This window comes from Chanodichthys erythropterus, chromosome 13 (assembly GCF_024489055.1).
Source record: "Chanodichthys erythropterus isolate Z2021 chromosome 13, ASM2448905v1, whole genome shotgun sequence".
In the NCBI taxonomy this organism is placed as follows: Eukaryota; Metazoa; Chordata; class Actinopteri; order Cypriniformes; family Xenocyprididae; genus Chanodichthys; species Chanodichthys erythropterus.
Window position 1 is genome coordinate 17,597,519 of NC_090233.1, and position 143,419 is coordinate 17,740,937.

The 143,419-nt window shown below is 36.2% G+C and overlaps 12 protein-coding genes across 15 annotated transcripts; 5 read left to right on the top strand and 7 right to left on the bottom strand.

Moving 5' to 3' along the window:
• Window positions 1-1,295: 1,295 nt before the first annotated feature.
• On the bottom strand, window positions 1,296-18,797 carry lix1 (limb and CNS expressed 1). The gene is made up of 6 exons (XM_067408022.1): window positions 18,662-18,797; window positions 12,094-12,257; window positions 8,473-8,613; window positions 7,736-7,831; window positions 4,603-4,680; window positions 1,296-1,679 (listed from the first exon to the last, which is right to left on the bottom strand). Exons 1-6 carry the CDS (start codon window positions 18,702-18,704, stop codon window positions 1,296-1,298), a joined length of 906 nt encoding a protein of 301 aa, XP_067264123.1. The 5' UTR covers window positions 18,705-18,797.
• A 4,218-nt stretch (window positions 18,798-23,015) lies between these two features.
• Window positions 23,016-33,024, top strand: lrrc8ab (leucine rich repeat containing 8 VRAC subunit Ab). The gene is made up of 4 exons (XM_067406965.1): window positions 23,016-23,214; window positions 23,793-24,078; window positions 24,235-26,356; window positions 30,100-33,024. Exons 3-4 carry the CDS (start codon window positions 24,242-24,244, stop codon window positions 30,373-30,375), a joined length of 2,391 nt encoding a protein of 796 aa, XP_067263066.1. The 5' UTR covers window positions 23,016-23,214; window positions 23,793-24,078; window positions 24,235-24,241; the 3' UTR covers window positions 30,376-33,024.
• Window positions 33,025-33,140: 116 nt separating this feature from the next.
• On the top strand, window positions 33,141-36,183 carry ppil3 (peptidylprolyl isomerase (cyclophilin)-like 3). Its single transcript, XM_067406967.1, has 6 exons — window positions 33,141-33,239; window positions 33,557-33,631; window positions 33,713-33,806; window positions 33,963-34,030; window positions 35,637-35,755; window positions 35,851-36,183. The coding sequence occupies exons 1-6, from the start codon at window positions 33,237-33,239 to the stop codon at window positions 35,975-35,977; spliced, it is 486 nt and encodes a 161-aa protein (XP_067263068.1). The 5' UTR covers window positions 33,141-33,236; the 3' UTR covers window positions 35,978-36,183.
• Window positions 36,184-36,335: 152 nt separating this feature from the next.
• On the top strand, window positions 36,336-41,740 carry zgc:101858 (uncharacterized protein LOC449555 homolog). Its single transcript, XM_067407381.1, has 8 exons — window positions 36,336-36,662; window positions 36,776-36,946; window positions 37,067-37,245; window positions 39,574-39,667; window positions 39,802-39,871; window positions 41,152-41,188; window positions 41,291-41,354; window positions 41,449-41,740. Exons 1-8 carry the CDS (start codon window positions 36,639-36,641, stop codon window positions 41,605-41,607), a joined length of 798 nt encoding a protein of 265 aa, XP_067263482.1. The 5' UTR covers window positions 36,336-36,638; the 3' UTR covers window positions 41,608-41,740.
• A 1,640-nt stretch (window positions 41,741-43,380) lies between these two features.
• On the bottom strand, window positions 43,381-45,133 carry zbtb26 (zinc finger and BTB domain containing 26). The gene is made up of 2 exons (XM_067407380.1): window positions 45,048-45,133; window positions 43,381-44,625 (listed from the first exon to the last, which is right to left on the bottom strand). The coding sequence occupies exon 2, from the start codon at window positions 44,617-44,619 to the stop codon at window positions 43,381-43,383; it is 1,239 nt and encodes a 412-aa protein (XP_067263481.1). The 5' UTR covers window positions 44,620-44,625; window positions 45,048-45,133.
• Window positions 45,134-48,255: 3,122 nt separating this feature from the next.
• On the bottom strand, window positions 48,256-57,695 carry krt1-c5 (keratin, type 1, gene c5). Its single transcript, XM_067407379.1, has 10 exons — window positions 57,658-57,695; window positions 56,906-57,344; window positions 56,714-56,796; window positions 56,458-56,614; window positions 54,343-54,507; window positions 54,068-54,193; window positions 50,396-50,613; window positions 50,225-50,250; window positions 49,311-49,422; window positions 48,256-48,978 (listed from the first exon to the last, which is right to left on the bottom strand). The coding sequence occupies exons 2-10, from the start codon at window positions 57,299-57,301 to the stop codon at window positions 48,936-48,938; spliced, it is 1,326 nt and encodes a 441-aa protein (XP_067263480.1). The 5' UTR covers window positions 57,302-57,344; window positions 57,658-57,695; the 3' UTR covers window positions 48,256-48,935.
• Window positions 57,696-63,450: 5,755 nt separating this feature from the next.
• lhx6b (LIM homeobox 6b) lies at window positions 63,451-68,139 on the bottom strand. Its single transcript, XM_067408187.1, has 7 exons — window positions 67,978-68,139; window positions 67,736-67,861; window positions 67,437-67,558; window positions 65,946-66,166; window positions 65,102-65,190; window positions 64,920-65,015; window positions 63,451-63,552 (listed from the first exon to the last, which is right to left on the bottom strand). Exons 1-7 carry the CDS (start codon window positions 68,137-68,139, stop codon window positions 63,451-63,453), a joined length of 918 nt encoding a protein of 305 aa, XP_067264288.1.
• Window positions 68,140-89,688: 21,549 nt separating this feature from the next.
• Window positions 89,689-103,730, top strand: LOC137034529 (flavin reductase (NADPH)-like). Of its 4 annotated transcripts, none has more exons than XM_067407534.1 (5): window positions 89,689-89,802; window positions 90,285-90,449; window positions 91,202-91,403; window positions 91,525-91,689; window positions 101,979-103,730. In XM_067407534.1, exons 2-5 carry the CDS (start codon window positions 90,315-90,317, stop codon window positions 102,134-102,136), a joined length of 660 nt encoding a protein of 219 aa, XP_067263635.1. In that variant the 5' UTR covers window positions 89,689-89,802; window positions 90,285-90,314; the 3' UTR covers window positions 102,137-103,730. The 4 variants fall into 4 exon arrangements, with proteins under 4 accessions (XP_067263635.1, XP_067263636.1, XP_067263637.1 ...); XM_067407535.1 differs by having other exon boundaries at window positions 89,710-89,802; window positions 90,288-90,449; XM_067407536.1 differs by lacking the exon at window positions 89,689-89,802 and adding an exon at window positions 90,027-90,147 and having other exon boundaries at window positions 90,288-90,449.
• A 4,583-nt stretch (window positions 103,731-108,313) lies between these two features.
• On the bottom strand, window positions 108,314-122,661 carry LOC137034555 (long-chain-fatty-acid--CoA ligase ACSBG2-like). Its single transcript, XM_067407587.1, has 14 exons — window positions 122,427-122,661; window positions 122,191-122,285; window positions 121,048-121,325; window positions 120,560-120,648; window positions 120,292-120,412; window positions 116,780-116,860; window positions 116,449-116,598; window positions 116,130-116,297; window positions 115,791-115,972; window positions 115,476-115,709; window positions 112,376-112,593; window positions 111,708-111,847; window positions 111,320-111,563; window positions 108,314-110,996 (listed from the first exon to the last, which is right to left on the bottom strand). The coding sequence occupies exons 1-14, from the start codon at window positions 122,486-122,488 to the stop codon at window positions 110,920-110,922; spliced, it is 2,139 nt and encodes a 712-aa protein (XP_067263688.1). The 5' UTR covers window positions 122,489-122,661; the 3' UTR covers window positions 108,314-110,919.
• Window positions 122,662-128,204: 5,543 nt separating this feature from the next.
• On the bottom strand, window positions 128,205-129,764 carry hint2 (histidine triad nucleotide binding protein 2). Its single transcript, XM_067407583.1, has 5 exons — window positions 129,607-129,764; window positions 129,306-129,443; window positions 129,012-129,116; window positions 128,850-128,922; window positions 128,205-128,483 (listed from the first exon to the last, which is right to left on the bottom strand). The coding sequence occupies exons 1-5, from the start codon at window positions 129,682-129,684 to the stop codon at window positions 128,392-128,394; spliced, it is 486 nt and encodes a 161-aa protein (XP_067263684.1). The 5' UTR covers window positions 129,685-129,764; the 3' UTR covers window positions 128,205-128,391.
• Window positions 129,765-130,346: 582 nt separating this feature from the next.
• Window positions 130,347-136,909, top strand: mrps30 (mitochondrial ribosomal protein S30). Its single transcript, XM_067407277.1, has 5 exons — window positions 130,347-130,964; window positions 132,671-132,816; window positions 132,981-133,086; window positions 135,430-135,606; window positions 136,605-136,909. Exons 1-5 carry the CDS (start codon window positions 130,400-130,402, stop codon window positions 136,865-136,867), a joined length of 1,257 nt encoding a protein of 418 aa, XP_067263378.1. The 5' UTR covers window positions 130,347-130,399; the 3' UTR covers window positions 136,868-136,909.
• Window positions 136,910-138,381: 1,472 nt separating this feature from the next.
• On the bottom strand, window positions 138,382-142,702 carry emb (embigin). Its single transcript, XM_067407545.1, has 8 exons — window positions 142,544-142,702; window positions 142,173-142,232; window positions 141,778-141,967; window positions 141,556-141,638; window positions 141,314-141,441; window positions 139,845-140,130; window positions 139,703-139,736; window positions 138,382-139,579 (listed from the first exon to the last, which is right to left on the bottom strand). The coding sequence occupies exons 1-8, from the start codon at window positions 142,644-142,646 to the stop codon at window positions 139,516-139,518; spliced, it is 948 nt and encodes a 315-aa protein (XP_067263646.1). The 5' UTR covers window positions 142,647-142,702; the 3' UTR covers window positions 138,382-139,515.
• Window positions 142,703-143,419: the final 717 nt, after the last annotated feature.

A 143,419-nucleotide genomic window follows, 5' to 3' on the forward strand; every position in this document is an offset into this window, starting at 1 on the left:
TCTTTGTCACTATGGGATCTTATTGCTTGTTAAGCCGCAAAGGAGAGAAAATAACAAACTTAAAGCCCAGTTCAAGTAGAAGAAAATTAGAAAGGGGCAAATTAGCATCTTATATAACATTATCAATTCCCACCAAGAGCACATTAAGAGGACACATACCCATCATCGCTGTAGCTCAAGATTTTTTGGTTTAGGTTCAATAGTCTCCTAGCAACCACTGTGATGTTAAAAAAAAATACTGGTAATAAAGTTGAGCAAAACAAGAAGTATTATGGCCTAGTTTTTGTGCACATCTTTGTATCCATTCAACTAAATTTGTCACAGTCATTTCTGTCATTCTTACTTGATTTAAACTATTTTTCAGTCATTAAATTTAAAGTAGTCAAAACCAAATTGTAATGAACTAATAACTACATGTTGCAACTTTCAATTTTTATGTAAAATTTAGTGTACCAGTTTTTTTAGTGTACATTATCTCAAGCAAATATGGTGGATTTTTTTTTACTACAATGATCCTTGTTAAGATTAGTGTCCGTTGCTCCCATTAGTGATGTTTTCCCCTGTCCATGTGTTGTTTATATTATATTATAGGCCTGTAATATGATCAAAACCATGTAAAAATCACCATCAAAAGCTGCACAAGAAACTGACAATAATGTTATGCATTGTAGTCTTCACAGGAAGCCATTTTATGGACATTAGTCCAGATTCCATGTACCAGTTTACTCAAAACATTGCAAATAGATCTGTTCAAACATTTATTCACAATTGCTTCTACAAATGACTAATTTTAATTAACAAATGTTCAATAGAAGCTGATTAGGTGTGTGTATTTGTTTGGAACAAAAAATGAGCTAATCACAGTTCCAGTCAAGGGCGGGTAATGAATAATGACAGTGCTGTTAGCGCTTTGTCCTGTTCAATTAAGGAACATGACACTTCTTTACAAAAGTACAGAAACAGCGTCCTCTACTGGCAGACTAGCAGAATAATAAAATAACGACAATGCAAATGTCCTCGTGCTACATTACCTTTGATAGCAGATAGTTTTAGTCTCTATACATCTGTAAAACTAACACCAGCATGTTTGTTATTTTATTACATGTACAGAACATCTTTAATACTGGCCTTTTTGTGTAAAAATATAATGGAAATAAAGAATATGGACTAAAACATCTTATGTTAATGAAGAAGCGTAAAAGAAATTATATTGATATCACATGAAGCACTTGCTATTTTTAAAAAATTGTAAAAAAGTAGAAAATGTACAGTATATACATTTCATCTCTCACAGCTCACTCCACTGATTCTCCATCACTCCCCTGAGAATGAAACTGACCGTGCTCTGAAGGGTCAGTCATACTCTCCTCCAGACAGAGTCCCTCTTGAGCATAGTACTCAAATTCAGTTTCTTCTCTCCAGGACATCTCCTCACTGTGGTAACTCTCCAGATCCTCAGCATTAGCGTGACTGAGAGCTAAGCTCAGGATTTCTTTTTTCTCCTTGTAGAAGCGGAGTTCCCTGCCGGTTCTCCGGGCCTCCCCCAGCTCCTTCACGGCCAGCTGCAGCTCTTGAGAGAGCAGGCCGGGGGATTGCTGCTCCTTCTGTAACCAGTCCAGCGCCATGTGGCTGCGTGTACGCTCGTCCAGATGCTGCTGTGAGTAGTAGTGGATAACGTCCTGTAAAAGACAATTAAACAAGAATGAGAAGGTTTGGTGTACAATTGACAGCATTGGATCTATTGACAGTAGAGACTTGGGAACAGGCTTTTTACTGGGGTCAAAAGGCAAAACTCAGAACACCTTAGCAACCTCCTCCTAGCAACACACTAAAACACTTGGCAGAACACCTTAGTAACTTAATGGAAACGCCCTGGCAACCACCTACCCCAGATAGCATGGTGTAAATGATACAATGTTGAGTTTTAATCCAAACCATCATTTTAGTTGAGTTTGAAATTTCAGTGTTGAAAGTGTGTTGGAAAACTTTTGATGAAAGTCAACAGCACACATGGGTGGAGACAGTGAACTTGAACTAACAGTGATTTGTAGTTGATGACCACAACATCATGCAGGTATGTATCTCTGCCGAACACTAATGGGTGTTTCCCAATCAGTGGGGAGTGTCAGTTCATGACGGGCTTTTTCAACTGCTTTACCCGATATGCTTTAATCCACTGGGGGCTTGGTTTAGGAGTGGGCCTTTATGATTTTAGCAAGTCTATTGAAAAATGGTTGAAAAACATCTATTGTTACTGATTGTAATTAGATATATGAAAAAGTTACTAAAGTGCTTGAATAAAGTACCCATTTTTCCACATTCTTAAAAATGCATCTTGCTTTAGTAATGTTTATTAGGAATTTTTTGAATTCCTAACATCATCTAACAGATTTCTTGAAGTGAAAGAGACACGAATGTGCAAAAATGTCACACTTCACACATAGCCCATGCCTTGCTGGATGCAGTGCTTGCAGAGCATATTGCTCCTTTAGTAGGAGTGAAGGCAGATGACAATTTAAAAAAATAAGAAGTAATGTCCTCCTGATAAGTCAAGTCAAGTTAAGTCACCTTTATTTATAAAGCACTTTTTACAATGCAGATTGTGTCAAAGCAGCTTTACATTGATAACTTGTCATTATGATAATGTTGACATTGAGTTGTTGTCGACAGCATAATCACCTGACCTGGGACCTGATGCTAGCCTGTGCTTTAACTCCTTCTCCATGATTAGGCTACTGCTTAATCAGGTAATCATTCATATTCCTGAATCGCTATTAAATTTGAATAATGTAACTGATTTCCATTCAGTTTCTGCTGAAACACAATCACAAAAAACACCCTGTGTTTACTGAGAAAGTGACATGGCTATTTTGTGATATTTAAAGGGATTATTTTAATATCAAAAGAATATATTTTAAAGAATGTTGGTATCCAGACAGTTGACGGTAGCCATTGACTTTCATGGTATTTTTTCCTATGGAAATCAATGGCTACCGTCAACTGTCTGGATACCAACATGACAGAATTTTCATTCAGGGTGAATTATCCCTTTAAAGAAATTTCTATTGAGAAAAACAAAGCTGTTTTATTCTTCAAGATAAACTTGTTACTTTATGGTATGTAGTTTTATGGAAAATGAACTGAGATGTATAGTTTATAGCAGTGGTGTCCAAACTCGGTCCTTGAGGACCAATGTCCTGCAAAGTTTAGCTCCAACTTGCCTCAACACACCTGACTGGAAGTTTCTAGTAGGCCAAGTAGATCTTGATTAGCGGGTTCATCTGTGTTTAATAATTGGGGTTGTTGCTGAACTCTGCAGGATGGTGACTCCAGGAGCAGGATTGGACACCCCTGGTTTATAGTAATGGCCATAGCTCAGAGGTGTTTATACATGTTTAGTTCCTACACCTTCCTGGAAGTTTTCATTGATCATAATGACCTTGATTAGCTGTTTCAGATGTGCTTACCATAGTGCTTTCTTTTGATACTGAAGCATTAATAGATTTTTTTAATTTTATTTTTTATTTAATGATTCTATAATCATAATTAGAATATTTTGTGTTGATCAATTTTTTTTAAGTGAATCATATTGTGTTTAGTATATTAACATTCTTATGCCAACTGAATTGACTTGTTCTTAAGTAACATCATGCTTTCTTTTGCAGATTTTTAAAACCTGAACCGTTGGGCCACCTGTAGTTACAGTAAAATTACATCAGACTTCTGAAGCTAATTTCATTTTTAAAGGTTGTAATGCTTTTGTCCTATTTCTCCCCCCTTTTTTAAAGAATGATCTTCTACACATTTTTGTCAATGTGTTAGACTGTTAAAATAAATGGACTCAACTGCTTGGAAAGGTTTCATTTAAATTTTAAAAACTTTCAAATGGAATTGTTGAGGCGCCATATAAGTGTAGTTGAAATATTAATGTTGTTTCAACATTACAGTAACTTGGTAAATCAGATGGCAACACTGTTTTATGCTGTCATTACATTTCAGTTGTATTTTCAACATTTCAACAAAAGTGATTTAGAATCAACATCACATTGTAATATTGATCAAACAATATTACCGAAGATTATTTTTTGTTAATTTGTGTTGATTCAATAGCAGTAAATGTAGAATCAACATCAAGGTGTAACGTTGATTCAGCAACTTTACCATTGATTATTTTTTGTAAATTTCAATATTGCTTCAACATCAGTGATGTAGAATCAATCATAGTGTAATGTTGATTACCATTACCATTGATTTTTTGTTCACCATTGTTTTTATTCACCATTGTTTATTTTTTTTGTTGAAATCAGTAACTGAGGGAGCAAAAGTGATGTTGAAAAAATATCACATTGTAATGTTGAATCGATAATATTACCATTGATTTGTTGTTGAAATCTCAACATTGCTTCAACATTAACTGAGGGAGCAAGAGTGATACTGAAGCAACATCACTTTATAACAATAAATTCAATACAATTAAAGTTGATGCATCAACACTGACTCAACATTTTTTCAATGATTATATCTAGCATCATGGTGGTGAACTATGCATAGCATTACTCACATTTACTTTAGAAAGGATTTCAAAAAGCTATTTATTCTTACCTGACGGCTACATCTCATCTCCCGAAAGGCCTTCAGAGTGCCATTCCAGTGCAATAGTTGAAAAACAGTCATTATTTCCTACAAAAATACATAAATAAATAAATAAAATACAAACAAAATAGTTCATAATACAACTAATTCTATAACTAAAATGCCTACAGTTTGTGTTGATATAGACAAAGATACTTTGCAGGAAGCCAGTGATTATAGTTTATAAAGTTTTAAATATAGATATTTTTCTTACAAAAACCTATCGCTTCGCTTCAAAAGGCATTTATTACCCCACTGGAGTCATATGGATTACTTTTATGATCGATGAATGTGCTTTTTGGAATTTCAAAAACTCTTTAATGCCATTACAAAGCTGGGAAGAGCCAGGATATCTTTTAATATAGCTCTGATTGTGTTCGGCTGAAAGAAGAAAGTCATATAAACCTAGGATGGCTTGAGGGTGATTAAGGATAATTTCATTTTTGGGTGAATTATTCCTTTAACCTCTCAAAGATATTTGAGGCAAAATGTCAAAGCACTGGGACAAAGCATTAAGGTATGTTCACCAGAACAAAGAGGCCTAGTTTGTGTTGATGTAATAATCAAATTCATCGAGACATCATCACATGATGTTTATTTTTGAAGCGTGTTGATCACATTTAACACATTACAGTGCAGATGCGTATTTCTTTAGCATTTTTTTTCTTCACTGATGTCATACTGAGGATTAGTGTAGACGGTGTGTTAAACAGAGCCCCATTGTGCGCACAGTGTGAAAATTATCTGTTTGGGTTTTTTTTCTTTTCTTTTTTCAACACACATGAACTTGTGCTCATCTGGTAAGCATCCAAAAGTAGATTTTGCTCAGCGAATGTAAGAAAAAATCTTTCATGAAATGAAGAAAGCTGCTATTTGTCCGGTTTTACACGTTTGACAGATGAGCAGCATGAGTAATGTTTTGACAGCATAAACATTATTTATAGCATTTACCTGCAGCTATGAAATATTTGTATGTGAAACATCAGCCTAAATATGGAGTTAAGTAGCTGAAGCTTTTAAGCTTCAAAGAGGACACAACAGCATCATTAAATTTATCATTAAAGTAGTTCATATGACTTGTGCACTGTATTCCAATTCTATATTCTGAAGTTATATAATAGTTTTGTGTGAGATTTGGACTGAAATTTAAGTCATTTTTCACAGATTACCTTCCCTTCCTGTGAACTGTTATATATATATGCTGATTTGGTGCTCAAGAAGCATTTCTTATTATTAACCATGTTGTGCTGCTTAATATTTTTGTGGAAACTGACACATTTTTGTCAGGATACTTTGATGAATTTGTAATAGAAATATTTTGAAACATATTCAGTTGTTCCAGTCTTTTGAATTCAATTGAATGTATTCTTGTACAATAAAATTATTTATTTATTAATTCCCCAAACTTTTAAATGGTAGTGAATATTGATTTATTCAAAGGATCTGATTCAAAATAATGATGTAGAGCAGGGCTGATATTAAGACTATATCTGAATAATTATACATGTTCCTCACAGAAAGCTATCATATAACTTCTGAAAACTTGGAATATAGCAGTGATGTAAAGTATTTGAGTAAACATAATTAGTTACTGTAGCCTGTAGTATCTTTTTGGCTATTTGTAGTTTGACTGAGTATCAAAGATATTAGCAAATTTGACTCTCTACATGACTACATTTTTGAAAAATTAAATGTACTTTTTACTCCAATACATTTGTGATGAGTAATGCATTTTGCATTTATAAAACATAACATTTTGCATGGCACCTAACTTTTCTGCAGCAGTTGTTTCTGCAAAAAAAGAAGCGATATTGCCATCTAAGGTCATTGGAGGTACTATATCTATTTGATTTTACTTAACATTATTGATGAGACCTTTTGGAAGGAAATTTATTTAATTTATTTTTTTGTGCACTTGAGTTTAACTGAGACTTGAGAGTTTGTAGACGTTTAAGAAGCTGTTGTGTCGACCTTGATTTATTGCAATTTTGAGGTGTTCAGTTTTATTTTGATTTTAGAAAATAAACATGATTTCTCATCTTACAAATCAACTGTTTCTTATTTTCACTGGCATGTCTCTTAAGTGTTGAGGACTGCATCTCTGAACCTACATTCAGTATGAGTAAAATACTTAAGTACTGTTAAAATCAGATACTCTAAGACTTTTACTCAAGTCATAACTTGTAACTTGTAATGGAGTCATTTTTGCTGCAAGGTATTAATCAAGTATGGTTTTCAGGTACTCTTGACACCTCTGGAATATACACTCTAAAAAATGCTGGGTTAAAACAACCCAAGTTGGGTTAAAAATGGACAAACCCAGCGATTGGGTTGTTTTGACCCAGCTGTTGGGTTGAATCTTTAACCCAACCTGCTGGGTAGTTTTATTTAACTCAACTGATGTTTAAAAAATACTTTATTGATCACTTAAAATGAACCCAAAATAGGTTGGAAATTATTAATATGTTTAATTAATAATAATTAAATAATAAACATTAAATGTTAAATTGCTTATTAATAAATGTTCATCTTTTGATTATTATTGTTGCCTCTAGTAATTATGTGTCTGATTTTTAATTTCCAACCTATTTTGGGCTCATTTTAAGCCAGACATATAATCATTTTTTAAGCAATAGTTGAATTAAATAAAACTACCCAGCATGTTTACCATGTTTGTCCATATTTAACCCAACTTGGGTTGTTTTTAACCCAGAATTTTTTAGAGTGTAGTCACAGTAGTAATATGGACTTCTCTTATGGTGCTTTTATGGTGCATTTGCATCCTATTTGAACCTTAAAAGCTCCAGTCCCTATTTGTCATTGCATGGAAAACCGCATCTGGAACATCATTCAAAATACATTCTTTTGTGTTCCACAGAAAATAGAACCTGACAGAAAGTCATACAGATTTAAAACGACATGAAGGAAAGTATATGATAAGAGATTTTTGGACAAACAAATACTATCTAAACCAGCAGATTTTATTTATCAACCAGCTTCGCTAAAAGTACCAGTTAGATCAGTAGCACTTAACCAGCATGAACGAGTCTGGACCAGCTGGTCTTTTCAGAAGGGTTATATAAAGGCTGTTTTTTTTTCTAACCTGAAATTCCAGCATGGTTCTCCCAGTGTTCAGCTCCAGCATTAGGCAGTATGCTCCTATACTGGTACCGGGGTCAGACGCATCTGAAATGTTACCCTGTGAACAGTGGGACACAATGACTTACAGACGTGTCATCACTCAGCCTGAGCAGACACAAATACAGAAGGAGGTCTGGGTTTCATTAGACACCCCTTTGCTTTGTAATTCAGTCGGAGCAACTTGTCTTTATTGTTGGAGGAGAAAAGGCCAAGACTGTAGAGGATAAATGACATGAGAGTGAAGGAAGACCACACATGCACACCCCCACACACACATACCCCACAGAATGTGAAAATCTTGGCAGCTACATACAGGTTTGGGGTGAGGGAGGGTGGGAGGGTGGCATAACTTTTCTTTGTAGAATTTTTTTTTTTTTTGGTAAAAAGCCAATTTATCATTGGAATTGCTTCTTAGCTCTTCATTATGAGGAATAGCGCCAGTGTAAGGACATGGATCTATAGCTACAGTGGGTGGCCTTCCATACTTCCAAACTATACAGTTTCTATAGACTGGAAAGCTTTAGAGCTGTATGTATACACAAAGAGTAATCTACAACTAAGAAGAATGTGGAAATGAAATTTGTTGCTACTGCTAATAATGTATTCACTTGACAAAAAGTCCTGAACATCTTGTAAATCTCAACAGTGTGACGGCAAACTCGATGATTTGTTGATAAGCAGCTTAGTAGTGAGACTCACGCTGGTGGTGCTGACGGCCTCTTTCACGCTGTGTGATATGAACTCAGGAGTGATGCGGCGACAAGGCAACTCGTTAAATGTGGAGTTCATCAGAGCGATACGAGCTGCATCACGTCTGGCCTCTGCTTTACTGTAGCAGTACTGTCAGTGAGAGAGAGGCTTTCAATTTATCATCATCATCATCATCATCATCATCATGAAATGCTGAAATATGATCATTTGCACTGATTGGGCATTCTTTGGGATTTATTTTATTCTTGATAACATAAACACTCTAATTGGACTTCAAAGGAATAGTACACCCCAAAAAGTGATATGGTCACAATGATGAACTGGAGAAGGGGAAGGTTATCAGTGAATAATGGCATACATTTCTGTCTATTTCTCACCAAATACTACTGTATGTCTTTATAATATGTGAATTGAATTCATAGGACTTAAAATACAAAAAAAGTTGTGTGGGACACTTTTATGATACTTGCTTTTGTGTCATTTTTAGTGTGAAATCTGCTTGGTGACATGAAAGGTCAGCTACATCTTTGTGTCTGTGACCAGTGTTTACTAAGCTTGAAGAATGATGATCCAAAAATAGTTCACAAATAAAATATATATTTTAAATGATTACTGCCTATAGTTATTATTTTGGAATAAATTTGAAATTTTACACTAAATTTATATTTGCTTTTAATAAATAGTACATTAACAATGTTATTAATGCAAAAATACAAAATAGAATTGTATTGGTTTCTTTTCTTATTTTTTGTATAATATAATGTTTGTTTAAAGGTGCAGTATGTAGGATTTCTGTCCGCTAGAGGTCGCTAGAGGCCTATACAAAACAAAGGCGTAGCTTGATGACGCCAAGTTTGAGCGTGGAATCTTGGAACATGTCTTTACCTCAACGGACGGTGCAAAAGAATAGGGATAGGACTCGGGAAGAAATCATGTTCATGGATGCGATTATTAACATTATTGTAATATGAAGCAGAGCAGGACCGAGTGTTGCGGGAGCTGAACGAGGCAGCTGGAGCGATTACACAACACACGCCTCATGAGCAGCGGAACCGATTCCACTTTTCCGGTCATGAGTATGAGGTAGCGCAGCTCTGTTTATCATATTAGATACATTTAAGTGTGTTGAAAATTATGTAAGCGTTACTCTGTGCGTTCACTCGGCGGCTGCTGTGAGACACTGTTGCACACTGCAGTAAAATAGATCGATTTTAGAATATATTAAATGCTGGATGGCTTGTGTTGATAAATGGCATGCAATTAATTTTTAAAACATTGTATGATGGAGAAAATTCTGTATTACTGTTACTAAAAATAAAGTTGCATCTGATATGCTATATTAGCTACTTGACAAAATAGTGTTTTTCTCTGAGGCATTTAGCATGGTACTCACAAAAAATCAAGAAAATTAGATTTAAACAATAAGACTAAACGTGTTGAGCTATATAACAATAATTAGTTTTCTATAATATAATATATCAAAACAGTTGTTCCCTTGTCTATTAAAACGTGTAATATATCAAAGCATCTTTGGCATTTCCATGGTTTCTACAAAATAATACTTAGTGGTTTTTGGATATTTTACTAAAAAAAAAATATTACATATTGCATCTTTAACAAGGAAAATGTGACAACATTAAAGTGATAGTTCACCGAAAATGAAAATTCTGTCATCATTTACTCACCCTCAGGTTGTTCCAAACTTGTATGAGTTTCTTTCTTCTGCTTAACACAAAAAAAAAAAAAAAAAAAAATTATATATATATATATATATATATATATATATATATATATATATATATATATATATATATATATATTATATATATATATTATATCTGTAACCAAACAATTATGGGGCCCCATTGACTTCCATAGTAGGAAAAGTCAATGGTGCCTCACAACTGTTTAGTTATTCTTCAAAATATCTTCCTTTGTGTTCAGCAGAACAAAGAAATTCATACAGGTTTGGATTTGGAACAACTTGAGGTGAGTAGCCTAAATAATGACAGATTTTTCATTTTGGGGTGAACTAACCTTTTTAATTGTAACTGGAACATGAATTTACATTTTTATAAATCATAAAACATAAAAAATAAATAAAAAAAAACCTCAGTTGTCTCAGTTTAGTTTTGTCGGTTCTCGTTAAAGGTAATGTTTGGTTAATGTTTTCTCTTATGTATTCCTGTGTTCTAATCATTTTTGGAAGACTGTTCGAGTGAATCTCCTTCGTCATGCTAGCTGACCAGCAATGTGTGACAATATTCTTTTAAAGTATTTAATTCTGTATTTATTTACTTAATAAGTATTCTTTTTAAAGGTAAGCTAAAGTGTAGTTCTTATTCATAAGGGCAGTCACATTCATTATCACTGCATGAAAAAGAGCAGCCAGCACGGCCTTCAGAATATCTCCATGCAAGTAAGAAAGTCATACAAGGCTAGACCATGAGAATGAGTAAATGACAGAATTTTCATTTTAGGATGAACTAATACTTTACGTTAAATTATCATCCTCAAAAGCATGTCTTAAACACAGAGCCGCAGAATGCCACATCACAAGATTATTTTAGACGATGTCTGTGAACCACAAACACGATTAGAGACAGATTTTATGCTAGCAGTGCTGAGATTAGTTTCTGGATTTGTAATATTGCTGAAAACCTTTACTGTGCAAAGTAATAATCAGGCTATTACATTTACAAGCAGTGCTGGAATGAAGAAGAATATATGTTAGGAGTTCTGAGAATAAAAGAGAAAGAGAGAGCAGAAATAGATGAGAGTAGTGTTTTGAGGATATAAGAGAAAGAAAGTTCTGGGTTATTGCCCAAAAGCATTGTAAGAGATTGTAGAAACCCTTGGAACCAATGATCTCTGTGATCTACTTAGGCTTACAATGCTTTTTGGGAAATGCAACCCAGGGCTTTGATCTAAAAGAAATCTTCTGCTGGAACTGAGCTACTTTGTGAATTAAATAATCAGTAGCCCATAAGTTGTGAGAGTATTTCCCATGTGCTCAATCCCTGATCAATGATGGTCATTTAGACAGAAGTATCACTGAAGTAGTCATTCCCTGGTGCACTTTAGTCTCTCCAAAGGGCAGCAGCTAGTCCTGAACTTTCCACAAATAACAGTCATTTCAAATAGAAACCATGGTAACAACACCAGAGGGTTAGATCCTTTTAAATGGTCATGTCATGCGCTTCACAATGTCAAATGAACAAATAAACTCATTTATTTTCAAGATTAATTTCATAGAACATTCCATTTGAGCTTAAGTAAAATGCCACATACTGATTTGCTGCTGGCAGGAGTAATTTAGCAAATAAGAACCACCTGTTGGCCCTCCTCATTTTCACACAAAAGCCTCTTCTTTTATGGCTGGACTGAATAGTACTGATGACACGCTGTTCAGAAAGACTCTAGACCTGATTTAGTTATGGAATAAAGCTTGAATTGTACCAAAATGAAGGGATTAAAGTTAATTTTAAACAAATCTTGTGCTCAATCATTTTTAAAAATCACATAAGAGTGCCTGTATTAATTTCTCCTTTACAGAACATGCCATATAAAAATGTAATGGACCTTCAAAATGGAATTTAGTTCACTAACCTTAAAATTTCCGAAGCAGCTGCCACCTGGTAAGGTGACGTAGCATATGTAGGGAGGGCTGGGTGAGGGAATGGACTCATAGACTACCAGATTCTCTGTCTCCATCATCACACCTTTCACTTGTTTCTGCTCCCAAAACTTGTGAAGCATTCCCACAACATTCACTAAAAAGGAAAAGAAGGAGAATCTTTAGAAATGTTATCACATTAAATGCATTTTGATGTGCTCAGTTTGCACCACTAGTAAGGAAGTATCATTTCTCTTACATAAATATTTCCCAAGTTACCTATTGTTTTTATTGGGTTAGTTCATACACAGGGTTAGGGTTAGTTCATACACACACACACGTTCGTTTTCGTGAATTGTGGGGACATTCCATAGGCGTAATGGTTCCCTTTCATGGGAACTATCAACGCTACGTCAATGACATGATGGGTTCCCATCACGTCATTGATGTAGCGTCTCGTTCCCTTACTCAGGGAACAGGGGTTACACTCGTAAACCGAGACGATTTTATACTGTACAAACCATATTTTCTATCCTCCTACACTACCCCTACCCCTAAAACTAACCATCACAGGAAACTGTGCACACTTTTACTTTCTCACAAAAACTCATTCTGTATGATTTATAAGCCTTTTGAAAAGTGGGGACATGGGGTAATGTCCTCATAACTCACCTCTTTTTGTAATACCTAAGTCATACCCATGTCACACATTTGTTTCCTGATATGTCACAAAAACGCGCGCACACACACACACACACACACACACACACACACACACACACTGGGTTTCTGTTATATAGGGAATTTAATGATTTTTACCATACAAACTGTATATTCTATCCCATAACCCTATGAAAACTTTCTGCATTTTTACATCATTTTGTATGATTTATAAGCCGTTTTCCTCATGGGGACCAAAAAAATGTAATGGTAATATTTATACTTATAGGAAAATATTTTATCCTTATAATGTAGGGAATATCAGGCACACACACGTTGGATTTTATTGTTTTATGGAGACTTTCCAAAGACATAATGATTTTTATACTGTACAAATATATTCTATCCCCTAACCCTCCCCCTAAACACAACCCTCACAGAAAACTTTATGCATTTTTTACATTTTCAAAAAATAAAAAATAAAAACATAATTTAGTATGGTTTTCCTCATGGGGACCAAAAATTTCCCCACAAGGTCAAAGATTTCAAAGATTTGTTCTTTACTAACTTTATATTCTATCCCCTAACCATAAGAAAACTTCATTTGTACACCATTTTATATGATTTTTAAGCTGTTTTCCTCATAGGGTCCAAAAAAATGTCCCCACAAGGTGAAAAATTACTGGTATTTTTATATTTAGGGGGATATTTGGTCCTCATAATGTAGTCTCACACACATGTTGGGTTTTTGTGCTTTATGGGGGCTTTCCAAAGACAGAATTATTTTTATACTGTACAAAAATATATATTCTATCCCCTACCCCTAAAAACAACCTTCACAGAAAATTTTCTGCATTTTTTACACTTTAATAATAATAATATTAATTTAGTATGATTTATTTATGACCAACAAATGTCCTCACAAGATCAAAGATTTCTGGTATTACCATCCTTGTTGGAGACACACACACAAACACATAAAACTGTCATTATTTAATCACCTTCATGTCATTCCAAACTTGAATTATTTTCTTTCTTCTGCAGAACACAAAGGAAAATAATGAAAAATGTCGTGTTTTTTCTTCCTTCTTATCTTTTCTTTTCTGCAGAAGAAAGAAGCTCATATAGGTTTGGAACGATATGAGGGAGAGTAAATAATACATATTCATTTTTGAGTGAACAATTCCTTTAAGATGATTTGTGATGAATTCAGTATATTATGTATTTCATTAAAATCTTTTCTGTTAGTACTCAATCGTTTACATCACAGATCACTGATAATTTGCAGAGGCTCAGTTGTTTACATGTCTAAGAGTCTAAGTGGTTACATAAGAGGTTTTTGACTGCTGTGTTTATTGAAATTGTGCCTGTTAATCAAACAAACCCAGTTCAGACAGTGTCTCTGCCAAACTTTTGAGATGAAAGTTACAATTTTATACTGATCTATGGCTCTGATACACAGATCTAAGTCACCCGGCACATTAGTTGTATAATCATTGCAACAGGCAAATGAAACTGGTGTTAAAGTGCATGATTCAACATTTACACTGAAATAAATGACTTTTCTCTTTAAATATACTGTATGCTCAAAAATAGATTCGGCCCTTTTGGCTTGTCAGAGTGAAATTCAAACATTAGGTTAAATTCTGCAGCATTTAAAGGGATAGTTCAATCAAAAATGAAAATTCCAGTCACCATTTAATCAGCCACGTGTCGGTTTAAACCTGTATGATATTTTAAAAGATATTTTGAAGAATGTTTTTAACTCCATACTGGGGTCCAAAACAACATCACGCAGATTTTTTTTGATAGACAAAAATACACAGACATTCTGTTCCACAAAGGAAAGAAAGTCATACAGGTTTGAAACGACATGAGGATGAATAAATGACAGAATTTTCATTTTGAGGTGAACTAGTGAGAAGCAACACTATGTATTTCCCAACATAATATATACATTTAAGCATTTGGCAGACACTTTTATCCAAAGCAACCCACATTGCGTTCAAGGTATTTCATCAGTTAATGCAATCGAACCCCTTAGAAATCAAACTCACAGCCTTGGCACTGCTAGCGACATGCTCTTCAACAATGTTTCCCTATAAAATTTGATTATTAGGTTACAAATCACAACTTTGCAGAACGTTTTTAAATCACTTTTATGCTGTACAATCATAGAGCAGTGGAAGAAACCAAAGATAAATATTATTAATCATTTTATGTTAGTTCATCGTAATTTTACTTACTTAGTCATTCCAGTACCTATTATGCTCAATTTTAACACATCGCTATTAAAACACAATTATTTACCTCCATGTCTATCTTTCCATTCATACCAACACCCACTGTAACATCAGACGGCTATCCAGCATCAGCACATGGAATCATTTTCCTAGCAAAACAAACAGGTGCCCATGGACTCTGTGAGGTGGACAAGCGTCACACATCAGGGAGTTGTGCTGTGATTTCATTGTTTTACACCCACAGTAAGTGCAATGTTTGTTCAGTCTTGCTTTAATCAGCTCAAGCCTGGCATATAAAACACACCCCCTCTAAAAGGGTCAGCAATAATATTGAGAAGGGGAACCAAAGGTATATTTTTGTAAAAAGACCATGTATGTGGGAACACAGACTTGTTTTTACAGCATGACATTTTCCAGCTTTTTGTTTGTTTGAAAGAGTCAGCTGCTTTGAGCACCGCCCAGTCTATGTTTGTAATGGTTCAACACACGTGAGTGTTTTATTCCAGTCTCTTGGTATATGAACTGCCTTCAGATGAAGTGGAACAGAAACAAAAGCTGTGTCTGTGAATGAGCTTTGGTTTAATAAAATGATAGATGTTAGTGTATTTCATCAAAGACCCTTAAAATCTGAATTTATTACACTGTGTCCTCACCCGACTAGTTGCTAAGCAATGTTTAGCAGAGATTAAAAAACAATGGACTTGTGACAAAGCTCCTGAAATAACCAGGCCGTCATTTTAAACTTTCATTGAGTTATTTTTTTTTTTTTTTTTTTTTTTGCTATACAAAGAGCAGGAGAAGTGTCTGAGAGCTAGCAAAAGCTATGAAAAGAGTGAGAGTAAGATGCAGTCTGCAGTAGTGACATGCATGGTTGTTGTGGAACGACCTATAGCCAAAGCACAATAAAGTCAGTTAGCTATTTCCAAAGCCCATATTTACAAACTTTTGGGAATATATACTCTGGTGTCATGAGACCAAGTCAATTTTTTTGAATCTAACAGCATCCAAAATGTTATGGTGTTGCTAGAGGAGGAGTACAGTGAGAAGTGCCTGGTTCCCACTCTGGTTCAGTGGTAGTAAACCTCTTATTTAGGGATGTATGAGTTCTGGAGGTGTGAGGGAGTTGTGCTTTATCAATGCTGTCATGAATTCACACACTACTTCAAAAACCTGAAACAGAAGATCCTCCTCATTCCCTCCATTATTGGGCATTTTTTCAACATGACAATGATGCATTCTGCTAAGGTGAAAAACATTCTGTGGACATTTCATCCAATCTTAATGCTCTTGAGCAGCTGTGGGGGATTCTGTAGAGATGAGAGCAACACTCCCCATTAAAGATCAGGGGCCGTATTCACAAAACATCTTAAGGCTAAAGTAGCTCCCTACTTGCCGATTTAGAAGAACCTCTTAAAAATAATGGGCATGTCAGTCCTAATTTTAAGACTCCTAAATTTTTGCTCTAAGAGTATTTCACAAAGCATTTTAGCGCCAAAACTAGCTCTTAAATCTGTGAAACATTAGGAGTAGCCAAGAGGACTCCTACTGTAAGTCAATAAGACCAAATCACAAACAATCCAAATGGCTGTTGCTGCCAATCCGCCTCAGCAATCCACCCAAAGACAATGAACGTCATTGAGGCAATAGCAACAGAGCCTTGGGTGCTGAACCATTTCTTTATAAACTCAATACACATTTTGATTTATAGATTTGAATCTATGATAAAACACCAAAAAAAATCATTAATAAATAAATATTTAATGTCCGATTACCTGTGGCAGTTGTTTTCACAAGTTCACAAGTTGGTGTGCTGTCTAATTGGATCGAGGGCTCCGAGCTTGAAATTTAGCCCAAACCCAGAGTTCTCCCTCTTATCCCCAGCTGAGAGTGAGGAACGGGGTGGCGGAGGGATGCAGAAAACTGCTGAGGTAACTAGGTGAGTCGGCTCTCGTCTGTGTATATATGTATATACCTCTTCTCGAACTGATTAGATAGACAGTTTGAACATGCTCCTCCCAAACTTTGTTTATAAAACATCATTTGTAGCTTGAATTCTGCATTCTCTTGAGACACAGACATGTTAGAGGCTGACAGCTGAACATATACTAATTTAATTAGTGACACTTAGCCTACAATTTAAAACCTTTATTTGAATATGGCAACATTTTTATTTTAAAACCTTTATTTGAATATGGAAACACGATACCTCATTCTACAAAATTTCTATGATTAAATCCTTGACAGAGACTCCTCCCATCAGCCAATCACTGTGTGCATAGTTAGTAAGCATGTTGACATCATCCATAGCAACAAGGTCATCCCCACCCATACACTTAGCTTAAGACTTCTCTTTATTCCTTAGTAAAAGTTTGTCTCAGCAGCTTTGTGAATTGGTTTAAAGAGAAAACTCTTAACTAAGAACTTTTACTGCTATTTAGGAGAACACTTAGTGGTAAGATAAAATGTTTTGTGAATACGGCACCAGGGCATTTAAGGAGGTTATCATCCAAGAGTTATGCAGCCTTCACATGCTATTGGAAATTTGATAATTCCCACTTCTGAATATGTGATTATGAGCTCATCGCATTCAAGTTTTGAAGTGGGAGGGCGTTCATGTGCAATTTTTACCTAGGAAACTAGTATTTACGATAAAGGCAGCATTAAACAGGACAGATGTGACAATTTGTCATGAACTTGTACACTCTGTGCCAAGAAGGTTCAGAGCAGTACTTAAAATTATGGAGGACATACTAAGTAGTAGAAAATTATACATTTGTTGAATTAAATCTAGGGTATACTCATTTTTTGCAATCCTTCATTTAAAAAAATTGGCTAATTTATAACTTATTTTACAAATATTAATGACATAACTTCTCAGTTTTTATTAAGTATATGTTTAATACATTTCAATTTTGCCATATTTCCATGAATTGTATTAGTGATCATTATAAAAATACATCTTTTGTATTTGTTCAGAGGGGGTGCACTTATTCATGCTGTGCACTGTTTATCATTATACATACCTAGCATTCAAACAGGCATTTATTTGACCAAAACACACTAAAAATTTTATATTAAAAAACATTACAGTTGTTTTCTATTTTAATATGTTTGAAATTGTAAAATAAAACTTATTCCTATGATGGCAGAGCTGAATTTTCAGCATCATTACTCCAGTCTTCAGTGTCCTTCAAAAATCATGCTGATTTTTTGCTCAAGAAACATTTCTTATTAATATCAGGGTTAAATAAATTTTTGACATAATTGTCATACATTTTTTCCAGGATTGTTTGATGAATAGAAAGTTTAAAAGAACAGCATTTATTTAAAATACAAATGTTATTACTGGCATTTTTGATCAATTTAACGCATCCATGTTGAATAAAAGTATTATTTTCTTCCAAAAAAAAAAAAACTTACTGGCCTCAAACTTTTCAATGGTATATCTGTCTAAATATATATCTACTGACAATCAGAGCAAGACTCAAACCCACAACAAGAAATACTACATTTCTGACCCAACAGGACAAGTTCCCCTTACACAGTTCTCATCTATGGGATGCTGCATTGCTTCTTCATGACAGTGAAGAACATAAAGCACAAGGTGAAAGATCAGAACATTCACACTTTATTAATATTTCTGCTAGGTCTTACTTACAGTCTTTGAAGGTTCTGTCATCATCAGAATCTGGTCCAGACATGATTTCCAACTACTAGTCCTACACGTCCTACAGCAATCCTCCTTCTCCGTCTCCAGCTCTCACATGCTCTGGAGAAGTTAAAAACATCAGTTAAGCTCCAGAAAGGGTGAACATGAGGAGGTCCCCTATTAGCCTTCTCCTCTCTAGTCTCCAGAGCAGTCTGTGGAGCCCTATTACGCCAGCCCCCAGGAGTTCTCTTCAGTGGCTGGCCCACCTTTTGTCAAGGGTTGAACTAATTAGCTGTGAGGTTGGTTGTTGCTCTGCACTCCCTTATATTCACACACACTCTCACCACATACACACTCTCACAGCCTGTTGCGCACTCCCACTCGACTGAGTCGACTAAGCCCTGGCCCAGGAATGCAGCCCCCTTTCTCCATTCATTCACAGCATGCCTCTGCCTTCCTTCACAACACGCTTTACATATGCAGTGCCCAACTCACTGAAGAAACATCCAAGATGGACAGCAGACAACTTCTGACTGTTTTATTGACCACTTAAATAGCTATTTAACTGAACAGGATCCTGAAATTGGTGGGGGTGGGGGGACATTAAAAATGTAATTATAAATCAAAGCATTCATTTGCAAAGAGACTCTCAACCCTCCCTTGTAATATACAGTAAACCCAAAATGTACAGACACTTAAAGGGATAGTTCACCTAATAATGAAAATGCTGTCATCATTTACTCACCATCATGATGTTCTAAACCTGCATGAAGTTATTTCTTCTGTTGAACATAAAGGAAGATATTTAATGGAGGTTGGTAAACAAACAGTTGCTGCATGGCCTCCATTGACTTCCATAGTATAAAAAATATATATATTATGGAAGTAAATGGGGACCAAAAACTGTTTGGTTACACACATTCTTCAAAGTATCTTTTTGTGTTCAGCACAAGAAATAAATAAATACAGGTTTAAAACATCTTGAGTGTGAGTAAATGATGACAAAATATCCATTTTTGGGTGAACATTTAAGCCCACCTAAAAATGTTGTTACATCGGAAAACATTTTAAATATAAAATTATTAAAAAGTGACATTTATTTTAAAACGCAAGCACGCTTTTTAAGAAAAACATTCATAAAACATGAACTACACCAGGTTACAGGACACCTGTGTGAACGTGAGGAGAAGTGACTTCATAAATCCACTAAAAACCACCTTGAAACTAATTAAAATTAATTTCAAAAATGGCTCAGAAAATTGAATTTAGCTCTGAGAACAGCTCTAGCATCATTTTGTATCTAATGCAATATTCAGACATTTTTAGATGTGACTTGTCCAAGTATTTTTGAGGACACTGTGTGTGAAAAAAGCATATATCATTAATAAAATTTACCCAAACCTTTGTTAGTTTGTGTGTATTCATTGTCAAACCCAGTGCAAAGTTTGTTTGGGGTTTTTTTAGACTGTGATATAGTCTAAGAATTGATCTGCTCAGACAGCACTGTGTAGTCATACTCTATGAGAAAACATTTCAATTTAGCAGCTCTGAATGCTTGAATGGCTATTGTTCTGTGAACAAATCCAAGTGGCGGACAGCATTCCTCTGAATGGTTCACTCAGTCTAGTGAACTAAAAGCACACTTTATTCCCTCTTCTCCACTTAGCATCCATGAGCCTACTTCCTCGATGTTTGAAGCTCAATTCACTTTACATCATTGCCTAAAGCACATTTTTCACGAGTCCGATGCCCTTTTTTTTAACTTTCTTGTGTCTTTCGTTCTTGGGAATAAGGGCACCATTCAGAGTTGAGCTCTATTATGAGGCTGCCTTGGGAAGAGAGAGAGAGGTGTTTAGCATAAATGACAATCACAGTATCACAGAAAGGGGGCTTCAGCACTGAGAGAAACACAGCTTGGCAGCTGAAATGACAAAAGGGACAGGAGGAGAAATATCTTTTTGCAAGAATTCAGAGAATGGTTTAATTGGCTGGATGTTGTTTTGTGATAAACCCAACTATATTAAACTGTTTTTAACTATTCTCTCTCATCTTTGATGATAAATAGCTGTGTGGAATTCACTGGAATGAAAAGACCACCTGGTGAGGGGAACACTGAGGTCACTGAAAGTTTCAAGCCTGCAGCTGTCAGATCAAAACCAACCGGGAACTTGAATGTCAATCAAAAAAAAAAAAAAAAACTTGGGCAGTTGTCAGGGTTGAGTGGCTCTTAAAAAGTGTGTGTTTTTTCTTTTACTTATCTGACTGCTTTCCTTCATCTTGGAAGGCCATGCTCAGTCTGTAGAGGAAATAAAGGGGCGTTCACACTACACTTTCATTCCATTCATACACATGCTGGAGACAAAGAAATTTTGGAATTTGCAGCATTCCAAAGTTTGGTGAACTCTGACCTGCAATATTTGTATCAAGTAAAGACGTGTGACTCTTAGCTGATTTAAAAGAACATAAACTTTAAAGCTGCAGGTTTGCAAAAATACTGGTATTGTGTATTTTTACATTTTGGATTGATTATTACTTGTTATATGTCGAATTTATGTATTTAAAAAGTCGTGGTATGATATCATGACCGTTGCACTGTGTGCTCAAAGTGTGACCACCACTTAACAGCATCTACAATGTAAATACAAAGGTGTGTTATAGACTGGCCTGTTATTGATTCAAAAATCTCATTTCACATTTCAAACAGAGTTTCTATGTAGTATTTCCTCACTATAAAGATTTAATTCTATTAATTCTATCTGTTATGTCATCATTTACTCACCCTATGTTGTTCTGAACCTGTATGACTTTCTTTCAGAATTTATGACCTGCTCTCATCCACTGAAAGCAAATAATGACCAAAGGCTGTCAGGTTCCAAAAAAAAAATGATAATAATGATAATTAGCCATAAGCCATATGATAACTTTATATGAGGAATGGACTCAAATTTAAGCTGTTATTCACTGAAAATCTTGCTTAACAGCTCTGCCTTAAATTACTATTCCTAAGCCACCAGATAAATGAAAAACAACAAATACATACCTTTGAGGCTTTTGTAGGTCTTTATATGCTATTTAGCTCTTACATTAAGTAATAAGAATGTTTACATTTGCAAATACAATCGAGCAATTTCCAAGCATACTTAACACGCTCCAATCAAATATTTTCACTGCTGTCTTTCAGAGCATGCGCAAAACGCAGAAGCCAGTTGTGAATAACATGTTGTACGAACTACAATAGCATTCTCTATAGGTTTGGTTTAACTACGCTAAAGTCGGACTGATGCGATTTCAGTCAACCTAAAGCGTTTACATATCAACAAGGAAAAAATGAAGGGCGCGACTTTTTGTCCATAGGGATTTGATTGGATTGTTGCAATCTCATGTGAGTGACAGGTTGCCCCGCCCTCACACCAATAAACATGTCATCAGAGAAGAAAAGAGATGTTGTTGCAAGAGGTAGGGGAAGTTTTTTTTACTAAATATTATATTGATGATGTGCACAAATAAATAATTTACTACAAATACTGAAATATTCCATTAAAAAATAAGAATTGTAGATTTTATGGTGACATGTAAGTGCACTAGCAGCCCATTCAACAGATGAGTCGAGCAGAGTTTGGAGCTTTGTTGACATAACCTGCAGCCTTTCTGGATGAAGTGGTCTTTGTTTAAGCCTCCTGCTGTGGGAAATGTAAACGGTGACACAGAATTCTGCCTTTGCCTTTCACTTATTTTGATGAAGGTTTTGGTTAGTGCTTACTGCTGATCTGAGAGCAGATTTTAGTTGTGATGTACTGACTTGAGGTCTGGAAATTCTGGTCCTGGATCAGTCCCAACTTTTTAGAGTGTGTTGCAGCCATCAAAATCAAAATTTTTTTATATTTTCAAAATACAATTTTGTTGGTCAGTGAAAACACTTAAAATCTCTTCTTTGTACTTTTGTCAGTTGAATAAAGGTTAAACAGAATTAACAAATCACAGATTCTTGATTTTATTGCATTTTACAAAATATTATAAATAAATAAATAAATTATATATATATATATATATATATATATATATATATATATATATATATATATATATATATATACATATATTATTATTGTAATGAAAAAAAATATAACTGTATAGCAAATAAGTTGATGTTTCATCCACGTTTAGCCAAAAAAAACGATAGTCATAGGAGCTACACACAATACAATAATAATGCATTGCAAATGATAAAAGTATTAAAAATATATAAAAGATTTGACAATAAAATGTTATGAAGGAGGTAGCAAGAATGGTTAGATACAATTTTAACATTACGTGTTGTGATTCCAGCTCCAATCCAGTGAGTGGCGATAACGAGACGTAAAGTGAAGCTAAAGACAAAATCCAAAACTCAGAACGCACTGCCCTCTAGTGTAATGAACTGATTATGAAAAATACATTTGATCCCTACAGCTGAGATTGCAATTTGCGCTGTTTGTCTTGGTTCAGCCACTTTCCTTTTTGGCTTTCTGAGCTCATCAGTCCGACAACAAGCACATGGAGCAGAGGTGGCAGCACACAGCTGGGTGAGTAAAGTTACACGATCTTGTCAAATACCGATCATTTTCCCTCGACGAGTAAAACAAAGACACTCTGCCCTTTAATACAAAGACAAGCAGCAAACTAATATTACGACATGCAGTCATTCATGTGCTGAGCGGCGACTCTCATCATAATCACACATAACGGTACACGGGCCTGTTTATTATTGTTTTGAGTGCATAAACAATATTTTGACGGTAACCTGTGGGAGACTCGCCATATCTAGCTGAGAGGATTCAGAAATGAACTGGTTTAATCCAGTTGTCTATTCCCTTATTTGTCGAGCAACATCTATATTATGTCATGCTTTTCTTTCAGTTAATATCTATCCTAATGTTTCCGTTTTTAGGATGTCTCAGCTACCCTTTTAATTTGTGACTTATATAATCTCTAGTCAGTTTTGCCATTTAAAACAAATGCTTCAAATAAATGGAGAGGAAATAAGTTTTCAACATATTTTTTCCCTCAGGGAAAAACTAAGATTAAAACTGCTTTGAAATGTCTCAGAAAATGCATAGTGGTCATATTGGTCATTGTATTGTATGCTGTTTTATCACGACAGGATCTGTGTCCCATCCTGACATAAAGGACTGTGATGAGTGCCAGTTCCTGACTGGACATGTGGAGTATTAGGTGAGATCCAACTGAGGAGACACTGCTTCAGACACTGCCCTGCCTTAGACAAACAGGATTTGAACCCTGGGGTCACGGACTCTCAAAGCCAGAGGAGACAATTCTTCTGTGTTATTATCGGAAATGGCTAATAATAGATGACAAGAAAGCCAGAGCATTCTTTTGGCGGAGTCTCCTTGTGTAACAGCCGGAGAAGACAGCCGTCCTCGACTTTGGTAAAATATGTTTCAGATGTTTATGTTGGGAGATGATATAGAGTTAGTTTGTAATAATGGGGCAGTTTTAAATATCTGCTTGTGCATAGCATTGACAATAAAGGCATAATTTGTAAGTGTAGATGTTGCATGACCATGCCAACATTTTTATTTCAGGTAAACGATGATCCCCATAACTGAGCTGCGCTACTTTGTGGACACGCAACCTACGTATCGCATCCTAAAGCCATGGTGGGACGTGTTCACAGACTATTTATCGGTCGTAATGCTGATGATTGCAGTATTTGGGGGCACGCTTCAGGTCACACAGGACAAGATGATCTGCCTGCCCTGCAAATGGGTAGTTAACAAGACATGTAGGAAGTATTTCAATTCAACGTTTTCTGTGCCCTTGACCCTTGAACCTCAAGGAATCCAGTATGACCTTGATCGGCACCAATACAACTATGTCGACGCTGTGTGCTATGAAAACAAGCTGCACTGGTTTGCTAAGTATTTCCCATATTTGGTGCTGCTGCATACACTCATCTTTCTGGCTTGCAGCAACTTCTGGTTCAAGTTCCCTTGGACAAGCTCTAAACTGGAACATTTTGTGTCTATCCTCCTGAAATGTTTTGACTCGCCATGGACCACACGAGCTCTGTCTGAAACTGTCGTGGAGGAAAGCGACCCCAAAGCTCTGGTGAAAATGAATGGCTCCTTCGATAAGAAGGCTTCGTACGTTAGCGAAGACGTTGAAGCGAGTGTCCCCATGCTGTCCACAACCAGATCTCGTATTGAACATGGAATCGTGGACCACTCTGATACTGGTGTGCTGGATAAAAAGGAGGGTGAACAAGCTAAGGCATTGTTTGAGAAGGTGAAGAAGTTTCGAATTCATGTTGAAGAAGGCGATATAGTCTACCGACTCTACATCCGACAGACTATCATCAAAGTAGTTAAGTTTATCCTTATTATTTGCTATACTGGCTACTATGTACACAATATTCAGTTCAGCGTCGACTGCAATGTGGACATCGAGAGTCTCACTGGTTATCGCATGTACAACTGTGCCCATCCCTTGGCCACTCTCTTCAAGATTTTAGCCTGCTTCTACATTAGTCTAGTTATTGTGTATGGCATGATCTGCGTGTACACCCTCAGCTGGATGCTTCGACGTTCCCTCAAAAAGTACTCGTTTGAGTCTATCCGAGAGGAGAGCAGCTACAGCGATATTCCAGACGTGAAAAACGACTTCGCCTTCATGCTGCATATGATTGACCAGTACGACCCCCTCTATTCCAAGCGATTTGCGGTGTTCCTCTCAGAGGTCAGCGAGAACAAACTTCGCCAGCTGAACCTTAACAACGAATGGACTTTGGAAAAGCTTCGGCAGAGGATCACCAAAAACTCCCAAGAGAAGTTGGAGCTCCACCTGTTCATGCTTAGTGGGATTCCAGATACAGTCTTTGACTTGGTGGAGTTGGAGGTTCTGAAGCTTGAGCTCATTCCTGATGTCACCATCCCACCAATCATCGCCCAGCTTACTAACCTCAGAGAGATGTGGTTGTACCACACGCCAGCCAAAATAGAGGCTCCAGCACTTGCATTTCTGAGAGAGAACCTGAAATCTTTGCACATCAAGTTCACTGACATAAAGGAGATTCCGCTGTGGATCTACAGCTTGAAGAACTTAAGCGAGTTGCATCTTACTGGGAACCTTAGTGCTGATAACAATCGCTACATTGTCATCGACGGTTTACGAGAGTTGAAGCGACTAAAGGTTTTGAGACTGAAAAGTAACTTAACAAAGCTGCCTCAGGTGGTCACGGATGTTGGAATGCACCTCCAGAAGCTGTCCATCAACAATGAAGGTACCAAGTTGATGGTGCTCAACAGCTTAAAGAAGATGGTGAACCTGTCAGAGCTGGAGCTTGTCCGCTGCGATCTGGAGCGCATTCCACATTCCATCTTCAGCCTGCACAATTTACAGGAGATTGATTTAAAGGACAATAACCTGAAAACCATTGAAGAGATCATTAGTTTTCAGCATCTTCATCGACTTGTTTGTCTAAAGTTGTGGTATAATCAGATTGCGTACATACCTATCCAGATAGGTACTTTGATCAACCTGGAGCGCCTGTATTTGAACCGCAACAAGATCGAGAAAATGCCACATCAGCTCTTCTTCTGCCGGAAGCTGAGGTTTCTTGATCTGAGCCATAACAATCTCACTGATATCCCATCAGAAATAGGAACTCTGCAGAACCTTCAGTACCTTGCTGTAACTGCCAATAGGGTAAGTCAAGTTCATGACTATTGTAGTTTTGAGTTTTTTTGAGTCTGTTATTAGTAATTTTAAATTCTGAAAAGAAATAATCTTAGATTTTTTAGTATTCTAGGGCTTTATATAGTTTTACAAAATACTATGTATCAAAAACTAAAATGATCATTAATTTGTGACCATTTTTATTTTATTTTGGGTAGTTTTGGAATCATGAAAATGTATTTTAGTTTATTTTATTTCATTTAAGTTGACAAAAATATTTTGTTGTAGCTTTTAATTTAATTTTTATTATGATAATACCACTTCATAGTTTGTGTAATTGCCACTGATGCAGATGTTGTGTTGTTTTATTTTTATTTTTATTAAAAGCAGGCATATGCAATAAAAGAATAATTACCCAATAACAATAGATAGAACCCCAGAAAGTTGAGACATTTTGTAAAATGCAATAAAACCAAGAAGAATCTGTGATTTTTGTTAATTCTCTTGAACCTCTATTTAACTGGAAAAAGTACAAAGAAAAGATTTCACTGACAAACAAAATTGTATTTTGTAAATATAAACAAATTTTCATTTTGATGGCAGCAACACACTCCAAAAAAGTTGGAATAGAGGCATGTTTACCATTGTGTCATATCACCTTTCCCTTTTAATTACACTTTTTAATCATTTGGGAATTGATTAAAAAAACTGCCATCATTCATGTCTGTCGTATTTATCAGTTAACTGATGTTGCCATCAGCCTCAGCTAACCTCGCATGCATAAAGCGCCATCTACAGGTAAATGTATTATACAGCCTGTTTGGTTTTAAACTAAACCACGTCAGATTTTCCACCGCGGGATGAGAGCTTATTAATTACGAAAACGAATACTTATTTTTGATAATTATTATTTTATTTAAGTTGCTAGTTTAGTTTTAGTTTTTCATTTATTATGAATTTTACATTTCGTGAAAGTTGAGACATTTTGTAAAATGCAATAAAACCAAGAAGAATCTGTGATTTTTGTTAATTCTCTTGAACCTCTATTTAACTGGAAAAAGTACAAAGAAAAGATTTCACTGACAAACAAAATTGTATTTTGTAAATATAAACAAATTTTCATTTTGATGGCAGCAACACACTCCAAAAAAGTTGGAATAGAGGCATGTTTACCATTGTGTCATATCACCTTTCCCTTTTAATTACACTTTTTAATCATTTGGGAATTGAGGATACTTACAGTTCTGGAAGTGGAATGTTTGCCCAATCTCCCCTGATACAAGACAACTGCTCATTAGTCCGTTGACTTCATAGTCTGAGTCTCCTTTTCATGATGGGCCATACATTGTCAATAGGAGACAGATCTGGACTGCAGGCAGGTCAGTCATGCATATTCTCTCTGTGGTGTCTCAGAAACCACTCTGATGTAGCACACGCAGAATGAGGCCTGGCATTGTCTTGATTACCAGATGCCATTTTGATGGCAGTATATGTCTTTGTACGGTCCCCAAAATACTCCTCCACCTCAGTGGTACCTTCACACATATGCGTCTCCCATACCATTTGCACTGATGCACCTCCATACCATGACAGATGTTTGCTTTTGCACCTGTCGCTTAGGAAAGTCTGGATGGTCCCTTTCGTCTTAGAAACTGAGTACTCGATGTTTGTTTTTCCCAAAAACAAGCTGACTCATTTGACCACAGCACACATTTCCACTGTGTTTTTTTGGATGATTTGAGATGAGCTCAGGCCCAAAGAACTCAGCAGCATCTTTGCATTGTTAGATGTATAGCTTTCTCCTTGCATAACAGAGATTCAGGTTGCACTTCTTGATGCAGTGGCAGACTGTTGAGTGAAAGCGGTTTTACAAAGTACTCCCGAGCCCATGTGGCTATATTTAACACCGTAGCATGATGGTTCCTCATGCAATGCTATCTGAGGGCTCGAAGGTCACCAGCATTCAACAGAGGTTTCCTGCCTTGCTCTACACGGACTGAGATTTCTCAAGATCCTCTGAATCTTATTATATATGGTGGGTGGTGAAAGGCCTAAATTCTTTGCAATCTTGCATTAAGAAATGTGATTTTTGAAGTGTTAGACAATTCTCATGAAATTTGGCACAAAGTGGTGAGCCATGACCCATCTTTGCTTGCAAAGACAGAGGCTTTGGTGGATCTTCCGTTTATACCTAATCACGATACCTTCTCTTATTATTAATTCACCTGTTAATTGTGGACTTTTTTAAAACTATTCTATAATCTTTTAATTTTTATTTAACCTCTGTCCCAACTTTTTTGGAGTGTTGCAGCCATCAAAAATCAAAATTTGTGGTCAGTGAAAATATTGGAAATCTTTTATTTGTATTTTTGTCAATTAAATAAAGGTTTAAGAGAATTAACAAATCACAGATTCTTGTTTTTAATGTATTTTACAAAATGTCCCAACTTTTCTGGAAATGGGGTTGTGATAACCTTGCTTCACCCTAAAACCAGTTATGTTATTATAGTTTTGCTTTTTTAAATTAGTTTTTATTTTAATATTGTTTTCAATTTTGCTTTAAATTTAAGTTTAATTTTAGTTAGTTTCATTAATGGTTTTGTTACTTTTAGTTTTTTATTTTGCAAGCAAACACATTTCTATTTAGTTTTTATTTTATTTAGTTTCAGTTATAGTTTTAGTAATTATAGTTTAGCAGCTAACAGAACACTTCCAGTGTCGACCAAAGAAAGCAAAGCAAGACATTTATTCAGCAAAATGTAATGTTTGCACAGTTTACAGTTAACTCCTGATAAAAAGATTTGAGATGCAAAAAAAGAACCAAACAAATGCACCTTAAATTTACATAATACATGATGAACATGCATATGAACAAACATACATATTAAAGATTAAATCTTTTTGAGTTTGTGTGTATGTGTTGAATATTAATTTAGCAAAAACAGACTAATACAATCTTAAAGGTTTCAAATGTGCATGAGAACTATTAGCACCCTCGTTGACTTTATCATTACCGATGGTAGTCTTCCTTTCCGAATCTTTCTCCATGAAGGATTTGTATTCTTCACGATGGTTGGTTTGCAAATGTACTTTAAGGTTTGTGGGATTTTTTTCCCCTTAATTTCAACACCACAAAGTGTATTATTCAACGTGACAATGCTTTTGCTTTTTCCTGTTTCGGAATTAAATTCGAAATAGTCCCAAACAGGGCTCTGTCGTTTCCTACCCCCTGCCATCATTCATGTCTGTCGTATTTATCAGTTAACTGATGTTGCCATCAGCCTCAGCTAACCTCGCATGCATAAAGCGCCATCTACAGGTAAATGTATTATACAGCCTGTTTGGTTTTAAACTAAACCACGTCAGATTTTCCGCCGCGGGATGAGAGCTTATTAATTACGAAAAAGAATACTTATTTTTGATAATTATTATTTTATTTAAGTTGCTAGTTTAGTTTTAGTTTTTCATTTATTATGAATTTTACATTTTATTTCAGTTAACGAAAATGTTTTTTAACTGATTAGTTTTAGTCTTAGTTTCAGTTTTCGTTTATGAAAATAACCTTGGGATGAAGCAAAAGTGCTACTGATTTTATGCTGAATTCAGGGTGATTGGGACACTTTTTGCCATTGAGATGACTTGGAAAAAGTGTTCCAATCAACCTGAATTCACCCTACGTTCCTGTAAATTACACTGAGTGTGATGTGATTGTACTTTCAGTCAACTTTGTTTTCTGATCTCTGTCCTCTTTTATGCTTTCATTTTCCCCATAGATTGAAGCACTCCCCCCTGAGTTGTTTCAGTGTAAGAAACTGCGAACACTGAACCTCGGAAACAACTGCCTGCAGTCTCTACCCTCTCGGTTTGGGGAGCTCACCAGTCTGACGCAGCTGGAGCTGAGGGGCAACAGGCTCGAGTGCCTTCCTGTTGAACTTGGGGAGTGCAGATTGCTGAAGAGGAGTGGTCTAATTGTGGAGGACAATATTTTCAACACTTTACCTTCCGAGGTCAAAGAGCAGCTGTGGAGAACTGACAAAGAGGCTTCTTGAAGCAGATGCATAAACCTGGGAGCGCTTGCCTGTGTGAAGATAGTGTGAGGAGAGGAATTCAAATCAAGCAATAGAAAATTAAATTATACATGTTTGTCACATTTTTCAGGGTTCATCAGAATGTTCCTGAAAAACAAAGGGAAAAAGGTCAGTATTTCACAATAAGGCATGTCGTGTTTAATTGTAACATAAACAGCAGTGGCATTTCTGCTCCTTGACACTGAGGAGTGAGCAGACCAAATATTACATCAGGATTAGGGTGCTGTTCATTTTCGCCTTAATATACACAAACACTATTCACTTTTAGTATTTTATTATAAACATTTCTACTGTGTTTTATACCAGTGTTACTGTGTAAGTGTTACTGTCTGTGAAATCACTCTAATTTTACCTATTCTAAAATCCATGTGTACTGTTGAAGACTCCCAATTCAACCCGATTAGGGTTTACTGCTGTGATTTATTTTGTTTACTTGAAAATCATTAATACGTGAATAACTGGTTAATATATTCTAGACACATAAAGGACACAAATTAACTTTTTTGTTTTTTTGTTTATACATGCCCTTTACATTACCATGAACATTAATATGCTGTACAGTCTTTTGTACATACTGATGTCATCTGTTACATAAGAAACATAATAATCCTTACATTTATATAGCGCTTTTCTGGGCACTCAAAGCGCTTTACATATTGAAGGGGGAATCTCCTCAACCATCACCAATGTTAAGAATCCACCTGGATGATGTGACGGCAGCCATATTGTGCCAGTACGCCCACCACACACCAGCTTATTGGTAGAACATGCATGATTCGATATTCATTACCTCTTTCACCCCAAAAACATAGCAAGTTAATATTGTCTACAGTATTCTTAAAATCATTGTCTTTATTGGAAGTTTAATGTGTTAACTAAGCAAATGATTTTTGATGTTTGCAGTATTTAGTAACTGAAGCACAAATGAAAGCTAAGAACTTTTATAAAATGTACACTAAGAGATTGTGTTAAAGGATTAGTTCACTTTCAAATACATTTTTCCTGATAATTTTTTTCACCTCCATGTCATCCAAGATGTCCATGTCCTTCTTTCTTCAGTCGAAAAGATATTAAGGTTTTTGATGAAAACATTTCAGGATTATTCTCCTTATAGTGGACTTCAATGGTCTCCAAACGGTTGAAGGTCAAAATTGCAGTTTCAGTGCAGCTTCAAAGGGCTTTAAACGATACCAGACGAGGAATAAGGGTCTTATCTAGCGAAACGATTGGTCATTTTCGAAAAAAAATTTAAATGTATATGCTTTATATAAACAAATGATTGCCTTCTAAGTGGTTCTGCCAAAACTGCACTTTCTTATTCTTTAAAAAGCTTACGCTGTATGTCCTACGCCTTCCCTGTTCTACTTACGGAACAAACGCAGTGCCAGTTCCATTTTTTTCCGTAAGTAGAATAGAGAAGGCGTAGGACATACAGCGTAAGCTTTTTGAAGAATACGTTTCTATATACTATAATACTATAAGGAGAATAATCCTGGAATGTTTTCATCAAAAACCTTAATTTCTTTTCGACTGAAGTAAGAAGGACATGGACATCTTGGATGACGTGGGGGTGAATAAATTATCAGGAAAAGTTTTATTTGAAAGTAAACTAATCCTTTAATGTCTGTATCACTATCCATGTATTTCCTTTGTATTAAGCATATGCATGTTAGTATTACTTTTTTCTAAAAAGTTACTGTAGATAAAGCTTTGACTACATTATACCTTACAAATACAGCACCTTATTTTCACTGGTCTGCTCACTTTGAAACACTTTGAGAATTATTAATTAATCATTTCTAATGAGCAGTTTGCCCTTTGTAAAGGTGGTTTATCCATTGTAATCATTTGACAGACATGTAAACATTCACATTGAAATAGATTAGTACCCTCAACTTTGCACTAACTGTTCTCTCCTGTTCTATGTGTACTCATAACATGTTATTGTGACATCACACCGTTAAGAAGACAATCAGAAGTATTTAGTGAAATTTTGTGTATGTGTGCAATGCAGTTTTAGTATGAGACATTGAATTATAACTTTGAGTGTGTGATGCAGGTTAATATTTCATGTCACTTATTTGCTTCTAGTATGATTAACTTAGCTGATTTGTCTTGTTATTGTGATGGCCATATTCAGTTTGTTGATATGTTAACAAAATTGTTACTGTTGATAGGTTATTGAACATAGCTTGTTGCATGTTTTCTCATATTACCTCAAGAATGAAACATTGTAGAATTTGTTTTTCCTCCATAAATACACATTGGATACTAAGCTAATAGAATTTCAGAACTTGTTACTCAGGTAAGTGCTGTTCAACTTTGTACATTTGAAGATCAACACTTTTTTAATGTCTATTATTTGAGGATGTCTATTATTTTTTGCTGTTTCTAGTGTTAACATGTTTGTAACCATTTGATATATTTATGGTTGATGATTTGATTAATTTGTGTATTCTATAAAACCCACTATGATGTAAAATATATGTAAATGCCACAAAATGTATCAAGCCATACAGAGTGAATAAACACTCAGTTTTCTTAGTGTGTCAATAAAAAATAACTAAAAGCATTTTAGTATTTGTCCTGACTAATTTATAATGAATAAATGGGTTTTGTTTTTCAGCTGTATCTGCTGTTGTATTTTTTTTATTATTATTATTATTGTGCGTGTGCGCGCGATATTGGACCAGAGTGATAAAGGGGAACCAATGTTTTCAGCGTCATTTAGTTCCATCGGATGTTTAACAGTGAAACACCGAGAAGGCGGTTTGCTCGTAGTGTCCATATGAACCAATAAACTTTACCTTGTGCTTTAGAAGATGGTAAGTTTGCTATTTACATCTCTGTGAATGCTGAAAATTACGAGGAAAAAGTATATTCCTTTATATTTTAGTTTATATATTATATAGAATATATTCATTTAATGCTTTACCTGCTTTATTTTAGCATTGTGGTAGAATACTGTGGCCAAATTACAGTTTAGTTATTGAAACATTTGATGATCTGTGGTAAGCTTACCTTCACGCAACATGCAATAATTATTTATATCCTCTTCTGAATTCGTTATGATTAACTAAATTATTCTAATATTATCTAACTCTACTATATTAATAAGCTGAACTCTTTCATCATCTCTTAGGCTGTCACGCTGCATACAGACCTTGGTGATATCAAAATAGAGTTGTTCTGTGAGAAGTGCCCGAAAAGCTGTGAAGTAAGACACTATTCTTTTTTGTTTCTTGAATAAGCGATGACCCTTTGTTCATGCGTTAATTCTCATTTAATTTTCCTCCAGAATTTTATTGCACTGTGCGCTGGTGGGTTTTACAGTGGATGCATTTTTCACCGAAACATAAAGGGTTTTATGGTCCAGACTGGAGACCCAACAGGTAAATTATCCTAGATTTATCTTCTCCTTTAACCCAAGTCACACCGCTTTGGTTTTTAGCTTATACGGGTGTGAAATGCCTGGTTAATGTTTATTTTTAATTTTTTTTATAAAAGTCTAGTATTGTTGATTTTTATAAAAATTGCTTTTCCTGCAGGCACAGGCAAAGGAGGGACCAGTATTTGGGGAAGAAAGTTTGAAGATGAATTCAGTGAACATCTGAAAGTATGTATTGCTGTGTGTTATTATACTTTTATTTATATATAAAATACTAAAAGGGGACCTATTGTGCCTTTTTCAAAGTCTTGGTTTTGTTTTTGTGGTCTACTAGAATTGGTTTTCATATTTTACATTCAGCACCTCTCTTCCCAGTCTGTCAGTAAAGCTCTAGTTTCCAGTCTCTGATGTCCCTCCTTCCGAAAAACGTAATGTGCTCTAATTGTTTGGTTGTACCAGTGTGTTGTGATTGTTCAATCACTTTGAGACTGTTTCGGAAATGTCACACCACTATTGATGCAACTCAACTAGGCTATTTTTGCATATTCCTTGGGCAAGAATTATATAAATGAGGAATATTGAGGTGTGTACATTGCCTGGAGAAAACTTGAGACTACAATCGAGGTGTTTCAGAAACAGTGCTTACTGATATAGAGAATAATTCCGTTTGGAGTGGATTTTGTGCTTTGTAACTTTTTCATACTCAAAAAGCAACATTACACACTAAAGAAAAAAGAAAAAAAAATAGGACACCTTTAAAGGTGCAGTAAGAGATTTCTGAAAAACACCATTGAAAGTGGCTCAGACTGAGGCCTAGTCTACACATACATGGTTATTTTTATAGACAGTTTTTCCTCTGTTTAAAAAAAAAATTGTGTTCACATAAGCATGCGTTTTATTACTATTAATATTAATATTATTATTATTATTTATTCCATAAACAAGAACAATACAATGAGACATTCATTCAAAGTTCATTAAAAAAATGTCATAAGCAGTGACCTGCGTAGTCTTGCATTCTGATGCCTCTGTTCCACAATACAAGAGAACTGTGCATGTATCTGTGTACATGTTATAAGCCCTGTTAGCACAGTTATTAGCAGCAATATTTTGTTTATGTCCTTCATTGCACAGACTTGCCTCACGTAAACAAAAGAGATAACGGCACACACTCTGATATCACTGGCTAAAATCTCCAGTTTCACCGTCTACACGACAACGATGTAACCAGAGTTTTTAAAAATCTTCACCCTGGCAGGAGTTTTCAAAAAAAGTGAACGAACGGCCAAACCACATAAGAAAATACGTGTGTTTGTGTGGACGGGGCCTGAGTGCCACAACACACTTGTGGCCAATCAGCAGTAGGGGGCGTGTCCACTGATGATGGGGGAGGAGCGTGAGTGAGCAAGAGGGAGATTTGTAGAAAGAGAGATGCCTGAGAGACATTACAATAGAAAAAAAGGTCAGCGGAATATCACTGGAAAAGAAGGGTTATGATCAGGCAAGAGCTTTTTTTATTAGAAAAGCATTTTGGGATGGAGCAATGAAGGGAGGGGTGTGTATGTTTGGGCTGAACATTCAACAATGTTCAACAATGATTCTAAAAAATTGCTTACTGCACCTGTGATCACTGCAGCTCAAACCATGCATTACATCAGTCTGTTAAATACCTTTTTAATTAATCATCTAGTCTGTGCAAAAAGCATTAGTAATATATCCCCAGTATCCAGCAAGCAAGTTTATAATGCCTGCACCAGATTGACTTAAACACCAATTTAGACATCTGTCCAGTCTTATCAAACTTAATCCTCCTTTTAATGTTTGTCTTCTTTAGCACAATGTCCGGGGTGTGGTGGCCATGGCAAATAACGGACCAAACACAAATGCATCACAGTTCTACTTCACATATGCAAAACAGCCTCACCTGGACATGAAGTACACTGTTTTTGGAAAGTATGTTTGTTTGTTTTTGTTTTTTGATGATGACCTCTCCATATGTATTGTTTTAATGGTAATGAATTGTAACACAAACTCATCCCTTGTTACAGAATTATAGATGGACTGGAAACTCTGGATGAACTAGAGAAACTCCCTGTGAATGAAAAGACTTTTCGTCCTCTCAATGATGTCCGTATTAAGGATGTTACTATCCATGCCAACCCGTTTGCTGGTTGATTTCATTGCAAATCATTCATAATGCTTAATGCCTTGTATTGTAAATATAAATATTTTGCGCATTTTTTTTTCCATGCTGTTTCATAAATATGTACACACTGACTCACTTCTGTATCGCCCATAAACTTTTACATTGTGTTTTAAATGTAGCTGTTTTAATGGTGAGGAATTATAAGAAAAACAATATTCAGATGAGCAATCGTATTTTGACAAATAAAATTTTTCACTAAATTGTTAGAATTTCTTCTTGTTTTTGCATTTATTCTACAGTTTGTGACTTTGTGTGAATTAACTACAATTTTGAAAGGCAAAAAAAGGACTTCAATTTTGAAATCAGAATGACGCTAGTGACCCGGAAATATAGGTAAACACACTACTATTATCCAATAAACTAAGTTAATTCCGCATCAGTCAGACTGATATTAAAATTACTGTCACAATAAAACTAAAAAAAAAGAGTCTTTGACTTCATTGGAAAATAAAGTAATGGACTGAACCCTTAAAATGCTCCTCTTGTACATGCGCAGTGACGTGACTAACTCGTTCACTAGATTAGAGCAGCAGAGCCGTTAAATAACTTTGGACTAGAGCACGTGAGCGAGAGGGAAAAAAAACAAGTTGATCCACTCAGAGACGAGCTGTGAAAATCATCCGAATCATAATGGCAACTCCAGGTGCATTTAAAGTAGGTTGAGTATAGTTTACAATCACTCAGAATTTCAAAATGACTCCCATCTAACGTTAGTTGCTTCTGAATTGTACTACACACTAAACGGTAAACTTGATTGGGCGTTTTAGGTTGGCTCTTTAAATGACAAAGTCACGCTGATAACCGGCGCAAGTTCAGGAATAGGAGCTGGCACAGCCCTACTGTTTGCCAAACTGGGCGCCCGGCTGGCGCTGAATGGACGCGATGTGGAGAATCTCACTAAAGTTGCACAAGAGTGCGAAGCGTTTGGAGCAGTCAAAGTAAATCACATTGAAAGACGTGAAGAATGTCAAATACAATCGCAATCATTTTAATATGCTTTTATTATTTACAAATACATACTCCTCTATGTCCCTTTGGCTCCTGTCCAATGTCTTTAGCCCTTATTAGTGCCAGGAGACTTGACAGATGAGGATACTGTGAAGAGGACAGTTGAAGAGGTCATTGCTCACTTTGGGAAGCTGGATGTCCTCATCAACAGTGCAGGAATCCTCGCCTTAGGCAGCATAGAGACAACAGATATGGCCCAGTATGACAAGGTCATGTCTGTTAATGTCAGGTAAGAATGCCATCAGTGCGAGTTACAGGACGTGCACAGGATTTTGTAGATCTGGGGGTTTTCAATCATTAAATGCCACAGACCCTAAGATATGACCATTCTCACATGAGGGACCACCATCCTAAAATATAAATGGCATCTACAGGTGCTGGTCATATAATTAGAATATCATCAAAAAGTTTTCACTAATTCCATTCAAAAAGTGAAACTTGTATATTATATTCATTCATTACACACAGACTGATATATTTCAAATGTTTATTTCTTTAAATTTTGATGATTATAACTGACAACTAAGGAAAATCACAAATTCAGTATCTCAGAAAATTAGAATATTACTTAAGACCAGTACAAAGAAAGGATTTTTAGAAATCTTGGCCAACGGAAAAGTATGTAAAAGTATGAGCATGTACAGCACTCAATACTTAGTTGGGGCTCCTTTTGCCTGAATTACTGCAGCAATGCAGCGTGGCATGGAGTCGATCGGTCTGTGGCACTGCTCAGGTGTTATGAGAGCCCAGGCTGCTCTGATAGTGGCGTTCAGCTCTTCTGCATTGTTGGGTCTGGCATATCGCATCTTCCTCTTCACAATACCCCATAGATTTTCTATGGGGTTAAGGTCAGGCGAGTTTGCTGGCCAATTAAGAACAGGGATACCATGGTCCTTAAACCAGGTACTGGAAGCTTTGGCACTGTGTGCAGGTGCCAAGTCCTGTTAGAAAATGAAATCTGCATCTCTATAAAGTTGGTTAGCAGCAGGAAGCATGAAGTGCTCAGTAGCTCAGCAGCAGTCAAGTCCTTTTTGTCTTTAGCCCAGGCGAGACACTTCTGATGTGGTCTGTTGTTCAAGAGTGGCTTGACACAAGGAACGCGACAGCTGAAACCCATGTCTTGCATACGTCTGTGCGTAGTGGTTCTTGAATCACTGACTCCAGCTGCAGTCCACTCTTTGTGAATCTCCCCCACATTTTTGAATGGGTTTTGTTTCACAATCCTCTCCAGGGTGCGGTTATCCCTATTGCTTGTACACTTTTTTCTACCACATCTTTTCCTTCCCTTCGCCTCTCTATTAATGTGCTTGGACACAGAGCTCTGTGAACAGCCAGCCTTTTGCAATGACCTTTTGTGTCTAGCCCTTCTTGTGCAAGGTGTCAATGGTCGTCTTTTGGACAACTGTCAAGTCAGCAGTCTTCCCCATGATTGTGTAGCCTACAGAACTAGACTGATAGACCATTTAAAGGCCTTTGCAGGTCTTTTGAGTTAATTAGCTGATTAGAGTGTGGCACCAGGTGTCTTCAATATTGAACCTTTTCACAATATTCTAATTTTCTGAGATACTTAATTTGGGATTTTCCTTAGTTGTCAGTTATAATCATCAAAATTAAAATAAATAAACATTTGTAATATATCAGTCTGTGTGTAGTGAATGAATACAATATACAAGTTTCCCTTTTTGAATGGAATTAGTGAAATAAATCAACTTTTTGATGATATTCTAATTATATGACCAGCACCTGTATATAATTTACTGTATAAAGACCCATTTTATATAGTGAAATATTATAAGTATGTTTATATCCAAAATATGTTTATATTTTAAAATATGCTTTAATATTTTAAAATATGTATAAAATATTATTTGGAGAATATTTAGTTTCTATTAAAGGGATAGTTTGCCCAAAAATGAAAATTCTGTCCTAATTTACTCACCCTCATGTTGTTCCAAACCTGTATGAGTTTCCTTCTTCTGTTGGACATAAAGGAAGATATTTTGAAGAATGTCAGTAACGAAACATTTTCTGTTCCATTGATGTCCTTAGTAGCGTTTTTTTTTTTTTTTTTTTTTGTAATACTATGGAAGTCAGTGGGGTTCATCAGCTGTTTGGTTACCCACATTTTTCAAAATATCATCTTTTGTGTTCAACAGAAGAAAGATTCATACAGGTTTAGAACAACTTGAGGGTGAGTAAATGATGACAGAATTTTTATTTTTGGGTGAACTATCCCTTAAAGTTACAGTATGACTTTTTTTACTTATAGTATTGTACCGTTAGATATTTACTATTTATTTTATAATTTTTATTTTTTACATTTTTATTTGTTAATGTTATTATTTTAATATTTTTATTTTATATTTTACTCATTTATTTTAATCTTTTATTATTATTATTTGTTTTATCTAGATTTTTCCACAGACCCCCAGCCCCTGCAATGGATTTATTTAAAGATTTATAGATTTATTTAACTCCAGCAATAAAATAATTTAAGAATGTGGATCTTTGAATTTATAAGGACATTTTCAAAATCAAACATTTTCCTTTCTTTCAGATCAGTATATCATCTCACTCATCTCTGCGTGCCACATCTTATCAAAACTAAAGGCTCAATTGTGAATGTGTCCAGTGTGAATGGGCAGCGATCAGTGAGTTTGATGAATTTATGCATCAGTACCAAATGAGCAATGAACCATATAAATACAAAATAATTGCTCATTGTTTTATTCGTGTAGGCTCTGGTTAATTGATGATGATGCTTACACATTTTTCTGTCCGTTAGTTTCCTGGTGTACTTGCCTACTGTATGTCCAAATCAGCCATCGACCAGTTCACGCGCTGTGTTGCTCTTGGTGAGGTGAAATTTCAAAAATCATTATTTGTCATAATGGGAAGTTGTCACTTAGGTCAATTTCTCAGTAACTGTACAGTTTTGAGTCTGTTCCACAAGTTTTCCTTTTTCCTTAAATAAATTGCAGGTTCTATATATTATACATATATTATTTACAATATTTGTTGACCAAAACGAATTTTGTTGCATGTTACCTTTTACATTTTTGCTATTTGTTTTGAATTGCTTGGTTTCATTATTGTTTTAGTGTTTTAATTTAGCTGAAAAAACTATAATAGGATGTTTAATAGCACATTACATTGTGACAACATGCCTTGTTAATAGAGAATTAAAGGTATAGTTCACCAAAAAATGAAAATTCTGTCATCATTTACTCACCCTCATGTTGTTCCAAACCTGTAAGACTTTAGTTTATCTTTGAAACACAAATGAAGATATTTTAAATGAAATCTGAGAGCTTTCTGTCCCTCCATTGATAGCTCCGCAACTAACACTTTGTCGCTTCAAAAAGTTCATATAGAGATTGTAAAACTAATCCATTATAATTGAGCAGTTTAGTCGAAATACGATCGCTTTTGAATTTAGATTGAATTTAGGCTTTTATTCACATTTATACATTCATCAATTAACACATCAGTTGTGGTAAACGGAACTTCAAGCATATTTGCTTGATGTATGCGAGAACCAATGAAGTTCATGTAGCACATTTGAGCTTCTGCAAGAGGTTTGTTCTCGTGTGTCAAGCAGGTTCGATTGAGATTCTGTTTATGTTCACTGATCAATTATTATTTGTGAATAAAAGCCTAAATTCAGTCTGTTCATCATATAACGTGACAAATCTCTTCAGAAAATTTGGACTAAACCACTCAATTCAAATTAGTTTTATGATCTCTTTATGAACTTTATGAAGAGACGAAGTGGTAGTTGTGTAGCTGTCAGTGGAGATACAGAACTTATCATTTAAAATATCTTAAAATATTTGTGTCTTGAAGATGAACGGATGTCTTGGAACAACATGAGGGTGAGTAAATTACCATTTTTTCATTTTTGCAGGAACTAACCCTTTAATGATAGAAATGATAAATATATTTTTGTAGCCAATATTATGTGCGTTCACAGAAATTGATTTAAAATATAAACCTGCTCTGAGAAATATACTGGAGTAAACAGTGTGACAACTAGTCCTGGTCTCCCTTACTTCTAGTTTGTAATTGTAAATGCAAAGGGCTTGGGTATTACTACTGTACAAATGAGTGTTTTCTCACCTTATGTTAATTGTAGAGTTGGCATCAAAGCAAGTACGAGTCAACTCAGTATGGTAAGTTTCTTTCTGCTGTTATTTTTTGTGCGCCATAATTTTGTTACACTTGAAGGTTACACATTTCAATACAAAATGACTTGAAATGCTTTGTCTTCACAGCCCAGGAGTAATTCTAACAGAAGTTCACAAGCGTGCAGGACTGGATGAGTACCAGTATGCTCAGGTCGAATACTTTATCTAATGGAAGAGACTGTTTATTTAACTTTAATATATGTTTCTGATTAATCACACGTCATGTGTTTTCTGCTTTTTTCCAGTTCCTTGAGAAAAGCAAGGAGACCCATGCTCTCGGCAGACCAGGTGAAGTAGAGGAAGTAGCTCATGCTATCGCCTTCTTGGCATCTGATGCAGCAACATTTATAACAGGAGTCAATCTTCCAGTGGACGGAGGTCGACATGCAATGTGTCCACGGTAACACTCTGCCAACATGATTGTGCTGCCATAAAGTAAAGAAATAAACGCAGTTGGACCCAATCTGAATGTTGTATTCCTTAATGTAATATACATACTGACTTGATGTCCACATTTATTTTTATATATAGATCATATAACGAACATTAACAGAAGCAAGTTCACATTTCATGCAGTATCTGCGATTATTTATTAATGAGTCACAGCAATTCTCTCCAAATTGTTACACAGATGGAAGTATGGAAACATTCATTATAGACCAAGAGTTGCACATAGTGTTGAAATACAGCTGTCTGCAAATGAGGAAGTCATACATTAGCATTAAAAACGGAAATGGTCTGATCAGATATAATGTAACAATAGATTTTAATCTTTACAAAAGATAATATACACAGTCAAATGATGCCACAGCAACATTCAAAATCAGTTCAATACGTTTAATCTTCCTTGACCTGCAATATGCAAAAAAAAAGACATTAAACCTGACTTTGACTGTACATGCATCTACCAATCAGCAGACAAGTAATTTTGTTCTTGTAATTTAGTGTACTTTTAATGACAAAGTAGTGGTTCTCAACTTTTTTGACTCCCTCCTTTGTCCAAGACCAGGGGTGTCCAGTCCTGCTCCAACTTGCCTCAAGACACCTGACTGGAAATTTCTAGTATGCCTAGTAAGACCTTGATAAGCTCTTTTAGGTGTGTTTAATTGGGGTTGGAGCTGAACTCTGCAGGACAGCGGCCCTCCAGGAGCAGGATTGAAGAACCCTGTCCAAGACAATATGTGAAGTCCGTCTAGGCTGTACCTCTGTTGTAATAAACATAAACTAAAAAATATAATGTCAGTTTCATGTTGTAAATCATTATATTTTTGTGTGTTTTGTAAGATTTTAATTAAGATTATGTTTAAATAATTGCATTTATATCATTTTGGCCTGGTTTCACAGACAGGGCTTAGATTAAGCCAGGAGTAGGCTTAGTTAAATTAGGACATTTAAGTAGCTTTTATAAAGATGCCTTAGAAAAACCATTACTGGTGTGCATCTTGAGGTAAAACAATGACAAATTTTAAGATATGTCAATGCAAATTGCTTACAGTTAAGACAGCTCAAACATACATTTAGGGTGTGTTCACACTTGTAGTTCAGCTCTCTTGGTTCTTTTGGTCTGGACCAAAAAAGTCCTGGTTCGCTTAGTGTTCACACTGTCACAGGGCTAAATGTGCTGTATGTGCGTACATATTATGGAGCTGACAACTCATGATGGCAGGAATCCCTCCATCACACACACAAACAAAGATCTGCTGCACGGAGACTGTGATGGGCGACATCGTTACTTCATAAAGCATTCTGTCCTGTTTAGGGTCGCATCTTGTGACATCATATCCTGGTTTTGGTTCGTTTACAAGTCTTTGGTCCAAGTTGCATTCATATTTCATTTGAAATGCAGCAGAGTTCATTTGGAAGTGGACCGAGACCCATCTTTTCAGTGGTCTTGGGCCGCTTGTTTGGTGTACACCAGGGTTTGGATGGCAGCGTTCTTACTTATTCAAATGAACCGCACTAACAGAGCAATAGCACCAGAGTTTGTTTTAATCAAACCAAACATGCCAAGAGTGAACACACCCTTGCCTGTGAAACTGGGCATTTAAGACTGGGTCCCTCCTAGAAGTTTGCCAAGACACCCTAATGGACCCTTGCCCCCTTTTTGAGAACCACCGATGTACAGAATTATGTCTGCAAGACAAAGTTATGTCAGTGTAACTTATATTAATATGAGTTTATAATCCTTCAAGCAAACTGCCTTCGTTAGCATTGTCAAAACTGTTTTTTCCATGGATCTGCTTCAGGTGTTTACGGAGAACTGGTTTATGTGCAAACACCATGTCACAGTAATTACAACGGTGTGGTTTGTCCCCACTGTGAAGGTTCAGGTGGTCTAGCAGCGAGCACTTCTGGGTAAAAGTCTTTCCACATATCTTACATTGGAAGGGTTTAATGCCGGCATGGACCCGCATATGCCGGTGCAGGTTTCCTTTCTGTGTAAACGTCTTTCCGCACAAGAGGCACATAAACAGCTTGTGCATCTTCAGATGGTTGGCGTAGTTCTCCAGTTGACGGAACACGCGAGCACATTTTGGGCACTGGTGGTACCACTGCATTCCCTTATCAGCATTCCTTGAGCATCCCCAAAGATTCCCCTTCCCGGAGCCACTGGTTCCAGGTGGGGAGAGCGAATATTCAGCCGTGGGGTTAACGGTGAGCTCGGTGGACCGGGTTTCCACTGTGGAGTTTATCAGGGAGTGTTGTGGCTCAGGGGAGCGCAGTGTTGGAGAGCGACTTGAGCGAGTCTGGAAGTTATCAGGCATCCGCTCTTCTATGGATTCAACTTTAACAATGCTAATGGGACTGTCCTCTTCTCTATTGTTGGACTGAGAGTTTCTAAACACAGGCGGAGACTTGGGCTGTATGATCACATCATCATCGTCGTCGTCATCTTCATTGAAGTCATCTTCTCCATCATTGTCCACTTCATCCTCTTCATCACATACCGTCTCCACAGCTGGTGGCCCACGCTGTGCGTTGTAGTCCGAGCGCTGTCGAGATGATGCACGCTCATCTTTGACCTCGTGTGGTTTTATGAACTTATTTAGAGCTTCGGTGCACTGCTCTACTATATGACCCATCTGTAGGAAGCTAGCAACTGTTAAATAGTGTACTAATTCCAGCTCTGGGAACTCAAGGGTCCCAGTGTAACAAGACAAAAGAAGCCTCTGTCCAACCTCTGCATCCTGTTGTGTAGATATTTGTACTTCATGCGAGTCTTGAAGTACAAATTGGTCTCTAAGGAAAGGGGAGCCAGCGGCAAATACCACTTTGTGTCCAGGTACTTCCAATTCATTGATGCGGATCACTACATCACAGAAACGTCTGTCTCGACGAAGAGCATCCATCTTTTGAAGCATGGAGTCCCCGAAAGTGGGAAAGTTGAACTGTAGTATCACTCCGTCCTGAGCCATGGTGTACTATTAGAAAAATGTATAATTTAGTTGACATAACAGGTTTAAATGTATTATAACCTTGCTGAAAAATCCAGCATTACTGGTCACCAGCATAAGGTATGTTTATGCTGGATTTTTCAGCAGGGAACCATCTCATTTGTGTCTACCTGTAATATTCTGTTTCTAAACGCACGTGTTTAGTTAAAACATTTATAAAGCACATAAATGTCATGATATTTAAATGTATATGCTGTTCTATATTTTATAGCACGAACATTTTAAGTTGATACGATGATGTTAGTGTGGTTAGTATAGGCCTGGAAATTGTACAGAGCTAAACTAGAAAGACTGGATGGACGACAGTAAAGAATGAAGGAAAACTGACGATGAAGACACATCATCAAAGGAATGAAGTAAATATAATTTTTTATTTAAAATATGAATACCTGCCGCAATTTTTTTTATTTTCTGTCTGGGTGTTTTGTTGTCCTGGAGATGAGCATACAGCGCCTGTGCTTTTAGTGTGCTGCTTGAGACGGAAAAGGATGTGCTATAAGACAGCCGAGCTTCCTGATTGGTCGTCAAAATTTAAAGGAGCAGGACACAAATACAGGTGGCTCGTTGTGAAAACAACCCTTGCTTTCATATCGACTGTTTTAGGATTAATTTGACTTTTCTTAACAACAAAAGAAAGATTTATTTACAGTTAAGTCGTTCCATAAAAAGATTAGTCATCCAACAACGGCTAAAATACTTACAAATGAATAGATATCGAAAATTAAAAAACTAACTCTATTCCAGCCTTTATTTGATGGCCTGTTTTACTCAGAAGACTGCTCGTGCTTCTGGGTTTAAAGACCATAGACATATTTATTGTATGTCTAAGTTAAAGACGGTGTCGTCTTCTTCTTCTACTTATTATTATTATTATTCAATTTGTTGGTGATGATTTCTCGAGTACAATTAGGTTTTAAAGTTTCATTCCCACCACAAGGAGGCAGTGTTATAAAGAGGAAGCGCGTTCACTCTAAGAAGTTTTATTAATCATGACTCTCTGTTAATTAAATTAGACATACAGTAGGCTACAGCAGGCAGTATTTAAGGCTGTAATTATGGTCACCCATGGAGGGAAAAAATGGCTATTGACATGTAAAAAGTATTTTTGAAAGATTTTTACTGAATGGAAGGAATATGATATTAAATACACCGTTGTAGCTGAAAACAAACCCTCTTCATTTTCCGAAGCCGTGGCTAGAGGGCGGATTTAACCAGTCACATTTATTATCAACATGTTTTTAAAGGATTAGTTTACTTTCAAATAAAACTTTTCCTGATAATTTATTCACCCCCATGTCATCCAAGATGTCCATGTCCTTCTTTCTCCAGTCGAAAAGAAATTAAGGTTTTTGATGACAACATTCCAGGTTTATTCTCCTTATAGTGGACTTCAATGGTCTCCAGACGGTTGAAGGTCAAAATTGCAGTTTCAGTGCAGCTTCAAAGGGCTTTAAACGATACCAGACGAGGAATAAGGGTCTTATCTGGCGAAACGATCAGTCATTTTCAAAAAATGGAAATGTATATGCTTTATATGCACAAATGATAGCCTTCCAAGTGCTTCCGCCAAAACCGCACTTTCGTATTCTTCAAAAAGCTTACGCTGTATGTCCTATGCCTTCCCTGTTCTACTTACGGATAAAAATGGAACAGGCACTGCGTTCGTTCCGTAAGTAGAATAAGGAAGGTGTAGGACATACAGTGTAAGCTTTAACACCCTTATTCCTCGTCTGGTATAATTATTTGTGAAAATTACTGTTGAGTGAAAATAGTTAGTCCTGAACTTTTTTTTGTGTTGTGGCATCATTTCACCAAACCCAGGGTGTGGCAGACCCTGATGACGTCATCCAACCTACTCCCTCGATGCAATAGTCACACTCTTTACACAACTTTTTCCAGCACTTCAAAGCTCAAAAGTGATGACTCTGAAAAGTCTGAATATTATCTATTTAAATTTTATTTTTGATATATATTCATATTTATATTTAACATTTATATTTAACATTTACAAAGATTGTCCTCGTTTGTAAAACTAAAAGTCAATCAATCAAAAACCACAGCCAATAAAAACACAGTGTGGGCGGGGTCTCGTGGCATTTTCAGATTTAGCATGGCACCAGTCAGTGACCAGAGATTGACGGCACTCGCATTAAATGGCGTTACATAATCAAATCCACAAATATTACACCATTTAAACGTTATTAAAAACAAATACATACTGAGATACTAAAACAATCTTTGTCATAAAATACACTTTTGAACGTTCTGACTTGCTTCTATTTGAGGTGAATTGACCCTTCGCCTGGAGTTTGATTGACAAGCGATCTAACCAATTTGAACGCCGCATCCGCCATTTTGTCCGACAAAGCAGCCAGTAGTTAGAGTATTAACCTCGTTGGAGTTAAACTTGAAAAATTGTGTATATTGACGTCTCTACGCGTTTGAAACAACATTCATTCTCATGTTCATTTATGTTTATTTGTAGCTATAAATTAACTAGTAGGAAGAGGCGATCGGTTAATGAGCCTCTTGAGCTAAAGCTTTACAGCAATCTGTCACGACCATAATAATATATTAAAGAGCCACAAAACGGTTTAACGGCTCTGGGTTTTTATTGTTTGAATTTCTTTAATAACTACACAGTTTGAAAGCTGGGACTTTGTTTAATATCATAAGTAACCTGCTTAGTCTTGTCTGTCGACGTGTTTCCTCTTTGTTCTGCGATGTATTTTTCACTGTGTGTGGCGTAACAGCGCCACGGCTTGGCTTGTCGGACAAAGCAACAGTAAGGGGGCGGGTCTTTGCTAAGATTAGGCCTATCCACTGTTGCTTTTACGTCTACAAAGCTGGGTACACTAAATGATATCAAAGTCACGTTACGCATAAGTAAAGCATATGAACATTTGTGGAGGTTAAAATTGCCATAGTTTGTGCGGCAAAAAAAACGGTTTCTAATATAGAATCGTCTTATGTTACCTTCATGGCTGGCCATAGAGAGACAACAACCGGTAACTTAAACTGATTGGCCATTATTTTCAACAGAAATCCCTGTGATTGGGTACAATACACAACGCTGCAAAATCGCGTTGTGAAAAGAAACATTGGGCAGCGCCGCTGATTTTCCGTGACACGAATATAACAAGATCGCTTTAATTTACTTACTTTCCTGTTTTATTTAAAAATACTAATAATATGTTACACATAGTAATATAACTCCATTGACTTGTAATATAACTGCATTGCCATACCTGACGCCCCCAAAAGCTCGCAATGGCATTTGTTACAATAATAATAATCACAATGGTAAGGCAGAAAAAAAAATCAATATGTTTCATAAGTTTCTCAGGGATAACAAACACCAAACAAGAGTCAGAATTTTTTTTTTTTAAATTTATTGTAAATGCTTTATTCCATGTATCAGTATGTTGTTTACCCATCTGCACAATGGTTTATATGGGATAATATGCAGGGTGCAAGATGCTAAACTGTGACTCCGAGCATTCACACACCTTTATTTGTCAGATGTACACTCTATATCCATAGATGTGAAAAAAATACTTTCATGCCCCACGATATTGAAAATGAATAACTGAACGTGGTTCTTGGTGCTTTTGTTCTAACACTAATCCTAACATTTCCACAATATGAGCTAAATGTTCATAGATGTATGGTTAGTATGAAATACTGCAAATAAAATTGATAAATACAGACATTTCATTCAGTATTTTAGTTGTAGTAATCTTTTAGTCAGCACTGAAAATGAAGAAAATTACAAATTCTGACCTGCATCCATTAAGATTGCCAATAGAATTATTCAACGCATTCACATCTAATCTTTGCGCTGTAGCATTTACTGAAAGCCAGGCTGTTTATGACTTTAATACATTTGTTAAGTGCTTAAATTGTTATATTTCTGGGATGTCAAAAAGAAGAGTGCATCTGAGCATACCAAAGTAAAAGCTCTTGTTTACCAGGACTGTGATGAGGTGGGAGTATACTAGGTGTTTCGCCCAGAAACCCTCACAAAAGCAAGACATTTAATACCACAGAGGTTTGGTGTCAGGGCTTTTTCAGTTATCGTTCTCAAAGTGAGGCTGTCTTGATTTCGTCGTTTGGCTCAGTTTCTCACACTGACCAGACAGGTTCAAATCCCCATCCACAGCTACATATCATTTTTCTACCATGCACTTCCTCTAAAACTAGTACTTCATTCAGGATATCAGCTAGTATCGTATATGTATTCAGTTTCACTGTGTGACTTTCGGTCTGTACTACTTTTAAATGACCCGCTCTATTGCGACTCGCCTTACAGAATCGGACCTAAAGAAAGTGAAGAAGAAATAATATCAGTGCACAAGCTTAACAGTGAATAGAAATGCAAGAGAATAAAAAGATATTTATGAGAGAGTGTGAAGATGTAAAGTCTTGTTATAGTTTTTATGTTGCAATTTCTGCCACCCATGATCAATAAGAGGTAGAACAAATCAAGACAGCTGACACATCACTACTTTGTAATAACTGAAATGTTTATTCGCTTTTTTGGGTGAAATGATGAACAGATCGCTGATAATAGTCATGTGATGTTTTGTGCTTTGTCAGTGAACAGTGGACACTTATCACAAGAATACGTGTCACTTTTCAGCCAGACTCACTTTTTCCGTTCTTCAATCTGTTCAACTTCACTGGATTCATCCACCACCTTTCCATTTACCATGGTCTGGGTGACCACCTTGACAATCTTCCTGGTTCTCACTTCAGGCTCTTCTACAAAAGGCAGAAAAAACAATGGTAAAACTAAGAGGCATGAGAATTTATGCAAATTCAGTGTTTTAAACCTTTAAAACTACTCAAGTGATCTTATTAGGAGATCACTTCCCTTAATTTATTATGCAGAGTAACACTCTCAAAGAGTTGTGTATAAATACACTTGATGATACTGTTACAGGGGAGAGTGGGGCAAGTTGTCACACTTTTTACTCCAGTAAATATTTCTGCGGTGGGTTTATTTTGGAAAATAAGACAACCCTTAATGACTTGGTAACAAAAAACAAAAACATTTCGAACATTTCCATTATTACTGACAAAAAAAAAAATTAAGTTCACTGATTAGCAGAACATGTTGTCGCACTATTATATGGAGCAAGTTGTCACGGGGGGAACCAGCCATAAAACAGCCGTTCAGGAAAATTTGAACAGTACAATAATTATGATAAATATCTAAAATGTAATGTACAATATTAAACCAAATGTAATATATCAAACCATTGTTTTAGCAAAGAACAGTTATAAGTAAAAATTTGTATTAAATAAAACATAAACACAAGCAACAACTTAATAAAGCTCTAGTTGACACTTTACTGAAAGAACTTGATACTAAAGCTATGACAAATTTATGATATTGTAATTTTCGATTGTAGGACAAAAGTATTACATTTTAAGAGGGTTTTTGTAGATGTTACAAAACCACTGCTTGAAAAAACAAGCATCAACATTATATTTAAATGTATTAAATAAACTGAACTGTATCTTGAGTTTTATAGTCTTAGAACTATCCATTCGGACTTACTTTTAGGAGTGGGCATCTCTTTTATCCTGAAAAACAAAAAGGAAACAAATGTCACATCTGATTTTATATGTCAGAGACACTTAATTCTGTATCATCTTTTATGTATTGAACTGCAATGTGTCAAGGGAAAACAGCATTTTTCAGCTTTGAGAAGCCTTTCTCAGTTCTTACACTTCCTCTCCATCCAGCAGCCTTCGGTAGGTGGCAATCTCCAGCTCCAGATTCTGTTTGATACGCAGTAACTGCTCGTAATCAGTTTTGATTCTTTGCATGTCCAGGCGCAGCTGTGAGAGTTCGTCCTCCAGCTGTGTAAGTGTGCTCTGAAGACGCTCAATCTCAAGCGTGTACTTCTGATTCGTCTCTCCGAGGTTCCCCTCAAGAACACCAACCTGAGGTGAGCCATAATGTTCATAATGTACATTTTCAATGTGAAAGCTCAAAGTTTTTGAAAAACATCTCCTATGCTTATTAAGAATTTGATCAAAAATACAGTAAAAAGAGTAATGAAATATTATTACAATTTACTTTAATATATTTAAAATTTTAAAGCTGAAGCCATTACTCCACTCTATTGTCACATTATCTTTCAGAAATTAAATGTATGTGCTCCTCAAGAAATATTTATAAAGTTACAAAAGATTTCTATTTCAAATTCATGCAGTTATTTTGAATTTTCTCTTTATCAAAAAATCCTGAAAACATTGATATAAGATGAACTGTTATTAATAATTGAGCATCAAATCAGCAAATTATGATGATTTCTGTAGGATCATGTGACACTGAAGACTGGAGTAGACTGGAGTAATGATGCTGAAAATTCAACAGGAATAAATTACAGAAATGTATTCAATCAAATAAATGGTGAGCATGAGATATTTCTTTTTAAATTTCACAAACATTAAAAGATCGTATTCTATTTTCAACCAGGAAAAATAAATAGTCAATGGGGGGCGAGATCTGTGTGGTTACTGACATTCTTCCAAATATAGAACAAAGAAATTCATACAGGTTTGGAACTACTTGAGGGTGAGTAAATGATGACAGAATTTTCATTTTTGGGTGAACTATCCCTTTAAGCTGTTTTTAAGTAGATAAATGTTTTAGGTCAAAACCATTAATATAGGTGATCGCCAAGAATGAATTCAAGAATGAAAATAATATCAAGAATTAATTGCCCTGTATGTGTGAACTACAAGTTGAACAACCTGTCTTTATCACCTGTCAAGGCCATGAGACACAATGTGTTTTTAGACTGTCATCACGTGTATTACAGAGCGATTTTTTATACAGGAGTAAACATCTATGGTCCTTGTTTGCATGAGGACGAACAGCAGATGGAGGGGACTGTGGTTTCCTGTGCTGAAAAGTTAACCTTGACACGTTCTCTGGATATTTGTTGACAAACTATGGACTAAATGATTGCAGATCTAATTAAAAACAAAATCCAAAAAAGGTGAAAAGAAAACTCTGCAAGAATATGATCCCCCTTTAACTGAAGGATAGAAGATTTGACTGTTTGAAGAATGTTTATCCAAAAAGATTTACAAATGAGTATATAACATAAGCAATTCATCGATATGGATAGTAAAAAAGTAAGTAATTAAAATATTTTCACTGAGCAAATTGTCTGGAAACTTTGCTGTTATCTTGTATATAAAGCTCTCAAAAATACTTAAACAGAACATTTTAGAGATAAGAGACTGTTTTTTCCTCTTCCCAGGTTTGAAGATCTGGTTGCAAAAAAAGAATATTTGAGATGTATCAAGAATCAAGTTTTCTCTTTCTCCTTAAATATCATATATCAGGGATTTTCAATGGTTTAGGAACCCCCAGCAGGCAGGGTATTTGATGATTCATGAAAATGTTTTAAAAAATGTTTACAAAAAGTATCATCACTCAAGACAAAAATATTAACTTAAATATGTTAATATTCAACCCGATCAAATGAGAATGTGTATCAATAGTACGCGAGTGTAATCTCGTAGAATATATACGCCAAAATGAGTTTTGACGTGCATATGATATGCAGTTTTTCACATGCATATGATATGCGCTTTATGGTGTATATATAATACGCTTGGTAGTCTTAAAGTGCGTATCATATGCATGCGAAAAACTGTGTATCATTACACACGCGTACTATTGATATGCATTGTCTAATATTGTCTGTGTTCTAATATTTGCCAAATTTGATGTTGCTATTGCATAGTGAAATGTTAATCTCAAATACAGATACACTGGACGCCTAAAAAGTAAATAATTTCCAGATAATATTTTAACAATTAGGTTTAGATCCGAATTTGTCTTGTTTCTTGACCATATATATATAACGGCCATACGCACATTCACAATAGAGTCGAGTTCCGGCGTAAGGGTGACCTCTGACCCGGCAAATGATATGATGTAGGACGTAGCTCCTCTTCTCTTATATCAAAACGTGTCATTTTAGACTTCTAATATGTGACCTGATCCAGCAAAATGAGTCACAATGACCCAAATTTCAAAATTGAGATTTTGGTATCAATGGAAAGATGAGACAATAAGCTTTAAAATGATATCCTAGTCAAAGTCACGGTTTTAAAGATATACCCATTTGAATTATGGTCGTTTGCCCTCTTTTTCCAATTGAAAACCTGAGAAAATCGCTTTTAAAGTTTTTTGCCCGTTTTTTGTTGATATCTTTCAAAATCCATTGCATTTAAAGGGATAAACTATTTATTTTACAGCTTAATTTGACCAAAGACGTTTTTATATATATAAATGCTATTAAACCAGGCTGAAGCTCAAATAATTTTAAAGTATTTTATAAGGCACTTTTACAAAGATTTACTAAAATCAGAAAGATTGAAGAAAGGTGCTACATTTTTGCTTGAGGGTGTGTGTGCGCACGCTAGTCTGACAGGAGGATGGCTGGACCAATCACGTGCCTGCCAGTCGAAACAGGGCTTCCCATTGATAAAAATCAGCATTTATGTCAGTGTGTTTACATTTCTAAGCTTTTTGATTGGTTCTATACAACATGTAACACCATATTTGGAGAGCAGAGATAGTGACGTTATATACAGGGGATACCGGGAATTGCTCATAAGTGAGAAGTTCATTTCAAGCGAATTTAGTAAAACCATGTCAAATTTAATAGCCATTTAAATACCTTTAACTACAAAAACTTTGGGAGATTATTTTTGAAAGTCTGTTCTTTGAAATTAGCTTTAAAAAAAATAGAGTTTTTCATTGTTTTTCCACATTATCGGCCCATATCTTAAAATAGAACGTTGCGACTTCCGACTCATTTCGCCAGAGCGGGTCACATATGTGGCCAACATTTTGTTTTGCTCTATCCTGTGTGCTTCCATATTTGTCATTTCTCACCTAAGCTTACGCTACGCCTACATCATACGTTGGGTCAGAGGTCACCCTTCTTGTGAAAGTGCGTACGGCTGTTGCCGGAAGCCAGTGATTATAGTTCATAAAGTTTAAAATATGGATATTTTTCTTACAAAAACTCATCGCTTTGTTTCAGAAGGCATTTATTAACCCACTGGAGTCGTATGGATTACTTTTATGATGGATGGATGTACTTTTTGGAGCTTCAAAAACTCAATGCCATTAAAAATCTGGAAAGTGTCAGGATATTATTTAATATAACTCAGATTGTGTTCGGCTGAAAGAAGAAAGTCATATATACCTAGATTGGCTTGAGGGTGAGTAAATTATGGTATAATTTTCATTTTTATGTGAACTTTTCCTTTAAGGCGTGGTGAGTTCCTGGCTTTTCTTTAGTCACATGTTTTCCCTTTGACCAGGTAGAATGCAGCAGTGAGGATAAACGCTCATATATTTCACCTGTTTGCGCAGACTGTCCAGTTCCACCTCTAACGCCTGCAGGAAGCGTCGTCTTTCATTGAGCTCACTCTGAGCACATCGCAGAGCCTCGTTACTCTCCTTCACCTCCGACTGCACGTTCTCCAGCTGTCGCATATAAACCCACCACACATGCTTATTGTTTTACAGAACACATATTCGTTCAAACACACCTGTGTTTGCAGTGAAATCATCAGTCTATAAATAGATGATTGGGGTGTGTCAGCTGTGGAGTCTGTGTTGGATTGTACACTGACCTTCTTCAGATACCACATCTCAGCATCCTCTTTGTTCTTGCGTGCGATGCTCTCGTACTGCACCCTTAGCTCTGCCATAATGGCTCCCAGGTCTGGGCCCTGGGCTGCGTCCACCTCCACGTTCACTTGCTCGTTGGCTAGACGGGACTTCAGTGTATTCTTCTCCTTCAAGACAGAAAAGTAATTTACAGTCTCACCAGACAGTATTTATACACTTAAGCACTTAAAATGTATTAAATTGCATTACACTCTTAACCCTCTCAATAGATTCAGGTCCATTTTGACCCAGAAGAGGTAAACTTCTGGGTTCAGGTCTGTTTTGACTTTGTGGCTTCACACATGTAAATATGCTGATTTTTTTATTTGTTTGTTTACTTTTACATCTATTAGTTAGATTTGTTTCAAATTACTTCTGTAAAATACATTTAGCCTCTTTTCTACACTCACTCACATTTTTCCTTCCCACTGGGAATGCATTTTGTTTATAAATGCACACATGCACACACACAATAATTCTGAAATTGAAATAAAATGACAAATAAAAATAATGTCTGTTAGTAGATCAAAACTTCACAGACGGGAAAGAGGGTTGAATTTAAAAAGTCCACTTTTCACTCTGATGCCACCTATGAATGAACCATTGCCGAATGTATAGTAGATTCAGGCTATTTCTTATCTTTTCTCATCAAGTTTATGCAAGTAAAATGAATATATTTTGTTTGAAAACATTTCAGAGTAACACTGATGTTGTTTTTTTAGAAAAAGAATGTGTAGTTTTCATAAATTCATAAGTTTTGAGCTGTCATCCATTTAAATCAATCATTGAGTTCATATGGTGATTCTCATATGCTCTTATAAATTTCATATAATATATTCAAATATAATTTCTCATAAATATTGATAAATATATTTTTTGCGTCACACTGGTTTTTGATGTAGTTCTTGTAACATTTTAAATTTCAAAGAATTTGTTAATTTTTAAATTTTTTAAAAATGGGGATAAATAAAGTAATAGCGTGTTAAAAACATGGTAACATTCAAAACTAAAAATGTTGCAAAAAGTTTTTTTATTTTTAAGATATTCTTCACACTAAGAAAAAAAATATTATTTTAAGAACTGTTCTTATATGGCATCACTGAAAAAAAAAAAAAAAAAAAAAAAAAAAAAAAAACATTGGAACCTTTATTTTTAAGGGTGTAGATAAAATATCAAAGCAAACATACGTTTTTGCAAACAAATGATATCAGTTTTTTAATACTAATAGGCCTACTAATACTGATGGTCATTTTTAGTATATCATCACTATATTTAAAATACCAAACATATTTTTGTGAAGTTTTATTTGATAGGTTGTGCTATTTTTCTTTAAAAATAAATGCCAATTGATTTGATATTTTGTTATATAATGCAAAGGTCTTCATATATTTTTAAGTGTGGCTGAAGTATCCTAATATTTGTTGTACAATTGCCTATTTGCACTCTTAATTGTCAATGTTCTGCTCTGCAGATGCTCATTGTAAAGTCATTAATGTGTTTAGGGCATAGTTATTACATAGTTAATACATAGTTAACTAATACTAAAACCGTAAAAAAAATCTGCTAAAGTTAAAACAGAAAATACAAAAATAAAAACTAATTCAAAGTATTAAAAGACATCTATAATAGTATCTCAAATATGCTATTATAACATTGGTTTTGGTTAAATGCTACATTTCAGTGGAGCCACACCTGTCTGTCCAAACACTTCTTCCCCTACTCTATATGTTTGTGGACATGGGTGTGTGTGTTTATGTGTGTTTTACACACTGATTATTCTATATATTTATCTAAAGAAAACAGTTTGATAAAGGTGTTGCTATATGTGCTATATTGATATTTGACTACTGTGAAGGCAACATGATCTTGCTCAAAACATATCTATTTAATAGGATATTCTAGCTAACATTATCATCACAATATGTTTATCTGTCTATTACATCTATTACATACTTTTTAGGTGCTGTCAATATGTCCATATTGTAGATTATATTCATGTAAACAAAAAATGTATGAGCAAACTTTACAAACACCTACAAATATTAATAAGATGATGTTTTATAATGTCAGTGTTTAACCTCATCATGATTCTTCTTCAGGAAATACAGCTCCTCTTTCAGACTGTCCAGGTCTCCTCGAAGGGTTGCGATGATCTGATCATGATCAGATTTCGCTCGTCTCAGAGCATGGCAGTCTCTCTCAACCGACTGGCAAAGGCTAGCTTCTGCCTCCCATCTGTATATAAAGAAATAATATACCAATTAAACCTAGAATTTAAAACAAAATGGCTGAATTGATCTTTCTTAGGGATTATAAGAAAAGAGCAAAACTCACTTGACCCTAAAGTCATCTGCTGCAAGCTTGGCATTGTCAATCTCCAGCATTATACGAGCGTTCTCCAATGTCTTTTTCCTCACCTAGAGAGCAGAAGATTGATTATAAGTGTTTGTAATGACACCACTGAACATTCCTGCTACTTTGTTGTCTACGAGGCAATTTATCTTAAATTCCACTAGATCATCAAACCTCTTGTCCGATCGCATGTGCTTGAGCCATCAGTCCCTCAATGTCGTGACCCTTGGGTGCTCGCTCAATCATCAACTGTTTAATCTTCAGCTCCAGGTCAGCGTTAGACTTTTCCAGAGAGCGCACCTTTTCCAGATAGCTGGCAAGTCTGTCATTTAGACCCTGCATGGTCTCCTTCTCACTGGCACCAACTCCCATACCATTCAGTGAGAGGTTGCTTAGGATGTTTAGGCCATTTCCCAGAGAGGTGGAACGAGACAGGGACAGAGTACTGGCTGAGGAGAGGGACACTGGGACTTTAGAGCGTCCCCGAACCCCAAAATCACGCATAGACATGCTGGAAAAAGACGGTTGCCGTCCAAGAGAGTGACTGTGCACAGAGAAGCTGGAGGTCATTGTGCTCGCAGAATCAGAGAGGGAGTTTCTGTATATATGTGATCTGTTGGAAAATAAATATTTATTGGTTGTTATACTCTGATTGCAGCTTGTCGTTCATTTATGGCATATGAAATCTATTAGAAATCCCAGAATACCAATAACTTTCCATTTTTACCTTTCCACTCTTCATTTGCATATGCTTAAACAGATATTTAATATTTAAGGAGATATTTAATGCTTTTAACATTATGCTGCAGTAAAGAATTAAATTTCACAAAAAACATTTTAATGACAAAATCAACAAAAAAAAAATGGTAATTTGGCTGCAAATAAAATAGATTAGAGACTTTGTGAATATGAAGTCTAATACTTACATGGATTGTATCCAAATGTAGTGCAGCGCCTGTGTGGGAAGAACTGGTGGCTTTTATTTGTAGTTGCTCAGGTGATATATATGCTTGGACTCCTCCTGAAGAGCTGTTGACTATGGAAGCCAATCACATCCCTCCACAGGTAAAGGATATTTCCTGACTGAAACCAAAAAAACACAATGATATTCTCCCAAGGCACCATCCACAGATTACATTGCACATTTGATTTTGAAAAATGTTAATAACAAATTATGATGCTTTCATGAAACATATGCTAAAAGACATATGACTTACACACACACATTTCTGGAAAAAGTTGAATAAAATGAAATTCAAAAGGATCAATTGTTGTTTTGACCCCAAAATATCTTCACATTAGAAAATATGTTCTAATGTGGAACATAAAAAGATTAGGCTCCACTTTAGAAAGGTTTGAAACAACATGATAGTGAGTAAATGATAAGAGAATTGTTGGCTTGTTGGCATTTTTGGCAAACCTAACCCTTTAAGATAATTAACATTGACAATTAGCCTACTGTTTATAATAGAAGTGACTTCATATCCACTGTGGGACAGGGTGTACTGTAATAACCACAACCCATTTTTTTCTGAACCTTGTGTAACCTGATTTGCTTTAGAGAAGGGGGAAAAGTCCATTTTGACACTATTCAGTGCAGGTACAATGACCTGTAACATGAGGACTGTGCTTCACATGGAGACGGTCCTCTAAAGCCTCACTAGCCAGGAAGAAGCTCAAACAATGAAGAGACTGAGAGAGAGCAGAAAGGAAAAACCTATGAGAAATGTTTCTATTTGGGGAGGAGGTTGACCTAATTACCTAGTTACCACACATTGTGACTGAAAATCTGAATTAATTTTTGAATTAAGATTCAAGATTTGATTCTCAGTGTTTTTTATCTTTCATGATGCTAACAAAAAATAACCTTACCATGTTTTTTGGACATTTACTACAGTAATACCGTGGTATTCTGTGAAGTATACATGTATATACCCGTGAAGTATAATAGGGGTGTATAAGATGGTACTTTGATGTAAACCATGGTACTAAATTATTGCCACGTTCATGGTAGATATCAAAGTGTCTTGGCCACTATGGTGAATATACATTGACTATTGCTTATACATTAACATATGTTTATAAGCTAGGTTAAATCATTTTTAGTGGCTGTTTTATCCCTGCACAACATCAGCATAAAGTACATCAGTAAAGGCGAACCTTCCATTACAAATAACATGCGCTATTGTAAATAGAGTCAGCACCATCATGTGGCCACAACTGAAATTGCATACTGATGTTGTGCAGGGATAAAACAGCCACTAAAAACGATGTTAACATATGGTGAATATACATTGACTATTGCTTTTACATGGTTTCTGCAATGATGCATTAAACTGATCAAACGTGACAGTAAAAACATGTATAATGATACAAAAGATTTATAATAAATGTTCTTTTGAACTCTACGGTGGCCGAGAGAGCTCAACGCGCTGCAAATAAAGAAAACATCTTCATCAGTTTGACAACACACACGCGCTGCAAACTCCACAACACTTACAAATAGTGAAACGCGCTGCAAATAAAGAAAACATCTTCATCAGTTTGACAACACACGCGCTGCAAACTCCACAACACTTGCAAATAGACAAACGCGCTGCAAATAAAGAAAACATCTTCATCAGTTTGACAACACACGCGCTGCAAACTCCACAACACTTGCAAATAGACAAACGCGCTGCAAATAAAGAAAACATCTTCATCAGTTTGACAACACACACGCGCTGCAAACTCCACAACACTTACAAATAGTGAAACGCGCTGCAAATAAAGAAAACATCTTCATCAGTTTGACAACACACGCGCTGCAAACTCCACAACACTTGCAAATAGACAAACGCGCTGCAAATAAAGAAAACATCTTCATCAGTTTGACAACACACGCGCTGCAAACTCCACAACACTTGCAAATAGACAAACGCGCTGCAAATAAAGAAAACATCTTCATCAGTTTGACAACACACGCGCTGCAAACTCCACAACACTTGCAAATAGACAAACGCGCTGCAAATAAAGAAAACATCTTCATCAGTTTGACAACACACACGCGCTGCAAACTCCACAACACTTACAAATAGTGAAACGCGCTGCAAATAAAGAAAACATCTTCATCAGTTTGACAACACACGCGCTGCAAACTCCACAACACTTGCAAATAGACAAACGCGCTGCAAATAAAGAAAACATCTTCATCAGTTTGACAACACACGCGCTGCAAACTCCACAACACTTGCAAATAGACAAACGCGCTGCAAATAAAGAAAACATCTTCATCAGTTTGACAACACACGCGCTGCAAACTCCACAACACTTGCAAATAGACAAACGCGCTGCAAATAAAGAAAACATCTTCATCAGTTTGACAACACACGCGCTGCAAACTCCACAACACTTGCAAATAGACAAACGCGCTGCAAATAAAGAAAACATCTTCATCAGTTTGACAACACACATGCGCTGCAAACTCCACAACACTTACAAATAGTGAAACGCGCTGCAAATAAAGAAAACATCTTCATCAGGTTGACAACACATGCGCTGCAAACTGATGAAGATGTTTTCTTTATTTGCAGCGCGTTTCACTATTTGCAAGTGTTGTGGAGTTTGCAGCGCGTGTGTTGTCAAACTGATGAAGATGTTTTCTTCATTTGCAGCGCGTTGAGCTCTCTCGGCCACCGTAGAACTCTCTCAAAAAGTATTAAAAATAAATCAAGGTTTTCACAAAAATATTAAGCAACACGGTTTTCAACATTGACAATAATAAGAAATGTGTGTCGAGCAGCAAATCAGCGAATGATTTCTTAATGATCATGTGACACTGAAGACTGGAACAATGACTGCTGATTATACAGCTTTGCCATAACAGGAATAAATTACATTTTATTAAAAGAGAAAGTATTTTAAATATGTAATAATATTTCACAATATGTATTTTTGATCAAACCAATGCAACCTTAGCAAGGGCGTAGATTTGGCTTCAACATTGGGGGGGTTGAGCGTTGGTATGCTGCCTGTAATTTTTTTAATTAAAAAAAAAATCTGTTTTATGTGTAGTGTTATTGGATAATTTATTTCTTATCTATCTATCTATCTATCTATCTATCTATCTATCTATCTATCTATCTATCTATCTATCTATCTATCTATCTATCTATCTATCTATCATAACTTTATGGAATTTATCTATAACCATTCATCAAATTCTAACATAACGGAGTGATTTTAAAAAGAAAGAAATTGTTAAATATTAAAACCGCCAGTAGGTGGCAGCGATTCGATGTTTTAATGACTGAGCTACTTAAATCGTTCATTCAAGCAAATTCGTTCAAAATCAGATTAATTAAGGATGAAAACAAACACCGATGTGAATACTTTTGTCATTGATAAGACATTATTGAAAAATGAAGTAACAAAACAGACGGCTGTTTTAGTAAGTGGTTACAGTTACACTGATAGTTATGGCTAAATTACAATGGATTAGCTAGCTAAAATATATGTGGAGTGTACTTAGCTATTACAATGTTTTCATACCTCCTTCTCAGTACATGTTTTATTCTTTTTAACATCCCTCTTTGAACAGAAATTTAAAATAGTCGGCTGGGCAACGGTTCTCTTCATTTTTTGGTGCTACCCGTACTCTCCATTCAAACATTAGAGCTCCACTCGCGTTGTTTTGGTGAAAGTGCGATGCGCATTGGTTGGGCGTAACCAATCGGTTCAATGGAAGGAAGGCACTTTTTTTGACTAATTTATTATGACAAACTCATTTGATTAGAAACAAAATTATTGTAACAAAATAAATGAATTATACATATGTTAGTATAGATCTACTGTGATTTTCATGTTGAAATATTGGGGGGGTTGTAACTGATGGATTTGAATATTGGGGGGGTTACCTCCCCCCCATCCCCCCCGCAAACTACGCCCCTGAACCTTAGTGAGAGTCTTCTTTCAGAAACAATAAAATGTCTTATCAGACAGACTCAAACTTTTGGATGGAATTGTTCAGCAAAATAAATAAATAAATAAAATAGTTAGCTTAAAATGGATCAGTATAAATTGTATAGTATACATTAGGTGCACTGCAGGAAAGAAATTACCTATAAATGATTAGGAAGGACAAGCCATTTTAGATAGGCGTTTGGTCATTTTGACATTGTAAAGCTTAAGTGTGTCCAAATCAATACAAGACTTTTAAGAAATGGTGACATTAATGGACAGTGCAGTAAATCAATGCATCATGCAGTATTCAGTGCCTGATACTGCCTGCCTGGTCTCCACTGAATTGTTCACTGCATGAATAGTTTAATGGTCATTATTTGATTGGACATTTTATAAATTGTGATTGCCACTAAACACACAGAAAAAAAAATGGTGACTTTCAACACCCATTGGAATTATTACATACCAATGAACATGAGTGAATAAAAGAGCTTGATGGCTGTATTATATTGGGTCATTAGATGAACTGACAGATAATTGACAATTATTGCTAGAGTGCAAGAAAACAAATATCGTCAGTCTGTGGATTTTGCAGTCAGAAAATTGTCCCAATTTTTAGCAATCAGACAGACAGAGACTTGATAGAAAGATGTCAAGCTTGGCATTCTTTTTTTCTGGCAAGTGAATACATAAGATGAAAAGAATACACTTCAACTATGACAATTAGAATAGCCTAATTCCAATCAAGTAACAATGTTTCACAGTTCTTTTTATCCATCTCACATGTTTTGAGCCACTTTTAGCATCAAATTGGCACCACTGCATCAGTATTGGCACTACTGACTATTAAAGATGTTAAAAACAGTGTTCAGTATTATTAAAGAGACACCCTTTTTAAAATTCACAGTCAGTAATATGATAACGTTCAAAGTCCTTTCAACTCAATATTCTCTTATAAAGATTATACAGCTGTATATACCTGCTAGCTAATAATTGGAAATAAATAAATACAGAACCATCTAAACTGAACTGATGTTTCTTGATGGATTGTTAATAAAAGTTAACATTTTAAATGTGGTATTACACTATCATTTGAGGTCAGCATTGTTTTTTATATATATATATATCTTTTGTTCACCAAGGCTGCATTCGTCTGACCAAAATAAAAACAGTAATATTGTAAATAAATAAATAAATATTATTACAATTTTAATATAGTGTTTTATTTTAAAATGTAATTTATTCCTGTGATGGCAAAGCTGAATTTTCAGCATCATTACTTCAGTGTCACATGATCCTTCAGAAATCATTCTAATAGGCTGATTTGCTGCTCAAGAATTTGCTGCTTTCTTATTATTTTCAATGCTGAAAACAGTTGTGCTGCCTAATATTTTTATGGAAAAGTGTGATGCACATTTTTTAGGACTGAAAAATAAAACAGCTGAAGAATAAAAAAGCGTTTTATTTATAATAGAAATCTTCTGTAATATTACAAATCTCTTAACTGTCACTTTACTGTCACTTTTTTACTGTTACATCAATATAATGCATCCTTGCTAAATAATAAAGTAATATGTTCTTGTAAAAAAAAAAAAAGAAAAAAAAAAAGAAATGTTACTGAACTCAAACTTTTGAACAGTATGTATACAATCAGTACTTAAATCAAATACTCCCCACATAATTGTTATACATCAAAAGATATCAAGTAACACAGATGCTGAAATAGTGGGCAGTTTCGGTGAATCTCAGGTCTCTGAGGGCAAGAAGTACTGGTTATCTTACAGAAAGGGCCTTGCGGAGGTCTGGTATCTGTCCTGTGGAGAAACGCTGTCATGAAGTGGGTTCCTCTTCTGTCTGGCTCTACAGTTTTGGAACCAAACCTACAGGAATTCAGTACTAGTGATTACAATTATATTCTTCATTTAAAAAAAAAGAAAAAGAAAAGAAAAAAAAAGAAAAAAAATTAACATGCTAAAAAGAACAATTCAGTTGAGAGAGGCACTATGGCCTGGTTTCACAGACAGGGCTTAAATTAAGCCAGGATTAGGCCTTAGTTAAATTAGGACATTTAAGTACCCTTTTTAAATGTGCCTTAGAAAAAAAAAACATTACTGGTATGCATTTTAAGATATGTCAGTGCAAGTTAAAGCTGCAGTCCGTAACTTTTTTTGGTTAAAAATTATCCAAAATCAATTTACATAACCAGCCAGTGTTCAAAACTATCTAATTATCTTGTCTCGATTCACAACAGTAAGCTTGTAATAATGTTTTATAATAAGATGGTGGATTTCTGTGGGAAATTCGAGCATGCAGCAGCTCGTCTTTGCGTCATTACGTCACGTCCGTTAACAGAAATGAAGGAGTCCAGGCTAGTTGGTTTTATCACGTGAGGATGCTGATTGCAGTGGATCATTTACAGCCTGTTCTCACGTTCTCACAGCAGCTGAAATAATTAAACTTAGCATTTTGATGGCAGATTGTAATCCAGAAAGGTCCAAATGACAATCATCAGTGACAACAGGAGATTCACCCATAGTCAAAAGCAAAAGACTTTGGACAGTGGCTACAGAAATTGAAATCTACAGGAAACGCTAATACACACTAAATACACAGTCATGCAATGCTGATGTTGTTAACAATAACAATTTGAGTACAATATAACAGTAATAATAATTTGCACGGTTTGACGTGAACCAAGCTAAGCGATCGTTAGATTTAATCATCATTGGCAGCACGATTTATTGTAGGCCTAATGCTTTTTTCCTCAGTTGGTCAAAACAAAAGTGGCAGACATGTTATTTACTTGTTCAGATGATATTTTCCAGTGAAAATTCTTATATTGGTCATACTTTCAAGACGTAGAATCTGTGATTCTGAAATACAGTATCCACACCGGTGCGGTGACTGACAGCAAGCATTAGATTCAGAGCTGTTAATGCTCCGCCCTCTTCTGGAAAGCAGGCAGGGAGCAGCAGCTCATTTGCATTTAAAGGGACACACACAAAAATTGTGTGTTTTTGCTCACACTCAAATGGGGCAATTTTGACAAGCTATTATAAATGATTTGTGAGGTATTTTGAACTGAAACTTCACGGACACATTCTGGGGACACCAGAGATATTACATTACATCTTGTGAAAAGGAGCATAATTAGTCCCCTTTAAGACAGCTCAAACATTTAGTCTAGGACTAGGCTTAAACCTTGTCTGTGAATCCAGGCATAAAAGCTTAAGCCTATATTCTGTACCTGTATGACTCTTCTGCTCAGCCCAGTCATGTCTGCCAGCCTCTGCAGAGTCTGTGCATCAGGGTTCTTGTCTTGAATAAAGTGGGTTTGCATGATCTGTAAAAGTCAAATACACATATAAGCTCTGTTACAGTCCCTTTCCTTCTTTTACCACAGGTGGAGAAAAAGCATCAGAAACCTACCTGTATTTGTTCTGAGGTGAATGATGTACGAGGTCTTTTAGGTGGCTTTGGGAGATACTGTATGGGTATAGCTCCGTACAGATCATTTCCTGTTGTGATACAAATGGCCTCATTTTAAATGTTCCCCATATTAGTGTATTCTTGAGAGGATGTTGTTATTATATTCCGATCAGGCATAAAATTATGAGCACTGACAGGTGAAGTGAATAACACTGATTATCTCTTTATCACAGCACCTGTTAATATTAGGCAGCACGTGAACATTTTGTCCTCAAAGTTGATGTGTTAGAAGCAGGAAAAATGGGCAAGTGTAAGGATTTGAGCAAGTTTGACAAGAGTCAAATTGTGATGGCTAGACGACTGGGTCAGAGCATTTCCAAAACTGCAGCTCTTGTGGGGTGTGCAGTGGTCAGTATCTATCAAAAGTGGTCCAAGGAAGGAACAGTAGTGAACCGGCAACAGAGTCATGAGCAGCCAAGGCTCACTGATGCACGTGGGGAGTGAAGGCGTGTGGTCCGATCCAACAGACGAGCTAATTTAAGTTAATGCTGGTTCTGATAGAAAGGTGTCAGAATACACAGTGCATTGCAGTTTGTTCCGTATGGGGCTGCATAGCCGCAGACCAGTCAGGGTGCCCATGCTGCTGACATCTTGGTGCCAGATACCACAGCACACCTTCAGGGGTCTAGTAAAACGCCTCTACGGGTCAGGGCAGTTTTGGCAGCAAAAGGGGGACCAACACAATATTAGGAAGGTGGTCATAATGTTATGCCTGATCGGTGTATGTAAGACATTGTTTTAATGCCCTTTTCCATTGGTATGTATGAAATAAAATAAAAATTACCATTGTCTGACATGCGCTGTAGGTTTAGTAGCATTATGTCATAGTGAATGCGACAGAGAACCTGGTTCTCCATCAAGCCGAATTCTTCCCCTGTAGCAAGCTGCCTTTTACAGAAGATGCAAGCGAAGCAGGTGAGATGATATATGTCATTTCCTGCCCTCCGAACCCAGTCATTTGCATTGACTTGATGGCCACATCGAACACATTTTATGCCAAAAGTACTGAAAAGAAAATGTATTATTTTCTTGCTGGTATACATCATTCTGTAATTATGACATTTGTCACAATAATTTATTTTAAGAGTTTTCAAGAACTTCAGTTTTCTCAATTTTCTTCTTCTTTGGTAATTTAATTCAGGCTGCAACTTTGAATCCACTTTCATTTAAAAAAAAAAAAAATACAGTTAAACTGAAGTTTCACTCTAAAAAATGCTGGGTTGAAAATGGACAAACCCAGCAATTGGGTTGTTTTAACCCAGCGGTAGGGTTAAATGTTTGCCCAACCTGCTGGGTAGTTTTATTTAACTCAACTATTGTTTAAAAATTACTGTATTGCTTAATTAAAATTAACCCAAAGTATGTTGGAAATGAACATTTATTAATGTTCAATGAATAATTATTAAACAATAAACATTTATTAAATTGCTTATTAATAAATTTATATTAATTAACTATTAAACTATTAAATGTATACTAATAAAATATTGAAGCTTATTAATAAACATTCACCTTTTGTCTATTATTGTTGCCTCTAATTGCATCTGGTTTTTATTTTCCCAACTATTTTGGGTTCATTTTAAGCTAGCCATATAGCAATTTTTAAACAATAGTTTGTTTAAATAAAACTACCCAGCAGTTGGGCAAACATTTAACCCAACCGCTGGGTTAAAACAACCCAATCCCTGGGTTTGTCCATTTTCAACCCAACTTGGGTTGTTTTTAACTCAGCATTTTTTAGAGTGTAGCATTTAGGAATTGTTTAAACAATATACAGAACAAACAGTGCAGAGGACATTAGTGAAAGTCTTGGGGCCAGTTGCATAAACCTAGTCATTATATTAAGACTGTGTCTTAAGAACTAGTTTGACCAACTTGCAGTTAACCAAGGGGTAATCAATGTTACACCAATTACACCAATCTACCTTTTTATGTAATAGACTTTAAAAAATTAGGACCACTCTTCAAGAAAACAAAATAGTGTCTTAACTTTTAAGACTAGTCTAAGTGGTTTATGCAACTGGACCCTGGTGTTAAACCCTTTTTATTAGTTAACATAATATATTAAGATAACATTTTTCCTGTTTCATCATTAAAAACTTTTATAAATGAAAAGTTTACCATAAAATTATTAAAAACTATTTTACAGTAGGCTATAATGTTATAAGCTCATGCAGTAGGCTATCATTGTCAACCAACACACTATAAATGTAAATAAACTATGAAAATCCTCAGAAATGGAGGAAACCTTGGTGAAAAAGATGAAACACTTTACCTGTTATAATCCGTTCTACAGAAAATCTCTTTATTTCTGATAAAGCAGCTGTTATGGTGACCCAAGGACACTGAGCACACCGAGCACTGCAAACATTTCAGATGCCACGTTAATCCATTCACCTGCGAGAAGAAATAACGTTAAATATCGTCTTTAAACGCTCAGAAATATTTTATTTGTCGTATTTATTTATTATTATACTAATTTTAGTAGAATTAAATGTACATTACATGTTAACAAATGTATTATAACTATTTTTTTATTCTTTTTATCGCCGTCATTGTGAGGTCCAAAAGCACCTTCAGCACTTGTCTGTCCACAATTTCCGTCCCGCAGCGCGCGCATATGAATGAGGACGATAGCGATGAACACCTTGGTGTCAGAATAGGCCGTTTCTCCCTCAAACTCGGACAATGATGGTTCGACTTTGGAAAAATATTTTTAGAATACCTGCGTTAAAATCTGTTTCGTAATAAATGAGATTTTATTATGGTTTGGCAGTCAAATTAAAATAAGAGAATACTTAATTCTAGCTACTCACCATTTCTGTGCGCGAGGATAGCCTACTTGAAGCGATGAGGAGACTGGGATTTAAAACTCGTCCACACAAATCCTGAATATGGAAGCTAATGCACTTAGGTCCAATTATAACAGAATTATCGATTACACTCTTAACCTCTAAGCCCTTCAGAATGATTATCATTTGCCATATAATAAGAGAACAGAGAAAGTCCATACAATTAGGATGACTTGAAATGTTCATGATTGGAGAAAACCAGAGAGTAAATTTCAGCTGTCAGTCACAGGCAATAAGGCCATCATCAAAGAACATAGACAGGAAATTCAATGCAAGCATTTTGCCAGACAGACACATATCATGGATTTTCGTCAGTTCACAAGGAAAAAAGATTTAAAAAGATTTCTTGTTATAAGTTTTATTTTATATAATGCATTTATATTATTTTATGCATTGTATTTCAAATATCCTTGAGAGATTTAGATCTTTAACCTCTTTAGTGCCATCTATCTTTCTATCTATTAATTACTAAGGGGCTCCGTAGTAAGCTGATTGGCTTGATGCTTATATATGCGGAAAAGAGCAAATTTAATCAATCTCGCGAGAAAATCTGGAAAAATCCTCCCTTCTGCCTTTTTACATTTTGGACAGAAGCAATGACTACATGATCCATTAGACTGTAAGTGCCTTAATTGCTCAATTATGAATGATGAAGATTTTGGACACGAATAATTCATTTTAATAATAATAAAAAGAATAAAAATTATATTTATTAAAGAAAACGTCAAAATTAAGTTTGAAACAGTCAATAAATGTGTTCAGATTCGACGTGCGCTCACGCGCTCTTCTCATGTGCGTGCATGCGATATGAGTGATTCGAATTTGCGTTGCTATAGCGACGCGTGTTATGAATTCTGCCTGAATATTTACACTCGAACCGATCACTGTCTGTTGGTTGAGAGACGAGGCAAATTTACAGACTTTTGCAGAGTATTTTCTGTGACTTTGAAGCTGTTCGGAGGATTTCTGAGAGGAGACTTTTATTCTAGAAGACATCGCAGGATATATCCTTTTTATATAAAGTTATATTTTTGAAAGAGTTCCTATTATTTTTGAAGATACTTTTATTTTCTCTTAGTTTAGAAGGAATTTGTTTTTATTTAATTTTTTATTTTTTTTTTCCTTTCTTTTATTTTTTTATTCATTTTCTTGGGAGGAGTATTTCTGAGAAGAGTTGTATTTTATTGTATTGCATTTTGTATTGTATTTTGTATAGTTTTTATTGCAGATTGCAGGAAGGTGTCGATGGCTCACATGATGGGTGAAAGAGGAGGTGAGTGCTTTAGTTTTTCATTTGTTTATGGTATGTTATGGTATGATGTTGTACAATGATTGCCTACATTAATGTGAAGAAAATTGTGATCCCCAAGTGATCAGATGAATTTGATTCCTTGCATATGAAATAAACGTTTCAATTTGAGTAACTGAAGTAACCATTTGTAATTGACCCACTGACATTGATTATTGATACAACATAACTAACTATGTGATGTTTGGAGACCCAGTTCTGATGATCAGGATCCGCTGCCAGACACAGAGCCAGGAGCTTCCTGGATATTTAACACCTCTGTCTTCTGAGTCGGCTGTTTCTATGTCCGCAGGTCAGGCTCACATCAGCGGTGATGCGGTGTCCAGGTCCGACAGCGTCGATGAATTGCTGTGCCCTCCGCTGACAAGTCAAGTTCCTGTCGAGCCAAAGGAGACGTCACGTGGCCTAACTGCCCAGGGTGCCATGGAGGCTTCTCCTGTGAGCGAGAGCTCAACAGGTGAGATTGAAATAAGGCCGGGCGGTGTAAAGTGGACAGATCAATGGCACTTGCGCTGTCTGACACACACCCGAAACACGCGCACAGAAATCCTCTTGTCAGACGGCACACGATCCCAAATAAAATTTTATTTCATGTCTTATTGCTCCTGAATTGTCAAATACACACAAAATTGTCCAAAATAAAGTTGTGTTGGCCAAATGAAGCCTGGAAATGTATGTTCTCTTTTTAATAAAAGATCAGACAAAATAAGAAAAAGAACTACTTCATGATAATTGTAACATAAAATGACTATAAATATTGTGAAATGAGATTTTGAGACATTTATTTTGGCAATAAGCAGAAGTCAGGCTGATGGCTTGGAAATATTTCCGTTCATTTGGATGTGTAACATTACAGATAAGAATTGAACAGTAAAATGTACATTATGTCATTATATTGTTGCTTAATTTGATGTCAGAGATGTTTCTAATAGTTGTGTTTTCAATTGTTTTTCTTTATTTCAGAAAAACCTACAGAACGCAGGAAGAGGAAAAGAATTTGTTCTTTCCTCAACAGGCTGTGGAAGGCGATGAAGAGTCCTTTCCAGTGCTGTTGCCCCTGTAGTGATGTGAATGTTGTGGAGCCTTTTGTCCCTCCACCAGATCTGGAGCCAGAGCCTGATCCCGAGCCACCATCACCTGCTCCAGATCAGTCCGGCGTCAAGCCAATTAATGGTAAGTCGGCAGTCATAATTTCTCCAACGTTATTTTGTCAATATTATTTTCCCCATTTTAATATGATTTTCTCGACACAACCAGCACTGATATTTTTTAAATAAAACAATTGTTTTTCTTCATTTCAGAAAAACCTACAGAACGCAGGAAGAGGAAAAGAATTCGTTTTTTCCTCAACAGGAAGGCGATGAAGAGTCCTTTCCGGTGCTGTTGCCCCTGTAGTCATATGAATGTTGTGGAGCCTTTTGTCCCTCCACCAGATCTGGAGCCAGAGCCTGATCCCGAGCCGCATCCTGAGCCACCATCACCTGCTCCAGTTCCCTCCAGCGTCAAGCCAATTAATGGTAGGTCGACAGTCATAATTTCTCCAACGTTATTTTGTCAATATTATTTTCCCCATTTTAATATGATTTTCTCGACACAACCAGCACTGATATTTTTTAAATAAAACAATGGCTCTAGCAATCTCCTATATTTCTTATATTTTACTGTTTGTTTTTCAGAGTCCTTTGAGGCTCTGTATAACTTGGGAGAGATGCTTGGATCCGGAGGATTTGGCAGGGTGTACGAGGGAACGCGCAAATTTGATGGCAAAAAGGTCAGTCTTACCGAATTGTACAAACATTTTGCTCTTGCATGCATCAAAACATATTTAAAACAATTTACACAGATGGTTTAATACTTAGTGCAAGATCAGGTGCTTGAATACTGTTACTGTTAATGATTTTTTTGTTGTTGTTGTTGTTGTTTGTTTGTTTTTTGCAGGTTGCCATCAAGCAGATGCTCAAGATTGACAACGATCGTTATCTTCGTATTGTAAGTTGGCCAATGCCTGAACATGTATTTAGTTGTTTAAGTGCAGATTACTGTAGTTGATACACCCGTAGGAAGCATCAGGTGTGAATGTGATTGACAAATGAGCCTAGAGGCACCAAATAACTTTGAGCTGAAAAGCCTCTTTTGAACGTATCTAAAAAGATCAAAGAAAAGTACATTTAAAAATGATGTGTTTTCTTCAGATTTTTACCCAGCTAACCCTCTGTCTACAACTTTTCTCTAGCCTGGGCACCCCAAACCTCTCGTTACCGAAGTGGCGCTGCTGCTGATGATGAGGCGAGAACCCGTGAGCCCCTTCGTCATACATCTGTACGAGTGGTTTGAACATCCTCAAACGTTCACTCTCGTTATGGAGTACCCGGAACCCTGCGAGAGCCTGCGTGACTTCATCACCCGTAACCCTCGACTGTGTGAACCAGTCGCACAGGTCATCATGCTACAGGCTCTGCTGGCGGTACAACACTGCATCGAGCATGGTGTTTTTCACCATGACATCCATGCTCACAATTTCCTGTTGAACAAAGACACGTTTCATCTCACGCTGATAGACTTCGGCTGCGGTCAGCTATTTAGTAGCGATGGCTACGAGAGCGACATATACATCGGTGAGGATTTTGGGAGTGTGGAAACCTGAATGTAGTGACTTACTAATTATTTGATGCTTTAAAATGTGCAAATGTCTTGCTTCCAGGAGCACCGGCTTACTGCCCACCTGAAGTCCTGACCGAACCTCACTTCCACGCCGTCCCAACAAATGTCTGGGCCCTAGGAGTCTTGTTGTATAAGATGGTGAATGGATATTGTCCTTTTCGCAGTAGAAGAGAAATCACACAGGCCAAAATTACATTTCAGAACTCCACATTATCCGAAGGTGAGTCAATAATATTGATAACACTGATAAACACACGCATGAAGCAAAGGCTCTGTACAGACACAGTTAAGGGTGAAGTATGTACGATTTTTTTATATCTATAGCCCAACGTATAGCGAGAGTTTGGGGCGTGGCTACTGTAGCAGGCGGAGCCTGGGAAATGAAACGCAGCTTTAGTTACAGAAGTGAAAGCCAAAATTTGCTGCTTTTGTACCTTCAAAGATGAAGCGAGTCGTGATGAACGCGTCAAAGTGAACAGAGCATTGGGATGCTACAAAGCATCTTGCTTCAATACCATACAGCATCATCATGCTCCTGTTCAGAAAGACACATTTTCATTTAGACAAATGCAACGCAGCTAAACGTAGTCCTAATATGTTGGACCTGAAACATGCCTTCACAAGAACCAGCAAGAGCTGAGATTGTGATGTTTCATTTGGGGAAGACGCTGTGCACGGAAGGGGCCTTTTAAAAATATGTTTTATTTTGTAAGAAACGACATACTTCACTTTTAAAGTAAAAATAAGGAACATCTTACTGTATATTAATCATGTTTTAGATGCTATTTTCATAGATGCCAAGTCACATGGTCATGACTAACCAGCTCTCTCCTTATTAAAATTTGTACAGAATGTACAGATCTGATTAGCCAGTGCCTAGCCCGGGATCCCACGAAACGGCCGACGTTAGAGCAGATGTTTCAGCATGAATGGATTACAAGTGATCTAGATTGGGAAAGTTCAGGAGATTCAATCCGTCTGTGATTTCAGGTGTGAGGAAGTGTAACAGGCAGAGTATAGGATTATTATCATGTGTCTTCAATCCTGGATCATTTTGCAGTGAGGTGTTCATTGTAATGTTCTTGTCACAGTCAAGTCAACCTCGTTTATATAGCGCTTTATACAATTCAGATTGTTTCAAAGCGGATTTGTGGTAATAAACAGGAAAATAACAGAATCAGTGATGCAAACAGAATTCAATTCTGTTGTAAATCAGCTCTATAAAATTGTTCATGAGTTGACTTGTTCATATAATCTTTGTATTGGACAGGAAATAACGTACTTGCTGTCCTTGGTGGAAGACTTGACCCGAAGCCTGAAGTCCAACCCCAGCCTGAGAGGAAACTCGGAGCCCTTCCACGTCTGAGCGAGAACACGAGACCAAATCATCGAGTCATCACAGCCACATTTGCTTGGTTTTAAAATTAATTTTTGCTTTGTTTTTTAAAAAGTCATGACACGTCATCTTTATTTATATAGCGTCTCATATATATGACCAATCTGTACATATGTATATATATCATTTTTGAATTAAAGAAATGTTTTTTAACAGTCTCGGCCTATGAGGAACCTTTGAAGTGAAAAGGGAAAGACCTATTTTTGTGCTTCCCGAAATAAAACTAAATAAAAATGTAAATAAAACTCTACATGATATCAAATGTTTGGAGGTTTTTCCAATGACAACAAGAACTCCTTGGTCTTTAAAAATGACTGACATTAATTTAGTGATCAAATTTAGCACTCTTAAATATGATCAAAATGTTGTAATCATAATAACTAAACCTCAAATTGTCATAAATCAACATCTCAGTAAAATGTTATGGAGTTTCTAATAGAAATATGTCTTTCTGCAACAAAACAGGGCATTGATTTCGTACATGTGACCATCATGTTTATCCAACATCAGGCATTTTGGGAGACAAAGAAATGGGAAAAGGGAAAGAAATTATATATCAATATTCCTATGAAATATTAGACTTTATTATGAAAAAGTTGCCAATTATTACTCCCATTATTACACTTCTTTTTTCATTACATCTTGCCCCAAGAACGCATTCATAGGCAAATTAGATACAGTGTATAGATACATTGTATCGATTGTATCACATTTAAGGCCATTTTACCCTCATATTGCATCAAGTAAAACTGTATATCAATCAATTCCGTTATATCTGTGATTACATAGTTGAGAATCGTCTTTATAAAAGTTTGGTTAAAAAACCCTAAAAATTGATTTGTAAATGGGAGGGGGGGGAATCCCATTGTTTTTGCCTATACATGTAATTTTGATGTCTTTTTATTTTTTTAAACAATCGAGTCCTGGTGTCCACTACAGACGACACAGCATAACATATGAATAAAATATAAAAAATAAAAAAAATCCCCATTTGTTTATCAGGGTGATTGGGACACAAGGTCAAATGGGACAGTATAAATATATAGAATTTATTTTCTCACCTGATGAGTGAAAATAAACTTTTTTTTTTGCTGAGCCCTAGCTGTGAGGCCACATAATTAAAATGGGATGCCCTCATTGGTCTGACATCATGTAGGTGGGCGGGGCATGCATCAAACTGGAAGTTGACCGTGAAATGCATGAACTGAGGAAAATGACATAAGCTTTTGCTAGTTTTAATAATAAGGTCTTAAAATTGTCATAGCTCCTACAAACTTTTGATAGAAACATGAATATGACGCACTACTGCTACAAAATCAGTAAAAACAATTGTTAATATCATGTTTCTATTTTCAGAATTAGGTTGTTTTTATTTTGTCCCATCCACCCAAACACAAAATGTATCATTTTGGCTGATTGGGACAGTGCTTAAATGCTTTGCTAATTAAGAAAATTATCAGCCTTGCAATAGAAAACCATTGTTTATGCTTTATATGCTCTAAATCAGTGTTCCCAACCATGTGCAAGCCCTGATCAACCACTAACATATTCATGAACTAGCTAGATTTTACTAAAGTAAAACAACCAAATTCTGAAAATAGAAACATTATTAAACTCTTTCTTTCTTTTTTTTACTGATTGCAGCAGTAATAATATTACTGTTGCAGTAATGAAAGGTTTGTGCAGGTTAAATTTGTTTGTCAAACAGTTAATTGGTGATGGGCCCACCAACATCTCCTCCAAACCTTACCAAAAAAAAAAAAAAAAAGTTTTGGATCAGTTTACTTTTTTTTTTTTTTTTTTTTGTATGAATTTTAGCATTTATTATTATTTTACTTTAATTGATTTTTAAATGTTTTCAATGACTTTTGGACTTCAAACCTTCTTTTGTGGATGGATTTCAAAAAAATAAAGTTGAACAAACATAAACATGGACTCTTAATGATGATGAACAGAAAAGGAAACACTGCATATAAAATTAGATCAAAGTATGAACTGTGCAAAACAGTAAATATGCTTAAACTACTCTAAATCAATGGAAAGACGTGCTGTCCCAATCAACCAAATGTTACCAAAAAAAAAGAAAAAAAAAAAAGGTTTTGCTCAGTTTACAGAAAAGTGTATGTCGTACATCCTTTCATTATAATATACCATCGTTTCCTCCTCAAATGGATAGTTAACATCTTCAGTATTACAGAAATGTATCAGGTGTTGAGCTGATGTTTCTCATTTAAGACAAGAAACCTTGCACAAGGCGGAAATTCAAAAACGGTCCCAATAACAGTTAATTCACCCTATAAATACATTAAAAAATGAATAAACTGTTAAAAGAAGAAAAAAAAGTAAACTTTCAGTTTAGCGTTTGTTTCCTTGATCATTTTTTATTTCCCCCAACATTCGTTTTATTTATTCAATTATTTATCTCCTCGCACATTTAATTCATTGTGTATTTATTTATGCAGAAATATGTGGAATTATTGTTTATTTATTTACACATTTATTTATTTATGTACAATTTTGTGGATTTATTTATTCTTTCTGATAGTTATATATTTATTGTTTTTGCAGGTTTCGTCCTGTAAAATTGATTGTAAAATAATGATGAACGTCATCCTCCACTCCTTTATTAGTAAAATCATAAATGGGCTTTATATCGATGACGCATTAGTGATACTGAAAGCTGATTGGCTTGATGGTTATATATGCGGAAAAGAGCCTAATCAATCTCTAGAGTTTATAAGATGTCCGATTTATCCTCCCTTGTGCCTTTTTACACGCATTTTGGTCAGAAGCAATGACTACATGATCCATTAGACTGTAAGTGCCTTAATTGCGAAGTGAACGCTTTTGCTCAATTATGAATAGGCTAATGAAGATTTTGGACACGAATATTTCCAAGGATTTTAATAATAATAATAATAATAACAATAACTGTTATAATTATAATTATTAAAGAAAACGTAAAAAATTAAGTTTGAAACAATAAATGTGTTCAGATTCGACGTGCGCTCACGCGCTCTTCTCATGTGCGTGCATGCGATATGAGTGATTCGAATTTGCGTTGCTATAGCGACGCGTATTATGAATTCTGACTGAATATTTACACTCGAACCGATCACTGTCTGTTGGTTGAGAGACGAGGCGAATTTACAGACTTTTGCAGAGTATTTTCTGTGCGATTCTTGTGACTGAAGCTGTTCGGAGGATTTCTGAGAGGAGACTTTTATTCTAGAAGACATCGCAGGATATATCCTTTTTATATAAAGTTATATTTTTGAAAGAGTTCCTATTATTTTTGAGGATACTTTTATTTTCTCTTAGTTTAGAAGGAGTTTGTTTTTATTTAATTTTTTTCTTTTTTTTCTTTCTTTATTTTATTTTTTAATTCATTTTCTTGGGAGGAGTATTTGTAAGGAGAGTTGTATTTTATTGTATTGCATTTTGTATTGTATTTTGTATAGTTTTTATTGCAGATTGCAGGAAGGCGTCGATGGCTCACGTGATGGGTGAAAGAGGAGGTGAGTGCTTTAGTTTTTCAATTGTTTATGGTATGTTATGGTATGATGTTGTACAATGATTGCCTACATTAATGTGAAGAAAATTGTGATCCCCAAGTGATCAGATGAATTTGATTCCTTGCATATGAAATAAACGTTTCAATTTGAGTAACTGAAGTAACCATTTGTAATTGACCCACTGACATTGATTATTGATACAACATAACTAACTATGTGATGTTTGGAGACCCAGTTCTGATGATCAGGATCCGCTGCCAGACCCGACCCAGACACAGAGCCAGGAGCTTCCTGGATATTTAACACCTCTGTCTTCTGAGTCGGCTGTTTCTATGTCCGCAGGTCAGGCTCACATCAGCGGTGATGCGGTGTCCAGGTCCGACAGCGTCGATGGATTGCTGTGCCCTCCGCTGACAAGTCAAGTTCCTGTCGAGCCAAAGGAGACGTCACGTGGCCTAACTGCCCAGGGTGCCATGGAGGCTTCTCCTGTGAGCGAGAGCTCAACAGGTGAGATTGAAATAAGGCCGGGCGGTGTAAAGTGGAAAGATCAATGGCACTTGCACTGTCTGACACACACCCGAAACACGCGCACAGAAATCCTCTTGTCAGACGGCATACGATCCCAAATAAAAAATTTATTTCATGTCTTATTGCTCCTGAATTGTCAAATACACACAAAATTGTCCAAAATAAAGTTGTGTTGGCCAAATGAAGCCTGGAAATGTATGTTCTCTTTTTAATAAAAGATCAGACAAAATAAGAAAAAGAACTACTTCATGATAATTGTAAAATAAAATGACTATTAATATTGTGAAATGAGATTTTGGGACATTTATTTTGGCAATAAGCAGAAGTCAGGCTGATAGCTTGGAAATATTTCCATTCATTTGGATGTGTAACATTACAGATAAGAATTGAACAGTAAAATGCACATTATGTCATTATATTGTTGCTTAATTTGATGTCAGAGATGTTTCTAATAGTTGTGTTTTCAATTGTTTTTCTTTATTTCAGAAAAACCTACAGAACGCAGGAAGAGGAAAAGAATTTGTTCTTTCCTCAACAGGCTGTGGAAGGCGATGAAGAGTCCTTTCCAGTGCTGTTGCCCCTGTAGTGATGTGAATGTTGTGGAGCCTTTTGTCCCTCCACCAGATCTGGAGCCAGAGCCTGATCCCGAGCCACCATCACCTGCTCCAGATCAGTCCGGCGTCAAGCCAATTAATGGTAAGTCGGCAGTCATAATTTCTCCAACGTTATTTTGTCAATATTATTTTCCCCATTTTAATATGATTTTCTCGACACAACCAGCACTGATATTTTTTAAATAAAACAATTGTTTTTCTTCATTTCAGAAAAACCTACAGAACGCAGGAAGAGGAAAAGAATTCGTTTTTTCCTCAACAGGAAGGCGATGAAGAGTCCTTTCCGGTGCTGTTGCCCCTGTAGTCATATGAATGTTGTGGAGCCTTTTGTCCCTCCACCAGATCTGGAGCCAGAGCCTGATCCCGAGCCGCATCCTGAGCCACCATCACCTGCTCCAGTTCCCTCCAGCGTCAAGCCAATTAATGGTAGGTCGACAGTCATAATTTCTCCAACGTTATTTTGTCAATATTATTTTCCCCATTTTAATATGATTTTCTCGACACAACCAGCACTGATATTTTTTAAATAAAACAATGGCTCTAGCAATCTCCTATATTTCTTATATTTTACTGTTTGTTTTTCAGAGTCCTTTGAGGCTCTGTATAACTTGGGAGAGATGCTTGGATCCGGAGGATTTGGCAGGGTGTACGAGGGAACGCGCAAATTTGATGGCAAAAAGGTCAGTCTTACCGAATTGTACATTTTGCTCTTGCATGCATCAAAACATATTTAAAACAATTTACACAGATGGTTTAATACTTAGTGCAAGATCAGGTGCTTGAATACTGTTACTGTTAATGATTTTTTTGTTGTTGTTGTTGTTGTTTGTTTGTTTTTTGCAGGTTGCCATCAAGCAGATGCTCAAGATTGACAACGATCGTTATCTTCGTATTGTAAGTTGGCCAATGCCTGAACATGTATTTAGTTGTTTAAGTGCAGATTACTGTAGTTGATACACCCGTAGGAAGCATCAGGTGTGAATGTGATTGACAAATGAGCCTAGAGGCACCAAATAACTTTGAGCTGAAAAGCCTCTTTTGAACGTATCTAAAAAGATCAAAGAAAAGTACATTTAAAAATGATGTGTTTTCTTCAGATTTTTACCCAGCTAACCCTCTGTCTACAACTTTTCTCTAGCCTGGGCACCCCAAGCCTCTCGTTACCGAAGTGGCGCTGCTGCTGATGATGAGGCGAGAACCCGTGAGCCCCTTCGTCATACATCTGTACGAGTGGTTTGAACATCCTCAAACGTTCACTCTCGTTATGGAGTACCCGGAACCCTGCGAGAGCCTGCGTGACTTCATCACCCGTAACCCTCGACTGTGTGAACCAGTCGCACAGGTCATCATGCTACAGGCTCTGCTGGCGGTACAACACTGCATCGAGCATGGTGTTTTTCACCATGACATCCATGCTCACAATTTCCTGTTGAACAAAGACACGTTTCATCTCACGCTGATAGACTTCGGCTGCGGTCAGCTATTTAGTAGCGATGGCTACGAGAGCGACATATACATCGGTGAGGATTTTGGGAGTGTGGAAACCTGAATGTAGTGACTTACTAATTATTTGATGCTTTAAAATGTGCAAATGTCTTGCTTCCAGGAGCACCGGCTTACTGCCCACCTGAAGTCCTGACCGAACCTCGCTTCCACGCCGTCCCAACAAATGTCTGGGCCCTAGGAGTCTTGTTGTATAAGATGGTGAATGGATATTGTCCTTTTCGCAGTAGAAGAGAAATCACACAGGCCAAAATTACATTTCAGAACTCCACATTATCCGAAGGTGAGTCAATAATATTGATAACACTGATAAACACACGCATGAAGCAAAGGCTCTGTACAGACACAGTTAAGGGTGAAGTATGTACGATTTTTTTATATCTATAGCCCAACGTATAGCGAGAGTTTGGGGCGTGGCTACTGTAGCAGGCGGAGCCTGGGAAATGAAACGCAGCTTTAGTTACAGAAGTGAAAGCCAAAATTCGCTGCTTTTGTACCTTCAAAGATGAAGCGAGTCGTGATGAACGCGTCAAAGTGAACAGAGCATTGGGATGCTACAAAGCATCTTGCTTCAATACCATACAGCATCATCATGCTCCTGTTCAGAAAGACACATTTTCATTTAGACAAATGCAACGCAGCTAAACGTAGTCCTAATATGTTGGACCTGAAACATGCCTTCACAAGAACCAGCAAGAGCTGAGATTGTGATGTTTCATTTGGGGAAGACGCTGTGCACGGAAGGGGCCTTTTAAAAATATGTTTTATTTTGTAAGAAACGACATACTTCACTTTTAAAGTAAAAATAAGGAACATCTTACTGTATATTAATCATGTTTTAGATGCTATTTTCATAGATGCCAAGTCACATGGTCATGACTAACCAGCTCTCTCCTTATTAAAATTTGTACAGAATGTACAGATCTGATTAGCCAGTGCCTAGCCCGGGATCCCACGAAACGGCCGACGTTAGAGCAGATGTTTCAGCATGAATGGATTACAAGTGATCTAGATTGGGAAAGTTCAGGAGATTCAATCCGTCTGTGATTTCAGGTGTGAGGAAGTGTAACAGGCAGAGTATAGGATTATTATCATGTGTCTTCAATCCTGGATCATTTTGCAGTGAGGTGTTCATTGTAATGTTCTTGTCACAGTCAAGTCAACCTCGTTTATATAGCGCTTTATACAATTCAGATTGTTTCAAAGCGGATTTGTGGTAATAAACAGGAAAATAACAGAATCAGTGATGCAAACAGAATTCAATTCTGTTGTAAATCAGCTCTATAAAATTGTTCATGAGTTGACTTGTTCATATAATCTTTGTATTGGACAGGAAATAACGTACTTGCTGTCCTTGGTGGAAGACTTGACCCGAAGCCTGAAGTCCAACCCCAGCCTGAGAGGAAACTCGGAGCCCTTCCACGTCTGAGCGAGAACACGAGACCAAATCATCGAGTCATCACAGCCACATTTGCTTGGTTTTAAAATTAATTTTTGCTTTGTTTTTTAAAAAGTCATGACACGTCATCTTTATTTATATAGCGTCTCATATATATGACCAATCTGTACATATGTATATATATCATTTTTGAATTAAAGAAATGTTTTTTAACAGTCTCGGCCTATGAGGAACCTTTGAAGTGAAAAGGGAAAGACCTATTTTTGTGCTTCCCGAAATAAAACTAAATAAAAATGTAAATAAAACTCTACATGATATCAAATGTTTGGAGGTTTTTCCAATGACAACAAGAACTCCTTGGTCTTTAAAAATGACTGACATTAATTTAGTGATCAAATTTAGCACTCTTAAATATGATCAAAATGTTGTAATCATAATAACTAAACCTCAAATTGTCATAAATCAACATCTCAGTAAAATGTTATGGAGTTTCTAATAGAAATATGTCTTTCTGCAACAAAACAGGGCATTGATTTCGTACATGTGACCATCATGTTTATCCAACATCAGGCATTTTGGGAGACAAAGAAATGGGAAAAGGGAAAGAAATTATATATCAATATTCCTATGAAATATTAGACTTTATTATGAAAAAGTTGCCAATTATTACTCCCATTATTACACTTCTTTTTTCATTACATCTTGCCCCAAGAACGCATTCATAGGCAAATTAGATACAGTGTATAGATACATTGTATCGATTGTATCACATTTAAGGCCATTTTACCCTCATATTGCATCAAGTAAAACTGTATATCAATCAATTCCGTTATATCTGTGATTACATAGTTGAGAATCGTCTTTATAAAAGTTTGGTTAAAAAACCCTAAAAATTGATTTGTAAATGGGAGGGGGGGGAATCCCATTGTTTTTGCCTATACATGTAATTTTGATGTCTTTTTATTTTTTTAAACAATCGAGTCCTGGTGTCCACTACAGACGACACAGCATAACATATGAATAAAATATAAAAAATAAAAAAAATCCCCATTTGTTTATCAGGGTGATTGGGACACAAGGTCAAATGGGACAGTATAAATATATAGAATTTATTTTCTCACCTGATGAGTGAAAATAAACTTTTTTTTTTGCTGAGCCCTAGCTGTGAGGCCACATAATTAAAATGGGATGCCCTCATTGGTCTGACATCATGTAGGTGGGCGGGGCATGCATCAAACTGGAAGTTGACCGTGAAATGCATGAACTGAGGAAAATGACATAAGCTTTTGCTAGTTTTAATAATAAGGTCTTAAAATTGTCATAGCTCCTACAAACTTTTGATAGAAACATGAATATGACGCACTACTGCTACAAAATCAGTAAAAACAATTGTTAATATCATGTTTCTATTTTCAGAATTAGGTTGTTTTTATTTTGTCCCATCCACCCAAACACAAAATGTATCATTTTGGCTGATTGGGACAGTGCTTAAATGCTTTGCTAATTAAGAAAATTATCAGCCTTGCAATAGAAAACCATTGTTTATGCTTTATATGCTCTAAATCAGTGTTCCCAACCATGTGCAAGCCCTGATCAACCACTAACATATTCATGAACTAGCTAGATTTTACTAAAGTAAAACAACCAAATTCTGAAAATAGAAACATTATTAAACTCTTTCTTTCTTTTTTTTACTGATTGCAGCAGTAATAATATTACTGTTGCAGTAATGAAAGGTTTGTGCAGGTTAAATTTGTTTGTCAAACAGTTAATTGGTGATGGGCCCACCAACATCTCCTCCAAACCTTACCAAAAAAAAAAAAAAAAGTTTTGGATCAGTTTACTTTTTTTTTTTTTTTTTTTTTGTATGAATTTTAGCATTTATTATTATTTTACTTTAATTGATTTTTAAATGTTTTCAATGACTTTTGGACTTCAAACCTTCTTTTGTGGATGGATTTCAAAAAAATAAAGTTGAACAAACATAAACATGGACTCTTAATGATGATGAACAGAAAAGGAAACACTGCATATAAAATTAGATCAAAGTATGAACTGTGCAAAACAGTAAATATGCTTAAACTACTCTAAATCAATGGAAAGACGTGCTGTCCCAATCAACCAAATGTTACCAAAAAAAAAGAAAAAAAAAAAAGGTTTTGCTCAGTTTACAGAAAAGTGTATGTCGTACATCCTTTCATTATAATATACCATCGTTTCCTCCTCAAATGGATAGTTAACATCTTCAGTATTACAGAAATGTATCAGGTGTTGAGCTGATGTTTCTCATTTAAGACAAGAAACCTTGCACAAGGCGGAAATTCAAAAACGGTCCCAATAACAGTTAATTCACCCTATAAATACATTAAAAAATGAATAAACTGTTAAAAGAAGAAAAAAAAAGTAAACTTTCAGTTTAGCGTTTGTTTCCTTGATCATTTTTTATTTCCCCCAACATTCGTTTTATTTATTCAATTATTTATCTCCTCGCACATTTAATTCATTGTGTATTTATTTATGCAGAAATATGTGGAATTATTGTTTATTTATTTACACATTTATTTATTTATGTACAATTTTGTGGATTTATTTATTCTTTCTGATAGTTATATATTTATTGTTTTTGCAGGTTTCGTCCTGTAAAATTGATTGTAAAATAATGATGAACGTCATCCTCCACTCCTTTATTAGTAAAATCATAAATGGGCTTTATATCGATGACGCATTAGTGATACTGAAAGCTGATTGGCTTGATGGTTATATATGCGGAAAAGAGCCTAATCAATCTCTAGTTTATAAGATGTCCGATTTATCCTCCCTTGTGCCTTTTTACACGCATTTTGGTCAGAAGCAATGACTACATGATCCATTAGACTGTAAGTGCCTTAATTGCGAAGTGAACGCTTTTGCTCAATTATGAATAGGCTAATGAAGATTTTGGACACGAATATTTCCAAGGATTTTAATAATAATAATAATAATAACAATAACTGTTATAATTATAATTATTAAAGAAAACGTAAAAAATTAAGTTTGAAACAATAAATGTGTTCAGATTCGACGTGCGCTCACGCGCTCTTCTCATGTGCGTGCATGCGATATGAGTGATTCGAATTTGCGTTGCTATAGCGACGCGTATTATGAATTCTGACTGAATATTTACACTCGAACCGATCACTGTCTGTTGGTTGAGAGACGAGGCGAATTTACAGACTTTTGCAGAGTATTTTCTGTGCGATTCTTGTGACTGAAGCTGTTCGGAGGATTTCTGAGAGGAGACTTTTATTCTAGAAGACATCGCAGGATATATCCTTTTTATATAAAGTTATATTTTTGAAAGAGTTCCTATTATTTTTGAGGATACTTTTATTTTCTCTTAGTTTAGAAGGAGTTTGTTTTTATTTAATTTTTTTCTTTTTTTCTTTCTTTATTTTATTTTTTAATTCATTTTCTTGGGAGGAGTATTTGTAAGGAGAGTTGTATTTTATTGTATTGCATTTTGTATTGTATTTTGTATAGTTTTTATTGCAGATTGCAGGAAGGCGTCGATGGCTCACGTGATGGGTGAAAGAGGAGGTGAGTGCTTTAGTTTTTCAATTGTTTATGGTATGTTATGGTATGATGTTGTACAATGATTGCCTACATTAATGTGAAGAAAATTGTGATCCCCAAGTGATCAGATGAATTTGATTCCTTGCATATGAAATAAACGTTTCAATTTGAGTAACTGAAGTAACCATTTGTAATTGACCCACTGACATTGATTATTGATACAACATAACTAACTATGTGATGTTTGGAGACCCAGTTCTGATGATCAGGATCCGCTGCCAGACCCGACCCAGACACAGAGCCAGGAGCTTCCTGGATATTTAACACCTCTGTCTTCTGAGTCGGCTGTTTCTATGTCCGCAGGTCAGGCTCACATCAGCGGTGATGCGGTGTCCAGGTCCGACAGCGTCGATGGATTGCTGTGCCCTCCGCTGACAAGTCAAGTTCCTGTCGAGCCAAAGGAGACGTCACGTGGCCTAACTGCCCAGGGTGCCATGGAGGCTTCTCCTGTGAGCGAGAGCTCAACAGGTGAGATTGAAATAAGGCCGGGCGGTGTAAAGTGGAAAGATCAATGGCACTTGCACTGTCTGACACACACCCGAAACACGCGCACAGAAATCCTCTTGTCAGACGGCACACGATCCCAAATAAAAAATTTATTTCATGTCTTATTGCTCCTGAATTGTCAAATACACACAAAATTGTCCAAAATAAAGTTGTGTTGGCCAAATGAAGCCTGGAAATGTATGTTCTCTTTTTAATAAAAGATCAGACAAAATAAGAAAAAGAACTACTTCATGATAATTGTAAAATAAAATGACTATTAATATTGTGAAATGAGATTTTGGGACATTTATTTTGGCAATAAGCAGAAGTCAGGCTGATAGCTTGGAAATATTTCCATTCATTTGGATGTGTAACATTACAGATAAGAATTGAACAGTAAAATGCACATTATGTCATTATATTGTTGCTTAATTTGATGTCAGAGATGTTTCTAATAGTTGTGTTTTCAATTGTTTTTCTTTATTTCAGAAAAACCTACAGAACTCAGGAAGAGGAAAAGAATTTGTTCTTTCCTCAACAGGCTGTGGAAGGCGATGAAGAGTCCTTTCCAGTGCTGTTGCCCCTGTAGTGATGTGAATGTTGTGGAGCCTTTTGTCCCTCCACCAGATCTGGAGCCAGAGCCTGATCCCGAGCCGCCATCACCTGCTCCAGATCAGTCCGGCGTCAAGCCAATTAATGGTAAGTCGGCAGTCATAATTTCTCCAACGTTATTTTGTCAATATTATTTTCCCCATTTTAATATGATTTTCTCGACACAACCAGCACTGATATTTTTTAAATAAAACAATTGTTTTTCTTCATTTCAGAAAAACCTACAGAACGCAGGAAGAGGAAAAGAATTCGTTTTTCCTCAACAGGAAGGCGATGAAGAGTCCTTTCCGGTGCTGTTGCCCCTGTAGTCATATGAATGTTGTGGAGCCTTTTGTCCCTCCACCAGATCTGGAGCCAGAGCCTGATCCCGAGCCGCATCCTGAGCCACCATCACCTGCTCCAGTTCCCTCCAGCGTCAAGCCAATTAATGGTAGGTCGACAGTCATAATTTCTCCAACGTTATTTTGTCAATATTATTTTCCCCATTTTAATATGATTTTCTCGACACAACCAGCACTGATATTTTTTAAATAAAACAATGGCTCTAGCAATCTCCTATATTTCTTATATTTTACTGTTTGTTTTTCAGAGTCCTTTGAGGCTCTGTATAACTTGGGAGAGATGCTTGGATCCGGAGGATTTGGCAGGGTGTACGAGGGAACGCGCAAATTTGATGGCAAAAAGGTCAGTCTTACCGAATTGTACAAACATTTTGCTCTTGCATGCATCAAAACATATTTAAAACAATTTACACAGATGGTTTAATACTTAGTGCAAGATCAGGTGCTTGAATACTGTTACTGTTAATGATTTTTTTGTTGTTGTTGTTGTTGTTTGTTTGTTTTTTGCAGGTTGCCATCAAGCAGATGCTCAAGATTGACAACGATCGTTATCTTCGTATTGTAAGTTGGCCAATGCCTGAACATGTATTTAGTTGTTTAAGTGCAGATTACTGTAGTTGATACACCCGTAGGAAGCATCAGGTGTGAATGTGATTGACAAATGAGCCTAGAGGCACCAAATAACTTTGAGCTGAAAAGCCTCTTTTGAACGTATCTAAAAAGATCAAAGAAAAGTACATTTAAAAATGATGTGTTTTCTTCAGATTTTTACCCAGCTAACCCTCTGTCTACAACTTTTCTCTAGCCTGGGCACCCCAAGCCTCTCGTTACCGAAGTGGCGCTGCTGCTGATGATGAGGCGAGAACCTGTGAGCCCCTTCGTCATACATCTGTACGAGTGGTTTGAACATCCTCAAACGTTCACTCTCGTTATGGAGTACCCGGAACCCTGCGAGAGCCTGCGTGACTTCATCACCCGTAACCCTCGACTGTGTGAACCAGTCGCACAGGTCATCATGCTACAGGCTCTGCTGGCGGTACAACACTGCATCGAGCATGGTGTTTTTCACCATGACATCCATGCTCACAATTTCCTGTTGAACAAAGACACGTTTCATCTCACGCTGATAGACTTCGGCTGCGGTCAGCTATTTAGTAGCGATGGCTACGAGAGCGACATATACATCGGTGAGGATTTTGGGAGTGTGGAAACCTGAATGTAGTGACTTACTAATTATTTGATGCTTTAAAATGTGCAAATGTCTTGCTTCCAGGAGCACCGGCTTACTGCCCACCTGAAGTCCTGACCGAACCTCGCTTCCACGCCGTCCCAACAAATGTCTGGGCCCTAGGAGTCTTGTTGTATAAGATGGTGAATGGATATTGTCCTTTTCGCAGTAGAAGAGAAATCACACAGGCCAAAATTACATTTCAGAACTCCACATTATCCGAAGGTGAGTCAATAATATTGATAACACTGATAAACACACGCATGAAGCAAAGGCTCTGTACAGACACAGTTAAGGGTGAAGTATGTACGATTTTTTTATATCTATAGCCCAACGTATAGCGAGAGTTTGGGGCGTGGCTACTGTAGCAGGCGGAGCCTGGGAAATGAAACGTAGCTTTAGTTACAGAAGTGAAAGCCAAAATTCGCTGCTTTTATACCTTCAAAGATGAAGCGAGTCGTGATGAACACGTCAAAGTGAACAGAGCATTGGGATGCTACAAAGCATCTTGCTTCAATACCATACAGCATCATCATGCTCCTGTTCAGAAAGACACATTTTCATTTAGACAAATGCAACGCAGCTAAACGTAGTCCTAATATGTTGGACCTGAAACATGCCTTCACAAGAACCAGCAAGAGCTGAGATTGTGATGTTTCATTTGGGGAAGACGCTGTGCACGGAAGGGGCCTTTTAAAAATATGCTTTATTTTGTAAGAAACGACATACTTCACTTTTAAAGTAAAAATAAGGAACATCTTACTGTATATTAATCATGTTTTAGATGCTATTTTCATAGATGCCAAGTCACATGGTCATGACTAACCAGCTCTCTCCTTATTAAAATTTGTACAGAATGTACAGATCTGATTAGCCAGTGCCTAGCCCGGGATCCCACGAAACGGCCGACGTTAGAGCAGATGTTTCAGCATGAATGGATTACAAGTGATCTAGATTGGGAAAGTTCAGGAGATTCAATCCGTCTGTGATTTCAGGTGTGAGGAAGTGTAACAGGCAGAGTATAGGATTATTATCATGTGTCTTCAATCCTGGATCATTTTGCAGTGAGGTGTTCATTGTAATGTTCTTGTCACAGTCAAGTCAACCTCGTTTATATAGCGCTTTATACAATTCAGATTGTTTCAAAGCGGATTTGTGGTAATAAACAGGAAAATAACAGAATCAGTGATGCAAACAGAATTCAATTCTGTTGTAAATCAGCTCTATAAAATTGTTCATGAGTTGACTTGTTCATATAATCTTTGTATTGGACAGGAAATAACATACTTGCTGTCCTTGGTGGAAGACTTGACCCGAAGCCTGAAGTCCAACCCCAGCCTGAGAGGAAACTCGGAGCCCTTCCACGTCTGAGCGAGAACACGAGACCAAATCATCGAGTCATCACAGCCACATTTACTTTGTTTTAAAATTAATTTTTGCTTTGTTTTTTAAAAAGTCATGACACATCATCTTTATTTATATAGCGTCTCATATATGACCAATCTGTACATATGTATATATATCATTTTTGAATTAAAGAAACGTTTTTTTTTAAAAGTCTCGGCCTATGAGGAACCTTTGAATTGAAAAGGCAAAGATCTCTTTTTGTGCTTCCCGAAATAAAACTAAATAAAAATTTAAATAAAACTCTACATGGTTGCAAACATCAGTGCATTGTAGAGTCTGTCTGAAACAAACAAAACCCTACAATAAATGAGACTAGAGTCTGCATTCAATAATAGTAATAATGTGGTGCATGACATTGGATATATAGGTTAAAGCTATTCTTGTATTATTAGAAAGATTTAGGAAAATCTTGAAGCTTATAGGAATAGTTACCCAAAAACAAAAAGTTCTGTCATGAAAGTCCAGTTGGCGCAGACTGATAAGTTATTAACTCAACTTGCTTGTTATCACATAATTCTCTTCAGACCACCGCTGATTGACTGTTTTCTGCTGTGTCAGCAGCCAACCTTCAAATACTATGTTTGCATTTGCTGAGGTTGCAGCGTGCTTTTAGAAACCCTTCACCTTCCCCAGCTCCACACAAGTTTCCTACGCCCCATGAGGCCAGGCCTTGCGTCAGGAGTGCACATCAATCATGCTAAATCTAACTTATATATTATATATAATTAATATATATATAATTTTGTGTATTAATTTATGGATATATTTATTGTTTTTGCAGGTTTTATCCTCCATTATGCTGGTTAACTGCCCACCATAGAATAAATAAGTATAAAGTTACAATTTATAATAACCATAGTTAATTAAAATCGTTCTTCTTTTTTGATAGCTTTCATATTTATTTATTTTTTTAAAGATAGGACAATAAGCCATTTTCATTACAATGCCATATATCACAATGTCTGTAGCATAATTTACTTATTTATTTTACTTTTTTGGGAAACCTGTCCTGCATTTGGAACTGAGAGGACTCTTGCGTGGAATACTCGCAATGCGCATGCGCACTAATGTCCACAAGGGTGAAAGTTATATCAGCAGCTGTCTTGACAGCAGCGAGCGGAGCGCATGCATGCGTTTACTATTGCGTTGCCACCCCCATCAACAGGAGCTATTTTAGAGTAAGTTTGGTAATTGCTAGGCATATATTTACTGATATGTGTTTTTCTGCGATCCACGCACTACATCGACTGCACTCTTTGCACAGCAGCGGTGCCGATCACAGAGTGCGCTTATATGACATTATGTCACTGAAGTTGGTTGTTTCCCTTGCGACAGGTATAAGTGTTTATTACTTTAAACAGGGCTGTATTTGGTGATGCTCACATTCTTTAGATGATTTACAAAACATTTCCTTCAGCTAAAATACACTTTAAGTTTTAATGTGTTCTCAAAGCCATTAATGTTGTGGTTGTCTTGAGGAGGAGTCTTGCGCTAATAAATGTAACTTAATTTCCGGATGATCGGTAAGCAGGTTATATCACAGGCAGAAGACAGCTTTTCCTGTAAGAAGAACCCTTACGCATATTTTAGCCCTTCTCTGTTGTGTTGTATAAACGAGTGTGTTATAACAGGGGTAATTTTACTCATTTTATTCTTTTAGCAGGAATAAAAGGTTTTGTCCTGATTAAACATGAAGATTGCTGTGCTTGGAGCGACTGGTCAAACCGGACAGCAGCTGGTGAATCAGGCTCTTCAGCAAGGACACTCCGTCACAGCCGTCGTCAGAAACCCGGGAAAACTGACGCTAACACATGAGAACCTCAAGGTAAATACTATGAACATTTACGTTTAAATTTATTATTGTTATTCTTTTTAAAATGGCATGATGAAATGATAAAATAGTTGATTTTACTTTGTTTATTTGTTCATGAATTCCTCCCCGGTGTAAAGGAAGTGGGCTAAAAATCCACAATTTCAAATTCATTTAGCAATGTCGTTCATGACAAACTGAAGCTTATCTTACATTTATAAAGTATTTTTATAAAGTTTTAGTATAATATCTTGAGTTATTCATTAGCTCTCATTTTCTTTCTTACCTATAGTTGACTCAGATTTGCACAATGGTAAATATTGAAAGGAGTTGGGACTATTTAGTTTATATTTTGAATAAAAGTAAGCATTTCTAAATCACCAGGGTGCAAAGGTGAACATTTTAACATGCAAATGTTTGTACAGTATCTCTTAAGGAGACTGCTAAAATTTAGCATAGCGGTCACGGGGGTGGCATAAAAATTTAATGTTTCATTTATGGGTTGATATCATCACATGATTTGCTTGCGCCACATTTGTGTGCTGAAAGTAAATTGTTTTATGGACAGTCATCCAGATTCCAGACACAGCAATGACAAATAACGACATTATTAACACTAAGCTGCTAGTGTAGATAATCGGTTACTTCATGTGTTCTAGATGATGCACAGTTTTCTCCTAGATTTTCAGTGACCACTTTGTAGCAACAACAAGCATGCAACCTCATAACCATGTAACCATGTTTAAACACATGCCCTCATGTGATAGGTGGTTGAAGGAGACATTTTTTCAGAAGACAGCCTGAAACCACATTTCAAAGGCCAGGATGCTGTGTTGTCCTGCCTTGGCTTTCCAATCTCATTTTTTTATGGAGTCACTGGCTACACCCAGTCTATGACGGCAGCATTAAATGCAATGCGTGATGTCAAAGTGAATCGAATCATCACCATGACCTCATGGTACACTGATCGTAAGTGCTGTTATTATTTTTTTAGCCAGCTACACAACACTGAATGTTCTTTACCTTACAGTATTTTAGGTCTGATCTGTTGTCTGGTGTAGTAATTGGATCGTTATGACACTCTTCACAGCTAATTCAGGCACCAATTCCTCCTTTCTCATCCGCTTCATGTTGCTTCCCATGATTAGAAGCGTTCTGAACAACATGTATGAAATGGAAAACTTTCTTAAGCAGACTGATGACATCAACTGGACTGTTGTCCGGCCCCCTGGCCTCAAGAATACACCAACAACAGGTAAAATTTATTAATAAAACAAATTTTGATATAAAGTAAAATAATATAAATGTATGCACTTTCTTCGATTGTTGTTACATTAAGTAACAGGTAAAATGCAGTGGTGGACAAATAACAAATTATTTTTACTTTGTTACTGCACTTAAGTACAGTTAAAAGGTCAAAAGTTTACATACCCCTTGCAGAATATGCAAAATGTTAATCATTTTAACAAAATAAGAAGGATTATGAAAATTGCATGATGTGTTTTATTTATTACTGTCCTGAATAAGCTATTTCACATAACAGATGTTTACATAAAGTCCACAAGACAAAATAATTGCTGAATTTATAAAAATTATCCTGTTTAAAAGTTTACATACCCTTGGTTCTTAATACTGTGTGTGGTTACCTGGATGATCCATGACTGTTTGTTTGTTTTTGTGATGGATGTTCATAAATCCCTTGTTTGTCCTGAGCAGTTAAACTGCCCGATGTTCTTCAGAAAAATCCTCCAGATTATTTGATTTTCCAGCATCTTTTGCATATTTGAACCCTTTTCAGCAGAGGACAATTGAGGGACTCAAACACAACTATTAAAAAGGTTCAAACATTCACTGATGCTCCAGAAGAAAACACGATGCATTAAGAGTCAGGAGGTGAAAACTCCTGAACAAGAAGATGATGTGCAAGTTTTTCTTATTTTGATCTTATTTTTTCATTTTTCATTCCTTCGGAAGCTATAAAAGATACTGACATGTTTCCCAGAGGACAAAAAAAGTACAATTTATCCTGTTGATCCAATTCAAAAAGTTGTCACCCCCCTCAATTGTCCTAAGTGTGAAAAGATGATTCCAGACTTTTGCCCCTATTCAGATTTCTAAAATTTAAGAAATTTTAAAAATAGTGTTTTCATGGCAAAAATTTATCATTTAGGGATTGTCGAACATAAATGAATTCAAGGCACACATTTTCATTACCCAAAACTTGTCTTTACGATAAACCACTCTCTTTTAAAGGGTTAGTTAACCCAAAAATTAAAATTATGTCATTTATTACTCACCCTCATGTCGTTCTACACCCGTAAGACCTTTGTTCATCTTTTGAACACAAATTAAGATATTTTTGATGAAATACTTTTTGTGTGCCAAAATTAAAAAAAAAAAAAAAACTACTTTTTAACAATATCTAGTGATGGCCAATTCCAATACACTGCTTCGAATCTTTTGTCATGTGATTTCAGCAGTTTGGCAGTTTGACATGCAAACCGAATCATTGATTCGAAACAAAAGATTCGAAGCGGTGTATTGGAATCAGCCATCACTAGATATTGTTGAAAAGTCATTATTTTGGCACACAAAAAGTATTCTCGAATTTTGCTTTTGCATAGCGATCGTCTGCAAGCTATCAATGGTCAGCTAAACAAATGTATTTAAACACACACAATACACCATTGAATTATCCATGGGTAACTTTTGAAACACTAAAATTAATAGCATATAGTGAATGATGAATGATGAATTTATGAATTCACTACGTTCGTGTTGTTTACATTATATGCACTTAGGCGCCTATTGCCAACAAAACAGACATTTGAAGCAGTTTTACTCACCACCTGTGGTTCCGACTCATGACCGGGATCATTACCGCTGTGACCGCTCCATCTTTCAGTTTCAAACGATCTGTAAATCCAGCTTAGAACTGGACCTTGTTTATGAAACCATAAGCGCCGATCCTGAGGGCTCGAGCAGTCATGGAAAACATGAGATATTCTCCATTCATTTTAACCAATAAAAAATTTATTGCAACTATCAGTTTCTATGGCTATATTAATAACAAATGTCGAGAGCGCTGTTGTAAATTGGCCTATTTTTTTCCTTTTTTTTTTATTCTTTTTGTACTACATTTCCCATAAATCCCAGTAACTTGCATAACCATATTTGGTGTACTACATTACCCATAATTCTTTGGTTAAGGTCTATAAATAGACCTCATTTCCTTCCTTTATTCTTTTGCATTGGTGAGGAGTGGGTGTTTGAATGGGCACCCAACCATGTCCTTTGAGTTGTCTAGGATGCGTTACTGATTAAAAGACCATCCTGATCATCCTATCCCTCCTGTTAATCCTGTCCTACAAACATCTGTCATGTTTATTTGCTCCCTGTATCTTTGTGCTTGGGTCAGCCAAAGAATCCAAGACTCAAGCATCCTGAATTAAATAAAGACTGTAAGGACTAGAACTTTTCCAGTGTTTTAATCAGACACACCACCAAGTCTCTACAATTCTGAGGAACTTTGGATTTTAACATCTGATATCCAACAAATGGTCCTTCGAGCTGGAGGTAGAGATTTGGTGGAATGGATTACCATTTAAGACCTGCAGCCCGGCGCAGTGTAAGAATGAGAAGACCTCCTGCCCGTTTTGCAGACTTTGTTACGAGAACGTGCTCCTCCTCCTCCTTCCTCATCAACACTAGTTGTAAGTGATCCTCAACAGACAGATAATGGAAATTCATGTTCCTTGAGGCCTGCTCCTTGCTCATCTGTTGAATGTGATCAGACTCAGTCTGATTTATTTAATATGGATGTTAAACAAGAAATACTTGGACTATGCTTGGTGAGATTATGTCTAGAATGTCACAGTTTGCAGTTTCTTCCAAACGTTCTGATTTATCTGAGTCTTTTGATGATGTTTCTGATGATGATGATGATGAGAATGCCCTTGCTAATCCACCTATTGTTCAGGAATTGTGTGCATGTATTAAGAATGTTGAACAGAAATCTACATGTAAGCAAGGTAATTCATTAGATGTTCCTTCGCCACTTCCATTGGGTAGGCCTAGTTCTTTGCCGCCTCCACCTTCCTCATTGTTACGTAGTCCACCTCAACATATGCCTACACATGATGTATCACATTTGCAATCAGGTACCATGATTCAGCCTTCTGTTCCATTAGTCCCTGATCCCTCTAATTCTCATTTCCCTCAAATGCAACCATCGCAGATGCTGCCACATCCAGTTGGTTCACCACAGCCTGCCGCTTACTTACCAAGTAGCTCTTTTTCCCCATCTTTGGTTCATACGCAGTTGTCTCCACAGATAACATCAGCACAGTTACCTCCTCAGACTCAGCTAATTCCGCATGTATCTTCAGCTAATGTAGGTCATCATATTCAGGCTGTAGGTCATTCAGGGAATCTTGTTGTACAACAACCTGCTCCATTCATTCGACCAATTGTTCCCACTAGCCAGGCAACTACAACTCCATTTATTCATTCGTATCAGCATCCTCAGCCATACTATGATTCATATAATGTCCCTCCCTATCCTACTTCTCGTGTTCAGGGACCTTCTTTTCCCTTTTTGGTAAATGATGATCCCCAAGAGTTTGCCATGTTGCAGTTAGCTTTGACAAATTTATTGTCACCTCATGAGACAGAACATTACAAATACCATATTTTGTTGGATCATTTGAAATTTCCTCCTGCTCGTGATCTAGCTTTAGCTTATGCCAATGATCCTAGACCATACAGTATGGCTCTCTTTGCATTACAACAGAAGTATGGCCAACCCCATCAATTAGTTTTGAGAGAAATCAAAGCCATCTTAGCTCTTCCCAAGGTGAGACCAGGTGACAGCAGAGCATTTGGTAGCTTTGCTCTGAAAGTTCGAGCTTTGGTTGGCATGCTCCAATCTTTGGGTCAAGATCATGCTCAATCTGAACTAGCCTGTGCTTCTCATGTACAGCGACTACTTGGTAAACTGCCCACAGAAAATGTGACCAACTTTGCCCGCTATGTTCGTGCTGTCCTACATGGTCAAAGCTACAACCTGATTAACTTTTCTGCCTGGCTTCAGGAAGAGGCTGAATGTCAGGCGATGGCTGATCAAGTTAGTGACTTCCCAAACCCACTCCCGAGTAAACCTCAATCAAAGGTCCACATTAATACTCGAACAGTTTTGTATGGAGCTAATGGCAATTCTGTTGTATCAAGATCCACAAATAAGCAATCCCAAATTGTAAGAGACGGAGAGCAGAGTTCCAAGTTTTCATGTGTATATTGTTCCAGTAGAGAACATTTCATTGGTCTGTGTCCCTCCTTTAAAGCTCTAGAAGACACCAAAAAGGGTGCATGGATTAGACAGAATAAAAGATGTTGGAGGTGTGGGCTTAACCATCTGGCTGTTGACTGTGACCTGAAAAAACCCTGTCCACAGTGTAAAGGTCGACATCTTGGTATTCTTCATGGAGTTAACTGTCGTGACCAGGATAACGGTACATTCTATCTTAGTCGACTTGGAGGTTCCAGCAAGGTGCTGCTGAAAGTTGTTGAGGTACTTCTCCATCATAAAGGTCAATCCTTGCAAACTTATGCCATCCTTGATGACGGTTCAGAACGTACCATGTTGCTACCTCGAGCATCTGACTATTTGGGCCTTAAGGGCCAAGCAGAGTCCTTAACTGTTCGCACCGTACGGCAAGATACTATTGCACTCGAAGGCTCTTCTGTAACCTTTGAAATATCCTCAACTGCCAACCCAGAAAAGAAGTATACCATTTCCAATGCCTTTTCTGCTGCCAGATTGGGATTGGCAGAACAGACGTACCCTGTCGAGATTTTGCAGAGACGCTTTAGACATCTTCGTGGTCTACCTCTTCCAGCATTCTCTAACGTCCAACCACTTATCCTTATCGGTGCAGACTATCCACACCTGATAAACCCAATTGATCAGGTGTATTTCGGACCACCGAAATCTCCGGCTGCTATCCATACAAAATTGGGTTGGGTACTGCAAGGTCCAATACCAATTCCCAACAGTGATGAGACGCAGTGTCTTTTTACCTTTACTAACCCTGTAGAGGATCTTCGCCATGATGTGGAGAAATTATGGCAATTAGATGTTCTTCCTTTTAGAAATGAGAAGGTCATTACCAGGTCCAAGCAGGATTAAGAAGCTGTGGACTTGTTATCCTCTAAGACTAAAAGAGTTGATGTTGATGGTGTGCAAAGATATGCCACTCCTTTACTGCGTGCTGCTTCAGCTATACAGTTACGAGCTTCACCGAATGCAGTTATGTCCTCCCTCAGAGGTATCGAACGCCGTCTCCAACGAAATCCTAAATCTGTGGCTGTCTATGACCAAGAAATTGCCAAGTTGGAGAAGTCCGGTTAAATTTCCAAAGTGGAACCTCCTCATGACACGTCTTCTGAATCATGGTATATCCCTCACCATCTTGTGGAGCATAATGGGAAACCACGAATAGTCTTCAATTGCTCTTATCAGTACAAAGGTACATCACTGAACAACCAGCTTCTTCCTGGTCCACAATTGGGCCCCTCCTTACTTGGTGTCTTACTCCGATTTCGCCAGTATCCAGTGGCAATTAGTGGGGACATAAAATCTATGTTTCACCAAGTTAGGCTACTACCAGAAGATCGTCCTCTCCTACGTTTCCTGTGGCGCAATATGCAAAGGTCAAATCCACCTGATGTCTACGAATGGCAAGTTTTGCCGTTTGGCACAGTATGTAGTCCATGTTGCGCAATATATGCTTTACAAAAGCATGTCTGTGACCATTCAGAAGGATACGAAGATACAGCGAATTCTGTACTTCAGTCGTTCTATGTAGATAATTGTCTAGAGAGTTTCCAAAATATGCAAGCTGCAAAGAGCCACCTTGACTGCATGCGTTCTTTATTGATGAGTGGGGGATTTGAAATCAGACAGTGGGCAAGTAACCAGCCTGATGTTGTTAGACATCTTCCTCCTGAAGCCAGGTCTGAGAGTTCTGAACTCTGGATAAGTCAAGACCGTTTGGACCCTAAAGAAGGAGCTTTGAGTCTGAGCTGGCACTGCCCCTCTGATTCATTGGGGTACCGATCACGAAGCATGGAGTGTAAAGAAACAACTATGCGTAATATCTATAAAGTCCTTGCTAGTCAATATGACCCGTTAGGTTATATTACTCCATTCACAACGCGAGCTAAGGTCATTGTACAACAATGCTGGATGAAGTCTCGGGGATGGGATGACCCTCTTATGCCAAGTCCTATTCAACAGGCCTGGAAGGCTTGGGAAACTGAACTCACTGATCTGTCATTGATACAGCTTCCTCGCTGTTATTTAACTTCACCTTCAGAGCAAATTGCATCCAGGGAATTGCATATATTTTGTGATGCCTCAGAGAGTGCATATGGGTCAGTAGCCTGTTTGAGAATGGAAACAAATAAAGGTGCGTTACATACTTCCTTCATCATGGCAAGATCTCGAGTTGCCCCAAAAAGGCAAATATCCATCCCTCGCCTTGAACTTTGTGCTGCTCTAACAGGTGCACAGCTTTCTAAATTACTGCAGAAGGAACTGACTCTTCCTCTGACAAATACTATTTTATGGTCTGACTCAACAACTGTCTTGTCCTGGCTGCATTCCCTCTCCTGCCGTTATAAAGTTTTCATAGCAAATCGAGTCACTGAAATCCTGGAACTGACTGATCTTTCTTCTTGGAGATATATCCCTTCTGGGCAGAATCCAGCAGATGACATTACTAGAGGTAAAACACTCGTTGAGCTAGCCAAACCTGATCATAGATGGCGACAAGGTCCATCATTCCTGAAATATCCTCCACATCAGTGGCCGCAAAATCTAGTATCCGGACCTGATAGTTCTGATCCTGAACTTCGCAAACCACTCTTTTGTGGGCTAACACAACTGGAAGATCTTGCACTCCCAGACCCCTCCTGTTTCCAGTCTTGGGCAGAGTTGACATCTGCCATAACTGAGTTATTGCGACAACATAGTCCAGACTCTTGTGACCTTTCCTCAGTCCAAACCCTTCTGTTAAGGAAAGCCCAGCAACAAAGCTTTCCCTCTGAGTACCAGTGTTTAAAGGAAGGAAAGCCCATTGAACATCAAAGCCGTCTCCTTACACTTTCTCCTGAATTCCGAGAAGAAACACAACTTATTGTAGTGGGTGGCAGACTCAGACGAGCAGAGGATATGGAGCCTGGAATGGTTCATCCAGTCGTCCTTGACCCCAAGCATCCATTATCCAGTTTAATTATCAAGGACTATGACGAGAAACTTTTCCATCCTTTTTCCATTCCAGAGTTTTCTCAGAACTTCGGCGTAATTATTGGATAATTAGAGGGATTAAAAAAGCCATTAAAAAACATCAGTGGTCTTGTTTGGAATGTAGGAAGTGGAGAGCTAAGCCATCTATACCTCAAATGTCAGACCTTCCACTTTCCAAGCTCAGAGTGTTCAAACCTCCCTTTTGGTCCACCGGAATGGATTGTTTCGGTCCTCTCCATGTCAAGATTGGTCGTAGAACAGAGAAGAGATGGGGCATTCTGTTTAAGTGTCAGACCACTCGATGTCTACATCTTGATTTGTTAACCAGCTTAGGTGTGGACAGCTTTCTAATGGCCCTACGCCGTTTTATATCCAGGAGAGGTCAGCCTTATGAGATTCTTTGTGATCAAGGAAGTAATTTCCATGGAGCTGCAAGAGAATTAAAGGAAGCTTTCCAGAGCCTTACTACTGAGTTACAAGTCAAACTGGAAAATCAGCAGATCAAATTCAAGTTCAATCCTCCACAAGCTCCTCATTTTGGACGCTCATGGGAAAGAGAGATCCGTTCGGTTAAAACAGCTCTGCGAGTGGTAATTGGCAGCCAAACCGTATCAGAGGAAGTCCTACGGACCGTTCTTACAGAAGTTGAAGGAGTGTTAAATTCAAAACCACTTGGTTACACCTCTTCTAACATTTCAGACCTTGACCCTATTACCCCAAATCTCCTCCTCATGGGGCGGCGAGACTCTTCTCTACCCCAGGTGATTTACGCCAACACTAAGCTCCTTGGCCGTAGATCTTGGCGTCATAGTCAGGTCCTTGTTGATCAGTTTTGGACATCCTTTATTAGAAATTATCTACCAAGTCAGCAGCTTCGTCAAAAATGGAATAGAGAAAATCCTAATCTAAATGACTGTGCTGTAGTGTTAGTTATTGATCCTCAACTCCCAAGAGCATCATGGCCTATTGGCAGAGTAGTACGCCTTTTACCTAGTCAGGATAGGCGTGTTAGAGCAGCAGAAATTGTTATTAATGGAAAAACGTATGTACGACCAGTTGCTAAGTTGATCCCATTACCTGAAATTGAAAAATAATGGCAAATACATGACTGTATTTGGGGGCGGCTGTTGTAAATTGGCCTATTTTTTTCCTTTTTTTTTATTCTTTATGTACTACATTTCCCATAAATCCCAGTAACTTGTATAACCATATTTGGTGTACTACATTACCCATAATTCTTTGGTTAAGGTCTATAAATAGACCTCATTTCCTTCCTTTATTCTTTTGCATTGGTGAGGAGTGGGTGTTTGAATGGGCACCCAACCATGTCCTTTGAGTTGTCTAGGATGCGTTACTGATTAAAAGACCATCCTGATCATCCTATCCATCCTGTTAATCCTGTCCTACAAACATCTGTCATGTTTATTTGCTCCCTGTATCTTTGTGCTTGGGTCAGCCAAAGAATCCAAGACTCAAGCATCCTGAATTAAATAAAGACTGTAAGGACTAGAACTTTTCCAGTGTTTTAATCAGACACACCACCAAGTCTCTACAATTCTGAGGAACTTTGGATTTTAACATCTGACATCCAACAAGCGCATCAATGCAACGCGTGAGCACAAATCTCTCAGCTCCACTTAACACTGGGTTCTTTGGGAAGCACGATTATCTTTCCCTCACAACCAAAAACACACTTTTTTGGTAACATTGTTGATGTCGTGGTCTAAAAACAAAGTGACAAATCTTTCTCCAGCAAGTCCTATGTAGCGCTGCCAATGACTTCCATAAAGCTGAACAAAGCGAGTTGATGGGCGTGCTCTTGCTCTCTCGCTCTGGTCGACGTATGCACGCGCGCTCTTCCGGGAGAAGTGCCCGTACAAGGATTCCAGCCTTTATTACATAATAAAAGGCCATACTCGAAAAAAAAAAAATGTCCAAAGTTTTTGAGCAATCTGGAGTATTTTGGGCAGAGAAATACTCTGTCATATGTCCAACTCGTGTTTTGAAACTTTGGCCATGTTAGCATGAGAATCCCAACTCTTTAACTGTTAAATACGTCAGAATGCATGAAATGGCATTCTGTATGAAATAGCCCCTTTAAGGCTGCAAAGCAACAAAATGTGATTATTTAAAGGGGGGTGATTCTTTCCTACTGTACCATAGTAATGCCTCTGTTTACAGTGTCACAACGATGCTATCTCTCTCCCTTTTTCTGATGCATCTCTGATCAATCTGATGTTATACAGTTATTGACTGTTTCTTTTCCCTTGTACTCTGTCATGCTCTGTTCACAAATTTCAAATCTCTCTCTCTCACACACACACACACACACACACACATGTTGGTGTATGTGGTTTACGGGGACTTTCCATAGGCATAATGGTTTTTATGCTGTACAAACTATATATTTACTGTCTAACTGTCTATCCCTCTACATTAACCCTAAACCTACCCATCACAAATTCTGCATTTTTACATTTTATAAAAAATGCATACGATTTATAAGCTGTTTTCCTCATGGGACCAAAAAAATATCCAAACACGGTCTAAAATTACTGGTATTACCATCCTTGTTGGGACATTTGGTTCACAACGCTGTGTTTCCACGACTACACAAACACACACTTTTTGAAAATTGTGGTCATCATCTTAAGACAAATTACTTATAATTCATTACATTTGATTATCCATATCAGAAATTGCAAATAACTTATATAGAAACTATGCCTATAGAATCAATATCTATAGAAATCTATAGGTGCATCAAACGATTCATTGATTAACCGTTCAGTTGGATTAAATAATAGACAAATGTATTAAACTAAACGAGAAGAGATGCAAATCAAAAATTTGATAGTAATAGCATTATGAAAGGCAGTTACTGTGAATGAAACATTATGTAGATGAAACACTTATTTTGTGTAGTGAAAAGGATTTTGTGTATTGTACTAACACAATTGAAAATATGCTGAAATGTTTGAAAAAAAAGTGCACATTTGATGATCTGTTGTTATATTAGTACTAAGAGTTTTGAAAATTTACCAGTTGCTTGTGAAAATTGCACCAAAGCAATTAACAAAAAACGAAATATTTGATATTTGTGTACTTTTGTCCACCACCGGTAAAATGCTTATTGATAAATTTGCCTTTGCTGCAAAGCTATTAGATTATCACAAATTGCATTTTTGTACACTGTGAAATTTGTGGTAATTTTTTTTTTCTTTTTTTTTTTTAAGCCAATGAGTTCCTCACTCATGAAGGTTATTATGTCCCTGATGAAAATGGTCTGCCAATCGGCCAGTCTGTGTCAAGAGGAGATGTGGCTCGTTTCATGCTCTCTCTACTCAATAACAATGCTTGGATGAAGAAAGCTGTTGCTATCATCACAAAATGATTATGCACTTTGCTTATAATTACATTTATTTAACTTGCCAAATAAGAGCTTCTAATAGTTTCATTCAACTGGGTAAAATATTTAGCATTTTTTATCTTACTACTTAGCTCTGGCTCTAGGCCTATGTCACTCACAGCAGCTAGCAAAGACTGGCAGACTAGCAAATGATCTCCTTTTTCTTGTGTGTGTGTGTGTGTGTGTATATATATATATATATATATAATATAATATTTGCTGCATAGTTTCATTTTAAAAAGGGGTTTCTTAATGCCAAAGAAAGTTTGGCAGAATTACAAGAAAATGTAATTCATAAAACCTTGTAGAAAATGTGTTGCCCAGCTTTCGGGACATTTTGTGATGTAAATTGGATTTGACATAAATTTACAGGGGTAAAAATGGAGAGAAAAGAAATGACAGTTTGCTGCAATCTTGCCTTCTCAAACATACTGTATATAAATTGTGAAATTAAATGTGAAAAGCCATATTTTTTATCAAGAAGTCACCTTGATAAAAAAAAAGTGCAGCAAATTGTCATTTCTTTGCTCTCCATTTTTATTCATTTATAATCATTATTAGTCTATAATTTCAAACATTTATGTGCATTTGTTTATGATTTACTGTGTAACACAAAACACATCAATCCCTATCTCTTAATATTTTAGCCAATTTTGAAAACCCAAACAATGATTAAAACTGAGCTGTTGTAATGTCATTTTCTCAATAATATTTCCATAATACTTTCAAACACCATTCTATATTAATAAAAAAGAAACCTATTGTAATGGTATATAAAATCCATGTTTTGCATTAGGCAAAATTCAGTTCTTAACTTTCTGAGCTATAATCCTGTCTAACCCTGTATTTTGCATGTACTTTTTAGAAGGTCTATTGTTACTACTTTTTGTATTTTTTTTTTTTTTTACTTTATTGTTTTTTATATTTTATGTTCATTGATGTATTTCCATTTCTCTTGATTTTTTTTGCAGTACACATACAGATTTTATACAGCTACACTATATGAATACTTGGATGCTTAGGTCTGAATGTTAAATGGTATGTTATTTAACATAGTCGTAAGTGATTCAATACTTTTGATCTATGTATGAAAATGTAAATGCATCCGGTTTAGACAAAATAAACACTAATGCACTGTAAAAAAAATTTCATGATCTATCACATTTTTTCTTTTGTCAAATCAACTTAATGTGGTTCAGATAACATAATATTTTGAGTTTCTGTTGATTAAACCAATCGTCTTCATTAAATAAAATTTTTAATTTCATTGTACTCAAAATTTTAAGGCAATCAGGTAACTTACTTTTTTAAAATATATTTAGAGAGGTCCCACAGTTCCTGCCACAAACCATATGCAAGGAGCCACTGTTCATACTAGCTTACATTTGGTGAAACAGCCAGTTCAGCATGGACACAGAAATCCTTGTTTTAGAACTAAATTCTTGGTGAACGATTTTTGTTTTTGTTCTGTTCAGTTTTCTTTGTTGTTAAGAAAAAAAAAAGAATTAAACTGTCCTTTAAGATGCAGTCTGCTAAAGATAGTAAATAATATTTGTTATGCAACTGATGTGACCGAGTATCTTATGACCACATGAGCGCAGTGTTGCACTGTTCTTAATAAACCATTTCTGTGGTGAAAGGCTGTTGTCAATGCGTCAGAGAGCCTATGCCATGAGAATACATGTCAGCATGATATTCATATTGGTATAAGCCAGGGATTCCCAAAGTGTGGTACGCGAGCTGCCACCAGGGGCTGTGCGAGAGGAAAAATGTAATGGCGGTCTGTTTTTTTTAAGTGGGATTTTTCCATACAATAAAAAAACATGAACAGTAAACATTTCCTTTGTAATCGCTTTTATTTTAAAATAAAAAAATATGATTTATTAGTTTTTGATGGAAACGTAGAAGACAGCTGCTGTCTTCTTCTACGCCAGTGGTTCTCAACCTGCGGCCCCTCACGAATGTAAATGCGGCCCGCGATATGCCGACCACAATTAAAAAAAAATTAAATTATAGCATTACAATTTATTTTTGTTTTTAAATTTAAGTTGTTACGTGTCTGATTGTCACTGTTTACTTATGATGTAACATTGTGTGGAGCAAAAGTTGTGTGAAGTGCTCTCTCTCGCTCTCCCCCTGTTGCTCCGTGCTGATTGTTATGAAACAGGTGCAGCTGTTTATCTGGGTGGAGCCGGAAATCGTTTGGTGGATAAAGCTTTGGAGCGGAGACTGTTCGGGGAGTTCCCTCTCCTGCCTCCTGTTGTTGAACTGGCCGAGTGTGTGTGACGCTGCTGGATTAGCCTTTAAAGTACATCCTGGTGTGGAGTACAGAATTGTTAGCGGTATAGGCCGGTAAATGTTCAAATTGCCCTTTTCCATGCAGGCCGTGCTAGTGGGAGGTCCTATTTTTGTTTAATTACTATTTTCTCCTGTTTATTTTGTTAGCAGGGAGGTAAGACTTATGTTTTTCATTTGTTATCTCTTTTCCAGGGAAGGTCCTTAAAAGTAGTAAGAACCCCTTCTTTTGTTTGTTGTTTTGGCCGACCCACTGACTTCAAGTCATCCCTTTTCTTTTTTTTTCATTATTTAAGAAATAAACAACCTTCCTATCTGACGCAACTGGTGATATTGTGGTGTTTGTGGGAGCAGGAGACGGGACTCCGGGCGACACATGTTACAATGTGTCGCTCTATGTTACAACCGTAAGCTGTGTTTGTGGAATGCGTAACAAAGTTGAAGTGAATTAAATAAGTATAAATTAGCTATAATGCTTTATTTGTCATATAAAAAGTCATATTGGTGAGCAATGAGCACTTATTGTTTTCAGACATCAGGCAATGACGAAATCACTCAGTTAACGAAACAAACACAAGTGCGCGCTTTGGAAGAATTCAAACAGTTGCCATTATTTTTGTAAATTTAAGTCTCAAAATGGTCAAATTTGTTATTAAAGGAGAAAAACTAAATGTGGAACATACAAAGAAGGAACACATGCAAACAAGAAGAGTCGCGGCATCAGCAGTAAAGGTAAGAAGAATGGAAGAATCAGTTTGCTGTTAATGAGCGAGATGGGCAGCCTTCCTGTTTGCTCTGTAGTAAAGTAGGCCTACTAACTTGACAAGCAAAACTTACAATTTCAAAAGACTGAACTGTGTATTCGATGTGTTTGTTTGATGTATTTTAAATCAGTAAAAATAACCGCGTCAGCGCACCGCGGCTGGAATGAGCCCAACTCGGCCGCGCGCTCGCGGATCCGATGCTGTGCGAGGGATTGCGACATGACAGAATGCTTGATATCGTCAGAGATTGTAATTACAAGGCGCTCAGTGTTGTTTGTAAAAAGAGCTGAGTAGCCTAACATTTGCCTAAGGCGTTTGTGTGATTGTTTGGTGGCTATTGCGATGCTGTTGCAGAGAGTCATACAGTAAAGAATTAAATAGGCTTAGCAACTTAAAGTGATTGTATATACAGTTTGTGTGTTCATTGAGCAATACTATCCGATTATTATTGTAAAGCTAATGTCAGTAAGTTAGTTTTTATTTGTTATTTATTGTGTGCAACATCTAGGTATAATAATCGTATTATCTGCTAATACCATAACATTAAATCTGATTGGTTTGCATCGGTGACGTCATATGTAAATTATATGCAGCCCGTGAGACTTGCACTTGGACCATTGTGCGGCCCACTGGGAAAAAGGTTGGGAACCACTGTTCTACGCACTGCTATTGCTGCAATGTTTCTTTTACGCGGCTGAAAATAACCGTGCTTTCTGTTACTGAGCCTGTCTGTCACTCGTCCTCTTAAAAGTGGAAGCTTGTGCGTAGCTTTGTTGCATTATATTGAAACTTTGTTGATGTTGTTATTGTCATGCGTGTTCTGGTTATTTGCGCATGATTAAACACGAGTCTTTATATGGTGATTAAACAAAGCTTTGTGGCGTTTTTTTTTTTTTTTTTTTTTGAAGTGGGGATTGCTGGTGCGCCAACCCGGTTGGGACATAGAAGGGGGTGCGCAGGAAAAATAGTTTGGGAACCGCTGGTATAAGCTGATAGATGTCCAAAGACAAAAGCTTTCTTATTGTAAAACTAAGGGCCAAAGGATTTACAAACACTTTATAACATTTCTAACAAAAGAGCAGCAGTATATGATGACAGTTTCATTTTTTGGGTGAACTGTCCCTTTAAGACTTTCACCCAGTAAATTGGTATGTTGTAATTTTCTAAATAAAAGTCAAATCCAAAACCAACACAAGTAATTTTTAGGGACAAAGTTTTTAAACAGTCTATGTTGCAAGAGCCAAAGGCAACCCATGAGGGGACATTCTAGATTGTTCCAGAGCCAGTCTGGTCACGTACTAAACTGCTCAGGTCAGATGGATGAAATGTGTAAGTGGTGGTGGGGGATATGACCAAAATTTTATATCACTATGAGAGTCATTTTATTTCACAGTAATATGTATCACAATATAGTTATTTTTACTTTAAAGTTTGCTTTAAGTTTTTGTTTTGATACCATTGACATTTCATAAATCTCATCACCAATTTTAATATCACAAAAATCTAATAGTAGCCTATTTGATACAATAAATTATTTAAAAAACTCTCAAGCTCACTGAAGAGAAGTAAACAGTCAGTGATAAAATAGTAACAAAGAAATGAATCACAAGCAATAAGACAAAAAACTACAATAGAACAAAGACAAATGATATACCTACCTGAAAACTTCAATAACTAGAAATAAAAAATACAATAGATGCGTGTCAGGTGTGCGCTCCAAAACAGCCTCTCAGACATGCCGATATGAGTCCTCTTTCACTGCTTATTGCACTTGAACTGTTTAAAATGACTTGTTTTTAAACCCCAAGACTTAAAAACCTATTCAAATGATAAGCTTTTGTGAAGGTGCAACATGGCAATATCACGTGAGCGTAACTGCGATAGAGGCAAGAGTTCAAAATCTCTTCTGGTTTATCAATTTCTACTGGTTAATCGTGTCTACCGGTAGGGCCTATATCACCCCAGAGAGAATAGCTGTTGCTAGAGTTTGTGAAATATTTTTAGTTCATACTTGTGTTTATATCAAAGTTCAGTTCCAAGAGATAGTGAATGAAAATGGTTCATTTCCAGCACTTTCATTACTGGTGAGGTTATGCAAGTTGAACTGATGACTTCTTTTGATTTAATGTTCTGTAGGTAGATTGTGATCTGAGGACTTTGTCCTTAACGGACTGATATCATGTTTGTTAATCAGAAAAGCAATAACTAGTGTTAAGAAAGAGGATTTGTATAATGTTGAAGGGGTACATTGAATCATTGGGGGGCAAGTGAATGATTTACATTTCAAATAAGAATATGAACATAGAGAGAGAAAAAAAAAGGTTAATAATGCACAATCCCATCGCCAAGTCTTATTTTGCAGCACATCATTCATATTTTTTTCATAGACAATTAGTATTCATATCAGGACGATAGCTATATTATTCATAATATTTTAATAATAATTTAAAAGGAAGTGCTTGATGCTTTTGCCATGTGCATCTGTATATGATGGGCCCTTTCTAAATATACGGTCACATGTCCGAAAATGATGCACTGATGTATCTTACTTTTTAAAGAAGCTTTGGCGACTCCCGAGATTTTCAAACAATCTTCCGTATGTGTGTTATATGAGTGTCATACATACAAAGTGCTCATAGAATATTAACTATGAGCTGTAAACTTAGATTTTACTTTAGCTGTCATTGTATATCCTAAACAGCATACCTCACATAATTCATATACCATCTGTGTTAGAAATACTTTCAATAATTAAATATGTATAGTAGTTCATTGGTTTCTACAGTTGCATATAACACCAGAACCTCAAAACAAATCAGTCTCAATGAAACTGTCTGAGAAGTGAACAAAAGAAGAGAAGCTTTTATAGAGAGATGATGTTTCTTGATACAACCTTCTTGTGTTTCTGCATTACCACAAAACTGGTTCAGGAACACAATATAAACAATAAATGGGGGGCGGGGTGGAGTTAAACCACAATGTGCTTTTAGTGTGGTGCCTTATCAGAGAGACTTTTGTGTTTCAGAACACAAGCACAAAGGCAGACACGAACATATCAGGAGTTTTCCCTGCACCTGTTCACACTAGTGACACTCCCATTGTAAAATTGTGGATGCTTTAGATTTGAAAGAGTGCGTGGTAAGATGTAAATATAAACATTTAATATTTGACAACTGTTTTACGATTTATATGTTAAACGACCCACAGTAATATACAGTATTGCAAACCACTCAACTTTTTTAATATAGAGAATTTGGCCATTTGGAAATAAAAATATATTAAAATAATTTAGGAACTTTTTGCGTTTTTGACATATTAGATGCAAATAAGAGTGAATGTGTGCATATTTTTAAATAAAATACTATTTGCAAAGAGTTTAAATGGATTAATGGTAACTAGGTTACAGTCAATTAGACCTTAGAAATTTTTACCATTCTTATTCTTCTTCTATTCATCTTATTCTTTTTCTTTATTCCTCCCACCCCCAGTTTAAAACATGGTTATGGCCTTAACATACAGTGCACAGCATATATACAAAGTATAAATAAAAAGAGGAGTACACCCCCTCTGAAACGTCTGAAAGTCAGCAATCACTCAATTACTTAGAAGACATCTTAGGGTTCTTTAGAGATATAATGTTCCAGCAAGTCTGCTTAATCAAGCATGTCAAAATTATTCAGGAAAATAAGATTTTCTTATCAAGGTGATAAAATGGTGTGTAGCAAAATACACCCTCCTACAAGTTACTAAATAAAATAAAATAAATATTTTCTGGTGTAAGTTTAAGGCAATGTTTGATCAACAGGTAAGTTTGTTGAACCAAAACATTTAAAGAGAAGTAATTTCGTGACAATTAAAAGTGTTATATAGCCCACTGAATCATTCTCAAACTTAATGCTGACAACAATTGAACGACTTGTGAAAGAACTGTCAGAAGACCTATTTCATAACACAACAGAGGACAGGGGTACAAGAGGATTACCAAATCATTGTTTTAAGTGTGAAAATATAGCAAAAGTAACACAGAAATTCAAAAACAATGGACTTCTGACAAGGCCCCTGAAATAATCAGGCCTTCATTTTAAGCTTTCATTTAGGGATGAGGGATTTTTTTGCTAGACAAAGAGCAGTAGAAATACAAAGCGAGTGTCTCAGAGCCAGCAAAAGCTATGAAAAGAGTGACTGTTTATCTCACAGAGTAAGATGCAGCCTGCAGAAATGGCATGCATGGTTGTTGTTCTCACTGGAACTACCTGTAGCCAAGGCACAATAAAGTCAGTTAGTCATTTCCAAAGCCTGTATTTACAAAATATAGATTCTGGGAAATCTGGTCTCATGAGACCAAATCAATCATTTTGGATCTAACAGCATAATGCAGAATGTTAGAGTGTTGCTAGAGGAGGAGTACAGTGAGAAGTGCCTGGTTCCCACAGTAAAGTTCAGTGGTAATAAAGGTCTTATATAGGGATGTATGAGTGCTGAAGGTGTGAGGGAGTTGTGCTTTATCAATGCTGTCATGGATTCCCACACCACTGTGTAATTTAATACACAAACTTGAAACAGAAGATGTTACTCTTTCCTCATTCCCTGCATTGTTGGGCATTTTTTCAACATGACAATGAGGATATGTATTCTCCCAAGGTGAAAAACCTTCTGTGGACATGTATTGCACTCAGTCTTAACAATCTTGAGCACCTGTGGGGGATTCTGTAGAGATGAGTTGAGCAACACTCTCCATTAAAGATCAGGGCATTTAAGGAGCTCACCATCCATGAGTTAAACAGGACGGATATGACAATTTGTCATGAACTTGTACACTCTGTGCCAACAAGGGTCAGAGTACTATATTATATATTATAGAGGACATACTAAGTACTAGAATATTATACGTTTGTTCGATTAAATCTAGGGTTCACTCATTTCTGCAATCCTTCATTTAAACAAAATTGGCTAATTTACTTATTTTATTGCTATTAATGACATATTATGTATATGTATATTTCAGGTTGCTATTAATGACATTATTATGTATATGTTTAATACATTTTAGTTTTGCCATCTTGCCATGAATTGTATAAGTGATCATAAAGAAAATACATCTTTTGTATTTGTTTAGAGGGGGTGAACTCATTTATGCTGTGCACTGTACATACAAGGAAGAAAACAAATACATACAAATGCATACTTTACTCTTCTAAAGTTCTAATATAGGCTATTATTTATTTATATACTGACAATCTCCACTCTCATAAATATTCAATGTGCTGGGTGAAATTTGAACAGTAAGAGGACAAACATTCATCACACATCTGTTTCTGTACATTTACACTGTAACTGTTTGATATTTAGTGTACAAGCAGACTGATCACAGAACAGTAAACTCAATCAAAGGCTGAGTGAATGAACTTCCGAACTTCTTCACAGATAAGACAGTAATATGCACAGTAATAGCACTTCCATACAGTCAAAATCCAATTGCATATATTGTACAGAATATACAGAACCAGTTATAATGACAAATAGATAGATTAGAAAGCTGATTAGTTGATAGAAGGTAATGAATCAATTGGTATAAAGTTTGACTGAGGACAGTGAGCTGTGTTATAGTGAGGTCCATTGGAAGTCCTGGAGTGAGCAAAATACACATTACTGAACAATGGCAAGTGTAGTCTTCCGCTTAATTCCCACAGTTTCATTTGGATTCTTCTGTTATTCACCATAAAATTTGTTGATTTCTTCTTGATACATTTTACTGACGACAGGCCTTTTGAGCTTCATAGTTGGACCTAAGAAGAACAAAAAACTTTAGCTCACTTTACATCTAATCTATCAGTCTGTTTGCATACCTCTCTATAATTATGCATTCAGGAATGCAGTTAGGCTAACTTGTTTAGTATGTCCCGTAAAGTGGTTTTATCAAAACACGTGAGACCTACTGACACAAATGCTTCTCATACTTTGTCTGTCAAGCTGACAGATAAAATTACTTCTGCAGTTCATTACAAAAATATAATAATCATGAACAGACAGCCATGTATTACATACAGCTTATGAATAAACTCACTTCATCTATTTTACATTCTTGTCTATATAAAGAAATAACACTCACCAAGTTCTCCGCCAGATATGGAGAAGTCTCGTGAAAGGACGGTCCACTTCTGGACTCTTTGGGCATTGGAAGTCGCTTTGGCATTCACTCGGTCTATGCCCTCCTGGATGGCTTTGTAAATGGCTGGCTCTTTTTTGTTAATGATCTCTGAGACTTTGCTGGCAACTACACCATGCTGCCGACAAAACTCCACCGCTAGTGGTGTTAATTCATCTGTGGGGTCGCCATTGTCATCAGTGTTACACTAAAAAAAAATTCAGTCATTTAAAAAGAAAATATAACAACATTCATTTTCAAAATGGTGCCTTGGCAAAGTTTTTTTTTCTTCAAAATAGTGGCTGGTAAAATCTGCACATTTAATGGTCTCACTAAGTAAACAGAGACTCACCTTGAGTGTAAGTAGCATAGAGAGGAACTTCTTTTTGTCTCCAATCAACATGACATTGCTGATGATCGACACCTCCTCCTTTAGGGCGTCCTCAATAGGGACAGGGGGTATGTTTTCTCCACCAGCAGTAATGATTAATTCTGCAAGAGCAAGGTAATTAGATACAAATAAATGTTTATAGGATATAATGCACAAAATGTGCATTTATCTAACTGATATGATAGTTTTCTGCTCACAGTAACGAGTGTTTTCCAAAGGTGTAGAGAGCAATAATCCCATTCATTTTCACCATAGGGGAAATAATTTTTAATGATAATTCATAAACATTTAAAGACAGACCTTTTATGAGCTACACGTTTGTTACTCAATGGTATATGTTATTGCTGAAGTCATCAATTTGCATCTTTTCTTTTAAATATTTGTGTTTAACAGCAGAATGCCAAGTGGAAAATGATTGCAGTTCTTTCTCAGTTCTTTAAAGTCATTACATACACAGTTTTTTACCTTTGTCCTTTTGTCAGATTTTCAAATACTTTTTTGCTTCAAATCAAAGTTTTTATTGTTGTGATTCACCTCAAAGCTGGTTAGTTTGGTTCATGTAACTTTCACAAAATTTCCATTGGAAAAATACTTATGGAACCAAGGTCACTGAAAAAGTGCATTTCTACCTTTTATTCTGCCAGTGATGTACAGGAAGTCATCGCTGTCATGTTTGCCCAGGTCTCCTGAGTGGAGCCACCCTTCTGCATCCAGTGCCTCCTCAGTCTTGTCTGGCATGTTCAGGTATCCCATGAACACATGCCTCCCCCAGAAACAGATCTCACCATTCCCATCACGATCTGGTTTGTCTAACTTGGTTTTGCAGCCTTTCAACACCTTACCACAGCTGGGGGGGGGACATGAATGTCACATATGATTATATTTTCCTAGCGCTAGTCCCACTCATTTGCAGGGTCTGCTTAGTTGGAATTATGCGCACACACATTGGATTTGGCACAGGTTTTAAGCCGTATACCCTTCCTGACATATCCAATCCATGTAACCTGCCTGTTTTTGGACTATGTGGGGGACACATGAGGAGAACATGCAGACTCCACACGAAAAGGACTCCTGGCTCAGCCGGGGTTGGACTTGTTTGCTCTGAGGTGACAGTGCTACATACTGAGTCCCTGTGCCGCCCCGAATGTCATTATCCACTTTTAACCAGTAGCTATTCTTAGTCGATGTTTGAAGTCAAGTACACACAGGTTTGAGTTTAACACATTAATCATGGACATGTTCCATAAAGCCTGAACCAGAAAGTTTTTGTTTTTTTTATGTTTTATCTAAATTTTAAAAGAATAATTTTTGGTTTTGTTTTATAACTTGTATTGCATAACTTTTTGTAAAATGTTTTGTTCAAAATGTTTGTTCATTAAAATAAATGCCTTTTTTTTTTCTTGGATTTATATTTTGTTATAAAACTTAATGTGGCTTAAAGGGTTAGGGTTATAAAGAGATTGGAAAACTAATCCATATGAATCGAGCGGTTTAGTCCAAATTTTCTGAAGAGACTCAATCGCTTTTTATGATGAACAGATTCAATTTAGATTTCATTTTAATTTGATCTTTTAAAGGGTTAGTTCACCCAAAAATGAAAATTATGTAATTTATTACTTACCCTCATGCCGTTCCACACCTGTAAGACCTTCGTTAATCTTCGGAACACAAATTAAGATATTTTAGTTGAAATCCGATGGCTCCGTGAGGCCTTCGTAAGGAGCAATGACACTTCCTCTCTCAAGATCCATAAAGATGCTAAAAACATATTTAAATCGGTTCATGTGAGTACAGTGGTTCAATATTAATATTATAAAGTGACGAGAATATTTTTGGTGCGCCAAAAAAAAAACAAAATAATGACTTATTTAGTGATGGCCGATTTCAAAACACTGCTTTAGGAAGCTTCAGAGCATAATGAATCAGTGTATCGAATCTGCTGTTCGGAGCGCCAAAGTCATGTGATTTTAGCTGTTGGCAGTTTGACACGCGATCTGAATCATGATTCGACACACGGATTCGTTTATGATCCGATGCTTCATGAAGAAGTGTTTTGAAATTGGCCATCACTAAATAAGTAATTATTTTGGGGTTTTTTTGGCGCACCAAAAATATTCTTTTCGCTTTATAATATTAATATTGAACCACATATATACTCACATGAACTGCTTTAAATATGTTTTTAGTACCTTTATGGATCTTGAGAGAGGAAGTGTCATTGCTCCCTATGGAGGCCTCACGGAGCTATCGGATTTCAACTAAAATATCTTAATTTGTGTTCTGAAGATGAACAAAGGTCTTACGGGTGTGGAACGGTATGAGGGTAAGTAATAAATGACAGAATTTTCATTTTTGGGTGAACTAACCCTTTAATCACATGTAAACTTTAATCAGTGAACATAAGCAAAAGCTCAACTGAACATGAATAACACACATGAACAAACCTCTTCCAGATGCTCAAACGTGCTGCGTAACATGAGAATGAACCTCATTTGTTTCTCATTGGTATTAATTTCCCCCTTAAATTACCATGTTATTACTATAGTAAGTACATGTAATGTAACACCTTAAAATAAAGTGTTATCTGTTATCATTTAAGACCATGTCATTCCAAACCCACATGCAGTTTGTTCCATATAACCACAACAAATTGTTTGTTTGTTTTGCATTCCACAGAAAAAATACCAACACACAACATTAAGTGCAACATTAAAATGAGTATAACGACATCTTTGTAATTTCAAATACAGCAGATATGTTAATATATATACAGTTCAGTCCAAAAGTTTGGAACCACTGAGATTTTTAATGTTTTTAAAAGAAGTTTCGTCTGCTCACCAAGGCTACATTTATTTAATTAAAAATACAGTAAAAAACAGTAATATTGTGAAATATTATTAAAATTTAAAATAACTGTGTACTATTTAAATATATTTGACAAAGTAATTTATTCCTGTGATGCAAAGCTGAATTTTCAGCATCGTTACTCCAGTCTTCAGTGTCACATGATCCTTCAGAAATCATTCTAATATGCTGATTTGCTGTTCAATAAACATTTATTATTTTCAATGTTGAAAACAGTTGTGTACTTTTTTTTTCAGGATTCCTTGATGAATAGAAAGTTCAAAAGAACAGCATTTATCTGAAATACAAAGCTTCTGTAGCATTATACTCTACCGTTCAAAAGTTTGGGGTCAGTAATAATTTTTATTTTTATTTTTTTGAAAAGAAATTAAAGAAATTAATACTTTTATTCAGCAAGGATGCATTAAATCAATCAAAAGTGGCAGTAAAGACATTTATAATGTTACAAAAGATTAGATTTCAGATAAACACTGTTCTTTTGAACTTTCTATTCATCAAATAATCCTGAAAAAAAATATTGTACACAAATATTTTGTACAATTGTACACATTAAATGTTTATTGAGCAGCAGATCAGCATATTAGAATGATTTCTGAAGGATCATGTGACACTGAAGACTGGAGTAATGATGCTGAAAATTCAGCTTTGCATCACAGGAATAAATTACTTTGTCAAATATATTTAAATAGTACACAGTTATTTTAAATTGTAATAATATTTCACAATATTACTGTTTTTTTACTGTATTTGTAATTAAATAAACGTAGCCTTGGTGAGCAGACGAAACTTCTTTTAAAAACATTAAAAATCTTAGTGGTTCCAAACTTTTGGACTGTACTGTACATAGCACATCATGCCTCTGACCTCATAATGCGATAACCCTCAGCACAGGAGATGGAGTGAGGTCCGGTGCTCTCACTCATGCCGTACAGCTCAAAGACAGGGATGTAAAGGCTCATGAAGTACTCCAGTGTGTCTTTGGTGATGGGAGCGGCACCAGTGTAACAGGCTTTACAGCGGTCAAGACCCAGAGCTTTTCGCACATTCTTGAAAACCAGATTATTGCCCAATGTGAAGCCCCAAGGCACTGAAGAATCACTGCAGAGAAATAGCATGAGCTTTGGCATTCTTTCAAATAATTCAGCATAAAGATTCATCCATGGTTCTTTTAAAACTCACCCATTCATGGCATTATAGCTTGCTTGAAGTCCAATCCCCTTTGCCCAGTCACCAATCTTCTTCTTCATGACGGACGACTTCGCACCAACGGCTTTCATTGCTTCTTGCATTTTTTCCCACACTCTGGGAACTCCCAAGAAGCTCGTGGGACGCACCTCTCTAAGAGTGTTGGCCAGGGAGCCCTGCAGTGAGTTTAACCAAGCCAGTTAATCAGTTGTGTTTCCTCAATTCTACAGAAGTGTATGCTGAATGAATAAATATAAATCTAGACAAAAAACTATTTTCAGTAAGTAAATAATTTAAGCATCTTAAGATTTTGCATATCAGATAGATTTTAACCTTCAGGGCATCTGGCTCGGCGAAACTGGTTACGGCGGCAAACCTCATGCAGATCCACATGTCTTGGACCTGAGCTGCCACGTGGCTCAGGGGCAAGTAGCTCACCACTTCATCCTCACCCATATTCAGCCTGACCATGTGACCTGCTGCATTGGCTGTCCATGTGATCTGGACAGAGGAGGGATGAATTTAAGGAACAACACTACTTACCCCATCAAAATGAGAAGAATTACACTGCATTTATCTGTGATTAATTACATTTGGCATTGAAGTAAGTGCTGAACTAGTCACTTAATGTGACACTATATGTGGTACTCACATTATCATGGCTGAGCATGACCCCTTTGGGATTCCCTGTGGTGCCTGAGGTGTATATTAATGTGCAGCACTCATTGGCCTTTTGACTGTCTATCAGCACATCCAGCTCAGCATCAGGGACATTCTCTCCCAGCTTCATAAATTCAGCCCACTGAGAGAACATCAAATTCATGTATATATTCAAATATATTAACTGACATTTTGTAAAAAAAATAAATAAATAAAATTAAAAATTATCTGTAATTATCAGCAGACCTGCAACTTGCATTTGTATGTTTTGTACAGAAAACCATTTGACAGGCATTTTTATTGTATATTTGGCAAAAACTTACTGTGTATACGTTTGGTAACTTCTGCTCCAGTTCACCCTTGTACTGAACAATAGCCTTCAAATGTGGCAGCTGATCCCTGACCTATAATGACAGTGAAAGAATAATGATTAGTGTTTTATGAAAAAATTCATTATATGTTTTGGTTTATATTCATAGGTTTAGTTACTGTGTCATTTGTTCTCTTTGTTTCCTCTGCTAGTTTGTTTCCTTGGCTGTGTCCGAAATCACCCCATACCCTTAAATAGAGCACTATTTGAGGGGACAGCCATTTGTAGAGGTGTCCAAAACCACAGTGGACATTACCGAGTGCACTCATTCAATCCCACAATGCACCACAATAACGAGTGTACAACCGATGTACACTCAACGGCTAAAGAATACACATAAGAGGGCACTGTGAGAGTTGCGCTGCATGCTGAATGTTTCGTGGAACGTAACAATTCGCGTACTTGTGCACTATTCCATGACGTTTTTAAGTACAAATAGTGCAAGTAGTGTGTTCACACTGAAAATTCCAAAAAGAAAAAGTACACTTTAAATACCCTGATGATGCACTAAATTAACGGAAAAAACGAAGTGTGGAATGTTGGACACTTCGTGCACTCAACTGTCGCAGCTTTAATTACGTAGCGGAGGGGAAGGGAGGATCGCATTCCGTTGTTAAATGACAAAATAACCTTATACAATTCACGCACTACATGGATGAGTGCATAGTGCACAAGTACATAGTGTATAAGTGCATAGTGTATTGTGCGTCATTTGGGACGCAACTCCTGTGTCTGACCAGAAGATGGAGCCCACAGCTGAATCTTCCATCCATCCACTTCCCAATGGTGTAACAATGTGTGTTTACTTAAGGTTTATACATGCTAGTTTTCATGACAGAGCTCAAGATATTTTTTTTTTCATTACTACTGTGGTTGCCAGTTTGCCAAGATACAAATGATTATTAAACAGCAAACACAAACCATGCAAAAGTGGCAGCCCTTCCGGCGCACTCGGTGTCTAAATTCACTCGCTTGTTTAGTGTTTAGTGGAGTAATGTAGGGAATAGTAAATGAGGGTATAGGGGGCGATTTCGAACACAGCGCATGGTTTCTGATTTCTTAATTGATTATGCTCACCTGTTCCTTGTTTAGTTCCCCACTTTCCCAGAGTACTTAAGCCTGTCTTTTTAAGTACAGTTTTGCCAGTCCTTGTGTATTTGTTTTGTGATAGCTGTTTTGGTTTGTGTCGGTTTTCTCCAGTGTTTCTTTTGTTTATAAATAAAGTTTGCTGCAACTAGATCCTGAACTCTCTCTCCTTGGCATGCCATGACTATATATACAGTATATTTGTATGTGTGTATATATATATATATATATATATATATATATATATATATATATATATATATATATATATATATACACCATGGCAATAGTATATCTGTGTATATGTATTGTTCATTATTATTTAAAGGTGCCCTAGATTCAAAAATTTAATTTATCTTGGCATAGTTAAATAACAAGAATTCAGTACATGGAAAAGACATACAGTGAGTCTCAAACACCATTGTTTCCTCCTTCTTATATAAATCTCATTTGTTTAAAAGACCTCCAAAGAACAGGCGAATCTCAACATAACACCGACTGTTACGTAACAGTCAGGGTGTACGCCCCAATATTTGCATATGCCAGCCCATTCGACGCATTAGACAAGGGCAGAACGTCTGGATCTACACAGATGAATCATCAGACTAGGTAAGCAAGCAAGAACAACAGCGAAAAATGGCAGATGGAGCAATAATAACTGACATGATCCATGATAACATGACATTTTTAGTGATATTTGTAAATTGTCTTTCTAAATGTACTGTTAAATGTGGTTAAAGTTACCATCGTTTCTTACTGTATTCACGGAGACAAGAGCCGTCGCTATTTTCATTTTTAAACACTTGCAACCTGTATAATGCATAAACACAACTTCTTTGTGTTCTTTATAAACTAAATAAATAAAATATTCTTTATAAATATCTCCAACAGTGTAGCATTAGCCGTTAGCCACGGAGCACGGCCTCAGATTCACTCAGAATAAAACTTTAACATCCAATTAAATACTTTACTCACATAATTCGACGCATGCATGCCGCATGCATGGTGAACATCTTGTAAAGATCCATTTGAGGGTTATATTACCTGTGTAAACTTTGTTTAGGCACTGTTCAAGGCAAGCGCGATCTCCGTGGGCGTCAAGCAGGAGAATTAAAGGGCCAGTAGCACTGAATCGGCGCATAATTAATGATGCCCCAAAATAGGCAGTTAAAAAAATGAATTAAAAAAAATATATGGGGTATTTTGAGCTGAAACTTCACAGACACATTCAGGGGACACCTTAGACTTATATTACATCTTTTTTTTTTTAAAGTTCTAGGGCACCTTTAATGTTATACCATAATTATACCATGATTTGTCTGAATACTCCATTCTAATTGGCTGGAAGGTGTGCAATAAGTAAGGGATAATCCATGGATAGCTGTGCATTAAACAATTTTAATGCACAATATTGAGGCAAAGAACTGCCCGAAGCAAAGCATTCTTAATGATAGAGTGATTCATAATGCACGTCATGGATTAAAATGGTTAATGCACAGCTAGCAATAGATTATCACTTACTTAGCTATTGAATTAATTGTTAACATTATGATTTTTGTAAAGTGTTACTAAAGACTCGTATATAAGAACTTTCAGACTTTATTAAAAGATGTGATAAGTTACATTCTTTTGATAAGATCGCTATTATGAACAAGAATGTATATAATAGGGATCTTTTCAAAAGATCATATCTGAAGGAAGTATTTAGATTTAGTGGGGTTGTTTTTAAAGTTAGTGTAATAAATGATTAGTCTGCTTTTAACTTATTGTTACACACTCTAGATGTGTCTAATAATTAATCTTTATATGTTTTATTGAAATTATTAACTTAAATTATTAAGTATGGTTTTTTATAGCTTTCCAATTCTATCTGAATTCTTTCATAAAAGCAAAACTAATCGATTTTTGTTTAAAAAAATACCATCTCTGTACTTGCTCATACATTTTTTTAGCAATTCTGGAACTTTGTAATGCATCACTTCTCATGTTCATGTCTTTCTAGGATGAATCACATTGATTGTAGCCCTAATAGGGAGCCCGGGAAATCACCTCTAGAAGAAAAAACAAGACCCTAAAACTGTGGGAACGGATTGTGAATTTTTGTGTACGGATTGAAAAACCAAAGGTATGGTTTACAAATCTGGGTTAGGGTGATTGGAAAATTGTGTGTACGGTTTATTAATCCATGGACGTGATTTGCTAAACCGAGAGAATAATTTAAGAATCTATGATTGCAGTTTACAAACTGATGAGACGAATTGCAAAAATGTGACCACGGATTTGCAGGTCCTCCTACAGGTGACTTCCTGGGCTCCATACATTGGTAATTTGATAAAAGCATCTAGTAAATGATAAAAATACCATTCATTTTTAAACTACCTGGAGGATTTTGATCAGTTGTTTGTTGTTTTCAACCACTAGAACATTAGCTTCACTATTATCAGCAACATACTGGCAGGCCTCTGGGGAGTTGGTGGTGTAAATTCCAGTGGCCAGTCCCCTGTGACAAAACAAGAGATACTGAATGTTCAAACAGCTACTTTATCTGATCCTACATTGTATAATCATTTAATCTGAAGTCTTTTCCTCATTCTCTAACTTTAAGAATATCAATTTTTAACAGATGGAATGAATTTGCAGTCAATACCCTGCTAGGATACATCCAACATCTGCAATAAACCATTCTGGAGAATTGAAGCCCAGGATTCCGACACCATGGAATCGCTCCAGGCCAAGCTAGAGTACACAAAGAGCACTGTGAATCAATATGCAAAAACAATTCATCACCTCCTAGTGTTGTTTAGAGCTTCAACACAACAATGAAACTAGAGCTGTAAAAGCTTTGAATCCTTAATGCCTTAAGCCTATAGTTTGATCATTTCACAAATGAAAGGAAATAATCAAAGGCAGTTTCAAAAACAAAATGCTAGATAAACTTCTACATAAAAAAGAAATATTTAGAATATGTTTGTGTTTAAGCATCCGACAAACATAGCGAATAGTTTTACACCACAGAACATCCCATGCATGAACTGAATAGCTATTCATAGTTTTTTTCATATACAGTGTAAAAATGTTTCTGAAAAGCATTTGAGATTCATTTTAAAAAGAATAAAAAACATGAAAAGCTCATACCTTCAGAAAGCTTTTGGCTGCCGCTCTTGAATGTTGATAGTACTCATTATAGGTCAGGGTGACCCATGTTCCATCTTTCTTCCCACGGAGGGCAGGATAGTCTCCGTACTTCTGCACTGTAGCCATGAACATCTGATGGACCGTCATGGGAGGTTCTGATCCGAGTTCCGATGCTTCCATCCTCAGTTTGACAGCCTTGTCTCTGGCTGTGCTCCACAGCTTTTCGGCTGGAGCGAGGCGCACATCTTCAGCCTTCAATGGTATAGCCGGTTCATCGTCTTTATGATCAGGACAGCAGGGACACACAGGAGACATGACTATATATTAAAAGTGCTTCTGAAAGGATTTGCAAATTTATAGAGGAAGCTTCTGAATGCCGTCTAAGCTACAACAGATCAGTCCATCCAGGCACCTGCCCTCATCACACACTCAGAAAAACAATGAGGAACTGACAGCTCAACAAGAGTGCTGAAATAGGTCAGGTTACTGACAGGATATAGTGCGTGTCTCACCAATCAGGTTTCACATGAGTAACTGGTTCAAAAGAAAAAAAAAAGAACAGAACAATATCTGTTTCTATTATTAACTTGTATATTTTTATGTTGTGGGCTATAAATCTACACATTTACTTAGCTATGGGGACAATGCATAGAATTCTATTGTTTAAAATGCAGCTATAAATATTATAAACTATATATATATATATATATATATTTTTTTTTTTTTTTTATGTTGTTTTTACAAATGAGGACATCCCCTAAAGGAGGTTTAGGGAGTTTTTGTCAGGTTCAACTCACTTCTGGGTATACAAATTTGTCCCCAAAATATGGTACACCATAGTGAGTACACACACACATACATTTTATAATTATAAATTTAAATTGATATAGTTTTGTGTGTGTGTGTGTGTGTGTGTTTGTAATTTGTACAACACACTGACCTAGAACTGGTTATAATTTTATGGGTAAAAGTCACATTCAGAAAGCAAATAATTTGTCATTTTCACAAGAATGTATGTGTGAATAATCCATTGTATACGCATTTGTCAGCAAGTAGAACATGACTAATGGGTACTGAATACTCCTCAGAATTTATGCAAAATAGTTGGATTTTTAACGTGCAAACACTTTGTGAGGACATTACCTGTGTTACTCTTTACAGAGAACGAACAATTTCCATTCGGATGGTTTTTGGAGTCATGGAGTGCTACAGTCTCATATTCTTCAGTTTTAACAGATCTAACAAGAAAGACAAATGAGACTTATATCAAGATAACATCATATATAGATCAGCAAAAAACAAACAAACACTGCAAATGATCAAGTACTAAAATGTTGGAAGGACAGAACTTCCATATTTCACTGATCAAATCTACATACCCATATCCAGAGACAGGAATTTCCGTGGAATCACTCTGTGTTATACACTCATCGGCAGACATTGTATGGAGTCTTAAGATGACAAAAGTATATATATATATATATATTATTATTATTTAAAAAACACAGAAAACTTGGGCTCACAAAGTAACAACCAAATACAATATTAAAAGAAACTATAATATAAATTTAAATATTATGTCTTCCTTTCAGTCAAAACTGGCCGAGACGCTAACACTAGTGATTTCAAAATGTCATTAATCTTTATATGTACCCCAACTCTTGCAAAATACTAGCAAAATGTGCCAGTGGATACAGTGCCAGATGATGAAAGCAGCAGAGGAGAGGTTTACTGTGAAACACTAACCTTTCATCGACATTAGGAAACTGTATAAGACAGTACTAGACTAGCTAATGTGCAAATGTGCATATCTTTAAATCTAGAATTACAAATAAGAAATGTATCTCTTTTTTTTTGTGTTTCCCAAGATTTAGTCATAGAAAAGTGCATTTGTGAGGTTTACACAAGTGTGCCATCTACAGTTTGTCTAATGTAATGCATACATGTGACAATTAAAAGGATTAGTTCACTTTCAAATGAAAATTAGCCCATGCTTTACTCACCCTCAAGCCATCCTAGGTGTATATGACTTTCTGATGAACACAATCGGAGATATTTTAATAAATATCCTAAGGCATCCAAGTTTTTTTTTAATGGCAGTGAACAGGGGTCACGAGTATGAGCTGAAGAAAGTGCTTCCATCCACATCCATCCATCATAACCGTGATATATACATACACCTAGGATTGCTTGAGGGTGAGTAAAGCTTGGGCTGATTTTCATTTGAAAGTGAACTAGCTGAGTAGATTGAACGTTGTATTTTGAAAAGTCACATTTTATATTGTGGTATATTGGGCCATTAGAATAAGCAAATTCACTCATACTATAAAAAGTAGGCCTACTCAGAAGATGTCAAGCTTCTTTTTTTCTTTGATACAGTTCCATAACCCACAACAGTTAATTCAGTTCATAAAGAAAATGCAAATCCTTGTAATGATGCCTCGAGTAGAAGTTCATAACCAGACTGAACTCAAGATTGCAAAATGACAAAGTTCATGATAATTACAACACAAGTGTGGCCACATCTTGATCTTTGTCATTCTGAACTTGTACACAGATGAGTCTGAGAAAAAATGTCTGAGATTGGCACAGTTCATTATCATTACTGACAAGGAGAGGGAAACAGGCGCAAGTAATCTTGAGAAATAATTTAATTGTTTTAAGGAATCCGATCCTAATCTGTACTTAAAAGTATTGAGAGTGAAGGTGTCATGTTCAGTATTCACGCATTCACATGGGCAGCTTTTTACAAAATACCATTGTTCTACTGAATAAAAGCTTTATGCATAAAAAATAATTATTACAGGAAATGGAAATAATACATTATCGTGCAGAAAATATAGCATTAATAACATGGTCATACTGCAGCAGTTAGTGCATATATGCAGGTGAAGTGTGCAGCTTGAATGCTTTTATTTGTTTATTTATTTTTACTGTATAACGGAGGGAGACCGAGGCTAGCGATCACAGTTTTTACGCTGGGTTTAATTTGAAGTCAGTTAGACATTTACGCTGTTATTGCCCAGGGGGAAAAATAGCCTATAGTTTACCATATATAGTCAGACTGTCACTAGTTGTAAAACACAGTGAAAACAGCCATTATAAAGCTAAGATTGGCTTTACAGCAAATTATTTATGTAACATGAATAAATTTCACTCAAAATAACATAGTTTTAACTAACAATAACAAACAAAACTTTAAATTGTACCGCGACAGATTCACTGTTAGTTTAAGAACACTAGCAGAATGAAAGGAAATGTCATTCGTTTGATAAGTAGCTATGCAAAAAAATGATCGTTTACTAATGTTAACAAAAAAGTGAAGACTACTTACATGTATGTATGAGGTTTTTCCTGTGTCAGTCCTTATGTTGAAGACGTGGAATTGTGTAGTTACAGTATGTAGCAGGACAGGATGAAACACAGATTCACCTTATGCACGTAACTATGTTTCTCAGGTGCAGTAAGAAGTTACTGAGGCACCTGCTGTTCCATTCAAACCTATGGACCGTAGTTATCGTCACAATCATGACGAGTCAGATTAGTATTGTGCTGTGACGAATTCATACTGCTGGTGTCTGCGCTCACATTTCCATTATTAAATAAACGATTTAATCATCACAGCACAATATATAAACGCTTTAAAAGGGAAAAAAATATATAATTTGATGTTTGTCGAACCAATTCTTCATATATATATATATATATATATATATATATATATATATATATATATATATATATATATATATATATATATATATATATATACATATATATATATATATACACACACACACACTATATTGCCAAAAGTATTGGGACACCCCTCCAAATCATTGAATTCAGGCGTTACAATCACTTCCATGGTCACAGGTGTATAAAATCAAGCACTTAGGAATGCAGACTGTTTCTACAAACATTTGTGAAAGAACTGGTCGCTCTCAGGAGCTCAGTGAATTCAAGCGTGGTACCGTGATAGGTTGCCACCTGTGAAATAAGTCCATTCATGAAATTTCCTCACTACTAAATATTCCACGGTCGACTTTTAGTGGTATCATAAAGTGGAAGCAAATGGGAACATCAACTCAGCCACGAAGTGGTAGGCCACGTAAAATCACAGAGCGGGGTCAGCGCATGTGCACAGTGTGCAGAAGTCCCCAACTTTCTGCAGAGTCAATAGCTACAGAACTCCAGACTTCGTGTGGCTTTAAAGGTGCCCTAGAACTTTTTTAAAAGATGTAATAAAAGTCTAAGGTGTCCCCTGAATGTATCTGTTAAGTTTCAGCTCAAAATACCCCATAGATTTTTTTAAATTCATTTTTTAACTGCCTATTTTGGGGCATAATTAGAAATGAGCCGATTCAGGGTGTGTGGCCCTTTAAATCTCGTGCTCCATGCCCCAAGAGCTCACGCTTGCCTAAACAACATAAAAAAAGTTCACACAGCTAATAAAACCCTCAAAATGGATCTTTACAAAGTGTTCGTCATGCAGCATGTCTAATTGCGTAAGTACAGTGTTTATTTTGATGTTTACATTGATTCTGAATGAGTTTGAGGCTATGCTCCGTGGCTAACGGCTAATGCTACACTGTTGGAGAGATTTATAAAGAATGAAGTTGTGTTTATGAATTATACAGACTGCAAGTGTTTAAAAAATGAAAATAGTGACGGCTCTTGTCTCCGTGAATACAGTAAGAAACGATGGTAACTTTAACCACATTTAACAGTACATTAGCAACATGCTAACGAAACATTTAGAAAGACAATTTACAAATAGGTTATCATGGATCATGTCAGTTATTATTGCTCCATCTGCCATTTTTCACTATTGTCCTTGCTTGTTTACCTAGTCTGTTGATTCAGCTCTGCACATCCAGACGTTAATACTGGCTGCCCTTTTGTAATGCCTCGATCATGGGCTGGCATATGCAAATATTGGGGGCGTACACCTCGACGGTTGTGTAACAGTCGGTGTTATGTTGAGATTCGCCTGTTCTTCGGAGGTCTTTTAAACAAATGAGATTTATATAAGAAGGAGGAAACAATGGAGTTTGAGACTCACTGTATGTCATTTCCATGTACTGAATTCTTATTTAACTATGCCAAGATAAATTCAATTTTTGAATCTAGGGCACCTTTAAGATTTGCTAAAGAACAGTGCGTAGAGAGCTTCATGGAATGGGTTTCCATGGCTGAGCAGATGCATCCAAGCCTAACATCACCAAGTGCAATGCAAAGCGTTGGATGCAGTGATGTAAAGCACGCTGCCACTGGACTCTAGAGCAGTGGAGACGTGTTCTCTGGAGTGACGAATCACACTCCTCTGTCTGGCAATCCGATGGACGAGTCTGGGTTTGGCGGTTGCCAGGAGAACGGTACTTGCCTGACTGCATTGTGCCAAGTGTAATGTTTGGTGGAGGGGGGATTATGGTGTGGGGTTGTTTTTCAGGGGTTGGCCCCTTAGTTCCAGTGAAAGGAGCTCTTAATGTTTCAGCATACCAAGATGTTTTGGACCATTTCATGCTCCCAACTTTGTGGGAACAGTTTGGGGAGGACCCCTTCCTGTTCCAATATGACTGTGCACCAGTGCATAAAGCAATGTCCATAAAGACATAGATGAGTAAGTTTGGTGTGGACGAACTTGACTGGCCTGCACAGAGTCCTGATCTTAACCCAATAGAACACCTTTGGGATGAATTAGAGCGGAGACTGCAAGTGTGGTCTTCTCGCCAACATCACTGCCTGACCTCAAAAATGCGCTTCTAGAAGAATGGTCAAAAATTCCCATAAACACACTCCTAAACCTTGTGGAAAGCCTTCCCAGAAGAACTGAGGCTGTTATAGCTGCAAAGGGTGGGCCAACTCCATATTAAACCCTACGGATTAAGAATGGGATGTCATTAAAGTTCATGTGCACGTAAAGGCAGGCGTCCCAAAACGTTTGGCAATATAGTGTATATATAAAAGAAAACACGCATAGGCCTACAACTTTATGAACTACAATTATGAATGTCTGTCTCAGACACAAACAGTAAATTAAAGAAATTTGACCATGTTTGTGGCGTCATGTAAATATTTCGAGATATTTCAATAAAATGTGCATTCTAAAATCCATTTAAGTTGCTTTTCACAGCATTTGCAAATTTGCATAGAGCTTTCAGTACATGTCAACAACAGCAAATGTCTGTGTTAATATTCATTTATTCATTGATGTTTGCAGCCTTGCTTTTGGTATTTCCGTTTTTTGGAAAATTCAGTGTTGTTTACTGATCAGCATGTTATTCATTAAGATTGTGTTACAAGCTGCAAGGCCACAAAGCAGATACACTTAAAATAAACAGATAGTACGAAAGAGCAGCGAGATTATGATTATCCGAGCAGAGAAGATAAAGCACAAAGAGCAAAAGCAATTCGTTACTTTAAGGAACATGGTGTGTGGTCTAAAAAACCTTCTGGCTATTCATTATTGATTAGACAATTGTGGACATTTAAATATGACATATTTTCTTAAATTTAAATGCAACTAACATGTTTTTTTTTATGTTCAAGAATTGTAAAATAATTAAAGCCATTTATGTTTAGGATAATGACAAACTTTTTTTCTTCCAGTCAGCACAGACATGAGTTGAAGACTGAACTGTAACGACACAACTGATGTTTCAGCAAATAAGATGAAAGTTCAGTTAATATAAACACTCGTGCGAGAAACATGCAGACTGACCACCAAGGTCACTTGATCACACCACCCGTCGCCACTGAAACAGCTCTACAGGATGACCTTAGCTGAGGCCAAACTGGTTCTAATGCAAGATTTCAGATCATACACCTTGGCCCTTATTCATAAAACTGTAAATGTTTTTTTTATTCATTTATATGTGTAAATAGTCCCATTGCATTTAATGCAACAATTTTTTGCAAGAAATTTGTTCTGCCTTATTTCATGGATAAAACCCATTTTGCATTTATATACTTTCTGTCCTTCTTTTCAGTACTTTGTTGCATATGCTGAACGTTTATTATCCATTGCTCAAAACGTCCTATATGAACCTGGGACACTTGCAAAACTCACCAGAACATTTTATTACCCACAGATGACAGTAAACAATAGTAAAGGCAACCCAACCCAGCTAAATGCAGGTTAACCAACAGCTTGACATCAACTGCAGACTGAAATCCAGTAAAAATGTTTTAATGTAGAAAACAGTATTGCATTTTTTCCACTCTCTCATTATTTGACAAACATTGTTTGATAATATCCAACAAATTTAATTTTTTTTAATAGATCAGTTATGCTCATCTCCTCCATGCAATGCAGAACATTAATTTTGACAGAAGGTCCATCTATCCTGGAGGCCATTTCATTTGCCGTCCTCCAAGAACATGAATGTGAAGGTGATACACGGACTGCGCCCCGTTTTTTCCATCATTAATGACTGTAAATATTAATGACAGATAATTAGGTAATTATTACATACATTAAAAGGTAAATGATATGGTATTATAGGCCTGGTTTCACAGTCAGGGCTTAGATTAAGCCAGGAGTAAGCCTTAGTTAAATTAGGTAATTAAGCCTTAGATAAATTTAAGTAGCTCTAAAAACAAGCTTTGGCACTGACATATTTGAAGACTTTTTTTTTTTTTTTAAGTTAAAACAGCTCAAACATGCATTTTAGTCTGGGACTAGGCTTAAGCCTTGTCTGTGAATCTGGGCAATAGTGCAGTACACTAAATCTACTGCAGATATAAAGATAATATAGATGCCAAATGAAGCCATTTCAAACAAAGGCTATTTCACTCACCAACTCTATACCCTTCATCCAATCTTTCTTTCTTCGCTACGTTTTTGGCCACTATCAAGAGATGACCCAGGAGCTGGATGGAAAAACGTCAACATTTTAGATGTTTCATACTTTGTAATTACTAAGCCAAGAAATGTATAAAATATATATGGACAAACAAACCTGTGCATCATCATCATGTGCTTCACTGATCCTGGAAATGGGAATCCTTGGAATAACCAGGAAATGAACAGGAGCCTGAGGATTTACATCTCTGAATGCTAGACACTGCAACAAAATACATATGACATGCAAATTGATATGCAAACTATTAATTTACAAACTGTTTACGAAATAAAAAGTACAACAAAAAAAATCTGACTGCAATGATTATAAAATTGCCATCAAATATTTCACAAAATGTTACCTAACAATATATTAATCAAAGTCCATAAAGATTTGTGGTCTGTAACTTACTTTGTCATCTTCATAAATGATATCTGCAGGGATAGTTTTGTCAATTATTTTAGAAAATATAGTGGGTTCAGGTTTTCCGTATTTCTTGCTGGCTTCCTTTGCCAAGCGAACTTCATCGCGCGTGGAAGAGCAGAAGCTCTGACACAAACAAGCAAACAAACAAACCCTCAGCAACATCATCATCTCTCCTAAATCATGCTTACAGTAAGAATAAGCCTTTTGCGCACTTCAAATTCAGAGCATAAACAGAAGGCACTTAAACACTGACAGAGTGTAAGTTACATAAGATAAAATTAAACACCTTCACAGGTAAGGCACGCCGTAAATGATGTCCCAGAGGCAAAACTTGCCGGGTTAGTAAAATACTGCGGGCTGTCATTGCACTGTTTAAGGACAAACAGCGTCCATGTTCCTTGGAAAATCACCTCTCATGTGCTGCTGCTGCTGAGGATTTGTTTACATCCGGTGCTCAAGTTCTGCGGATTTCAAAATAAAAGTCACGAAGCTACTCACATTAGAAAAATTGGTTTCATTGCGCAGTTTTTAGTTTCACACTTTTTTAGGGGAAATGTGACCAAACAATCCATATTTTCGTGAGATGTACACATTTTATTGAATAAACATAATTATTATTAACATTCGTTCAAATGCAAATACTAAACGCCTACAAAATAAAGGCAAGAAAAGAGAAAAACAACTATAAATATATATTTTATAGTTTATTACTTATAAAAATATATAGTTGTAGTAATATATAAGTAAACGTGCATTTATGAAAGTGAAATTTTGTTAAAAATATAACAATTTATTGAAAATAAATATTTTCCATTTATAAATTCCTGTATACCAAAGTATAAATGAATAAGTACAATGCCAAAATAAATTCAAGGTGATACAAAAAAAAATATTACAAATATACAATACAGCATATGTATACCTTTTTTAATATTAATTTGCTGGAGAAAGATATTTACACATCATCCAACGCTTAGTCTTATTCTCGCATCATCCACTCCAGCAGATGGCAGTAGAAAAACAAACAGTGACACTGAATGACAGAAGAAGAATAACTCTACAGATCATGTGGGAGAAACATGGCGTCTTGCAGCAGGTTGCCCTTGCATCCTTTTCTCTCCACTGCATCAGCACGCCTCGTCTGTAACAGAAATGTCCAGGTTGAAGCTTCCACAGCAAAGAGTTTATATCCACCTATTCTGCCTTCTCGGACCGCGAAGAGTAAGTCAGCGAAGAGGCGCGTGGTGACGGAGTTCTTCGAGCAGCTGCGCTCGCGCACCGCCCAGGAGAAGATCCGAGCGCTCACTCGCGTTCAGCGCAAGAAGTACGTGATTTATCCGCAGACATTTGCTCTCAACGCGGATAAATGGTATCAGCAATACACCAAAACGGCCTATCTCAGCGGTCTGCCAGAAAAACACACACATGCGGAGTCCGCGCCGGTTATTGACGAGTCTGTGTTGTCTGAGGCGCGATCTGTAGTCTGCAGCTTCATCTTACAAGAACATTGGTACTTGAAGAAAGGGAGAACTTTCATCCACAAAGAGCAAGAGCAATTCGTCACTCCGTTTTTAAGGAACATGGTGTGTGGTCTAAAAAACCTTCTGGCCAAAGAAAACCCCGTGCTGTGTCTGTCTAGTTTAGGTGAGTTTGATCTCAATGTTTACACTTTACTGCAGCATACAGGTTTCTCATTCAGTAATGTGAGAGATATTTATCTTTATATTGCTTAAAGTCACAATGAAATCAATATTGACTTGTTTATATTATATATATATATATATATATATATATATATATATATATATATATATATATATATAATAAATATGTAAAATAAATATGTAAAATATAAATAAATATGTGTGTGTTTTAATGAATGGTTTATCTTTGTACCTAATGTTTTTTAAGAAATGTACCCTCGTAATTTTTAATCAAAATATCTTCCCCTCCCTCTTGCAACAACGTCTCTTCTCTGATGACGTGTTTACTAGCATGAGGGCGGGACAACCTGTCAATCACATGAGATCATGGCAATAGACCTTATTCACAGCAGCGCCATCTTTGAATGAAAGGGAGGATGTGCGGGATAGAGAGATCTCTTCGGTGGGTTGTACTGTTATTTAAAGGTGCAATATGTAATATTTTGCAGTAAAATATCCAAAAACCACTAGGCCAGTGTTATATATTTTGTTAACTTGCGTACTTATAATATCCCAAATGTTTCCAACTATTTGTAAATTGTGAGAAAATTGCAATTTGAACCAAGGCTCCGGGACGTGTGAGGAGTCGCCTGTCAGTTGCATCATACCTGCGTTACCCTCGGTTTTCTGGTTTTATTTTGTAGAAAACATGGAAACACCAAAGACGCTTTAATATTTACATGTTTTAATAGACAAGGGAACAACTGTTTTGATATATTTATAGACAGAAAACGAATTTTTGTTATATAGCCCAACACGTTTAGTCTTATTGTTTAAATCTAATTTTCTTGTTTTTTTTTTTTTTTTTTTTTTTTTTTTGTGAGTTCCATGCTTTACCATGCCTCAGAGAAAAACACTATTTTGTCAAGTAGCTAACATATCAGATGCAGCTTTATTAACAGTAATACAGCATTTTCTCCATCATACAATACGTTTTAAAATTAATTGCATGCTATTTATCAACACAAGCCATCCAGCATTTAATATATTCTAAAATCGATCTTTCTTACTGCAGTGTCTCACAGCAGCCACCGAGCGAATGCACAAAATAACGTTATAACATAATTTTCAACACTCTCAAATGTATCTAATATGATAAACAGAGCTGCGTTACCTCATACTCATGACCGGAAAAGAGGAAGCAGCGCGGGCGACTGCGGCATAATAAAAGTTCCGCTGCTCGTGAGGTGTGTGTTGCGCAATCGCTCCAGTGGCCTCCATCGCATCCATGAACATGATTTCTTCCTGAGTCCTATCCTGATTGTTTCCACCGGCTGTGATGTGAAGAAGACCACATGTCCCAAGATTCCGTGCTCAAACTTGCTGTCATCAAGCTTTGCACCTTTATTGTTCTGCTGACATCTATCCCTCACAGCCTTGCTTTCATACCTGTTATGGTGGTGCTCTGAATAAGGTCTATAGCAAACCAAAACAATCCAATCAATCCCAGATGAACAAAATCAAGTCCCAACCTACTTCTTTTTTTTTTTTTTTTTTTCTTGTTCGAGAGACATTTTACTTGGATATGTCACAATAGGGAAGAAAAGTCTATCGCAACTTCCACTTCATACCAACTTTATAGTATATGTATATGTTCTGGTTTAATTTAATATCTTATTTATGTATTTTCATATTTATTTTTTGAAGATTTTGACCCTCAAGTGAACTATTACTGGTTACGTGGAGAAAGGACTATTCCAGCAGGACACAGGAGTGGGCGGATTGAGCCGATGAGATTCCAGATTGATGACAAACCTCACAGTCAGATCAGAATCCCACAACAACTTCCTGAGGTAGGATACCATAATTCACATTCTTTATGATGAATATAATTTATGTAAATTTATTCACAACTACAGGCAGTGTTTAAATTGTAACTTTAACAGCCTGTGGTAATTGCTGTTGTCTTGCAACATTTTGAATTATATGTGCTTAAGAGTGATGTCATTTCCTACAGTTTGCTCCTCTTGAGGCAGAGATCTCTGCTGAAGTTCCTGTTATCAGTTTGGCTCCTGACCAGCTCCCCTTGTTCAGGAGACAGTATGACAACAACATCTTCATAGGTTGGTCTTTTCTAGTCTTATTTTAGTACATGATTTATATAATATTATAGTATTTATTAATATTATAGCTTTTTATTTTTATATTTTCAGTTTTAATTTAGTAATTTTGTTATGTGTTTATGTTCTTTCAGCTTTATTTCAATTAACAAATTATTTTTAATAGTTTAACATTTACAAACACTGGTCTGTTCCCAGGTTTTTGTCTTCAGATATGCCATGATGCAACAGATAATTGTAACTCAAATTTCTAATTGGATGTTGCACATTTTATATTAATGGAGAAAGTTCCCATGTTGCTTGGTAACTGTAAAGCACTTACATTTAGTCTAATTAACTAATTACAAGTGTTCACATTTATACTTCAAAAATCATTGTGTTATTTGTAATTATTTTTTGATCATTGATGTCTTTTATCTGGCAAAATACTTACTGTCTTTTTATTTTAGATATTATTGATACAACTGTATAATAAAAATAACTTTTTTTTAAATTTTCCATTATCTTTATTTATATAGCGCTTTTTACAATGCAGATTGTCAAATCAGTGAGTTTAATAGTCTCTTATTGGTCTGATTAATGAAGCTCGCTGTAAAACAAAACAAGCCCTACAATTTAATAAAATAACACATTATAAAGGACAGTTCATATTTAATGGTATTAGATTACACCTTCAATAAAACATTTGCAATTGATTTGTAAAAGGTGTTTTATGGATGTTTAGGCTGTTGAGTTTTTGCTGCATTTACACTGTTCTTACCAGCAGGGGTCGCCGTCGTGTGGCATTTCAAGTTCTTCGAAACTGAATCATTTTGGGCCTATTTACACCTGGTCACTTCATGCGTTTTTACTGATCAGAAATACGATATGAATTATTAAAACGATTCCATTTACACTTGGCCATATAAATGTGTCTGCAAAACGGATATAAATCCGATCTTGAATTCCCGTGCTATGTGCCGATTTAATGGAGTTCACGTCACCGAAAGCAACTAATATGAGCTGCATTTCATTGATCATCAGCTAATTTCAAAATCAAAGACTGCAATAGAAGAGAGTGCAGCAACAGCACTGGTAAGATTATTTTGTCACATTACTTTTAATGAAGATGATTGTGTTTTAAGCATCTGCGACTTACTTTCATTTGCGGCAGTTTGCGTGTCAGTCTGCTTACAGTAGCGCTGTCACATCTGGCTATAACATGTTATTTAGCCCATAACACACTCACGTTTTTTGGCATTTTTGGTAGTAAAATTTACATATGTGGTTTCAACAACCAGATGCATTTAGACTTATTCAGTTTTGACTGGAATGCGTCCCAGACCACCTCCTGAAGTGATTTGTGCGAACTGATTTAAATCCGTCTCGAAAGCATTTCGGAGGGCATTTAGACCTGGATTTTTCACAGTCAGATAGCTGTCTGATCAGAGAAGACGCACAAAGTGACCAGGTGTAAACAGGCCCTTTGTGATGCAATTGGTTCAATTAATTCAAAGGTTCAAAAAGCTTAGTTTCTCCTGTCATTACCTGTAGTAAAATCACTGGGGCCTCTAGGGGTCCTCAGCAAACTTCCAAGGGGTCCCAATGAATCTTTAAAAAATTATTTAAATGTAGTTATATATAATAAATATTTCGGAGTGTCTGTTTACATTGTGCAAGTTGCATCCCATGTTGGCAAACGCTATTTACACTAAAAGACATGCAGAATTTAACGTCTTCAGTGGCGCAGCAGTAGCGAGTAAGGCCCGCAGATCTGACTTTTAACGCGATTGATGGGGGTCCGAAACGGCCTTTTGCCAAGCTCACATTTATTTTAAATAAAAATGAAAATAATCTTCTAAAAGTGGAAATAAACTGCGAACGAGTGTTCAATAATATTAAACATTTTTATTGGGTAGGGTTAGGGGAAGGTGTAGGGTGGGTTTTTATTCTCCCAATAAGGCAGCATCCATTTAATAATTTTAATAAATATAATCATTTACGCTGTATGATATTATTGCATCCTCTTAATGTACAAAAATACTGAGGTGCATGAGATCTGCCAATATAAAGTATAGATGGCATCTAATTACTATTTACTCTTATTGCAAAGAACTGCTACTTTTACATGGTATAAATTGAATCTATCGCTATTTTCACCTAGTGTAAATAGCATCTATCACTATTTGCATTTAGTGCAAATAGCCGCTGCCTAAATATTTTTTGTTCGTTTGTTAGACCTGAGGTACTTAGACCCACTGCTGTAGTGCACAGCCTCTTGTGGCCAGTGGTACATGAGAAATTGACTATTAGTTTTGAATTTAAATCCATTATGCTGAAAGTACATGCATGTTTTTTACTCCACAGGTGCCAAACTGGAAGATCCATGCTCCTATGGTCACACACAGTTTCACATGGTCCCCGATAGGTTTCGCAGGGACAAAATGAGCAAGAGAGGCCTCTCTGATCAAGTCGAGGTTTCACTAAGAGCAAATGGTATTGCCAGCCTGTTTGCATGGACAGGGGCACAGGCTATGTATCAAGGTTAGTATTTCTTTAATCTTTAATCTTTTTTTTAAATTTTTAATAATGACAGAATTGTCCTGAGCTCAGGTTAAAATATTCTAGAGCTGCATGATTGATTGTTAAAATATCGCAAACTTGATTTGGCCATGTCTTTAAACCTTTGACAATCACAGGCGGAACATTCAAATTTGCATTGGTAACTTGCCTTTTGAAATTAACTTGACCCTTCTAATGAAGATTGTATCAATTACATTGTTACACCAGTAGGTGGTGACAAGTGACTGATAAATAAATGTATTTGTTATTGAATAATTCATTCCAGAGATTTGTTCAAAAACGCTGATTCATCCAGTAATGAAACAAGTGAAGTCTTTACAAAGTCTGTTCACTCAGCGTCCATATTTGTGATGACTCTGGGCAGCTATTTCGGGCATCCAAGACCATCTGTTTGAATGGGGGAATCCTGAAATCTTAACTGCTTGGCAAACTCACAATTAAGTAACATATTTCAAATCAGCAATGAATCTGACATGAACTGTCCCATATGTGTTGTTTCTTATGCTCAAATAGCGTTAAAAAAGCTTATTTTTCAGGCTATACGAGCCAATGCGCATTTGCAGTCCTAAGCACGAGTCTCGTGTTTCTATGGAAACCTGTGCTTCTAACAGCAGCTGAAGTGACACAATGACTTTATCAATCAGCGATTGGCTCTTTTACTTAGAAGGAGTGACGTATTCTGCCATACTGCGCATTGCAGTTTCTCCCATTCATAACTTATAGGAGTGAAGCGTCTTTCTATATCTATAGTCTTTGGTCTTTATGAACGAGTCATTGAATCATTCATTCAAACCAATTTACTTAAAAAATTCAAATTAATATTTTTTAAACGGCAATTAACAGGTTTCAGAACCTGTAGTAAAATTATTTTTAGTTGTCCATTCAGAATCATGATTTCTATTACAAAAAAAACAAAAACAATCTTTATTGCTTAACTAAATATGTTTTGTTCTGCCAAGGCTTTTGGAGTGAAGAGGATGTGAGTAGGCCGTTCGTGTCTCAGGCTGTCATCACAGATGGGCAGTTCTTCTCATTTTTCTGCTATCAGCTCAATACTTTGGCTCTGAGTCCAAGTGCTGATGGCAACAATGCCAGGAAGAACTTATGCTGGGGCACAGAAAGCATGCGCTTGTATGAGAGAGTCACAGATGGAGACATAGTGGGCTGGAATGATGCTGTTCTGAGGCTGCTGCTGCAGTTTTTGTTAAACAAACCACAGTGAGAATGAAGAAGTTATGATTATTCTGAGTGTCAATAAACATAATATATACATCTGCGTGGGTTTTTGTATCTATTCAAGTTTGATTTAAAAACTAGATGTTTAACCCTTGTGCGGTCTTTAAGGGACTACACTTGTGTTCTTCGGGGTCTCTGGAGACAACAAAAATGCAATTTTTTTAACAATATATTATATATTTTTAAACACCAATGTAATTTTATTCTGTTTATTAATGTTTTTACTCAACATTTGTGCTTTTTTTGGAGGATTTGTGATATCTTTAAAATTTATATAAATAAATTTAAAAAACAATTTTTTAAATGTTTCTATGCAAAAGCAGCTTTTTATGTAAAATTCACTTTATAAAAGGCCCAGATTTCTAACTTTCATTCATGTGGATAACATGGATAATTTGACATGGTTTAGTGTAAGATTTTTGCCAATCTTTTGGACAATGCAGTTATAAAAGTAAAAAAACTAAAAATTTTACCAGTAGATGGCTGCAGAGCTCCACTATTTGCTATGTGCTATTTGAATTACTTTTTGTCAAAGTTTAGCATTTTTTGTACTGAAAAAAATCGGTTTTCCAATAATATCATCAATAATGTAACCCACAGAGACCCCACGTAGAAACTGGACAAAATCCATTCTCAAAATCAGAAACAATGCACAACACACATAGACAGAAATGAAGTGGCACACTTCCAAAACTGCAAAAAAACATCCCCAATACAAAATGGACATGCTCACACACGCGCGCGCGCACACACACAAAAATAAAAAAATATTTATTTTATTATTTTTATTATAAAATTATTTAAAAACTGATTTCGCCCTGCACAAAAAAACTTTGACAAAGTAATTTTTTATTGTTATAATTGTGATTTCATAGCATATAGATATGAATCCAACAGAAAAAACTTGTGAAAAGATGTCTTTTTAGCTATTCAAATAGCACATAGCAAATAGTGGAGCTCTGCAGCCATCTACTGGTAAAAGTGATAATTTTTTTACTTTTAAAACTGCATTTTCCAAAAGATGGGCAAAAATCTTACACTAAACCATGTCAAATTATCCATGTTATCCACATGAAAGTTAGAAATCTGGGCCTTTTATAAAGTGAATTTTACATAAAAAGCTGTTCATGCATGAAAACCTATTTCAAATTTTTTTTACATTTATTTATATAAATTTAAAAGATATCACAAATCCTCCAAAAACTGCACAGATGTTGAGAAAAAACATTAATAAACAGAGTAAAATTACATTGGTTTTTAAAAAATATATTATATTGTTACAAAATTACATTTTGTTGCCCGGGGTCTTTTTTTTTTACACTAACATAAAAACAAGGTATCACTCCAATTTTTTTTAATTTGTAGATCTTAAAAGTGTTAACCACCGTACAAAGTCTCATGCCATTTGGACAAAGATAACTTTTTTTTTTTTTTTTTTTGAGCAAACATCATTTGCGGGTCAAAAAGACCCCGAAGACTGCACAGAAGATTTTGTTTTGGATTTAAGTCAAGTCACCTTTATTTATATAGTGCTTTATACAATACAGATTGTTTCAAAGAAACTTTACAGTGATTGCATCATTGAAGCGTTATTTTCCAAACAGAATTCAACTCTGCTGTAAAGCAACTCTAAAAAGACAACAGTAAACAGTCATTCAGTTGAACTCAGTTCAGTGTTGATCGATTTTGGTTCAATAATTGTGTAAAGTACATCAAATATGAAATGAGTTCAATTCAGCTATAAAGAAGCTCTGCAAAAAACAGTGATGTCATCATCCAGCTCAGTTCAGTTCTCATCCAATAGTGTCAATGCATGTCAGATCAATAATATTGCTGAATATTAAGTGTCCCTGATTAAACAAGCCAGAGCCGACATTAGAAAGGAACCCAAACTCCATCAGGTGGCAGAAATGGAGGGGGCAAAAAAAATAGAACTGAATTAAGGTATTTTCATACAGATTAAAACATAACACATTGTAGGTCAACACCCAAAAATGAAACTTGTCTTCATTTACTTCCAAACATAAACCTAAACTTTTAACTTTGAAAATGAAATTAAGATATTTTTGATAACTGCTCTTTATTTATGTCCCTCCATTGAAAGTCCACACAACCAAAACTTTTACAAAGTACAAAAAGCCAGCGTAAAAGTAATCCATATGAATTGAGCGGTTTAATTTAAAACTTCTTAAGGGATACAATCACTTTACAGGATGAACAAACCTCTCAATATAGCACAGTTGAGCTGCCTTACATTGACTTCTATGCATGTGCGTTGAGGTTTATATTTGAATAAAAGCCTAAAACGTTCATCATATGAAGCGATCTATCATCTAACCCTTTCGGAAAGCCTTCAGAAAAGGAACCGGTTTCATTATTAGTTGACCTTTATTATCAAACTGATGTCCAAAAAAGGTCATATGAACCCTTTACAATAACACTATATTGAAGTATGAAAACATGCTTCATACTTCATAATTATGTAATATTAGAAATGTAAATGTATATGATATTGCTGTAACGGACAAAAAACCTTATTGCTTATTATGTGATTCAAGCCACAAGATTCAAAAGTAGAATAAAATGCTTTCTAAATAATCACACGCTGCTCTTTCATCTGTTTAAATTAAAATCTCAGTGCTCCAGTTTTCTATGTCTTGTCATGTTGTTCTCCACTCCATTGCTGTCATCATGAGTGCTAGAACAGAAATCAGCACCATCACTAACAATGTTACTATGCAATGTAACTATTTTACCAAATATTATATCCGTCGTCTTCAGTAAATCTAAATCATATGAACTGATCTGAAAATATACTTACAGTTTGTTGGTTTGTTCAGAGTAGATATCATTCCCTACAAAAGATCATTTTTAAAAATTTTCATTAGTTACAGTTTTACATATATATGAACAATTATTTCTGACATACAGTATTCCTCTTAATCAGTGAAGTATTACTGTACCTCCTGCAGAAGAATTATGTTGCGGCTTGTTGCATTTTTCCCAAAGCAAAATCAGTGTGACCAGGACAATGACTTCCACCACTATGGCCATGAAGGGTTTGAGAGGCTCAGTGTACGACATGACCTTCAGCTCTACATAAGACTCACTGGGTTTGATATCAAACTCAGCACTGCAGATGTACTTTCCAGAATCTTCCTCGGTCAGATTCAGTACAGTCAGTTTTGTTTTATTTCCATTAATAAGGATCTTATAGTTCAGAGGGTTTGCAGTGACATTGATGAGCACCTGTGAAGAGAAAAATATTGATATGAACAGTGCTGTTATTGTTAACTAAAGCTTAAACTACAACTAAAAATCATTTTCAGTAACTGAAATAAAGATTAAATAAAATATAAATATTAAATGAAAACGTCAAAATGTTGAAATTAAAGCTTGCAGTCCGCAACTTTTTTCTGTTTACAAAAATTATATAATGAGAATATACAACATGAATCCATTTTCCAAACCGTGTTTTTGTCTTATCCTGAATCATTATGGTACACTTATAATAAGTGTTTATGTTGGGACTATTTCAGACCAGACTGGTAGGACTCGCCGCAGAGTATCACAGTAACTGCGTGACTCTCCATAGGAGACATACACGAGAAAAGTAGCTCCGGCTAGAATGTTCCTCCGCAAGACGCATGCAGTTCTGTTTATTAACCGCTAGAGGGCCAAAAATCGAAGACAGCAGCTTTAACGTGAACTGAAATTAATAAATGCTTTAGAAGTATTTTTTCATTGTAAGTTAACTCATGTAGTTAATTAATATTAACAAATTAAACCTTGTCTTGTTGTAAAGTGTTGCCAAACGTTCGAAGTACTAAAATTACTAAAAATGAAATAAAAATAAAGCTAAACAGAAATATAAAAAATGTGATCTTGGACCACAAAACCAGTCAGATTGTTTTTTTTTTTTAAATATATTTATGCATCATCTGAAAGCTGAATAAATAAGCTTTCCATTGTTATATGGTTATCCTATTGTTGGGATAGGACAATATTTGGCAGAGATACAATTATTTGAAAATCTGGAATCTGAGGGTGCAAAAAAAAAAAAAATCAAAATATTGAGAAAATCACCTTTAAAGTTGTCCAAATGAAGTCCTTAGCAATGCATATCCACTCACAAAAATGTATTTTTGATATATTTACGGTAGGAAATTTACAAAATACCTTAATGAAACATGATCTTTACTTAATATCATAATGATTTTTGGCATAAAAGAAAAATCGATAATTTTGACTCATGTATTGTTGGCTATTGCTACAAATGTGACTTATGACTGGTTTTGTGGTCCAGGGTCACAAATATTATAGGAAACAAAATATCTAAAACTTAAAATAAACAAAGAAAACACTGTATATGAATAACCCCTTTATTGTGTGGTAAGAATAATCAATGCCATATTCCCCATTTCTGATTCACCTTTTCAGTGTTGTTTGCCTTGTACCAGTTCCATGTGTTTGGTGTGTATTTGAGTTTACACTCGAGTACAACTGAATCTCCAATGTAGCTCACTACTGGCTTGTCTCTTTTTTCTTTCATTACCGGAACTTGAGAAAAAGCACAATACATCAGTTTAACTGCTGAAATCTATAACAATGATAAATGTGTTTATGTCTAACCAATAAAACCATTCCAAGATGTGCATAAAAGGATAAACATACCATCTAAAACAAATGTTACTTGCGCCTCATTTTCTCTGAAGACGCATGAATAATTTCCCAGGTCTCTGGCCTCTATACTGAAACTATGAAGAAGGTTAAACAACTTAGAGCAGTCTGAATCAATACTGAATTGTTAGTTTACTTAAACATTTCTTATTTGCATTATTTTGACATTTAATATAAATGACACATGATTATTTTGTGAAATAGACATCCACTTACGTCCTTTTAAGAATATACTGTTCATTGTTTCTATTTACAGTTTCTTCAGAGTTTTCAATTTCTTGTCCATCTTTAGTCCAATAGCCAGTAATGTACAGGGGGTTATTTGGAATATCAGTTAAGTTACATAAAAGCTCTATATATTGGGGTGTCAGGATTGCAAGCTCTTCAATAATGACTTGACTTTGACCTGTATGCCAAAACATTTGTAGCCCAATCAGCAAAACAAACCTCTTCATTGCAATTTTGTAGAGTAAACTCGGCTATTTTTCATAAAATGGTGACTAGATTTGCATATTAATCATGTATTTTATCATTTGTACACTTTTAAATACATCCGTTGATGTCAAATGCATGCTTGTGTTGGTTAATAAAATATAACAGGGTAAGCGTACCTTTAGATTCAGCTTTTTTGGTTGTAATTACAGGTTCAGACTCTGGGGAAGGGGTTGTTTCTGGAAAAAAAGACATTGTGTCATAATAAATGTTGCACTGAATTTACAATAATAACTCACCATTCTACTAGAGAGAGGCCTAGTCAAGGTTAAATGAGATTTGCTTTACTATAATAAGCCTCAGCTTATTGAATAATTTGAAAAACATTCAGGTATTGTGCAATTATTTGAACATCCCCCAGAAACACTGGAAGCACCAACAGTTAAGACGACTAAATTTCAGATAGCAAGGTCATAATGTCAAAGCTTAAAAATGACATAACACCACCACATAAATGTTACACTACACTAAAAAGCAGATGTGCACAAACCTGTATTCATCCCATTACAGTAGAGAAGTAGTACGATGAGATGCATGACATTAGCCATGGAGAACAGCGCTCTTTCCCTGCAGCTCTGCTGTGTGCGAGGCATCTTTTCTGTTGCGTCTGTTTTAGAAGCAGGTCCCCAGAGACACCAAACCCCCCCTCCCTTTACCCATCCTTACTGCAGCCATGGTGACTTGGCAGGGCTGGTGTACGCTGGCAGCTTCCTGCTTTAAATTAGTCATGAGTGTCAGGAGGTGGCCACAGCTCTGCCCGATCAAATGATAGGAAAGCCTGTAACATCACCCTCTATTGAGATGGAGCAGGCATGTGACAACTGCTGGCACATTACAGTGTTAACAACTTAAAATTCAATCCTCAAATCTGTATTCATAAATGTGGTTGTACTTTCTGTTTAAAACTGTTATATTGTTACCTCATTTAACATTTCTTGGCACATTTAAAGAAGACCTTTGCCTCATGTTGTGTTTCGGGTCATTTTGGCCCAGAGAGGATTTTCTTTTTACAGAAAATGTTAGTTAATGTTATCTCATTGGACTAACACTTACTGACTTCGCTCACACAGGGTATAACTACTTAACTAAGTAATTTTTGTAATTTTTTTGGATGTTTTCCTACTTTGTTACACTTGTGGTGTTCCCTGTCAAAAATAACTGGCCTACAAAAAATAGCTTATAAATCTCGTTATGCTTTATTATCACCAAATATTGGATTCAATCTTTTTGTCATCTTGTTTTCTTTTAATTAGGACAGGTTTTGTATTTATTTTGTAGTGCTCATGGATCTCAGGTTATTTTGGTCGAAAATGACCACCCATTGAAAATTAATGGGGAAGATCGAAAATAAGAGAAACATTTAGTG

What these genes read in the sequence shown, in the direction of transcription:
- lix1 (XM_067408022.1), bottom strand. Translation starts at nt 18,704, where the DNA reads ATGTCTGGACCAGATTCTGATGATGACAGAACCTTCAAAGACT. An exon ending in AGGCCGTCAGCACCACCAGC is followed by an intron (nt 7,832 to 8,472) that starts GTGAGTCTCACT and finishes CACTGTTCACAG; the next exon opens with GGTAACATTTCAGATGCGTC. An exon ending in AGATGAGATGTAGCCGTCAG is followed by an intron (nt 1,680 to 4,602) that starts GTAAGAATAAAT and finishes TGTCTTTTACAG; the next exon opens with GACGTTATCCACTACTACTC.
- lrrc8ab (XM_067406965.1), top strand. Translation starts at nt 24,242, where the DNA reads ATGATCCCCATAACTGAGCTGCGCTACTTTGTGGACACGCAACCTACG. An exon ending in TTGCTGTAACTGCCAATAGG is followed by an intron (nt 26,357 to 30,099) that starts GTAAGTCAAGTT and finishes TTTTCCCCATAG; the next exon opens with ATTGAAGCACTCCCCCCTGA.
- ppil3 (XM_067406967.1), top strand. An exon ending in CCAGACTGGAGACCCAACAG is followed by an intron (nt 33,807 to 33,962) that starts GTAAATTATCCT and finishes CTTTTCCTGCAG; the next exon opens with GCACAGGCAAAGGAGGGACC. An exon ending in AAGTACACTGTTTTTGGAAA is followed by an intron (nt 35,756 to 35,850) that starts GTATGTTTGTTT and finishes CCCTTGTTACAG; the next exon opens with AATTATAGATGGACTGGAAA.
- zgc:101858 (XM_067407381.1), top strand. Translation starts at nt 36,639, where the DNA reads ATGGCAACTCCAGGTGCATTTAAA. An exon ending in GTGTGAATGGGCAGCGATCA is followed by an intron (nt 39,668 to 39,801) that starts GTGAGTTTGATG and finishes TCTGTCCGTTAG; the next exon opens with TTTCCTGGTGTACTTGCCTA. An exon ending in GTACGAGTCAACTCAGTATG is followed by an intron (nt 41,189 to 41,290) that starts GTAAGTTTCTTT and finishes TTGTCTTCACAG; the next exon opens with CCCAGGAGTAATTCTAACAG.
- zbtb26 (XM_067407380.1), bottom strand. Translation starts at nt 44,619, where the DNA reads ATGGCTCAGGACGGAGTGATACTACAGTTCAACTTTCCCACTTTCGGG.
- krt1-c5 (XM_067407379.1), bottom strand. Translation starts at nt 57,301, where the DNA reads ATGACCTCCAGCTTCTCTGTGCACAGTCACTCTCTTGGACGGCAACCG. An exon ending in AGATGTGGTATCTGAAGAAG is followed by an intron (nt 54,194 to 54,342) that starts GTCAGTGTACAA and finishes TATATGCGACAG; the next exon opens with CTGGAGAACGTGCAGTCGGA. An exon ending in TGGACAGTCTGCGCAAACAG is followed by an intron (nt 50,614 to 54,067) that starts GTGAAATATATG and finishes GGCTCACCTCAG; the next exon opens with GTTGGTGTTCTTGAGGGGAA.
- lhx6b (XM_067408187.1), bottom strand. Translation starts at nt 68,139, where the DNA reads ATGATAATCATTCTGAAGGGCTTAGAGGTTAAGAGTGTAATCGATAAT. An exon ending in TCACCTCAGAACAAATACAG is followed by an intron (nt 65,016 to 65,101) that starts GTAGGTTTCTGA and finishes TGACTTTTACAG; the next exon opens with ATCATGCAAACCCACTTTAT. An exon ending in TGAGCAGAAGAGTCATACAG is followed by an intron (nt 63,553 to 64,919) that starts GTACAGAATATA and finishes GAATTCCTGTAG; the next exon opens with GTTTGGTTCCAAAACTGTAG.
- LOC137034529 (XM_067407534.1), top strand. Translation starts at nt 90,315, where the DNA reads ATGAAGATTGCTGTGCTTGGAGCGACTGGTCAAACCGGACAGCAGCTG. An exon ending in TAACACATGAGAACCTCAAG is followed by an intron (nt 90,450 to 91,201) that starts GTAAATACTATG and finishes CTCATGTGATAG; the next exon opens with GTGGTTGAAGGAGACATTTT. An exon ending in GACCTCATGGTACACTGATC is followed by an intron (nt 91,404 to 91,524) that starts GTAAGTGCTGTT and finishes CACTCTTCACAG; the next exon opens with CTAATTCAGGCACCAATTCC.
- LOC137034555 (XM_067407587.1), bottom strand. Translation starts at nt 122,488, where the DNA reads ATGTCTGCCGATGAGTGTATAACACAGAGTGATTCCACGGAAATTCCT. An exon ending in CTCTGTAAAGAGTAACACAG is followed by an intron (nt 121,326 to 122,190) that starts GTAATGTCCTCA and finishes CTGATCATAAAG; the next exon opens with ACGATGAACCGGCTATACCA. An exon ending in CATCACTGGCAGAATAAAAG is followed by an intron (nt 111,848 to 112,375) that starts GTAGAAATGCAC and finishes TTGCTCTTGCAG; the next exon opens with AATTAATCATTACTGCTGGT.
- hint2 (XM_067407583.1), bottom strand. Translation starts at nt 129,684, where the DNA reads ATGACAGCCCGCAGTATTTTACTAACCCGGCAAGTTTTGCCTCTGGGA. An exon ending in GGCGTGCCTTACCTGTGAAG is followed by an intron (nt 129,444 to 129,606) that starts GTGTTTAATTTT and finishes TGTTTGTGTCAG; the next exon opens with AGCTTCTGCTCTTCCACGCG. An exon ending in TCATTTATGAAGATGACAAA is followed by an intron (nt 129,117 to 129,305) that starts GTAAGTTACAGA and finishes ATTTTGTTGCAG; the next exon opens with TGTCTAGCATTCAGAGATGT.
- mrps30 (XM_067407277.1), top strand. Translation starts at nt 130,400, where the DNA reads ATGGCGTCTTGCAGCAGGTTGCCCTTGCATCCTTTTCTCTCCACTGCA. An exon ending in GCTGTGTCTGTCTAGTTTAG is followed by an intron (nt 130,965 to 132,670) that starts GTGAGTTTGATC and finishes TATTTTTTGAAG; the next exon opens with ATTTTGACCCTCAAGTGAAC. An exon ending in GGCACAGGCTATGTATCAAG is followed by an intron (nt 135,607 to 136,604) that starts GTTAGTATTTCT and finishes TGTTCTGCCAAG; the next exon opens with GCTTTTGGAGTGAAGAGGAT.
- emb (XM_067407545.1), bottom strand. Translation starts at nt 142,646, where the DNA reads ATGCCTCGCACACAGCAGAGCTGCAGGGAAAGAGCGCTGTTCTCCATG. An exon ending in CTGTAATGGGATGAATACAG is followed by an intron (nt 142,233 to 142,543) that starts GTTTGTGCACAT and finishes CTTTTTTTCCAG; the next exon opens with AAACAACCCCTTCCCCAGAG. An exon ending in TCTGAACAAACCAACAAACT is followed by an intron (nt 139,580 to 139,702) that starts GTAAGTATATTT and finishes TTTCTGTTCTAG; the next exon opens with CACTCATGATGACAGCAATG.